The 144,179-nt window shown below is 37.1% G+C and overlaps 2 protein-coding genes across 5 annotated transcripts; one reads left to right on the forward strand and one right to left on the reverse strand.

The window, feature by feature from the left end:
- Window positions 1-17,480: 17,480 nt before the first annotated feature.
- Window positions 17,481-22,438, forward strand: DNAJC19 (DnaJ heat shock protein family (Hsp40) member C19). The gene is made up of 6 exons (XM_069472881.1): window positions 17,481-17,693; window positions 18,611-18,662; window positions 18,744-18,817; window positions 19,884-19,963; window positions 20,542-20,612; window positions 21,815-22,438. The coding sequence occupies exons 1-6, from the start codon at window positions 17,691-17,693 to the stop codon at window positions 21,883-21,885; spliced, it is 351 nt and encodes a 116-aa protein (XP_069328982.1). The 5' UTR covers window positions 17,481-17,690; the 3' UTR covers window positions 21,886-22,438.
- Window positions 22,439-31,155: 8,717 nt separating this feature from the next.
- Window positions 31,156-97,480, reverse strand: FXR1 (FMR1 autosomal homolog 1). 4 transcript variants are annotated; one of them, XM_069475272.1, is made up of 18 exons: window positions 97,426-97,480; window positions 75,705-75,757; window positions 74,113-74,206; window positions 60,171-60,242; window positions 59,629-59,777; window positions 59,007-59,100; window positions 58,431-58,547; window positions 56,790-56,960; window positions 55,120-55,198; window positions 51,282-51,391; window positions 47,732-47,818; window positions 44,196-44,253; window positions 44,046-44,108; window positions 39,465-39,668; window positions 37,023-37,223; window positions 36,268-36,348; window positions 32,660-32,751; window positions 31,157-31,956 (listed from the first exon to the last, which is right to left on the reverse strand). In XM_069475272.1, exons 1-18 carry the CDS (start codon window positions 97,474-97,476, stop codon window positions 31,786-31,788), a joined length of 1,947 nt encoding a protein of 648 aa, XP_069331373.1. In that variant the 5' UTR covers window positions 97,477-97,480; the 3' UTR covers window positions 31,157-31,785. The 4 variants fall into 4 exon arrangements, with proteins under 4 accessions (XP_069331372.1, XP_069331373.1, XP_069331374.1 ...); XM_069475273.1 differs by lacking the exon at window positions 36,268-36,348 and having other exon boundaries at window positions 31,158-31,956; XM_069475271.1 differs by lacking the exon at window positions 36,268-36,348 and having other exon boundaries at window positions 31,156-31,956; window positions 44,046-44,253.
- Window positions 97,481-144,179: the final 46,699 nt, after the last annotated feature.

Consider the following 144,179-nt stretch of genomic DNA (forward strand, 5'->3'; position numbering starts at 1 on the left):
TTAAGGTATCTTTTGACTATTTTATTTTTTTCATTAGAAGTGACCAAATTAAGATGGTGAGACCTCTGAGATCAAATTTCTGTCCTATCTCTACCCCGTTCCTAACCACTCACAGAATGGATCATGTGCCCCTTACTTTGAGTTGACCACTTAATTGCTCTCCTGCCTCCTTGAAAGAAAGAAAATTATGTTTTGCCACTGATTTAGTAATATGAAACTCATCTCATTATCCTTTTCTGGGTCTGAAGCTGCTGTCTCTAAAAGTGCCATCTCGTCATGCTTTGTATCAGTCAGTGCTGGAGAAATCTTGAATAGCTTATGTACAAAACTTTGAAAATTTTATATTATTTTAAAACTTTGCTTCTTTGGGTTTGGAGCACCCTGGCCATCCCATCTGGCTGTAAGAGCTCTCTACAGTTTGTGGGCTGGTGGTGTGCTGATATTTTAAAGTTTTTTCCCCTGCTCAATCACCACTTTTTGATGAAGTTTCTGTGAGGTCTGTTAGGTGTACATCCTGCAGCTTATTGGCTTAAAATGTACTCTCCTTTGGTGTGGTCTCTTTAGGGCCGATTGGGAGAAAGAGAAAACCAGCAGTGCAACTGTTTTGATACTGAATATTGACAAGTGTCTTTTTGAAATAAAGAACGAGTCCCTCCAAAAAAATAAAATGAATAAATGAATAAATAAAATTAAAAGTAAAAAAAATAATAAAAATTTTGAAAATAGAAAAAAGCTTATAGAATAAGGATATGAGGAAAGAAAACAGTTTTGTACAATTGTAAAATGTGTTTGTGTTTTAAGCTATTATTATAAGAGAGTCAAAAAGTTTTTAAAAACGTTTATAAAGTAAAAAAGCTATAGTAGGCCAGGCGCAGTGGCTCATGCCTGTAATCCCAGCACTCTGAGAGGCCGAGGTGGGCAGGTTGTTTGAGCTCAGGAGTTTGAGACCAGCCTGAGCAAGAGCGAGACCCCTGTCTCTACTAAAAATAGAAAGAAATTATATGGACAGCTAAAAATATATATAGAAAAATTAGCCAGGCATGGTGGTGCATGCCTGTTGTCCCAGCTACTCGGGAGGCTGAGGCAGTAGGATTGCTTGAGCTCAGGAGTTTGAGGTTGCTGTGAGCTAGGTGACACCGTGGCACTCTAGCCCAGGCAACAGAGTGAGACTCTGTCTCAAAAAAAAGCTATAGTAAACTAATTTATTATGGAAGAAAGAAAATATTTCTATAAATTTAGTGTAGCTTAAGTGTACAGTGTTTATAAAGTCCACAGTAGTATCTAGCAATGTCCTAGGCCTTCACATTCACTCACTGACTCACCTAAAGTAACTTTCAGTCCCACAAGCTCTATTAATGGTAAGTGCCCTATACAGGTGTATCATAGTGTTTTTTTTATCTTTTATATCATATTTTTACTATACCTTTTCTATGTTTAGATACACAAATACTTACCATTGTGTTACAAGTGCCTACAGTATTTAGTACAGTAACGTGCTGTACCTGTTTGTAGCCCAGGCACAATAGGCTATACTAGCAGCGTGTGTGTAGCAGGCTCTACCATCTAGGTTTGTGTAACTACACTCTATGGTGTTCACACAACAAAATCGCCTAATGACACATTTCCCAGAATGTATCTCTGACGTTAAACATAATGCATGACTGTACTATATTTTTTCCTACACATACATACCAAACAATAGTTTGATTTATAAATTAGGCACAGTAAGAGATTAATAATTATTAGTAGTAAAATAGAACAATTATAACAATATGCCAACGTCACTACTCCTGCACTTTGGGGCCATTAGTAAGTAAAATAAGGGTAACTTGAAGTCAAGCACTGCAGTATTGCCAGAGTCAATCTGATAACCCAGAGGGCTGCTAAGTGGCTAATGGGCGGGTAGCGTATGTAGCATGGATATACTGGACAAAGACGTGATTCACATCCTGGGAGGAACAGAGCAAAATATCTCAATATTTCATCACACTGCTCAAACGGCATGCAATTTAAAACTTATGACTTCTTTATTTTTGGAATGTTCCATGTAATATTTTTGGACAGCATTAACTGTAACTGCAGAAAGCAAAACTCTGGATAACGAGGGACTGCTACAATTTCTTCATAAATTCCCTATGTGGTTGTATATGTTAAAAAAGATAATACCAATAACTGTCTTGGGTATACAATAAATGTCATCTTCTACTATTATAATCTTTATCATTTCTTGTACCCTGGTAAGCCAAGTGGCAAATACTATTAATATCATTGAGTCAACAACCTTAAAAAAAAGGAAAGCAAAGTTGAGACCTATCAGGAGGAGAGCTCATATTGAGATCCTGCTTCCTAGCCTGCACTGCAAAGCTCCACAAGGGCTAAGGTTTTTATCTGTCTTGTCCAGTGATGTTTTCTCAGAGCCTAGAATGATGCCTTACACATAATAAGTGCTCAATGAATGCAATATTTAATACATCAAAATATTTCATCTCAGATTACCAGCTGCATTTATGGTGCACATGGCTTTACTAAGGGGTCCATGGTAAGGGTGGAGGTGGAAGACCTACCTCATAAAACTAAGGGATTAGAGAGTTGGAAATAAATTACATTCTTGCTAGAAGATATTATAAGTAATTTATTTATTCATTTTACAAATACCCTCTGAGTGTTTTCTATGTTTAGACAATATGTGTTGTAGGGAGTAAAAAATGTATATGGCACGTGATTTCTTCTCTCAAAAATCTTTAGTCTAATAGAGAAAATACTTGTGTACCAATAATTTCTATACATTACATAGAAATTGGCAACATGGCACAAACAAAATTGTACAGAAGTACAGAGAAAGGAGCAATCACTCTAGACCATGGATTGGCAAACTACAGCCCATGAGCTAATTCATCCTGTAGTCTGTTTTTGAATGATCCACAGACTAAGGACAGTTTTTTGGTTTTGTTTGTTTTTTTTTAGAGACAAGGTCTTGCTCTGTCAATCATGCTGGAGTGCAGTGGCTCAAACATAGCTTGCTGCAGCCTCAAATGTCCAGGTTCAAGTGATCCTCCTACCTCAGCCTCCCAAATAGCTAGGACTACAGGTGTGCATCACTGCACCGCCACGCCTGACTAATTTTTTTATTTTCTGTAGAGACAGGGTCTTGCTATTTTGCCCAGGCTGGTCTTGAACTCCTGGGCTCAGCGATCCTCCTGCCTTGGCCTTCCAAAGTGCTTGGATTATACGCGTGAGCCATCACCGTGCCTGGCTAACAGTGTTCACATTTTTATAAAAACAAAGAAGACAGAGACTTTATGTAACCTGCAAAGCCTATAATGTTTACTATTTGTTCCTTTACATAAAAAGTTTGTGGACACCTATTCCATGCTTTAATGAACAAAGAAGTCTTCACAGAAGGCATATTTGGTTTGGACATTTAACTGAGGGACAGTGATGGGACGGGGGAAGGGCACTTGGAAAAGAGAGAATGACATGGCTAAATGTGCAGCCGGCAGTACACTTCACAGCACATTTGAAGAATAGTGGTTACAAATCCCATTTGACAGGGCTATGAGGTTTTTGAAAAGAAGAATTAGAGAAGTCTGGAAGGGTTGTCTGTGGTGCTGGGCTAAAGAAGTTGACTATGTAGTAACTGAGAACATAATAGTTGCCAGAAAGAATTTCATGGAGTTTTTGCAGTGGCCTCTCTTCAAGGACTCTAATGATTAGAGTGAAGATGATTTTTCACAGTAGAGAATTATAGGAACACAATTTGTATGACAAGTAGCCAGGGATGAATCCCATGCTACATTCTGGCCATCAAATAACTTATAGCAGCAATGTATACTCTCTTAACTTTAGCCTAGGTCACACTGAAACCCTAAACTGGTGCTTAAAGACACTTTGCTTTATTATTGCTCATCTCTTCAACCATCTAGCTCCCTGGAAATGTGACTTAAAATGGGACTTCAGACAGACCCTCCAGTGTAGCTTTGTTTCACATGACACTATGTTATTAATGCATGACACTATATTATTAATAATATTCACCAACAAGTCCCAGACCCACTATTTCATCCTCATTTAGTGGCAATCTCCAGCAATCAAATAATTGTACTTGTCTGTCTGGCCCAGGCACTGGATGCACTTATACAGATTGTTCCGTTGGTCAGCTCCATTTGCTGACAGCTCAGCAGGGAGGGCTCAATTGATTTAATGCGCAGAGCTGCTGCAAACAATTGGAACCCTGGCTAAGGAAGAGGAGAAAGGACTGAGGAAGGCAATGGGCAGAAACATGCTAAGACGGAATGAAATGGAGGGTCAGTTGGGGAATCTCCATTTTGGAAAAGGCACTTAGGCTACCCCAATTTTCAAGTTTTCCCTGATCCTGAGTGCCTTGGTTTTCTTTTCTCACAGCCAGAGAAGAGAGCAGAGACTTTATCCGGAAGTACACGTCCCCTGGATGTTGTCACTCTGGCCAAACATGTTGCAATTCTCTGACTGGCCCACCACCCACATGCTCTGGACTTAAAAAAATAAATAAATAAAATAATAATAGTTCTTGTAATTAGAAAGGAAAGTAGGAAGTTATCCTAAAACAGAAGCAGTGAGAAAAAAAATGAAAAAAGTTGAGGAAAGGAGAAAGAAAAATCACAGGAGAAATAGTTATAAATTATTTCATAACAGCCACAGGGCAGGGCAGGGTCACCTTCCTTGGATGCAGATGGGGCCAACTGTAGGAAAGAGTGGCTGGACCCTGGGTGGTTGGACCACTTCCAGCTTCCCAGCATCCTCCCTCCGCCCCAGTGCCCTGGGTCCATCTATCATCCCCACCTGGGCCTGTCCTCAACCCATCTTGCTCTAAAGCTCTTCTCTTTCTTCCTTCCTTTCTGCAACCCAATTAAAGTCTTCCACTTACCAGCTATAACAAAACTATCTCTTAAAACACTTCATAGAAGGGTTTGTCGATCATAGTTCAGTCTGATCATTTATAAAGAATATTCATATTCGAACAGGGGACAATAGGATAAATTTCCAATGATAGATTGTCAGGAGATGGCAGGACTGTTGGAAGAAAGGAAGGAAGGAAGAGACAAAAAGGGGTGAGACAAAGCAGAAAGTAAGAGAAGGGGAGGATAGGGGAGGGGAGGGAAGGGAGTATTTACTGCATGCAAACGGCTTTTACATATATCGTGTTAAGTGAACAGCTGCCTACAAAAGATTCCCCGAGCTAAATGGCTGCTAGTCAGAAATTTAGATGTTATTAATCCAGATGTGAGGTCATTCCTAAAAAGAGTGGTAAGGAAATATTGGTAAAGGCAATTCTAGGACCTTCTCTGTGACCCTGACATTATATATATATGGCCATTGAATAGTAAAGGCAAATGATTACTGGACCCTGTTAGAGCTTTAGAAAAGTCAGTCAACCACTCTGTGGCCCAGTTTCCTCATTTGTAAGATAAAGCTGCTGGGAGAAAAATGGTCTCTACATTTTTTTCTCATTCTTAAATTATACAATTCAATGAAGTTCACCAAATTTTCTCCTCGATAATTCCTATAGCAAATAAACATGCTGTTATTTCTTCCATCTTAAAAAAAAAAAAAATAAAAGCACTCCTTATACTACTTCCTCCTCTGTGTACTACCTGTTTCTCTGATTCTCTTTTCAGCAAAATGCCTTCACAGGGATTTCTTATAATCCATATCTCCACTCTCTTTCCTCTCATACTCTCTTAAACCCACTCTAATCAGAATTTTGTTCCCATCATGCCACAGAAATTCTTGTCATAAATATCACCAAAGATCTCTAGTAGTCATTTCTCAGTCATTCTTTTATTTGACCGTCAGCAGCATTGGACACAGTTAACCACTCCTTCCACCACTAAACACTGTCTTCACTTGGCTTCCAAGACACCACACTCACCTAGTTTCTGCTCACCCTCTCAGGCTAATTTTTTAGGTTTTCCTTATGTCTCCAAATTCTAAACATGGAAGTATCCCAAAACACAGCTTTTATTCCTCTTCTTTCTCTCTCCACACATGCAATGGGTGCCTTCATGTGTTCCATGGACTTGAAGACGATCTGGGGATGATGACTTCCAAACCTCTCTCTTGATACCTGCATGTACAACTGCCTTCTAAACAACACTACTTGAATATCTAGTTGGTATTTCAAACTTCACGTGACAAAAGCTTGTACTGCCAGCTTGCACTTCCTGAAGTCTTTCTAGTCCCATTAAGTGGCAACTCCATCCTTCCAGCTGCTCAAGCCTAGAGCTTTGGAGTTACTATTGACTCCTTTCCCTCTCTTACACACTATATCTCATCCACAGCAAATTCTATCAGCCATGCCTTAGAAATATAAACAGGAGTCTGGCCACTTCACCCCACCTTTACTGCTACCACCATTTCCCATTTGAATTACTGCAGTAACCTCTTATAACAGTCACCATCTATGCTGGAAACAGATAGCACACTGCCTTAGTCTGTTTGGGCTGCTATAACAAAATACCGTACACTTGAGTAGCTTATAAACAATAGAAATTTCTCAGAGTTCTGGAAGCTGAGGAGTTTACAATTAAGGTGCTACCAGATCTGGTGTCTGGCAAGGGCCTCTTTCCTTATAGATAGCCATCTTGTCATTCTAAGTCCAAGATCAAGACAGATTCTGTGTCTAGTAAGGGCCTCCTTTCTGTCTCATAGACAGTACCTTTTCATTGTGTCTCCACAGGGTAGAAATGGTGAGGGTCTCTCTGGGGCCTCTTTTATGAAGGCACTAATTCCATTCATGAGGGTTGCGTGGCCATGATTTAATCACCACCCAAATACCATCACACTGGTGATTAGGTTTCAACATATGAATTGGGGGGAGGGGGGCCACAAACATTCAGATCATAGCCAAATGGAGAATTTAATAAGGGGACTGTTTACAAAGATGAGGACAGGGTTATAGGAAATTAGCAAACAATGGGCAAGGGCCCTGTGTCTAGCAAGGCAGTGTGGGCCAGTAGTGAAGTCATTACTACTCTTAGACCTGAAGGAGCAAGAGGCAGGAGTACACACACACACAAAAGGAGCTGTATTCTTCAGAGGACACATTCAGTCAGCCTATGGCAACCCACCAGGAAGGGAGATGGAGAAATGAAGAGCATGAATTTACTCTCCTCCTGCCTTCGGACCTCCTGATCACAGACCTGGCTGAACCCCAAGCCAGAAGATGAGAGCTCATTGATATAGTTCATTAAGGTCAGCTTCCTACCTTTTTCTGCTCCTCTGGGTAACAGAGAAGGGTGGAAAAAGACAGAGAGAGGATCTGGAAGGGAAAACAAAATATATCCAGCAAAATATTCCCACCTTCAAAACAGAAGTAAATGTTACTGTCATAAAGTGAAATGAAATAATCTACATAAAGCATTTAGCACAATGTCTGACACATATTTTTTTTCCCTTGTGGGGGGACCCTTATCTGCCTGGTGTCGTAGTTCCACGTGTGGATTTTTGTGGAGTGATGATTTCCAAACTTTAAGAACTAACCAATTATTAGTGGGTTGCGAACTTAATAGGTTTCCTAGCATTTATTTTTTTTAAGAAACAGAAAAGACCAGCATGCATCTCATGAAGTAAGGGTAAGTATTATCTCATAAAACAAATTGTGATCTTGTGTATTTGAATGTGTCCACAAGTATATTTGTTCCCTGGATCACAATGTCAATTGTATTTCTTACTAAGGGCCATGGTCAAAAAATGTTTGAAAGCCACAGTGAAAGAATATTCTTAGCTATTCTTTTTCACCTCTCACTGACTGATTCCAAGATACTGGCCTACAAGATTGCAGTGACTTAGTCACAAGTCAAGGGATGCTGACAGTCACCAAAAGCTAGAGGAAACAAGGAATGACCATTTAGCCATTCATCAGTCATCGGACATGTAAAAAGATCACTCTTAAGGGATCTTTCCAGGATGTTAGCAGGTAGATAAGAGATTGCCAGACTCAGATCTATGAGTTCGGTGTCATGAGAATTGGGAAGGCTTCTATACACCCAGTTTGTACTCTGGCTTCCCTCATAATAATAATAACCCCACATTAAGTGATAACTATGTGCAGAACACAGTATACACATAATTTCTGTCCTCACAAAAAATCAGCAAGGTAATTATCATTAACCTTGTTTTACAAATGAGGGAACAAGTCAGAAATAACTTGTCCAAGTCACAGAACTAGTAAGTTACAGAGCCAAGTTGTACTTCTAGTTTGATCTCCCTCCAAAAACAGAGGTATCTCCACCTCAACAAAGTGTTTTGCTATGTTGCCCACTGTCAGGTCCAGCCTCTTGGTGAACTACAGTCCTGGTTCTTTGGAACCTTGCTTGGAAAATCCACAAGCAGGACCAATGCAATGGAGTGACCACAGACAGGAAGCAATTCCACACAAACAGCTTTTCTTGCAGAAAAGGAAGCTATACAAAGAGTATGTTCCAGAAAGGAGTGGGTCAGTCTCTACAAGTGGAGAAAGATGTTAGGACTCCCAGGTGGTTTCCTTTTATTGGTCTGGTCTGGAGGAGGACTTACGGGAGGTGTGGGATGTTACCAGATGATTCATATACATGACTCACAGATGTTCTTAACAAAGTTGCAGCTCCACAGGTGCCTCAAAACCTCAAGTTCCTGCTCTTTGCGGTTGTTAGCTATGTTTTCCTGCAATTCCTTCCCCAGCTTCTCCAGCCCTAGGAACCACCCTCCTGGCCTGTATCTGCCACCTGTGGATTTGATCTCTGCCTAACATTCCCCCTGAGAGACATGAAGCCTGAAAATCTTTGGGGCTTGGGGCTGAAGGTTCATCTTCGGTAGCTGCGTTGAGCTTAATAGGGACAATGCTCTCCAAGCTCAATGACTTCTTTTAAGCGTTACAGGTGGAAGTTACTTGAGGCCTTATCTAGCAGCTCCACGAGTGGTAGTATCTTGTTCAGATACCAGGTAAAATCCCTGAGCTAAGGTAAGTGTCATATGGAACAGCTGAAGGCTTAAAGACATACAAACTTAGTAAGAAGGTTAAAAATGCATGAGCCAGATATAAATAGAAGGACAATGGCCATTAAAGATTCCAGGAATGGTAGCAACCAGGTAATACTTTGGTAATAATGAAGAAAAGAAGTTGTAGTAAGATGAAGAAAAATGAAATCATAAAGAAAATATGAAAATTATGGGTACTTGAAAATAGGCAAGCACAGAATTATTCCTTCGTGGTACAATATATTTACTATGCAGAAGATTCTATCAAAGGCTAACATAAGGTAGATCAGGAAATATATGCAGGGATTCTTTATTATCTGTGATGGCATAGCCTGTGAGGTTTAATTATTTCACCTTTTTGAAGAGAAACTTTAATCCTTCAAGTGGTTCACACTCATAGGTATCTGTGGTATCAGCATCCTTGCTAGTGTCTGGGCTCTGAGTGTCCACTGGTTTAGCTCTCAAGATGTGCACCCAGCTCTCCATTCCCTTCAGTTGGACTCCTGGGGCGGTAGACAACAAGACCTGATATGGGACCTTACATATGGGCTCTAACTGACTGATAGGTCCTCTGTTTTTCCAATCTTTACAGAGGATTCAGTGCCCCGGTTGCATGGGGAAGTGATTTTCTCTTCCTATGGACCAGGCAGGACTTGTTGCCCATAGTCCAATAATGCCTATTGTACTTTCCCCAGATCTATGATGTGTTTTAGAAGATTATTAGCCTCAACACGTTACCTGATAACTTGTACTTGGAATGGCTGACCATATAGATTTCAAAAGGACTGAGTTTCAGTGTCCTTCTGGGAGAGACACAGATCCCCATCAAAGCCTTGGGAAGATTTTGGACCCAATCTGTCTTAGTCTCCTGACATAGCTTAACTAGGGTCCTTTTTAGAGTTTGGTTTGTTCTCTCAACCTTGCCACATGCCTGAGGCCACAAGGAGGTGTGTAAGTGATAATCTACCCCTAAGGCAGTTGTCAGTCCCTGGATTATTTTGGTTTGTAAAGGCCAATTCATTATCATTCTGAAGGCTCAGGAGAAGACCAAAGTGAGGTATGATATCTCTTAACAATATTTTACATACCTCTGTGACCCTTTCTGTATGCATTATGTATGCTTCAACCCATCCTGAGAAGTTGTCTACCAATACCAAAAGATATTTGGAACCTCTACACTGATTCATCACAGTAAAATACAAATGCCAGTCTTCCACCCCCACCCCCACCCCCACCCCGTACCTGCCTTGCCACTCTATTGGCTCTAGCAACTGAGGCGGTGAGCTCCCCCTGGTGGATTATTTTGCATACACAGGTAGCATGAAGCGGTAACTTGTTTGCCCAATTTGTTTAATCCTTGGATAATCACCAGTTTTCCTAAAAGGATCTTTAAAGATTTTGCCCCCACGTGGAAAGCTTGGTGGAAGCTAGAGACCACCTTTTGAGAAATATTATAAGGGATGAAGGGCTTTCCCTCTAGCTCCCACCATCCCGTAGGAATAAAGGTGAATCCCCATCCCTTGGCCCAGTCCTCCTCCTCTTTGGAATAGACTGGTCTGTCTTGTACTTCTAAGGGTGCAGATAAAACCAGTAATGCCATGGATACAAACTCCTCTTCCCTTGCCACCCTCTTGGCCTCTTGATCAGCTTTGTTGTTTCCCTGTGCTACGTCCCTTTCTTTTTGGTCCCCTCTATAATGCGTGACTGAGATTTCTGTTGATAAATACACTGTGTGTAAAAGTTTCTGAATTTCCTCTTTATGTTTGATCGGAGAGTTTCTAGCCGAGGGTAGCCCCATTCCTTCCAAATTTGGTCATGTGCATGGAGAATCATAAAGGCCTATTTATTAATACTGTCAGTGTATATTTTATTCTTTTATCCTTGGCCAGTTCTAGTGCCTGCCTTAGGGCTATCACCTCAGCCTTCTGAGCTGAGGTATTTGGTGGTAAGGGGTCACGCTCGAGAACCTGAGTATAGGAGACCACTGCACACCCAGCTCTCTGATGTCCATCTATCACCATACTACTACCATCAGTAAACCAAATGTCCTCTGGGTCTAATAGAGGTGCATCCTTTAAATCTGTTCTCCCTGTCGACCCTGTTAGTATTGATTCTTTACAATTGTGATCAAAAGTTCCATATTCTCCTGGTTCTGCCAAAACAAGTGTGGCCACACTTAAGGCTGCACCAGTTTCCAGTGTAACATCTGGGTGTTCTGTTAAGAGGAGGTGATATTGTAACACCTGGCTATTGGAGAGCCAACGCAGTCCATGTTTTGTTAAAAGAGGGGCCAGATTATGTGATGCCTGAACCCTGATAGTCCTGGAAAGGACCAACTTTTGAGCTTCCTCTACCAGGAGACCCATGGCAGCCAGCACTCTCAAACAACGGGACCAGCCTCTGGGTACAGGGTCTAAATTTTTTAAAAAATATCCTCCCAGTCACAATTCCCCTCCAAATTCTTATACCTAAACTCCTACAGCCACTTTATTTTTCTTATTAACATATAAAGGGTTTGTCTAAGTTTGGTATTCCCAAGGCCAGCACATGGGCTAAGGCTTCTTTTAAGTCTTGAAAGGCTATCTCCTGTTCTTTCCCCCACATCATGACTTCACTTTTATCCCCTTTTAAGGCTTTATAGGCTGGGCGTGGTGGCTCATGCCTGTAATCCTAGCACTCTGGGAGGCTGAGGCGGGCGGATGGTTTGAGCTCAGGAGTTCAAGACCAGGCTGAGCAAGAGCGAGACCCCGTCTCTACTAAAAATAGAAAGAAATTATATGGACAGCTAGAAATATATATAGAAAAATTAGCCAGGCATGGTGGCACATGTCTGTAGTCCCAGCTACTTGGGAGGCTGAGGCAAGAGGATTGCTTGAGCCCAGGAGTCTGAGGTTGCTGTGAGCTAGGCTGACGCCACGGCACTCCAGCATGGGTGACAGAGCAGGACTCTGCCTCAAAAAAAAAAAAAAAAAAAAAAAAGGCTTTATATAAGGGTTTTGCTATTTCTCCAAATTGAGGAATCCAAATTCTACAATATCCAGCCATTCCCAGAAATTCTTTTAAATGTTTTGTAGTTGGGGTTACCAGGGAGCAAATGATCTGTACTCTACCTTAGGACTGTTTTTGTTGTCCTGGAATTATAACAATTCCCAAGTAGGTTACCTCTGGTGCACACAACTGACCTTTTTCCCTAGAAACTTTAAAGCCTTCCTTCCCCAGGAACTCTAGGTTTGCTCTGGTACTTATAATTGAGTCTTCATAAGAGGAGTTACAAATGAATATGTCGTCACCATACTGTATCAGTGTATTTGGAGGTTCTAGTTTTAATTCTGTGAGGAAATTCTGCAATGCTCCCTCAAACAAATGGGGTCTAGCCCAGAATCCTCAAGGAAGGATGGTCCACATTAGCTGTCTACCTCTTCCTGTAGCAGGATTCTTCCATTCAAAAGCAAACAGGAATTGATTGATTGTCTGGGTATAAAGGAATTGAGAAGAAGGCATCCTTAAAATCTAGGACAGAAAAACAGGCTGATCCCAGGGGAATTTGAGCAATAATTGTACATGGAATTGGGACCACTGGATATAACAGAATCACTGCCTCATTTATGATTCTGAAGTCTTGAACAAATCTCCACTTCCCATTCCGTTTTTTTACTGCTTAGAATGGGAGTGTTGGAAGGGGATGAACATTCTACCAACATCCCAGCCTTCAACAATTGTTGTACTATTAGAACAATTCCCTGCCGTCCCTCCAGGGACAATGGATACTGTCCCTTGTTGGGGAAGGGAATTCCTGGTTTGAGGGTCACCTTTACTGGTGGAATCCTTACAGCTTGCCCTGGATTTCCATTTGCCCAGACTCTAGGATCTACATTCTCTAGGCCTGTTGGTAGCTTCTGTTCTCCCTCAAAATCCTCTTGAGGGTTCCCCTTCTACATGATAGTGTGGGGCTGTAATTGTAATTGGAGACCCAACTTAACCAAAAAGCCTCTTCCTACCAAAGAAATTGGTACTTTGAGGATAAGCAGAAATTGGTGAGTAACTAATATTCCTTCCCAGCTACATCATAAAACAGGAGTATAATACCTTCTCGTGGGGCATCCATCAATGCCCACAACCATACAGGAGGAGGATGACAGGGGTCCACCTCTTTATGACAGAATAAGTGGCTCCCATATCAGTGACAAAAATAATTTGCCTGCCAGCCACATCCAAGGTTACCTGAGGTTCTTCAAGTATGATCTCAATGGTATGTGTGGGTAGCCTGTGTCAAACCCAGGCCCCTTCAGGCCTGGCTATCCATGACCACGATGGCCTGGGCTGCCCCTTGGCCCTCGGGGTTGAGGGACAGTCCCATGCCCAATGGCCCTGTTGTCCACATCTGAGACATGGTTTTCTGGGCCCCACAGCCTTCCTGGTATGGTTCCAGGCTCCTTCAGTCTTGACTCAACACTCCTTTCAAAAGTGCCCAGGCTTCTCACACCAAAAACAGCTCTTATCACCACCCCCTGGGTTCCTTGGAGTAGCTGGGTAAGCCATAGCAGCAATAGCCACCCCCAATAATTTGGCCTTTTGGTGATCCCTCTGTGCTACTTTTATATCCCAGTTGCTGTAGACAGTGGAGGCCACTGACAGTAGCTGGGCTCTATTTGTCTGGGGTCTCAAGGCCAACTTCTGGAGTTTTCTGTGAATATCTGAATAAGAGTTGTTAATGAAGTATTTATTACTATTACTGCCTCTGGTGAGTTAGGGCCCATGTTGGTATATTTCTTGAGAACTTTAGTGATTCTTTCCCTAAATATTTCTGGGCTTTCTTCCCTTCCTGAACCACCTCTGCCAATTTAGAAAAGTCAACTGGTTTTACCTGAATAGCTTTCCTGCCTCCTATAAGGCATACTATCATATGATTGCGGAGGTGGGGTCTTCCTTGATCCTTGTTGGTAATTCCACCCTGGGTCCCCCTGGGGAACTGCTTGATTTCCAGGGGGAAGATTTTGATTTAGTGCATGAAGCTGATCTCCATAAACCTGACTGGCTGCCCAATCCTATTTCTTTCGTCTAGCGAGCAGCAACGTGAGAGCAAAACCCACACATCCTTCCAGGTTAAATCATCAGGTGTTCAAATTCTTCTATGAGCCTCTCTGGTCAGCTGAGAAGCTTCCGAGTTTTTCCTTACATGTTTTGAGATGCCCCATGGAGAATGGAACATGGACCCTCACAGGCTGTCCTGTGGGCCCCCATACTTCCTGTAAAGGACATATGGGAGGTAGATTTGGACTTGGAAAAGAGGGGTAAAGAAGATGGGGTGGACCACATTCTGGTGGTGTTTGAGGCTCCTCTGGGGCTGGGGCTACAGCCATAACCCTTTGTTGTTACTTGATTTCTTTTCTGAAATTTGAGGTTTCTCCAGAGCCAAAGAGGCACCCTGATCTTTTTCTGTCCTCTTAATTTGACACTTCTCCACACAAGACTCACAGTATTGGGGGTTATCTCTCAGGTATATAAAGGCCTGAGCATAGGGAATTTCTGACCACTTTTCCTCCCTTCTACAAAAGAGATCTAATTGTAGGATAGTATTCAGGTTAAGAATCCCATTCACAGGCAGAAATTCTCTGCCTGTCAGTTGGTATTGGGGCCAGGTGATGTTGCAGAAAAACACGAGTTCCATTTGCAGGGGCTGTTGAGTCCAAGGGTCTTCAAGTTTTTTAACAGACATCCCAGGGAGAATTGGTGGGAAATGAGGTTTCCTGTCCCATTGTCTCTATGAAAAGAGAATAGAATAGATCAAGAGTAGATTACCCTTCAGACTAGGCATTCCTCTCCTGGGCGGTACTTCACCGTGGGGACACCATGTCCCATTCCCATGGTTGGAGCCCTCCCCTGGCTCCAGAGACCCGGTGAGAACTTCCCCCCACCATGACCATGTGGCAGATGATGGGGGTCAGTCTACCCTCAGTTCTCTAAGTCTGAAACAGCATGGGATGTCATGGAACCTAGTCCTAGAAAACTAAGTTTTGGTTAGAAAAAGAAAGATGGAATTATAGGGGTAAGGGAGAACACTTATGTTGCTACAGGGGCCTCACTATAGTCAGGCAGGTTTTCCAGTCAAGATTTCCCTTCAACCACTCCACTATCTCCTCAGCCTGAGGACAAACCACTCTCCACAGAGAGCAGGCAGCCAATTGACTGAGGGTGAGGGGAGACCCATAAGACATGGGCTGGCATGTAGCAGGATGGGATTTCCATTTCCTGAGTTCTCGTGTTGTAACAAAAAGGACAGGAACTCCAGGGTTTGCACCACATTTGCACTACTCACCATGTTTCACCACAGTTGGGAAAGCAAGAAGACATAAAGACAATGTGACAAGGCAACCTCCAGAAAACACACATACTCCATCACCTTACCTTCAAAAGAGAGAGGATCCAAGGTTTTCGCACCAAATATCAGGTCTGGCCTCTTGGTAGACTGTTGTCCTGGTTCTTTGCCTCCCTGCTTGGAAAATCCACAAGCAGGGCCAATGCAATGGAGTGACCACAGACAGGAAGCAATTCCACACAAACAGCTCTTATTGCAGAAAAGAAGGAAGCTATACAAAGCAAGAAAACGTTCCAGAGAGAAATGAGTCAGTCTCTACCAGTGGAGAAAGATGTTAGGACTACCAGGTGGTTTCCTTTTATTGGCCTGGCCCAGGGGAGGGCTTACGGGAGGTGTGGGATGTTACCAGATGATCAATATACGTGATTGACAGGTGTTCTTATAACAAAGTTGTAGTTCCACAGGTGTGTATGCCTCAAATCCTCAAGTTCCTGCTCTTTGCAGTTGTTAGCTGCAGTCCCTTCCCTGGCTTCTCCACCCCTAGGAACCGCCCTCCTGGCCTGTATCTCCCACCTGCAGATTTGGTCCCTGCCTAACACCCAACCCCTGTTTCCTGAGGGTAGGCTTCTGTAAGGTAATCTGTTCCTCAAGCAAACTACATGCCATAGTTTGTACATATCAAAAATATGCATAATAAATTTTTCCACGTAGCATTCTGGCTTGTTTCTGCCAATTTGGTCCCAAAGTCTTATACCTCACTTGATTATTTATTTTGTACTTATTAGGTAAAAATTCGATAAAAAGGAGGCAAAAGAAGAAGATATACACTTAATGCTAGTATGTTAATGTAGTATGTCACTTTAAATCATGTGTTGACAACAAATTACATCACAAAATCTTAAGGCTAGAAGAGGTCTTAGAGATGAAAATGCAAACTGCTTTTATAGATGAGAAAAACAAAGTCAAAAAATTTGTATATTTATCTAATAGCCAACAAACTCATCAAAGCAGAATTGCACTGCAACATAAATAGATTTTTTAAAACTCTGTAAATTCTAAGTGGGAAGTAACTCCAAACTTATTTTGATCATGCAAACCTCAAATTATTAATATAAAACGTCCATTATTCTTGGCCTCTCTAGCTGTCCAAAAAAAGAAGAAAAGGAAAATGAAAAATAATTTAAAAAAGAAAAAAAATTGGAAAAAAAACAAAAAACATCCATTATCGTCTCCATTATTTTTCTCTTCTCAAGCATTTATGTAGGGGTATATGAAACCAATGCCCTGTAAAGACAAAATCAAGTCCTGCCTTTTATTTTGGGGTAGCAGAAGAAATATTAAATAGCACTTTTCAGTTGTAGGATTTTAAGATCTCGTGATCAGAGTATTAATTGGTTTTGAAGTGGTAATCTCATTCTACAAAATGAAAATCCAAACATTCACAGAAAGTCCTGTCAAGTCACACCTTTAAAGTTCTTTTGGTCAGGCGTGGTGGCTCACACCTGTAATCCCAGCACTGTGGGAGGTCGGAAGTCAAGACCAGCCCCAGCAACATAGCAAGATCCTGTCTCTGCAAAAAATAAAAATAATTTTTAAAAAGCAGCCAGGCGTAGTGACCCGCGACTGTAGTCCCAGCTACTGGTGAGTCTGAGGCAACAGGATCACTTCAGCCGGGAGTTCGAGGTTGCTGTGAGCTATGATGACACCACTGCACTCCAGCCCAGACCACAGAGTGAGATCCTGCCAAAAATTAAATAAATTAATTAAAGTTTTCTTAATGAAAAAATGCTACCGAGCAACCCCTGACACAGTGCAGTTTGTTCCTTTGGTTTCTTGGGATATCTTGTTTCCTACACCGGGTTACTACATATTTGTTTGGCTTCATGGTGGAAATCTGTCACAGTATGTTTAAGCATATTCATTACCTTTGACAAGTATAAACAAATGGCAAAGCGACGTGCTTACAGGTAGGAAAAGAAAACCGTTCTGAGTAAGGCTGCACAGCATTTGCCCATGACCCTCCCTGAAAAAATTTGCAAATCCCCGTACCCCAGGAGCAAAGGGCAAAAAACAGAGAGAAGCCCCACCCTTAAACCCGGAAGGGAAGTGATCCGCCCACCCTTAACCAACCCGAAGTAGCGTTCTCCGCCCGCCCACTGCTTGAGCGACTTTCCTCCTTCTCCGCTTTTTTCCCTTTTACGACATTTTCCGGCCTAGTTTGCGGCTTCTGTCGTGTTTCGGAGGCGTCCGTACTTGGGAGGCTTGTGCCTGCTACCCGCGAATGCGTCTCTCTCTGATAAAGGCGCGTTGGTAGTGGCCGCGACCTCTGGGCTGGGATGATACATGCTCCCGGTGGAAGCAGGGGAGCCGAGCCGGAGCCATGGTGAGTGCGGCCTTCGGGTCTCCCGGGCGATGTCCGGCCCAGGTCTCAGCCTCAGCTCCTGGCCTGGGCAGATTGCAGCTGAGGTTGTGCTCCCTAGGACGAATCTGGGCGGGAGGTTTAGGTCTTTGGGGCGTCATACCAGGACACAAAGCTGTTGGCCCCCTCCTCTTGGGTTTTTGTGTTGGTACATGGTCTTCAGCCTCTGGTCAGCTGTCGCCGGGCGCCAAGGCTTTGCTTCCCTTGAACTCTCCTCTAAGGTCAGAGTCTCTAATGGACTAGGACATTCGTGGGAACGCATCTGACTATAACTGTCCTTGCTCTAACACATCCTCACCGCGCTTGCGCCACTTTTCTCTCTCTCTCCTTGCCCCTTTGGCTCTTGCATATATAGAACTCTAATCTCTGCTTTCCTGAACATATTTGGACCTCTCTCCTATTTGGGGACAACAGGACAGTGAGGTGGGATAGTGCTGAAGGCGCTCTAATAAGCTAATCTCCTAGTTTAGCCCACGCTTATCATTGAAAATGTTTTATCAGAATCTTACGGGAGCTGTCTGTAAACAGTTCTGCCGTCTCTACTAGAAACCTTATTTCTACTGCTCTTGGTTTAACTTTAATGTGACTTCATTTGCTCGAGGCTGAAAGAAGTTTTCAAAGGGACGTTATCTTTTTCACTGTGTAGAGGTAAATAAGCAAGTCGACTTGCCCTCTTCTATAGTGAAAACTCCCATACCTTTACAATGCATGCAGTGTAACAGTTGCAGTAGTTTTAAAGGATCATTGGGCAGAATATTTTCGCCTTAAAACTCGTTTCTCTTATTGAAATGCAACTTATAATGAGTAGGGGATGGGGGGAATGGGCATAAGGAAGGGTGGGAATTAGGGAAATAAACATCTACTGTTTTCTCTCTTTCCAGGCCAGTACAGTGGTGGCAGTTGGACTGACCATTGCTGCTGCAGGATTTGCAGGTTTGTTTATGGTTTAGGGGTGGAAATGAACTAGAGGAGATTGGGGATTTATTTGTTTATTCTATTTATTATTGGTTTTAGGCCGTTATGTTTTGCAAGCCATGAAGCATATGGAGCCTCAAGTAAAACAAGTTTTTCAAAGTCTACCAAAATCTGTAAGACTTCGTGAATATTTCTTCTAATTCTTTGCTGCCTGCCTTTGAAACCTAGGGCCACACTTGAGGAGGGGTAAATTTCCAAACATCCACAACGTTCTAAGTGATTGCTTTGGGCCCCTTCTCTTGTTTCCACAAGGAGGGTGTAGAAGTTCTGAACTTTGTAATGGTGCTACCCCAAAAAGTTGAATGTTATATGTGACAGAATTGGGATGGGGGCAGTGTTAATCCTAGTATAGTATTAGAACAGTTATCATAGCTTTATTGTTCACCTGCTGTCAACTTCAGCATCATCTGTCCACATTCTTGCTTTCCTTCAACTGCTCTGCATCACAAGCACACAGGGATCTAGGGTTCTAAAGTGATCTGTTCTTACTGTGTGGGCGTGGCACTACCTAACATGATATTTAGCGCTATAGTTAATTAGGCTATAGAGTATGACTAGACGTTATGATCATACCCTCTGTGATTATAGTTAAGAATGAGTTTGGCTATGACAGCCTGTTGAGTATTTTTATGTTGTGATTAAATGAGACATAATAAAGTGATAGTAGGCTTTTCCAGTTAAGATTTTTGACATAATAAGGTGAGAGGACCTGATAGCAGGTCCTCTGTACATATACATATTTTAAAGTCTATACATATCTTATTAATAAAGTCTTGTTTAAAATACTTTTGAGCTATTTGTCTTAAAAGACCTCCAAATCCTCTTCTTGAGGAACTTGTTCTAAACCATATACTGTGAGATCAAATTTTCATCCAGAATATGGCTAATTTGGAATGATCTTTCTTCACTACTGGAAGAACTGGCTGTGAGACACTGTTCTTTTATTTCCAAGATAGTTTATATTGGCTGGGAAAAAAAGGACCTGTTTCATGATCATTAAAATACTTGTTGCTTCTTAGATATAAGATTTAGGTGTAGCCAAAATGCTGTGGAAATTGCACTTAAAGTTCTCTGAAATGGCTTAGTTTTGCTACTGATTAATTCTATGAACCATTATAAACTTAACAACTTTCAGTTTATTCTACTAATCTTTCCTTATAAATGCATTTCTTCTTTCAGGCCTTCAGTGGTGGTTATTACAGAGGTGGGTTTGAACCCAAAATGACAAAACGGGAAGCAGCATTAATACTAGGTGTAAGGTAAAATAATTTCTAATATTTTTAATATTTTTATTAGGAAGGAGTTATATGATGATTTTGTCCCAGGAAAATTGGTATTATGAGTTCTAGTCACTGGAGCCTTAGTGGTCCTTGCTTGCATGTACATTTTTAAGGTCTAAACACTCCTACAAAAGTCAAATGAGAAGACACACTGGCACATAAGCACTTTTTCATTCATTTAAAGATAGACTTATCAAGAGATTATTACACAGTACTCAATCTTGTTCTCTGTAACTGACATTTTCTGTGGTGAAATTTCTGCCTTTATTTTCAAATACTTAAACATATTTTCCTTTTCAATAAAAGGACTATTGTAATGAATTTTATCAAATTCAATATTTTTGAGAATGCCTTACTTTTTTTTTTTGCTTTTTTCTAAGGAGCAGTTTGGTTCCCCAATTCAGGATGTGCATTTTCCTTCTGTGTTAGGAGGTTCCTAAACACCTTTTCATACTGTTAACTTACTACAGTTTCACATCTTTAATTGGCCTTTATGTACAATTTTTTGATGTGATCCAGAAGTAGACTGAAGTAACACCTTCTCCTTTTTCAATTAGCCCTACTGCCAATAAAGGGAAAATAAGAGATGCTCATCGACGAATTATGCTCTTAAATCACCCTGACAAAGGTAAGCAGTCTTTATTTACACTCTTGTTACATATGTTGTTGGCATAAATGTTATTAATGGAATTTTTATATCCCTTGGCTATTATAAGGGAAATGCCTAAACCTCTTTGTGAGCACTATCACCCAGGCTGGATCAATGTGTTTTTGACATCTTAATAGAAATTGAGTGAAAACTTTGTTTTGAGATCTGTAATTGTGATAAAATGTGACTTCTAGTAGTAACAGTCCCAAATACTGCTGATTTTACTATGTTTTACCTATATTCATAATTAAAGAAAATGTTAAATTTCAGTTAATAAAACTAACTCTTCTCCATCCAGTTTAGGTACTTTGAAATGGAGATTACCTAGTTAGAAATTTATGAGATTTATTCATTTCTGATACCCTTATAAGCAGCCTTGGCTATGTTGAAAGAATGCAGATATTTCCTTTGAATACCAAAACTAAGACCACAAAATCCATGTTCTAGTGCTCAAATCCTTTTGCTTATAGAAGAGAGGCTTTTCATGAAGTTTTCATGGGTTTTGACAGTTTAAACAGGGTTCTGATTGTTTCGTATTTGGCCTCTCAGCATATTTTACAAAGTTTAGCTTGTATTATGTGGAGGGCTTCTGATTCAGTAGGTCTGCGTGAAGCCTATAAATTTGCATTTATACCAAGTTTCCTGTTGATGCTTCTTGCTGGGCTTACACCACTTTTGAGAATCACTGCTCCAGCCGATTGGTACCTGTAAACATTGTGAAGGGACAGTTTATAATAGGAAAAGAGAAAAACTGTAAAGGATAGAAAAAGGATTTAAAGAAACTGGAGTTTTTCCAACAAAGTTCAGAAGCCTCTTGAGAATATCATGGTTTTAAAGTAACATGGTACAATAAATTGATGTTCATTCATGATTTGTAATCATGAATAGGCTAACTTACACTATTTCAAAGGCACATCTATGTCGATGATACATGTTAAGCATCCTAAAAAGGTGTCATTTTTGTGGAAATCTCTTTCATGGAAATTACCTCATTTCCCATTGATCGAATATATTACCATTTACTTAGTGATCTGGTTGCAGTGTCATAGTTTTCTTTAAAAAATAATTTCTACTAATTCCACCTCAGATAAGTATTGGGATCCTTGAAATGAGAGTAGCTTTTTACTAAGCAGAAATTGAGAATCCATATTATAACTATTCCTTTTTCTTTCTTCCTATAGGAGGATCTCCTTATATAGCAGCCAAAATCAATGAAGCTAAAGATTTACTAGAAGGTCAAGCTAAAAAATGAAGTGAATGTATGATGAATTTTAAGTTCATATTAGTTTATGTATATGAATACCAACTTTTTATAATAAAATACCTCAGAGCTACAGTTTTTAAAAATGATTTAGCATAAGCTAAATCAAAGCCTTGGTATAATTTTCTCATTTAAATTTGAAGATTTTAAGTCAGATTATAGACAAGAATATTTGATGGACAAATGCACACCATTTCAATAGAAATTTTATTCATTACTCATTTAGCAAGTAAGTTGGTATACTCTTCAAGGCAAAGTGAAGTTGACAGTCCTTGCTTTCAGGTAGCCTCCAGTCTAGTGGGAAAAACTGGTAGTTAAACTATGTGATAAATATTATGATGGAATCGGCACGAGCTATTGAAGTAGGGACTCTTATTGGGATGAAAAACTGTTCAAGGTACAGATAGCTGGTCCAGCTACCTGGAACCCTGTATTTAAAAATGAATTTAGCCATGACTTTGACCTAACAAAGTGACCTAGGTATGTAAATATCACTGACAGAATTTAGTTTCATACATCAAAAACTCTTTAACAGTATGACAAAGATTTGAGAGTACAGGTCCTATCATTAATCAAGTATTTAACATTGTATTCACTTAGCCCCTCAAAGATACTGACCATTTACAAATTATTCCTCAAATTGGTTATTTTTTGACATAATCCAAGTTTTATAATTGTTATGATCAAGCATAAACATCAAAACTGAAAATTTTAGTGTCCTCAATATCAAAATATTCTTCAGCTTGGACTACTAAGAATTTCTATACTAATAAATTTAAATGACATTTGAAGGCAAATGACTTACTATCCATCTAACAAAATATGAGGATCTTCATCAGAGGCCCTGTACAAAACATCTGAGGTAAGCTAACTAGTCTGTATTCCCCATCCAGGGATATTATGTGTAGCTCTTGAGATGATAAATTTAACTACCTACCATCCAAGTTTTCTTAAATTATCGTAAAGTTCTTACTAATGGAGAACACGAAGACTTCCAAGGTAAAAATAGTGGAGATAATCATTTTTATTGGCATTTTAAAGTAAAGGTATAGTTGTTCTTTTGTTTATACCCTGTACCTTGTTTAAAATCTGATGAAGTCTGTTACAATTTAGTGTACAATGAAGCACTAGCTTCTAAGGCTTTTGTGTAGGATAAATTTTTTTGTTAATTCCAGGGACAAGGGGGACATGAAGGTTCTTGTTCACCATAGTTTTTTCCTACAAAGTTGCTGTGAACACTAAATTAGCGAATACTGAACCATTGTTCCCAAGGGATATACAGGTTCTTATGAGCCTGTGGTCACGCTTTTGTCCGTTGATCCATACATAACCTTGTTTTACATATGTAATATGTATTGTTGCTATCATTAACATTGAACTCACAGCCAACAGCACTGTAACTTAAGCAGACACATCATAGCCTTCTTTGCTTTAAGAACACTAGGTAGCACTTCACTACTACTCTTGGGAGCCATCTTAAACAGCAAAATCACCAACAAAAAGCACAAACATGAAACTCTGCACTAAACCAACCACAAAAAGGATACTTGTTTATGAGAGCTGAACAAGAAGGCAGAGCATTGCTTTGTTTTTGCACATGGAATGTTTCAGAATTTTTGCCATCCTGTGAATATTCACAAATGACCAGAAAAGCATGTCAAGTGTTGATTTTGGAGTTACAAATACATTTTAGTGAGTAGGCAAATTCACAAGTAAGGAATCCAATAATAATGAAGATCAACTGTATTTTGGTTTACTGACCATTTATTTCAGACCTTTGGACTACTCAAAAAAAATGTTTCTATGGACAAGAGCCTTAAGACTAAAAAGCAAAGTTTTAAAAGACAAATAATGTGATATGCCCATAGGCAGTCAAGCATTAACTCTACGAAGGAACACTTAAATGTTGTAGGTACAAATACTTTTGAGTGCAAATAGCATACGTCTTAAAACAGGTGCTAAGACAATGTAAACCATTTTAAAATAATACTGAGGAGCACAGCAGAGCATATTTTTCTTTCACATCAGTTTTATTTTCCTGTAGGCTTACCTTTTTCAAGTAGAAGAATCCAAATTTCATTGAAGGCTATTAGGCAAACTGAACATTTAAATGTCATCCGGGTGAGGGGCTCTAGAACCATAATAGATAACTGAAGTATATGAAATCTGTAAAAGAACCTTTGTCTTTTAGCGGTATTCTTACAGAATACTGGATCTATGATGTGAACATTTATTGAATACTTACAATGTGCTAGCATTGTGCTTAGCATTCTCCTTGTATCTCAATAGACTAAATTTTATTATGTACATTCTACATGTGAGGAATCTGTAGTGAGGCTAAGACGCACCCAAGGAGACATGCTAAGGCTGATCTTTCTTCAGATCCCATGTTCTGTGCTCTTATCGTCTGTACTGTGGCATCTTTCACAGTTCTGATAATCCAAGCATGTTTTCCTTGGTAGTATTAATACCAAGTTGTGAGTCTGGTATTTGTCATTATACATCTAGCTTGGGGCCTTTTTCTTTACCAGTTGGTATTTACAGACAAATACTTTCTTAAAACGCAGAGGAAGTTATAAACACGTAGAGCATAGAAGGTAGATTTCAGGTCAGACTTCTGCAATAGTCAGGTAATTCTGAGCAAGTCGTCTCTGCTAGGGCTCCTTCCTGCTCCCTCGTCTGTAAAAAGGATAAATGGCCAACCTGAAAAATGTAAGGATTCTTCCACATTTTATGGCTAAGGAAACAAAAAGCCAGAGCAAATGGTTTCCAAGGTTATACAGCTAGTGAAACTAGAATAAATAAGCCCTGGGTGTCTTGTCCAATTCACTATGTGCGTATCAGTTCTCAACAGATGTCTAGAGAGGAATTCCTATCTATAGCCTTGATGTTAGATCTGGAATACCAGAGGTGTGTGTGTCCCTTAGCCCCTTCCCTTTTGCCTTTACAGGCCATGTGGGTTGACGTTAGATATGAATCCTAAGCTACTGTATATACAAACTTTGCTCTGTTGGTAATGAAAGTGGGCTGAGTGGTCCTGGTAGTTAACTGTCTTCTCCCACCTTTAGTTTCAAGCAAATTCTCTCCCATCAAGTATTTCCAAATGATGAGAGAACTGTGAAAGCATTTAAATGAAAATAGTCTAGTTATTCAGATCACGATTACACAATACCCAAACCATTCAATAAATATTTGAGATGCCTTGTGTGCAAATGGGTGGCATATAAGCCCATACCTATATATTCTGATTCTAGAAGTTTGGTTACATGGTTTTCTCTGTCATCCTTTATGTGCTCTAAATTACAAGAAACAAGAGCAAGGAGGGTAGAAGGCAGCTAGAAGCAAAACCATTGAGAAGTAATAGGGGGGTCCGGCGCGGTGGGTCACACCTGTAATCCTAGCACTCTGGGAGGCTGAGGTGGGTGGATCGTTTGGGCTCAGGAGTTCGAGACCAGCCTGAACAAGAGTAAGACCCCCGTCTCTACTAAAAATAGAAAGAAATTAGCCAAAGAACTAAAATATATACAAAAAATTAGCCAGGCATGGTGGCACATGCCTGTAGTCTCAGCTATTCGGGAGGCTGAGGCAAGAAGGATCACTTGAGCCCAGGAGTTTGAGGTCGCTGTGAGCTAGGCTGACACCACAGCACTTTAGCCCGGGGAACAGACTGAGACTCTGTCTCAAAAAAAATTAAAAAAAAATGGGGTGGGGGGGAGCAATTAGGTAACTAGCTTCTTAATACAAAGTCAAATCCTAAACATGTTAACTATGCCACACTGAAAGCTATTATGTCTTCAGTATACTGAAAAATGTATGTCCTACCTTAAAGAAAACCGTCCACCAGAAATATTTAAAAATAAAATCCACTTAGGCATAAAGCTTCATTTAAAGGATTAGTAGGGTTTTAGGCTACAACGCTGAGTTCTGCTTCAATTCTGAGAATGTGCAAGGCATCTTTTCTATTGACAGTGACCAGCTATAAAGGTTGTTCTGCAATTCAGAAACCTGTAGTAGTGTTTACATTTTGAATGCACATGATCCTTCAAACGTTAATTCTGATGAAAATTTAGAACTTGGCTCAAAATTTCAAAGAACAGTATAAGCTAGAAAACTGTAAACGTGAGTTAAACAAAGTAAAAAACGCTGTTTAGAATTAATGCTGTACTAGATTTTTTATCTAAATAATATCTTTTTTTCTGTAAAGAATCCTGGACTAAGACTAACCTTGAGTACCAGGAAACTTAAATGACCTAAGCTCTGCTTTTTGTTGTTGGGCTGTTGTGCAGAGTGTCTGCTTAGAAACAACTGTTGCCTTAGCAACAGGACATAGGAAGAACTATCTTGTTACCTATTCTTCCTGACCCAATAATAAATTAACAGTCCAGTAATAAAGTAACAGTCCAGTGTTGATATAATCTGGAACATGTTAACACTTGCTGCCACTTAGTCCTGTTTAAATTAGTGAAGTTTCAAATGTAATGTTTACATTTTTCTTTACAACCTGAAAACAGCAAGTTAGTTGAAAAAGGAAGTTCAAAGAGGTTCAAGTATATGCTCCATGCAACTACCAAGTATATAAGTTGGTTTATCTAGAAAAACTACTGGAAAATGTTTTTAATGAAAATGACCTTTAAACTAGAAAATGTGTGGTAGGTACATTTTACAGTTAATCCATTAAGAGGGTACAAACACACAGAAAGTATTTTACCCAGAAAAAGAACATACCAGTCACTGAAATACAAAGAAATCCAAGAAGCTATTAAGTGGTATACGTACGACTGTAAGACTGAGGAAATTAATAAAAAAGAATTATTTTGCCTTTGGGTTATCTTTAAATTGCATTCAGCATAGTTGGAAATAGCTAGGATGGATACATATATAAAACAAATGCCAGTTTAATTCAGCATATACTCTTTATGTGAATTCTTGGCCATTTGGTTGTTACCCAGAGTCTGACACATGACTAGACTGAAGCTATATTAATATTGGAAAGACCTTCAAAAGGTCAACTAGTCCAGCCCCCTCTGATTGGATAAAATTGAAACTATAGAGAAAAAAAGTTAGAAAATAGTGGCTCCCAATTCTGTACATTTACCTAAAGCATCTTTTCAAAGGAAGAAATAAACAAATGGACTGTGGGAAGTCATCCTACAAAGCTGCATTATATTAATAGTTTTTCCAGGGGAATGTTTAGGTACCTGACTTCAGTACTAGAAACAAGATACAGATGAATCTCAATCTAAAGTTATCTACTGACAAAGCCTTTTTAAAAATACGTATATTTTCTTATAGGTTATATAATGCCTTCATTATCCAGTAATTAGGGGTTTTCTGGATGTTTGGACTTTTCCTTGAATTTCTAGTATAATTATACTTCAAAATTTGTAATCAGTTTGAACCATAGGAGATTCCCAAGTTGCCCATTTTTGACCCGTAAGTGTTCATTTCCTAATATTCAATCTAATGGACTTATCTCAACCAGCAGTAGAGTGAGGTTTCAAGTTAACAACACTTGCTAAAAGTCTGACTACAGCAGATTACAATTATTGCTTTATTGTAAAAGTTCTTGAAATAAAACCCAAATACTATCATGAGTTAATCATGGGTTATGAGTCCACTCAAGCCTACACACTAATAACTAAAATTTTTAAATAAGGGATCAGCAGATTCACTATACCAGATATCCTTATAAAAAACTATAAGGGATCCAAACCTTATATAATAGCAAAAATAGGAAGATTGAAACTTTACAACAAATATCCTACTCTCCCTTTGAGAATTTTGCCAAACCCATAGGTCCAGTTTTAAATACAAGTTCCTTGAAGTCTTCTGTAACAAAATCTACGTGTAAACTTTCCTTTACTGTCATTCTCATCTAATTAACACAGGACCACGCATTATAGCCAGTTTTATCTGTTCTTAGTAAAAGCTTATTGTAGACACAGCCTATAAGAACACGTTGGTTTGAACCTTAAAACTGTAAATCTGCAGAGGACACAAATACTACCACTTCCCAATCCAAGTACAACATTTGGTTAACACCCCAGCTTTACAAAGACTCTCCTCATGTTACAAAACACTAGACAAATAGCAAACAGCTACAAAAATATCTGTGACTTAGCACAATGGAACCCAGCCACAAAAGAATGGACATGAATGGGGATCCAGAATACAAGAGTTTCACCAACTGCTTTTGACTCCCATCACAGCTTATTGTTTCCCACATCTGTTCTTTTGCTGTACCTTTTAGAAAAATATATTTAAGCAACCTCCCTCAGTCTTGTTCTAAGGAGTATCTCAGGCAAGTTTCCATGAACTCACTAGTTTGATGTACTGCTTAATTCCACATTAAAATACATGAATATTTAAAATTAAGATTTCTGTGTAGCCTTGTAGTACTTTTTCACCAATGTTACCTGACTTGTTAACCAGAGACACAATTTTGCAGTTGTTTTAGGCCCTTTTAAGGCTTAAAAAGGTGATGCATGGCCAGGAGCAGTGGCTTACACCTGTATTCCTAGCACGGTGGGAGGATGAGGCAGGTTTGCTTCAGCTCAGGAGTTGGAGACCAGCCTGAGCAAGAGCAAGAGCCCATCTCTACAAAAAGTAGAAGAGTTAGCTGGACATGGTGGCATGTGCCTATAGTCCCAGTTATTCTGGAGGCTGAGGCAGGAGGATCGCTTGAGCCCAGGGGTTTGAGGTTGCAGTGAACTATGATGACAACACTGCACTCTAGCCAGGGCCACAGAGCAATACTCTTATCTCCAAATTAAAAAAAAAAAAAAAAAAAAAAAAAGAGGTGATGCCTAAACTAAGAATCCCAAGCCTCCCAAAGTTTTGGAAAAAGCAGATCATTTTTGCTCCGCTGCTACTTCATGATGCAGTTCAGATTCCATATACGATTTCACATACCTATGCTGAAACAGTTAATTGAGCTGCACAAGACCTTCCAGAATACATTTTTTGCTTGATTGTCTACTGTCAAGTTCTCCCACAGCAACAGTTCATCTAACTAGGACAACAGCCAAAAAGATGAATCCCTCTCAAAATAAGTTTAAGAGGCTCCCTGAATTAGCAATAGTTATATCTGGGGAGTGCGCTTTTCATTTATATTCCTGAATCTGGGTTATGTCCTGTTTTTAAAAACAAAAACAAAAACAAAAAAAAACCCAAAGACTTGCTTATCACAATTCTGCAGCATATATATTGTTTTAAAGCAGAGGTCCCCAACCATTTTGGCACCAGGAACCGTTTTCATGGAAGACAATTTTTCACCCCGGCACAATGGCTCCTGCCTATAATCCTAGCACTCTGGGAGGCCGAGGCGGGAGGATCACTCAAGGTCAAGAGTTTGAGACCAATATGAGCAAGAGACCCCATCTCTACTAAAAAAATAGAAAGTATCTAATACAGAAAAAAATTAGCCAAGCATGGTGGCACATGCCTGTAGTCCCAGCTATTCGGGAGGCTGAGGCAGGAGAATTGCTTGAACCCGGGAGTTTGAGGTTGCTGTGAGCTAGGCTGATGCCATGGCACTCTAGCCCTGGCAATAGAGCGAGACTCTGTCTCCCAAAAAAAAAAAAAAAAAAAAAAAAAGAATTTTTCCACCGGGGGTGGGGGGGTGGGGGGTGGTTTCAGGATGATTCAAGCGCATTACATTTATTATGCACTTTTTCTATTATTAATACATTGTAACATGTAATAATTATACAACTCACCATAGGTTGGGGACCCCTGTTTTAAAGACAAAACATTGGGTTTAGTCATTTGTAACGAAATCTTAATAGTTATTTCTTAGAGCATGGTTATTAATTACTGCTATTCTAAAAAACTGCTTCAGCTATACTCACTTTTTAGGATAGTTTTGTTCTTTTCCCATTGAAACAATATGGAAAAAGATTTTAGTGAATCTACTCTACATGGGAGAAAACGAAAACTAATTTTTTTCTTTATACCACATTTGCCAACTAGGGATTAACTAAAATTCTTCTCATACCTTATAGTTAATTTGTAACCCAATTATGCAAGGGAACTAAGAATAAAAAGGCCAACTATTTATCTTGTTTCTAGAACTTTGATAGATTAAAAACAATTGTGGGTAAACTTTTTAAAAACCAGCACATGAAATTATTTGACATCTTTACATAAAGTGCAGAAATCACACTATTTGCACTTTACCGTTTAGAAGGTTTCAGGAAAAACCATTTAATACCAGCACATTTTAACCTTAATTAGAATAAATTTGAAGGCTACGGTTATATACACACTGACCTGGCAAATTTTACATTTTTAACTAGACCCCAAACTAATAGTAACACTTTTATGCACATAAAAAATTGACATAAATTATGCCCATAAAAAAACTTTTCAGATGCCAAATGATAGAAATGGCTATCATTCTTGCTCAGTAGTTTATATACTGTGAAGCAAAGCCCTCCCCTAAGTCCACAATTATTTGATTTGACCTCACAATTAGGTATAGAAATTACCGTATCATTCTTACTTTATAACAAACATTATGTCTTTATCTTTGCAAACTAAAGTTTTACAATGATTTTTAATCACTGGTATGGAAACCTTCAAAATTACTGCCTTGAGAATCAAGAAACAAATTATTGGTCTATTACTTAAAAACTATTCATCATACTTCTTTATAAAACAATTTTCAATAAAGAACTAAAGGCAAAGGTAAAAATTCTGCCTTCTACCCGCCATTGTCTTCTAAAAGTTGCCTTTCATAAAAATTTTGTTACCAAGATTTTATTCCTGATAATCAAATGTATTATCAATTCCCAAAGCCATCTATTCTAACAGTCTAAATTTTAAGTGTTAAGATTTCAGAGGATTCATTACAAAATGATTAAATGGCCAACTGACATTTTAATGCTATTTATGAACGAGTATAGATGCTTTTTTAAAAAGCAATCAAAGCATACTATTCTAAACCTACAAACAGCTCCAACTACTTTACAACAATTGGTATAAAAAGTAGAAAGTTAAAAATCAGCAAATGGAAGATCAAAGTTTATTTACTACCTGCATACAAAAACATATTGCACATCAAACAACTGAAATCAAAAAAAAAAAATGAGAGAGAGAGAAAGGAAAAGAAAAAGAAAAGATACTCTACTGAAGACTAACATGTAGTTTATACAGAACAAACCTTCTGGAAATTGATCTTTTCAGTAGTTCAGGTTATGTCTGAATGGACATGACTAATTTAGCTTAGTGTCTTAACTAAAGCTATGTTTGATTTTTAAATACTGTACACTTTAATAAATAAACCAAACAAAGCCTCAAGGTAGAACAGTCACTGCCAAATATCACCCAGTGTCCCTGCAGATGAGAGTTTAACAAATGTATTCCAGTGGTCTGCAGATTTTCCTCTACATACAGCATTTAAAAAACACATTAAAACAGACCAGTTTCCAGACTAAACTAATGAAGAAATTACAATTCAGTGCAAAATATTTTAGACTGCATTTCATTCTAGTTTTCCTCAGGTGAAGAAGTGGTTGCATATTAAAAATGTAACAAAAGCAGCTAATGCTTTCATAAAGAATATTAGGTTAGGGATCCCACCCCCCCCCCACCTCCCCCCATCTCTGCCATATTTTGAAAACAAAATAACATTTCCTATAGCCAGCAACTTTTTTTAATGTTACATATACTATTCTCAAGGCACATCTGATGATATATTTTATAACACAGTAGGTGTCAAAGTATGTTTAACATATGATTTCTTCAGGATCCCTCCCCTTTCTGAATTCCGAATGGAGGAACTGAAAGTGCGATGTAAGACTGGCGATCCATATTCTATCTTTGGCAAGCTTGTACAAGCGCTATTGTAAATGTAATGTAAAAGAACTGTAAACTAGGAACTTCTTCAGTTTATGAAACACCATTCAGGACTGCTGCTTCTTGAGTGTTTTCTTCTTTTAAGGTATTAATCTTTTCTTCTCCTGGAGTACGCTGTAGCTTAGAAATTTCATCGCCAGAAGCACTAGTTGGGCCATTTATTGCCTTTTCTGAAGGACCATGCTCTTCAATCACATCTTTTGCCTGCCAAAGGGAGACAACTTTTTCAACTTCTTTATAAATGAAATCTATAGCTGAGGAGAAAAACAGCTACATAAACATTAGCTAATAAAAAATTTCAGTTTAATATGCTACAGTGGATCAAAGAATTAAAACATTCTTAAAATTCAAAACAAATACCAATGTATTCTGCTCTCTGGGTCTTTCAACTCTTTATCTCTAGTACCTAGCAGTGCCCAAACCACATGAAGCATCTGTACTGTTTAATGAAACGTGTATCTAATTTTTTTTAAACCTCTGAAAAATTCACCATGTAAATGATATAAACAGTTAATACCCTAAGTAAAACAATCACCAACTTTACTCACCTTTTTAAAACTCATTTACATATCAAATCCCTTAAAGCGTTTAAAAGAATTGAAACTTAAAAGAGGTATATAGCCTATTGCTCCCCAAATTAAGCAAAAGTCTCTATACCCACTATCTTTAGGCAGACTAAATTTTACAAATGCTATTTAAAGTTCTAACTAAAAAGTATTTCAGGCTCAAGCATGCATATCTTCAGTTACTTGGGGCAAAGTACAAAATCAAGAGTCTTGTCTTTAACTAAAATATTATTTGTCTATTTGTGGAAACAAGTGATCATACAGTAAGTTAAGAAGTAAAAAAATAATGCTACACCATAAAAAAAAGAAAAAAAAAAACCTACAGGTTAAATTCTCCTTACCATTTCTTTCTTGTTTTTAGCCAAAGTTTCCCTTGGGAGGTTTCTTTGTCTGCTCTGAGACTCAGCTCTAGAAATATAATCTGCAACTGTGACTGTTAAAGATGAGAAAAAAATTACAGGTGTTGAAAAGTATTTCTAAAGTTTATTTATGGATAAAGAGTAATTTCACTATTAAACTAGTGGTGGGTCACCCAATTTCAAAATTTTCTTAAGCTGGGTACCACCTCCAACCAAAAATAAAGCTTGAAAAATTTTCCTGATTTTAATGCTGACAATACAAAATTCCAAGCTTGAGACTGAGGAAGTTGAGATTAAAGTCCTCTTTCCCAAGAATCCAGTTATTTTCTTTCCGTTGAATGTAAGGTTGTGGCACAAATTTGGTGTAGAAACCCACAACCAAACAGAAAATGTAAATTAAGTGTTCTAAACCCAAACAGTGCTTGCAATTATCAGTGGGTGGGAAATGGGGCATATTACATGCAAACCATGGTGTGATATACTTAAATTTGAAAATTTCATCAAAGGTATAAAAGATTTACTCAAATGTTGGTTTTGCTTTTAAAAAAAAAAAAAAAAGGAAAACAAGATATCCTGGTATGATATATTTTATGGCTCCTTTTTAACGTTTCACACTAGAAACCACTCTGAATGACTGAAATAAGAAACTACAACTAAAGATGACAGACCACCACCCTAAAAATGTGGACACCGATCATAGTGGGAGAGGGGCTAGAGTAAACTCAGTGACAAACCTACTCCCTTTCGCCAGTCTCGACAGAACTTGGTTGAAATGTGCGTTTGCAAAGAAGTGGCAGTAGTACATTAGGAAAAAGACTAACCCGAGCTAACACCCTACTGCCAACTCAAGTGCCACAAATGACCTGTGTTCTACAGGTATTGTGGACTGGCCTCACTTTATAATTCAATCCTTTCTCTTCAAGAACTTGAAGCTTAGAATTCACTGATTCAAATAAATAATCAAAATAACCACCCTCTTTCTTCCAAATTATTATTTCCTACCACAAACTGGTTAACAAAATTCCTGATATGTAAAAATACAATATGTATTTTAAATTATGGGAGCAATTTAATTATATAAAGAATGAAAATCCAAGTATATTTTAAATTATTTAAAGTCACTAGGTATGGAAGAATTGGCCCAGGTTCAAATTATATGAAAATACCTAAATCACTTTTATATATAATTAAAATGCTGGATAGTATTTATAATTCGTTTTTCTAAATTATAAATTAACATGCTAACACTTTCATAAGATCCAAGAACTTTCTACAAACTATTGTTTAAATGAATCCTTCAAAATCACAAGGAAACAACTTACACACATAATTAGAAAACTAAGTCTAAAACTGCCTATTTCCATCCAAATTATAAGCTCAGTACACTCATTTTTAAGTTTTTAAAATTATTTACATTCCTTGCTAATGAATTTTTAAATACATTTAATAGTTTAGTGATAATATAACTATAATAATAGTTTATAATATTGGCATACTGGGGAGGACGATATTATCTATCATAATCTACTTCAATATTGTATCTACATATGTGCTGGCAAAACCATTATGAGAATGATTCTAGCCATAGATTAAGGAGCAGCACAATGAATGCCTTCTGATTCCATAGTCCAGGCCTCAGGGGTTCCTGGGAAAATTCATCTCCTTGGAGGCCCTGCTGTTAAATTCAAATACGTGTGGAAACAATTCTTAGAAAGCTTCATCCACTATGCACAGAGATAGATTATACACTGATACAGTTATCGATTAAATTAAGAGGCACTTAGCTGGAATGTCCCCTCTCCAAATAAAAGGTAGCCAAAAGAAACGTCAGTTAATTCAAAGAAAAACCTGTCTATAGCCAGTCCTTTTTTAAGTCCCTTAAAAGTTCAACACAGATTAATCAATATATATAGCAAAAATGCAGGTAATTTATATAGCAAAATTTGTACTCTAGAATTTCCTCTATGGGGCCCAAGTCAATCAATTGGACACCAGTGTATTGTCATGTCCAAAGTGCAGCAAAGAATATTCACTGCTTAATTTACTCTAAGAGCAACAAGAAATTTTGAGCAAATGAGATCAAATAATAGTAACTTTAGATGGAGGCTGCCTCCCTAGAATTGCTACCAGGAGCAAGGAAAAAATAATTTTGTGTTTGTTTTACCCACCCCATCTTCCTATCTTTTGGGGGGGGAGGAGTAAGCTAGGAAATGCAAGGAGTTTTAAGAGAAGAAAAGTAGTAATCACAAAGAACAGAGTTAAAATAGGAATAGATGCAGTATGGAATACAAAAATCATTGTCAAATTATTGAAAACTCCTAATTACTCATGTTTCAATTAATACTATATAGAAACTTCTGCTGCTTCTACAACAAATCCCCACTATTTGTTACTCCTTCTACGTCTGCTGACTTAGTAATAAACCACCATACATCTATAGTTAATAAGTTATGTCGTCATTTATTCTGTTAAGGCCATACTGATAGGTTGAATTTTCTTATTTATAAAGTAGGGCCAGAAAATGTAGTCATTGCTGTGCCACCTTTAAAAAATGAAATAAATATGATCTCTTCACCTAAAATATATTTCTAACACTAAAGGAGGGAAGAAAAGAAAAGAAAACATTTTCTGGACACACTATTTTTTGACAGTATTTAATTCCTTTCAAAATTTCCAACTATCTTTAAAACATGAGCTTTCAAGAATGGGAACTAATTCCCTCAACCAGTTTTCCTAAGTGTCTCCACAACCACTAAACTTAAAATATTAAAGATGCTAGAATTTACATTCTTTATTTGGGGAAAACACATGAAAGGATTGGTTTTGGAAAGAATGCAAAAATTGATTAGTTTGAAAGGGGTTTATTTTTGGTGCACACAATTTCTTCATTGTGAATATACATGTCTCTGTACACAGGAAATGAAATTATGTTCAAAATAATATAGACACAGCAAACAAGTTCTTTGAAGTTACTAAAAATTATGACTACATAAAATAACATTCTAAAACTAAGTAAGTACTATTAATTTGAATAGTTAGTAGGTGTAAGGGAAAAGGCATCACACTACAATAAACAAACAAAAACATAACATGCATTCCTCTTATTAGGAAAGACACTTCCAAATATTTTTCTTTTATAGTTTTTTTTTTAAAACTGTGGGTATTACAATTCCCACAAAAATGAGGTGCTGAATTCAAAGATAGTAAGCAGGCACCATGCAAAAGCTGCCCAGTTTTGCCAATCAACTTCAATGACAATCTACAACATAGTCCCTGGGATGGCAGTCCCCATTCTCAAGTGTGAACAATCTGCCAGGTGAACAAAATAATGAACTCAACAGTATTTCCATGTAAAAAATTGAGACACAACACTAGTTCAATTAGACAGGCTACTAAACATTTAAGTTGTGAAGGAAGAATGCATTTTCTTAAAAGTAGTAGTCTTATTAGTTGAATAAACAATTTATGCAATGCAAATTTTGAATGTATATGCAAACATGTGTACATGTAAGTATAATATATTCAGAAAGCAGACACATGACATTTTTTTCATGCTTGTGACCTGATGTCAACAGGTCCACTCAAGTTACCTGGCTGTCTATCTTCTGCCTGACCCCTGAAACGACGCCTGCGGCTACGATTGCGTCGCTGGGGTTTTTTTTCACTATCATCTGTAATTGCAAAGTTTACCATGAACTATTCTGACAAAAACAAAAACCAGAAACAAACAAAAAATTTCTTTCCTTCAAAGATTTAAAGAAGGGGAAAGATAAACTTTTAAGTAAGCACCAAAGATGAAACATACATTACTGACAGGAAACAGACTTTTGTAGCTTTAAGCATTTCAAATAGATTGACAATGGAAATATGATCTAGAAATTAACAGGGTTTTAACTCATAATAAAGGAAACTTTAAATTACCATTCAGGGATAAGCTTTCCTCTCCAATAGTTTGGTTTATACCAAAGTTAATGACATTTTAGCCCTTTAAAAATTAATGCCTACTCTTGATACACATACCTTCACTAGTGTCAGTTGTAATAATTTTAAAGAGGCAAGCTGAAAGCCCAATTTTGGTGTGGGGACAATAAAAGCAGCAAGTACCTTGCAGTTTGAGTATTTGTATTGATTTAATGCATCAAAGGGCACTTTAATAAACACTCCCAGTGTCAAGTAAATTCTATGACAAATCTGAGAACTAGACAGTTAAGAAAGACAAAAAGCTATGTACCTTGAAGTAAACACTAACAAAGTCAATCTGTGAATTGCACACTTTTTGGAAAAAGCTTCATACATTAACAATATTATACAATTATATGTATGCTTTCCCTAAATGCTTACATACCTAGCCCATTTTCATTAACTGAAGCTGTATCAGATTCAGTCATTCCATCCATCAGAACAGCATCTTCATCAGTCCTTCGTCTACGAGACCGCCTACGACGGTTAGTACTGTGATGAGATTCGCTGGCATCAGTGTCTGCAGTCTGATCTGATTCTGTATTATCAAGTAAGCTGTATGGATTGCTGTCTGGATCTTTGAGCACTATATTCATGTCAGAGGCAAGAAATATTTGTTTAAGAGGGCTGCAATTATGAATACTTTGATCTATATTGAACTATATCAATTAATGATAAACTTCAGTCTCCCCCAATAAAAATGCAATGTCTTCAAATAAAATGTTTTCTGTATCACTATTTTACCTGGAAAATAACAGAGATGATTAATATGAAAAAACTTTAAATGGTGATGAAAAATTAAAGCAGAAAATGAGCAAGAGATCTCAGTTTAACACATCCTTTGCCTTGTTTTGAAAATATGTATTAGGAAATAGTATGTTAAATGCTAATTTTCACGTTTACATTTCAAGGTAATTCTGCCCTGCCCTAAAGCTAGAAAAATAAAAGTAAAGAGAAATAAATATCCAGCTAATATAAATTAATTCTAAGAGCTAGCTTTGGTCCCCTTTACTGAGTTCATGGTGATTGCTGCATTTGTGCTGATGTTAACGGACTACTTCCAAATAGTACTCAATACCTACACTCCATGACATAATAGAAATCTGTAACTATGACCTGAAATAATCAAAACAAGTTCACACAAAGCAGCAAACTACGGTTGAAATTCTAACTGGTTATGTAAAGGAAAATGTTGAAACAAATGTTGACTAGTACTTCATCTCTAGAAACAAAGCATGAAGGTAGAATAAAGGTGGAAAAAAGAAAATTGTAAGATATAATTCATAAGAAAAATACCCATCTTACCTATGTGCATTTATTGTCTCCACCAATCAAATTATAGAAGAAATTCACCTAATCACGATTTTTCCTAAGTTTCCTTTGGTAAACAGCTAGCAAGCTAGCATCTTTGCAAAAGACACTAAGTTTATCCATTAATCATAAACACTAGTAAAATACATTTATTTTGCAATTCAGCATACTATAAGCTTATAAACCTTGGTAATAGTGCACAGTACACTAAAATATAAGAACTCTTTCCCTGTAAGCCTGTAAACTAAACTTAGGGCTCAAAGAATATTATTGTGGAACCAGAATCTTTTAAGAAGTTCCTAAATTTTGCCCTGATTTATTCCAGTTCTTGTAATTTGTAAGCACAATTGGCATATATTTAACATATATATATATATATATATACACACATATCTTTCATAACATATCAAATACCGTAGTGTATGTTATAACATTAAGAAAAGTATGATTTTCTTAAAGTGGTGTACAAATACGTTAAAGTTATATCCCTGGGCCGGGAGCGGTGGCTCACACCTGTAATCCTAGCATTCTGGGAGGCCGAGGCAGGAGGATCATTTGAGCTCAGGAGTTCAAGACCAGCCTGAGCAAGAGCGAGACCCCCGTCTCTACTAAAAAAATAGAAAGAAATTAGCTGAACTACTAAAAATATATAGAAAAAATTAGCTGGGCACGGTGGCGCTATGCCTGTAGTCCCAGCTACTCGGGAGGCTGAGGCAGAAGGATTGCTTGAGCCCAGGAGTTTGAGGTTGCTGTGAGCTAGGCTGACGCCAAGGCACTCTAGCCCAGGCAACAGAGCGAGACTCTGTCTCAAAAAAAAAAAAAAAAAAAAAGGATATTCCTGATATAATAATCTAGTTCATGTATCCCTAGCAATTCTCCCCTAGCTTATTACAAAACCAAGAACATCCTGGCAACTCCACTTAAAGCCTTGAAAATTTTTATAAGGCACAAGTAAACAAATACAAAGTTGCTTATATACCTCAAATCTTTAGTCATCTAAACACTCCTCTTTACAGCTAAATTCCTCAAACAATAAAATTTTCTTAAAGTTGATTTCACAATTTTTCCCTGTTCCCAAAGTAGCATATAGTGTAGCAAAGAATACTTTCCAGTTAGTTTTCAATATTAAGTACACAAAAGTACTGCGATCTCTCTGTGCATTAAAATTCTCTAGGTCTGTCTGGCAAACATATATAATTCAAATTCTAGGGAAATAAAAAACAATTTCCAATTATATACGCCCTCAAAAATTGAAGAGATGAACATCTGACCCTCAAAATACAAAGAGAATCAGCCAACTGAAGTTCTGACCTGATTATTCTAAATAAACCTTCACTAAGAAACACTCCACCACAAGGCTTTTTCCTTACATTGTTATATGGTCTACTATTTTTGCTACGACAGTGAGTTGGAAAGAGAAGCTTCCCAAACTGGGTGGCCCTGGAAGATGGATTAACTTTTTTAAGATTATATTCTTTACAAAGAATGGATGCTGACATAGTATATAAAAGACTACCAGAACTGATGGAAGATTTGCCACCACGTGGTCCACCACGACCTCGACCCCCCGAAACACTTCTGCCTCTTCCTCCTGGGCGTCTCCTGCTGTCACGCTGATGTCGGCTGTCTCGATCATCTTCTCCTGCCAATGACCAATCACTCAGCTCATCTTTACGCTCAGATTCTGTTTCAGAGGGGTTAGACAGCTCAGAATTTGTACCTTGGGAAAGAAGAAAACAAGCCAATTATATTCCTGTAAAAAAAAGCTTAAAATTTTAATTTTATTTCCTACAAATTATTGTTTGAATAAGCATACTGTTTGGCTATTTCAGAGAGCTCCTTTAAAATTAAAATGAATTTGAAACTTACTAAGGAATAATCAATTGTTATATATACTAATAATATAGAATCTACTAGTCGAGATTAAAAAATGAATTGTCCAGAAACACAACCCATAGAACAATTACAGAAAACATACAAACATCACATATCAATATTAAAATGCACTTAATATGGAGAGATAACCAAAAGTCTAGCTGCCCATTTAGGTTTTAGTAACCTAAATTACTAGTAAAACAAAATTAACTGCCAATATTTGAATGCAAATTTAATCATATTTAGAAAAATGAATAGTTTAACTGTACAGTGTATTCATTCTACTATTATTTCACTGATTCTACGATATACTTTTTTCTTCACATTTTAACATCTCTGAAATCAGGACATTTCTTACAATTGATGGTGTCTTTCTTATGCACTGGGAGTGTTTTTTTTTTTCAGCAGTTGTACATAAAATAGCATGTTTCACTAGCAATTGTGTCTCAAACTGGAAGAATATGACATTTGAATTACTAAATTTTTAAAAAGATTTCTCTGAGAGAGAAGATATCTCTCACCTGACAACCATCAGAAATGAAGCCATGACCACTGAGAGGAAAATTCAGCATGCCTTTTACTTTTAAAGTTTACAGAGCAGTTCTAAGATTGTAACAATGTATTATAATGGTGACCTTTCAAAATTTAAACACTGCAAAGTTTTCATAAGAAACCCACAATACTATTATTATAATGCAAAGTGGCAGTATATATGACCCAATCACCCTCATTCTCACTTCTAGTCTTAGTTCTGGGATGCCACTTCCTTCCTATCATATGATCAAATACATCTCCTTCAGAGTCTAGTTCAATTTCTGGCTTCAGACCAATTTAACTAAAAACAGACCTCTCCCCCTTCTCTTATTTCCTAAAAGCATAGTCATATGTTGTTCTGTATTTTTTCCCCTTTGGAATTACTTCAAAATTGGTCTTTGATAAAGGGTAGAACTTCATCTTATAACTCTAAATGTACCCAAATGCCTAGAAATGTGTATAACATGTTTTTCAACCAGTAAAGTTAACTGCATGATTTTGACATTCACTTGCTAAACTCCTCAAGTAAGACTCACTAAATACCTGAAAGTTCCCTATATTTAAACTCCACAGTCATTTGAAGATAAACACACAACAAGAGATCTTCAGACAAAGTTATAACTAATAAGGTGCAGGGGACAAAATGTAAAGTTTAACAAATGAAGGTGCCTACCAACTTCCTTTCTCCTTCAAAGATAATTCTGCAATGCATCCCTTTTTCTCCACATGCTGTTAACTATGGATGTAACTAGTCAATTATAAAAGAATGAATTAAGTAATTAGTGGGAAGTGTATTTTACAAAGAATACATCCAGTTTCTGTTATTCACTTTCAAGTCTCTGTTGGGAATGAAATATCATGGAAGGGAATGAATCTCCTCTAATGCTTATTTCTCCAAATGATAAAAAAACATTTTATTAACTGGATGTCAGAGATGTTGGAATAAAGGCAATTTATCATTTTATGAATAGTGGGAAAAAACCCTTTGGAATGTATAAGAACTTCTGAATTTGTTTACAAACTTATGCCCTGACAGAAAATATTACCAAAATTTAAGGTAGATGATGAATAAGTTCAGTTTGAAACAAAAGTTTCTATTAAACTCTCCTTAAAAATCTAATGTCGTATTTATCTAATCTAGTGTCACAAACTAGGAAATTCTTCCTTAAAATTAACCTAAACCTAGTATTCAAAATAAAGAAAATATTTAAATCACAGATTTCAGTAGGTAAGACAGACACTGAAGTAAAAAACAAAAAGGCTAATGAATTGACTTGTGCTCAGCATTATTCATATTAAATAACTCTTAGTAACTCATATTAAATGCTTTTGTGATGGTGAAAAGGAATCTGCAAAGGAGACTAAGATTAAGCACCTTGAGATCGGGGGATTATCCTGGACTATCCAAGTAGGCCCAAACTAAATCTCTTGGGTCTTTCAAAGTGGAGAACCTTTCTCAGTGCAGAGAAGGGGATTCCCCTAGAGCCTCCAAATTGAATGTAGCTCAGCTGACACTTAAGCTAGAAGTTCTAGCCCAGTAAGACTCATTTCAGACTTCTGATTTGTAGAAATCTAAGATAATAAGCCTGTGTTGCTTAAGCCTCTAAGTTGGTGATGATTTATTATTACAGCAATAGAAAACTAATACTCCATAGAAACTACTGCACTCATTTCAACCCCTCAATTTTGCAAATATAAGTTCATAATTCAAAATTTTTTTAAAGGCTTTAAAAATGATTCATGACACTAATCCAATTTTTATTTACTCCAAAAAATAAAGGCAACCTGTTTTTAATCAGATTTTTCCTCTAAACTTCTGGGCACCTTACTGTGAAGATGATTTATATCATTTTCAATGGTAATATGTGCTAAGCATTAAGTTTAAACACCACATTTAATCAAATCCAAGATGCCATCAATTGTAAGACATATTTTGTGTGCCATTAAAGTAAATGCTGTTAATTAACAATGTAAGATGTCCAATGTAAAACAAATACCAACTTCAGAGATGTGACATTAAGAAATGTTTATAATTCTTACAGAACTGATGTATATGTAACTGATACATATCTATATATTCTATATATTATGTAACTGTTACCTTAGAGAACGGTTCTATAAGAATTATATAAATTATATTAATCACCTAAAAATATAAAGTATACAAGAATATCTGCAACCAAATTCAAATGGCCTTTATTACTCTCCCAAGCTGACTGAAGTTCAACAGCTATTTCAAAAGATACAATGTTACTAGTTCTGCAAAGATTCAGAGGTAAGAGTGCCATCTACTGAACAATTTGCATAGCTTTCTTCAATCCAAATGTTCTTCTACCACTTTTGTTATCTAATCTCAACAAAAGGATGTTGCAAGAGTGACCTTTTATCAATAAGTAGACTTCATCAGAGGCTAACAAAGTCTTCCAATGAATTCATCATTCTCATAATCCAAAAAGTCAAATCTAATTATCTGCGCTAATAATTTATGCTTCAAAAATCAATCAAAATATATTTAATTTCTACTTAATTACTGGTTGTCTTTTGTATGAAATATATTTTCAGGAATACAATAATAATTGTTTAATTCTCTCAGCCCTTTACATGCTGAACACTTCTATACGAGAATTTTGCTTCTTGAGTTTCAATACAGGGTTTACCAAAATAAAAAAACTAAAAAAGTGAGAACAAGAGATACAACATTAAAGGGAAGGGATACTTAAGCTTTAACAAGTTAAAGACGGTATAAGTAAATATAACTCTGGCATCATTAGACAATCCTTCAATAAATATGAAATATGGATCTGGAATCTGTACACTGGAATCAAGCACATATTTCCTTTAAATGCTTACATTTTTGGAAAAGGTTTATGAAATATTTTCCCAAGGGGAATGGAGAAGAGAGAAGAAAAATAGAAGAGAAAAAGGAAGAAAATGAGGGCGAGGAAAAAATAAAACTCAAGTCACTGCTAAACTCCGAGTCCAAATGCAAAAAAATGCTGAAGAAGAAGTGAGAATTTAAGATTAGAGAATGGTTGACTATCACCACTCCACTGGCTCCTTCCTAAACCTGTGAAATCCTCACAGTGAAATGTATTTTACAAAAATGTTCACTTATAAAATATTTATGTTCTGACTTTTAAAGCCCTAATTTTAGTAAAATGCTATTATTATACAGTTATTTCAGATGTGAGATGTTAATACATTCAGATATGCCAAATGGCAATAAAGTATATTTAAAAAGCTAATGAAGATACGCTATATGTAATCTTGGCAGAGTGATTAGCATATTTTTCATTTTTACTTTTCTTAGAGGGTAGACAAAAGATGATTTCTAGCAGTATCACCACTGTTGGCTTCTACTGGGAAATGTAGAAAATTACACTAGGAAAATATCTGAAAAACAAGTTCCATATGTATTTATTCTAAATATTTACAATAAACACGATTATGAACTACCAATTTAAAAACATGTTTCATTTCATTACATAACTGCCTGGAAATTATTATATATCTTTTATGGTGATTAACATAAAGTATGCCATTACTAGTATTAAGATGTGTACCTCAGAACTACCTCCTATCCTCAAAGTCAATACAGTGATGACCTTATTATAAGCAAAATGTCTTGGAGCACATAAACTTTACCTACTACTACTACTACTGCTGCCAAGAAAAAAAAGTTTTTTACCATAACCGGAGGTGTAATTAGGGCCCCGACGACCTCTGCCTCTTCCACTATAAGACCTAGAACCTTGTACAGAAGAGATGGTACTTTCATCAGTGGCATATCCTTTCTCTTTTTCAGGCCCTCTGGTGGAAGAAGGTCTGAAACCCATACCAATCTGTCGTAGCTGTTCATCAATCTGTAGGCGTTCCATTCTCAGCTGTTCTACTTCCTACAATCAAAACAAAAAAGAGTAAGTCTTCTTGTATGTAACTTTTTGTCTTCCTAAAACCCAAAGCTAGAGCTGTACTTGCTTAAATGAAGCTGTGACCCTAGCCAATTATTTGGTAAAGTAGAATTGTGTTCCTAGTAAACACAATTTACAAGGTCATTTGCTTAATCAATTCAACATTTACTGAATTCCTTAGAGTGTGTCAACCATGTTGCTATAGAAAAGGAGACGTGGACTTTCCCCCTTCAAGGGGATGTTTAACAGCTTTAAAATAAGTTATTTATTTAATAGCTAATAATTATACAATATTGCCAGATTCTGCCCTGAAGGAGTTAAAGCACTGCTAAATGAAGAACAAAGACCATCTATGAAAGGTAATATTAACAAGCTGTTAATACTTTCCTATCAAAGTAGTGGCACATGAGTTATGACCTATATGGACTGGTAAACTTGGTCATTCAGAAATTGAGGTCATTAGAGTATGTCAAGGTAGGTGTCTAGACAAAGTCCTTGGCTAAAAGGGAGTACAGTACCTAAAGATAAAGCATCGGCTAAGAATGTCAGTTTGAATTGAGATATCCTTTAAAGATGAATTTCAAAGAAAAGGAATGGCATTATCAGGGGTGCTTTCAAAACAGTTAACACAGCAGCAATGATACAACTAGACTGGAGGCAAACATACAGAGAAAGCACAGTTGGGTATATGACTATACTCTAAACAAGAGAAACAGCAAGAATAAAAGTGAAAGAGTAAAAATAACAATTATAAATGTTTAATAATTTATGGGGCATTTCTTTTTCTAAAATACTCTTATGTATCAAATCGAACGAACTCTTCTGGTAACATTGGTTAAGAATTATCAAATGACTACTACTCAAAGCAATCTATAGATTCAATGCAATCTCCATAAAAATGTCAATGACATTAGTCACAAAAATAGAAAAAAATATATATCCAAAAATGTGTATGGACCACAAAAAGACCCTGAATGGCCAAAGCAATCCTGAGCAAAAAGAATACAGCTGGAGGTTTCACACTTCAAGACGTGAAAATATACTACAAAGCTATAGTAACCAAAACAGCATGGCATTAGTATAAAAACAAACACAAAGACCAACGGAACAGAACAGAAAATCCAGAAACTAATCTATAGCCAACTGGTTTTTGACAAAGGTGCCAGAACACTCACTGGGAAAAGGACAGTCTCTTCAATAAATGGTGCTGGGAAAACTGGATATTCATATGCAGAAGAATGAAACTAAACCCCTACCTCTCATCCTATAAAAAGATCAACTCAAAATGAAACCTCGAAAGCACAGGCAACAAAAGCAAATATAAGCAAATGGGATTATATTAATCTAAAAGGCTTCTACACAGCAAAGTAAATGATCAACAAGTGAAAAGACAACCTAAAGAATGGGAGAAAATATTTGCAAACTACTCGTCTGACAATGGATTAATATCCAGAATATACAAAAAACTGAAACATCTTAACAGAAAAGGAACAAATGATCCAATTTAAAAATAGGCAAATGATCTGACCAGACATTTCTCAAAAGATGACATTCGAATGGCCAAAAAATATGAAGGAAAAAAAAAAGGTCAACATCACTAGTCATCACAGAAATGCAAATTAAAACCACACAAATGAGGTATCATCTCACCCCATTTAGGATGGCTATTATAAGATGACAAAAAATAACAAAGATAAGGAACTCTTAAAACACTATTGGTGGGGATGCAAACTAGCACAACCCCTATGGAGAACAGTATGGAAGTCCCTCAAAAAACTACAAATACAACTACCACATGATCCAGCAATCCCACTACGGGAATTTATCCAAAGAAAATCATTCTATCAGAGACATCTATCTGCACCCTCATGTTTACTGCAGCACTATTCACAATAGCCAAGATAGAGAATCAAGCTAGGTATCCAACAACAGATGAATGGGTAAGAAACTGTGGTACATGCACACAACAGAATACTATTCAACCATAAAAAAAAAAAAAAAAGAATGAAATCCTGTCATTCGTGGCAACATGGATGGAACCAGAGGGCATTATGTTAAGCAGAGTAAGCCAGAAACAGAAAGTTAAACACTGTATGTCCTCACTAAAAAATGGAAACTAAGGGGAAAAAACGGTTGATCTTACACAAACTAAAAGTAGAACAGAAGATACCAAAGGGGTGCAGAGGGTAGTGGGAAGGGAGGGATAGGGAGAGGTTTGTCAAAGGATACAAAATTACAGGTGAATAGAAAGAATAAGTTTTAGTGTTCTACCCTACAGTCCCCAACCCCTGGGCTGGGGATGGATGCCAGTTCGTGGCCTCTTGGGAAACGGCTGCATGGCCAGAGGTATGGGCAGGCAGGCAAGCAAGCAAGATTTCATCTACAATATGTTTGCTGCCGCTCCCCTTCACTGCATCACAGCGTGGGCTCCAACTTCTGTCAGACCAGCAGCCACACTGAATTCTCCTAGGAGCTCAAACCCTACTGTGGACTGCCCATGCAAGGGACCCAGGCACCAAGCTCCTTGTCAGAGTCTGGTGCCTGATGATCTGGGGTGAAGCTGGGGCAGTGGTGCTGGCACTGGGGAACCGCTGCAAGTACAGATTGTCATTGGCAGAGACATATGACTGCACAATCAATGTGGTGCGCTTAGGTCATCCTGGGACTATTCCCCAACCCTAACCCCACCCCCCACCAGAATTGTCTTCCATGAAGCTGTAGCCAGTGCCAAAAAAACAATGCTGCTCTACACCACTGTAGGATAACTACAGTTAATAATAGTATATTAGATAGTTTTAAAGTGCTAGGAGGATACTGAATGTTCCCAACACAAAGAAATAAGTGTTTGAGGTGATGGATACGCTAATTACCCAGATCTGATCACCACACGTTTAATACATACTGAAACATCACTATGTACTCCATGAATATGACAATTATTATTTGTCAATTAAAATAAATTTAAAAAGAATTATTAAATGATGTCTATGGGGATAATGCAGATGATTCAGATAATACCAAGTTACCAAGGAAGCCTGACATCACTCTTGGTTTTGTAACATATTTCTATATAAAGTACAAAAGTAAAAACAAAATGGCTCTAGTATAGAATATGCAAATAAATGATGAGAGTTAAATTACCTGAACACAGAAAGTGGCCATTTATTAAATAATGAAATAAATACAAAAGCTCAGAGGGAAGAAAAGAATGCACATTAGGCCAATCATTTTATTATGGCAGAGTACTTGTTAGATTTAAATTCTCGTGTAGAAAAATGGCAAATCTGAAGCTAAATAAATATACTTAAAGATTTTATACTTTTCTGGGAACATGTTTCAGAAAAGTAAAACTATTTAAAAATGTAAAATTTACTACAAATAAAAATGTTTAATGTGTGGACATTTTGTGTTTTTTTGCAGTAAATATAGCAACAATAACAGAGTATATGAGCTGTATACAAACCTTTAGATAAGCAATATGATATTCTAAAAGAACTTGCACGTTTCCGATGCTTTCTTTAGTGCCAACAAATACAAATGGAACCATTCCCTGTAAGAGAACACAACGTCCTCAGTATTTAATATATTAACAAAGCTCAAGCCTGAATTTGACATAACAATACATAATTTGGAAATCTTTTCTAAAACACAATGCAATTTACATCTACTAAACTTCAAAAAAATTTTTTAAATTGCTAAAATCAGTATAAATTTAGGCTGGCTGGGCGCAAAGGCTCACACCTATAATCCTAGCACTCTGGGAGGCCAAGGCAGGAGAATTGCTTGACCTGAGGAGTTCGAGACTAGCCTGAGCAAGAGCAAGACCCTGTCTCTACCCAAAACAGAAAAATTAGCTGGCCATGGTGGCGTGTGCCCGTAGTCCCAGCTACTCAGAGGACTGAGGCAGGATGACAGGTTGAGCCCAGGAGTTTGAGGTTGCTGTGAGATATGATGACACCACTGCACTCTAGCTCAGGCAAGAGAGTGAGACTCTGTCTCACACACACACACACACACACACACACACACCCCCCAAAAAAAAAAAAACCCAAACCTGGAGAATATAAATGGATTTCTGAATGATCTAGGAGTAGAAAAGACCTTGCCGATCATGACACAAAATCTGGTCATACAGTAAAAGCCTAAAAAAACCCAACGATATAAAATTTTTAAAATATCTTCCCAGGAAAAATAATTAAAGTACAAAGAAACAAGGAATATTTGCTACACTTATGAAAAGGCAAAGGACTAGCTGCTTAAAATGTAAAATGCTCTTATAACCCACTAATAATATCACACAAAAACTACATGAAGGACTAAGAGATGGTTCACAGAATAAATTTCTTTTAAACATATGTAAAAATAACATGTACACTTTCTGAAATGACACTAATTGAAATTTGATAAAAACCCAGTATTGGCAAACATGTGTGACACAGACACATTTCCTACACTGATGGAGGAGACGTGAGAAAATAATTGACCAAGATCTAAAAATTTAAATGCCATAAACCCTGTGGATCTAACAAATGCACTTCCAGAAATTTCCTCAAGTTAAATGTGGCAAAGAGTCACAAGAGACTTTTGCTGCAGCACTGCTTTTAATAGCAAAACAAAGACACAAAAGTAACATGACAACAGTCTAAAATCTTTTAGGCATGATGGAGAGGGAAGGAGAGACATGGACAAGACACAGATATACATTTATTTTTAATGCTACACCCTATCTGTGCTAGTCTAACCTTTACACAAACTATCTTTTACAATTCAAAGCTCAAACTTATTTTTTAAAAAGTTTAAATTAAATGACTTAAAATATTTATCAAGTGCACACTCTGTAAGATGTGTAGGCCTAGGGGAGAACAGAGAATATAAAAATTCAGATTTGACTTTTTGATTTCAGGAAGTTTATAACCTGGTTTGGAGACATAAGATCAACTAGAAAATAAATGTAAGACTGAAAGAAAATCGTTAAATACTCAATTATCTAGACAATAATTGCTATACAGACCTGAAAGGTCATCTCAGGCTAAGGGGTACATCACCAAAAGCTTCAGATCAAACATGTTATAAAATGAGTCTCCAGCTTAAATTGTGAAATGGTGGCCCCCAATAAGCCAATACTACCTTCAGATTTCACATGTAGTGTTTTGAAAACCAAAAAACTTTGTATATTATAGGTGTCCTGTGTCTCTCTAAAAATATCCAAAGTAGCAAAACATAAGGTACGCATTCCCATGTAAAAAGGCACTGTCCCCGTCATCCCTATCTTATACATTCCAACTTGCTTAACCATTTACATTAAATGCTTGGCCTCTGTAAACATTTATGTCTAGTAACCCTGGGATAGAAATGGCAGTAACAATGGCAAAACTACAAACACAGAAAAGTAGAGTAAGTTCTGTCTATGAAGGAGAACCTAGAAGAAAAAGCTTACAACAAAATCCAACTTTCAGGTGATGGTTATATGCCAAATGGATCACCACTATTTTTATATACTGTGTACAACACGAAAAGGTGTCAATTATAATGGTATGGCACCACCGACTTTAACCCCTATCTCAGTCTTAAAATCATACAAAATAGAACAGCGGGTACTTAGAAAGAAAGTAAAAGTTACATGAGATTTAGAATACTTTTTAAATGAAATCACTAAAAATAATGGTGGCTCACACCTGTAATCCTAGCACTTTAGGAGGCTGAGGCAGGAGGATTGCTCAAGGCCTAGAGTTTGGGACCAGCCTGAACAACACAGCCAGACCCAGACCCTGTCTCTAAAAAACTTTTTAAAAAATTAGCCAACTGTGGTCATGTGCCCCTATAGTCCTAGCAACTTGGGAGGCTGAGCCAGGAGGACTGCTTGAGGCACAGGAGTTGGAGGTTGCAGTTGCTATGATCACACCACAGCACTCTAGCCTTGATGACAGAGTGAGACCCTGCCTCAGGAGACAAGAGAAAAAAAGAGGGGAGAAGGGAGAGGGCAGAAGAAGAGAAAAGGAAAAGGAAAAGAAAAAGGAAAGGGGGAAGGAAGGAAGGAAAGGGAAAGGGAAAGGGAAGGAAAGGAATGACTGAAAATAGCATTCCGAGCCACAAGTATTCATTTGTATAATACTAAGACATTTGTTTATCCTCATTCATTTTCAAATGTATATTCATCTCCACATTCTAACTAATTAAAAGGAATAAAGGAAGTGAGTATCTTTAATAGGATCTTTACAACACCTAATACTTAGTGTCAGGATATTTATCTGGGCTAAATGTATATAGCTTTCTCTCTTTCTTTTCAAAAAAGATTTACTCTATCCAATAGGTTAACAAATTCCCCCAAACAGTACTCTGTTGTGCAAAACTAAATAAGTTGTGAATGTACTGCTTTCTGGAAGATCACTAGGAAAAATCTTTGCCTTACATTCAGGCAATACGAAGTTCAAGTATACAGAGTTGACCACTGGAGCCACAAATGTGAGATCCTTGAAGTGATATACAAGGAGTAAAGAACAGAATTATGGACAAAGTATCAACATGTGAAGACAGAATGAAAAAGAAATTTTAGAAAGTTGGTATAAGAATTAATAGTGACATAAGAAGTAAAGGGAATTTCGATTAAGAAATTGTCAATACTTTTAGATTCTACACAACGGTTAAGGAGAATATGAGCAAGAGTTCCTTTTTAACAGATGTTTTCTTGAAAATACCAAGTTCTACAGATTTACACGCTAAGTGTAAAAAAGGACTGGTAAGATTATCAAATTGAAACCTTTATATCAAGAATTGGCTTTTTTACTGAAATACTGACAAACCATCTAAGAACCCAAGGCCCACACAACCAAAAGATGACGTGTTTTCTAAGTGTATAAAGCAGTAACATAAAAAACAATTTTCAAAACAAGGAACAAAAACCCACGGTAAGTAACTCCATAGATACAACTATTTCCAAAATAGCGTTAATAAGTCAGCCAAGGAAATATGAAAAAAAAAAAAAATAGGCAAATGAATTAATTTAAAATACTTACATCTTCTCTAGGTAGTTTATTTTCATTGTCTCCTTCAATTCTCACCCGAACCACACCAGATTTGTCCACGATTTCTTGAATAACTTTGCCATTTTTCCCAATTACTTTTCCTTTAGTAAGAGAAAAAAATAATGGTATGTTAAAAAACCAATTCTGCTATCTTTTCAATACCAGCCCAAATAATTTATAATTCGCTATCAAATTATAACCACTAAGCAAAGCTCCATCTCTGTACTTTCAATGAATGTACCACCCTAAGGACTATCAAAGAATTTTATGCTTGGTCTGAAACTTCCTTCTCTTCAGTATGCCTAAGGATATTAACTGAGATTGACAACGCTGCTCCTTTGTAAGAAATTTTCAAACTCTAAACATTTTTAAATGACTATATCATTTTAATAAATATCCAATCTATTTCAAAACCTTGGATATATACATAAACGCAAAAATTGTTTTAATTTGGCATTAATCATTATCAATTTATGTTTGTTACATATATTCACACAAGTAACAAATTCAATCTTGCTTTTATTTTCAAGTTTCTATTTGTCCAAGAGGTATCTGTGATTTGAAGATAACTTTAGTAGAATATTTTGCTTCAGTAAATAGTATGTTTGCAAGTACTACATTTTATACCAAGAGGTTTTTTAAGTATTTCACAGCTATATACAAGTCCGTAAAGCATGTGTATGATATGTAGTCTTGCTAAGTATGAAATGCTGTAAAATGACATGCAATTCAAATTATTTACCTTCTCCACACTTGTTAAGTCTGTCAAATAGCAGTCTCAAGTACACAGTAATTAAAGGAGAAACTGGGGGGTGTGGGGAAGGGAATGAAAACTCTCTTCCCCTGAGGAACTTACTCTCTAGTTTCAAAGCTTAACATATGCTCACATAAAATAACAAAGCAATACTGGATAATGTCACCTACTAACAGAAGTAAATATCCAGGTAACCTTCATTGTATGGAACAGATGTATCACATATAAAGTTAATAGCAACACCGTATTTGTCCACATACCCAATTAATTTTTTTTACAAACTCAATCTCATAAAAAACTTGAATTTTTAGTTTAAAGGGGTTAAAATGAAAATTTGTCCTATTCCATACTTGAAAGAACAGTTTCCATTAAAGAATGAATTAGGGAACAATGACAACAGTAACCTGGTCAACACAGCACAAGCACTATAATGGTATATTTTTATTCTTGTATTACTACTCTCAAACTATCTGCCCCATTAATAACCTAAACTGAAAAGTAGCAGTCATTGGACAGGGAAAAAAAATACAGGACAGGGAATTCACATGACGTATGTCTTCTCTGAGCAGCCCTAGCAGCAGCACATAAAAGCAACCTTCATTGTTAACACAGTGAAGCTCAAGCAGCAACTCCATCCTCGACCCTGCTAAAAACAAGCAAATTTCTTTTCGACAAACAAAAATCAGGTTGATATTCCATAATCCCTCCCCCCGAATTTTTGCCACTTCCTTCTTGTGAACTATACCAGTTGTGAGTGATCATCCAACACTCCTCTGGGGTCCTTGGCAGGGACCTACCTTCAAGTTTTATTTAGTCCCACCAGAGACCGTCAATATTTTAATTGATCATTTCCAGTTTAATTTCCAGAGCATATTGACAAATTGAAGCAGACCTGTAGTATAAATTGAGCACTGAGTTTAAATGCCAAAGGGACAGAGAAGTGATTAAGGAAGGCCTACAAGAGGTGAAAGGTTTTGATCCATATTCAAATCATGTTCACACATTTTTCCCCTTGATTTGGGAGGGGTGGGAATGGTTGAGTCCTAGAAACTTAGAACCCAAATGTATACAGAAATCCTCTCTGGAACTTACCCACCAAGTGGTCCTCATTCCCTTTTATTCCTCATTCCTCTTTTTCTCTCTCACTTGGACTAAGAATGCACTACTTTTCAAAAGACTGCATCACCCACAAAACATTTTGGAGGGAAATATAGTATTATTATACATGACAACCAACAGAAATTTTTACACTACTTGTGTACTTCACCAACATGTAATATTAATAGTTGCTGCTGTGTATTTCCTAAAAAGCACACAAACAACCCACATCACCAAAGCCAACCAAGACAGAATATAGGAAAAGAGAGACACAACAGGTACTCATTTCACTGCACTGATACATAAATAAAGAGAAGAATCAGGGAACTATAAATATATCCAATTCCTTATTTTTTAAGTATCAGGAATTCTTACTCACAATTAACACTACCACAACTCTGTAACACCAAAGCTATCTTCTACAGGATGATTGGTTTGGAAACAAATCCAATTCCCTTTCACAAACCCATCACCAAAATCATTTTTTACAAGTGAGGATACCTTAGTAAAGTTAAATTAAATTCTGTAGACCAGCTACCACAAGGTGAGTATTGATAAATGTTAATAATTGAGTATGATTTAAAAAGGGGGGGATCATTTTCAAAAGCAGCTTTCTTGTCAAAGCAGTTTTCATTTGACAATGATTAACACTGATAACATCTAGTAATTAAAAATGTTTATTAAAACCATATAAAATTCTTCAAGCTTATGTTTAATTTTAACATCTTAACTCATCTCTCCAGCAGTTCAATCTACAATGAGTAATGATATACCAAGAACTGAAAAAGCTTACATAAATGGTAGCATGTCAAATCTATCCATCCAATGTTTGGGCAGAATTGAAAAGCATTTTACATAAATACTAATAGTTGAATTCCAAGAAACAAATTGTGTTGTAAACTATTTTCCCTGAGTACACTACTTATTACTGGCCAAAGAAAACCCTTCTTTTTAGAATGGATTTTTTTTTTAATTTTTCAATTAATGTTTGTTTTACAGGATTTGAAAAATGGAACACCAATGGTTAAGAAATCATTTTCAAAAGGCAGAACAAGCCACACTATATAAATGAAGACAAAGAGTTGATCTATTTTCTTAAGGTCAAAAAAATTAATGAGACACAACAGGCAACAAAACTCATCCCATTCCTAGTAAACTTCACCATATTATGTTGATGCTTTTTATATTAAATTTTTAAACTAGTCACGAGTATTTTACACGTAACTGAAGCCTTCCCAATTGCCTCAAACAGCACTTAAAAAGACAAACAATACAGATGTAGGACATGTTAATAACAAAGCTATTAATTAACTCACCCCAAGCTATAATTACTCATTTAACCATAGCTTCAAACTCAAATTTTTGTCACTTAACTTATAACCTATGGGTATAACAGTTTCTTTAATGGTTAGTATCAATCAATCTCCTCTTATCATCACCATCCTTGTCTCCTGCCCACAACTTCTTACCTTATTCTACTCCTTTGCAACAACCAATTATTACTTATTCAGGGCCTACTGTGTAGAAGTTTATTACCCTATTGTTAGTCCACTGTTACCTTTTCTTCTTCACTAAACAAAAGAAAACAATTATCACAAACACCTTCTCAAAAAAGTACTATTATAATTTTGATGGATATGGAAATGATAAAAGAATGTTATGGGAAAGAGAATAGGAAAGCTCCCAAAGGATGAGAAGGCTTTAAAAAAAACTGTACTGACAACTGTTATAAAAATCATGGGTCTTATTAATGAGGGTCATCCTGTACAGAAGAAAACATCTTTACTTTTTAACATAGGACAATAACGAGGTACAAGTCACACAAAATGTTATTACCCCAAAATGAAAATAAGTATTGTTATCTAAGTGTTCCACACAAGTAGAATAAGGTATCAGGCCATAAGATTAATTTCAATTAAGTCATTGTATGTAACTAAACAACATTTAGCTTATTTAACATTTAGTAGAAGTACCTACCAACAAGATTCCTAGGAACCTGAATAAAATCCTCCACAAATTCCAAGAAACCTCTAGCCTTTTTTACAGCATCAGCACTCTGTAGATGGAAGGAAAAATAAACATGAAAACCTGTTTCAATGCTGAAGCAACCCATAATCCAAAACAAAAACATGAGAAGAGTAGAAAATTCTGAATGATTATATTCTACTAAAACATTATGCTCAGCCCACTGGGGAGAGATTTTTCAGGTTGAATAATTCATGAAGTACATTTTAAAAAAAGACAATTCTAAGTCATCATTAAAGGTGTCAAAAAAAACCTGTCAGTACTATTAAAAACAAATAATGTTAGATATCTCTAAGACCCTTTTGCTGAATAGTCAAACTATAACCCAATCCTGATTATACCGGTCCATACTCTCATGTTATATTTCTCATAATAAATGTTAAAATCACAAATAAATTGTCTAAGTTGTTTTTTATTTATTCTCAACATCAGAAATTATTTTAAAAGCTGTTTTTGTGGAGATGCAATTTTTTTAAGTACCTACTAAGATAATTAAAATTCATAATTTCTAATGGGTACAATTTTAAAGAACTAGAAGGGGGTTTTCTAAAGGGATTTTATAGTTCTCAAACAGCCACTATCCACTTTTATTTGTTCTTTAATAACCATAGTTTAAATTCATTGAGTGCTCACTATATACCACATACACTAAAAAGTTTTAAAAATGTATTCAATCCTCATAAACAATGTAAAGTATTATTATTCTTATTTTACAATGAGGATACTTACATAAGGAAGTAACTTGTTCCAAGCCCAAAGTGGTAGAGACAGGATTCCAACCCAGAAGGTGTATCTCCAAAGCCTGTACTCTTAATTATTATATATCATACTGCCCATTTTTAAAGGTTTCAGAAATACAAACAAATGAAGCCTCTCATCAGATTTACTAAATAATCTTTCCTAAGAGTTATATATGAAAAGTTGACTTGAATTTACCACGCAAAAAAAAGAAAAAAATCCATGAAGAATGGTCTTAATAAAAAGTCTGAATTTATATTTTTTAATATGTGTGTGTATATATAAATTTTTCATACATATATATCTACCTTTATTTATTTATTTTAAACAGATGGGGTCTCACTACATTGTTCAGGCTGGGGATTCAAACTCCTAGGCTCAGGTGATCCTCCTGCCTCAGCCTCCCGAATAGCTCAGACTACAGGCATCACCACCATGCCCAGGTGAATTTTAAATTAATTTTCTATCCCTACAAATGTCATAATTAACCAGTGACAAAGTATTATCCAAATTCAAGTTCTATAAAAGCTATTCTATCACATGCTATCTACTACTGTCAAGTGCCTGACACACAGTAAGCACTCAAAAAATACTTGGATAAATTATTTATAATGGGTATAAAACTGAATTAAACTCAGAAGCAATTAGTTAAGGAATTTCTAAAAATACTACAAATTACTCAGAAAATCTTTTATTCCCCCAATACAAAAATCAACTTCAATCACCTGCACAAGTATGATCACTAGGCTGAATGATTTTAAATGGATAAATTCTATCTCAAGTGTTTTACTGGGAAATTAAAATTCCAGATAAAATATCATCAAACAATAGATGGTCAATAGGTTATAATGAAGTTAGCCAAGCCAGGAGACAAAACAGCTTACCTCTCCATAAATTCTAAATGTTCCAGTATCTTCATCTAGCTCAATCGCGGTAACTCCAGGAACCTTCCTAGCTTGCTGTATATTACTACCATGTGTTCCTATTGCCAGACCCATTAAATCTTCTCTCACAACAAACTCCTCATGAAAAGCTGCTGCAAGTTGTTTTGTACACTAGAGAGAGAAGAAAATTAGAATTTATAAAAAAGATAAAAAATAAAATGGTTTTTACACATGCACATTCACAGTATTATTCACAATAGGCAAGAAGTGGAAGAACCCAAATGTCTGTCAACTGAATGGATAAACAAAACGTGGTATACATACATACAATGCAATTATTGTTCAGTCTTAAAAAGGAAATTCTGACACATGCTACAACATGGATGAAACCTGAGAACATTATTATGCTACGTGAAATAAGCCAGTCACAAAAATGACTAATGCTATATGATTTCACTTATCTGAGGTATCTGGAATAGTCAAATTTATAGATAACAGAAAGCAGAATGGTGGTTGCCAGGGGCTGGGGGTAACCAGAAAGCAGGAAGTTGTTGTTTGACGGGTATACAGATTTTCAGTTTTGCAAGATGAAAACTTCTGGAGACTGATCAGTAATGTAAATATATTTACCATTACTAAACTGTGCACTTAAAACTGGTTAAGATGGCAAATTTTGTGTTACATGTACTTTTAAAACCAACTTTTTAAATTTTTTTTTCTAACTTTATTTCTTTACAAGGAAATAGAGAGATACAATTTTTTTTAAAACTAAGTTAAAGAAGGCCAAAAGACAATCTCTTAAAGAATAAACTGATCTGATGTGGTAACAATCAAAGAAAAAAAAAAAAAAACCAGCTTGATCCATGTATTTACTCATGGTCACAGAAAACAGTAACTCTACAACAATTTTCCAAAATTACAGACACAGGCAATTCTCCAATTCAGATGATTCTGGTTTCAAAATTCATTCACATATCCCTTGTTTGGAACTTTCAAACTAATGAGAACACTTACAAATCTGTCCTATCGATACCTCAATTTCTCTAAGTCAAGGCAGTGTGTGAATGCATGTGTGTTCAGTTGGGGAGTGTAGGGGCGAGAGGAAGAGTGTATCTTAACTGCACGGCAGGGAAGAGCAGAAGAAAACAGAATACCTTTAGACAAAACAGATAAGTAATGAAAGGATTAATATTTTGAAACTACATGTTACACGATGCCTCACTCCTAGTATTCCTCTCCTCTTACGCAAGAGTTATCACAGTGAACTAGTTACTGATGGAAGTGTATCATGACTGACAAGTGAAAGGGTAGGAGAAAAAAAAAAAGTTAAAGACAGAGCAAAGAACTATCAATACAAGTTCTATAGAGTATCCCCTAGTTAGTTTCCAAGCTATTTGGCATCTGTCATCTAAATCCTAAAAAAAAGTCAACAGGCATTTAGCAGATGAAAGGCCATGTTTGATAAAAGTAAAATGGAAAAACAGTTCTTCTAAGGACATGACCACGCCAGATATTAGCCACAAAAGAAGCCCTAGGGTACCTTATATAACAGTCAAGTCGTTTGAACCAGGAAACATGAAGAATGTACTCATGAAACTAAATGGGATGCATAAAAAACCTTTTGTAAGTAAACCCACTTACCTCTAAATGCTTAGTGGCCTCTTCATTTCTGGACATAAGCATCAACTTCGTACGAATACTTCGCAAATGCATGTCACTTAAAATATTTACTCTCTTCACAGTTGCTTCACTGGCAGACTATATACAAACAAGTTAATCACTCAAAAGTGGAATCATTTCTCAAAACAACACAAGCACAAGCTTCTATACAAACCCTTCCTTGATTCTCATCTACCACACTTCTCCCTTCACCCAATACTCCCCTCCTCCCTGAGTAATCCTATTTTCCTTTCTGAATTCTTATAGTATTTAGATCTGCTATTCAGAATACATTTGGACAGAGGGAAATCCAGGATCCCAAACACAAGAATTTTATGATGTTAAGAATGTCACGTTAAGAATTTTATTCTTCTCCTTACTCCAGAAGAGATCAAAAGTAATTAGTGTTTTACAGCTACAAAAAAAATTTATCTCACACTATATTAATAAATTCACTATACATCAAGTTTACCTAAGCTTTTATCGTTTGAAATATCTAATTACAAAATGCATGCAATACCCATTAATTAGCTACCTTAAAATATGGTGTTATCTTACCAGTATCATTAGCTGTGTAGTTTCTGGATGGTAAAAAATTCTGCATGCTCCTACTGCTTTCTTAAAATCTTTATGAGCATTTTCATTAGCACACCTAGAGAGAAATTAATTTAAGTGTAAAACCTCAATAATAGATGAAGAGAAAAGTTGTAATGTGAAGTTGGTATTTCATTTCATTAAAAATGCTGTTTATTAAAAGATCTTCTATCAGAAAATTTTGATTGTTTGAGGGAGAAATGATTGGTAGCACTGAAAAATCCTCTTAATTCACAAAGCAATTCAACAGTAAATAAAATCACTCAGGGCCAAGCACAGTGGCTCAGGCCTATAATCCTAGCACTCTGGAAGGCCGAGACAGGAGGATTGCTTGAAGTCAGGAGTTTGAGATCAGCCTCAGCAAGAGCGAGATCCCCATCTCTAATAAAAATAGAAAAAATCAGCCAGGGGTGTTGGCGAGCGCCTCTAGTACCAGCTATTGGGGAGGCCAAGGCAGGAGGCGAGCCCAGGAGTTTGAGGTTGATGTGAGCTAGGTTGATGCCACGGCATTGTAGCCCAGGCAACAGGGTGAGACTCTGTCTCAAAAAAAAAAAATAAAAACAAAATAATAAATAAAATTACTCACGCCTCTCTCAGATCCTCTGGAACATCCACTGTGCACTTAAAGAAGGTATTTTTTTTGACAGTTTTATTTTGATTGACAGGTCGAAGTCGTTCAAATGTGACTATTTCATTGTAAGTAGCATCACAAGCAGCATATTCAATGACATAAAACTAAAAGACATCAAAATACTTTAAAAATCCCATCTGAACGAAAATAATAAACTTTAAATGAAGTTCTAATTACCTTGCTCAGCTTAACCAACAGACCCTCCCCCTGTGGCAAAAATACTAAGCACAGCTTAGCTACATCAATCTGATTTGCCTAAACTAGGTTTTAGGTTCTTACAAGCATGAAACTTGGTGGTCCTTACATGCTTGAGGTGTACCTCTGGAGAGCAGCTTTGGTGTTTGCCAATATAGAACACAAACAGAAATTAATGCTAACGAACTTTTGAAATGTTTGATCAACTATTTCTGAGGTAGGCTTTTAGGAAAAAAAAAAAAAAAAGAGTTGGGAAAACATTTGCAAAAACAAAGAGTTGAGGTATTTTCAAGACCACTTACTTCTCCTTTCATCATCCGAACTTTAGCCAACCACCATCCACATGGTTCTTGGTCATTTGCTCTTGAATATACCTGAAAGGGGGGAAAAAATGAAAAAATGCCTTTAACCATTCTTCCCAAAAGATTTCAACACTGTAAACAATGACTTGTTATAAATGCCAAATCTCACTAGAGAATCAAAAATGTTACTTACTTGAAATTGTACTAAATGCAGTTTAATGAAAGTGGTACATACAATTAAATTTTACTACTTAAATATAAAACTAAACATTTTTTGAGCAATTTGGCTTCTTGAAAATATAATTTCAAATTCATGAGGTTTACTAAACACAAATTTTTTTTAAAATGTTCTTTTACGCAATGTAAAACATAGGTTTTTCAGTTTCTGTCAATGTTATTCATCAAAATTAGGAATTGTTTTCAGAACATAATAAACTGAATTTTAAAATTCCTTCAAGGATATGACGTTCAGATCCTTTGCTAAAAGACCTAAATCAAATGTACAGTTGTTTAGCTAACTAACAAAAAATTATACATTTAGTCATCTAGCAGAGTATATAAATATCTTACAAAAACTACTATCCAGAAAAATTAAATCTCAGTCTTTATATCTGTAAATATCAGTTTTATTAACATAAAAGGTTACAAAAGTTTCTAATAGGGATTATGTCTTATGATTCAGCAGCTTGTTTAATGTATTTTTAATACATGGAGGGGCAGGACTGGTGCTGGGAGGAAACACCCCGAAAAGAATCTTGATTATAGGAACTAAGATTGCCCTTGTAGAGGTGGCCAGGGAAAACTACCAGTGAATATTAGGAGCCATCTAGGAGATAAATGCAAACAACTATAGATAGGCAAATACTTTTAGAAGCCTGAAGGTTCTATTAAGATGATTTGAGAGTAAACTTGGAATGGTGGGAATACTGTAACTGTGAATGAATAAGCCAAAACCTAATGATCAACTTCACTGTACACCATGATTAGCAAAAAAGCTATGAGGAAAAAACAAGAAAGTCAATATACCAATCAAGGCCCAATGGACACAATTTTAGCTTTTTAGTTTCCTGTACAAGCAGATGTAACTATTCAAAAGGTTCAGTATTTTATGACTTTTTTTTTTGAGAGTAATGTACTAACGTTTTTAATACAGTCTGATCAGATCAATTCACATCACAAGGTCAACCTGGGCTTGCTCACATGTGACACAACCGTCAATATTTTATGACTTTTATTCTTTGTGGTTTTCCAAAGAACAAGAAATTTTACTCTTGTATAATAGAGCAAAACTCTCCCTATCTTGAAATTATTACATGTAACCATTGTGTCCTTTTATAAATCTAGGGGTCTTATTTTTCCTGTATCTTGAAACATTTTACTATTTCATCATCATTTATCAATTATTCCCAGTAAAGAAAACTAACAGAGGAATGAAGGCATCATCTAGAAGGATACAACAGTGAAATAAATCATTACTGTTGCATCATCCTATGGTTTCATTACTGCATAGCCTAAAGTACTGGATCTCTTCTGCGAAAGTACAAAAAGACCAAAGACACCATTCTTGTAGTCTGCTTCTGACTACTAACAGTTAATAATTCATAATTTATTATTTTCCACCCATAACTGCAAAGAGGAGAAAATTTACAGAGGAAGGTCTTTCATTATTATTAGAGCAATCAGAAGATGGATGCAAAGAGACAGGAGCACACTAGATTCTACTGATGAATGTGAAAGTATCTTATGAAGCAAAATCTCAGACTATGAAGTCTTCAGATGGCGACATCCTACATGAATGTTTTCAATGTATTCCTAAGGAGAAAAAGGATAGAAGGTGTTCTCATTCAGGTTACTCATTCAACTGGGAATTCATCACACAAAATCCTTCAACAAGAGCTTGGATCATTCTGTTTTTCTAAAAGGATCCATGACAGTATTCTCTCATTTAAGATGTTTGTGCACCAACACTTCCTCAATGGAAAAACACCAAACGTAGGTGTGTTATACAAAGGTGACTAGGAACAAATGATAAAAAAAATTCAATGGATTGGTCAATCCAAATGGCTAAATATGACATAATTACAGTGCAAAGATGGACACTTCCTCTTCAATAAAATAAGAAGCCACCAAAAATTCCAAAGTATTCAAGTATTGCATTGATGATCCAAGTGTAAGAATAAACACAATAAGCTAGAATTTATTAGAGATTTATTTTTAATCTGATGTATTTATAAGATGAATATGTTCTAGGTTCACACATGACAGCTGAGCAGTTACATTTAGAGAACTGTATCCACTGTAGGCCCATGTATCATCAAAACAGGAAAATAATACAATTAAAAGTTGGATTTGTTATGTTTAAACTCTTATTAAAATGTCTGATACTGAACTTCACTATTCATTCTTCTGTAAAATTATTTGTAAAATGACTTAAAAATAATTTTAAAAAAATTAAAATGGTCCACTGGACCCAAACAGTAAATGATCAATGATTGTTTTCTCCAGTATACTAAGGATTTAAAAAAGAATATCCTGGCCGGGCGTGGTGGCTCACGCCTGTAATCCTAGCACTCTGGGAGGCCGAGGTGGGCGGATCGTTTGAGCTCAGGAGTTCGAGACCAGCCTGAGCAAGAGCGAGACCCCATCTCTAATAAAAATAGAAAGAAATCATATGGACAGCTAAAAATATATATCAAAAAAATTAGCCAGGCATGGTGGTGCATGCCTGTAGTCCCAGCTACTCGGGAGGCTGAGACAGGAGGATCCCTTGAGCTCAGGAGTTTGAGGTTGCTGTGAGCTAGGCTGACGCCACGGCACTCACTCTAGCCTGGGCAACAAAGTGAGACTCTGTCTCAAAAAAAAAAAAAAAAAAAGAATATCCTAAGAACCAGGAGGAAAGTGCCCATTCCAAGCACTATCTCAGAAAGGCAGTTCAGGTAAACAGACTTGTCTGGTGATTTATAGTGAATGTACCTCAAGCTTGAATTGCTGAAAAGACAGGTCCTAAAACTACCTAAATTGCTTTATTCTAGTAGGTTACTAAGTATGGAATGTCCGATTTCCTTAAGTAAGTTTGACAGTTAATATCTCTCACATTTCACCTTGACACTTCTTGTTTTATTTTTATTGTGAAGGTACATCCTCAGTCTTTGAAATGTATGTTTTGGGTTGTGATTATCTTTCAAATATTTTTTCAGAGCAATTTTTGTGAAACCACAGATAAGTCAAAAGTTCGTGTTATTTTTTAATATGCATGCCATCGTGGAACCAATGCAGTGCAGACAGCTCAAAATATCAACAAAATGTATGGGAAGGACCTGGCTAACGAATGCACAGTATCCCTATGGTTTGAGAAGTTTTGTTCTGGTGATTTTAATCTTGAAAATGAGGCCGGGCACGGTGGCTCATGCCTGTCATCCTAGCACTCTGGGAGACTGAGCTCAGGAGTTCGAGACCCTTCTCTACTAAAAAAATAGAAAGAAATTAGCTGCACATGGTGGTGCATGCCTATAGTCGGCTGAGGCAGTAGGATTGCTTGAGCCCAGGAGTTTGAAGTTGCTGTCAGCTAGGGTGATGCCCTGACACTCTAGCCCGGGCAATAGAGTGAGACTCTGACTCAAAAAAACAAGAAGAAAAAGAAAATGAGCCATGTGTGTGACTTGAGACAAAGGTGAATAACAATGAGCTGAAAGCTGTAGTGTAAAAGCAAATTCATCTCAACTTACACATGAATTAGCAGCAAGGTTTGACATTACTATTCCAACAATATTAGACCATTTGAAACAAACAGGCAAGGAAAAGAAGCTAGATAGATGGGTACCACATGAATTAAATGAGCCTATGAGAAATTGTCTCGAAGCTTTCCTTTCTTTGCCATCATGACATGAAGTGAACAATTTCTACACTGTATTGTTACGTGTGATGAAAACTGGATGCTTTTTGACAATTTCAAGCGTTCGGCACAATGGTCGGATAAAAATGAAGTGCTGAAATATAGTTCAAAACCGATTATTCATCAAAAAAAAGCTAATGGTGTCTGGTGGTCCGGCGCTGGTATTATCCACTACAGCTTCATGAAACCTGGTCAATCAATTACAGCCGATGTCTACTGAAACCAGTTGAATGAAATGAGGATGCTTGCAATTAAGCAGCCAAGAGTGGTCAACAGAGACAGGCCAATCCTCTTCCAAGACCCCATGTCCCCAAAAAACAATGCTGCTGAAACCACAAAGGCTGGACTTGGAAACTCTTTGTCATCCACCGTATTCACCAGACCTTGCAACAACTGACTATCACTTTTTCCAGGCTTTGGGCCACTTCTTGCAAGGAAAAATATTCAATTCTCAACAATCTGTGGAAAATGCCTTTTGTGATTTCATCGCCACATGCTCTCCAGACTTCTTGGCTGCTGGCAGAAACAAGCTACCATTGATGGCAAAACTGTGTTGATAGTTTAGGCACATACTTTTATTAACTGTACTGCTTCTTGAGATATAATAAACTACATTTTTGATTTGAAATGGCACATTTCATATTTAATGACCTGATATTTTCACCAAAGCATAACCTTCTAGGGATCTGACTATGTAGCTTGCTTACAGGAAAGAGAATAAACCATTTCAACTGCCTGGAGGCTTCATTTCTCACTCAACATTGACATGCTGAATTCAATTGTATACTTAATATCCACTTCTGTTAAGTTTCACTAATAACTTCACCCCTGAAAGACAAAGTCACTCTTATAACCCCTAAATCTAAATTCCAGAGCCTGCATCAAAACACTATGAACCTGGCTCTACTTTAGTGCCGTGGGTCAAATTATACCTTTTATAAAATGTTGAGTATATCTCAAACAATAAAAAAATCACTTTCAAAACCCAGCATTAAAACTCTGCCCTAGTCTACTATGTCCCAAATGTTACTCAACTGATTTATAAATACATCACTGGACTAAGAGCACCTCATAGAAATTCCCTTTCTTCAGATTTCACTTAACTCTCCCAACTTTTCCATGGGAGCAATTCACACTATGAAGCAGTGACACTCACTGCGCTAACATACTAAAGCTTCTTCAAATCCAAAGAGCTTAAAATCTAGGAGACTAAGGAGTGACCATGAGAAACCTAAAACAACAGTACTCAGATTAAAGACTATCATTTCATGGAGTGGAGAATGGAACAGGAAGAATCAAATTCCAAAAGCCTGTTTCAGAATTCTTTCCATCTAATGACCCCAAGTCAAACCTTGTTACAAAATGGTCTCCAAATTCAAGCACACCACCGTAAGTGATTTAAATGGAATTCCAGTCTGGATACTAAAGTCATCAATTTTTCATTCAGATTCCTAATGTTCAACTATGTCTTTCAAAGTAACAACCAAATAAAGATAATATGAACACGGAGACACTATTTTTTAACAGTTTTGAATAAATTAACTGTATTTCCACTTTACTCTTCCAATAAAACTGAATACTTATCATAATGGCTCATGTATCCAACATGTGAGATACCTTTATTGAGTATTGTTACTGTGTATCTGACATTTTGTATCACTGTGATTTATGAAGAAATAGAAAAACGCATATTAGAAAAGTAAATTAACATCTGGAATACACTGATGGGATTTCTCTACCAACACAATACTGTTATCTTATTAATATTTAAGGTTGATACTTTAACAAATGAGTTTCACACCAACTTTCTTTACTATATTAAGTCCTAAAAACTGGCTATTCCCTACGAGAAATGTAAGTAATGAAGAATATGTTCCCCTCCAAGTGTGAGCATTTCCCAAGCAGCCAGACTAACAATGGACTTAGTATTATGGGAAAGACTGAGTCTAAATACAGACACCTAAAAATTCAAATTCAAAACTTCTTTTAAAGATAGGATGTAGGTCAGCCATGGTGGCTAAAGACTATAATCCTAGCACTTTTGGAGGCCAAGGCAGGAAGATCGCTTGAGGCCAGGAGTTCAAAACCAGCCTGAACAAGAGTGAGACCCCATTTCTACAAAAAGTAGAAAAATTAGGTGGGCATGGTGGCACACACCTGTAGTCCCAGCTACTCAGCAGGCTGAAGCAGGAGGATCACTTGAACCCAGAGTCTGAGCCTGCAGTGAGCTATGATCATGCCGTTGCACTCTATACTGGGCAACAGAGCAAGATCCTATTGCAAAAAAAGAAAAGGTAAACCATACGTGTATATTCTATCTTTTGTGTAAATAAAACACTGAATTAAAAAGTTGTAACGGAGTGTCATCTCTCAAAGGATTTTCATTCCCTTGATTATGTAATTATTCTCCAAGTACCTATTTCAACATTTTAATTAAAATATACAGATATAGATGTATAACCATAATGCCTGAAAATTCACCACATAGCTGGAAAGAAAGACATATGTCATAAGAACAAAAACTTGCCAACTCTTATTTTAACTGATACTAAACCAGAAAACTTTATGATTCAAAAATAATTTTTTTTTTAATTTCAAATATGCTAGACCCAAGAAAAACTTAAAAAATTATGTATCCTGAGATGTCAGGCTTACTATGTACCATGTCTGTGTGTGTTGTGTATTATCTACAATAAAAGACAAAACATGGCACATGTAAAATCATAGGATGGGAGGTGAGGGGAGATTTCTACTGCTCTTCCAACAGCCCAGGACATTAATATACCCAGTTTAAGAAAATCTATTCTGGATGGAGACTGGCTAAAACAAAAAATTTTTTAAAAAAGAAAGAGATAATCTAAAGAACACTTCATTTTCCCATTACCTTCAACTTTACAAGCTGAGCCTATTTTCCTAGCAATCTTTAGTCAGCAAAATCAACAATGAAGCAAATGCTTAGAAAAAATTTAGTATTAAATGTCAAAGACTTCAAAACAAATACCACCATTTTTTAATACGTTAAATTAAAAGCCACTAGGTTTGAAAATGAACATTTTCCCTTTTAGACGTTTCCAAAATTAACTTTCTAATATAAATCATATAGTGCCTTCCTGAGGCCACTACTGGACCACGACAGTAACTTACATGCTGCAAGTGCATGTAAGTCTCATCAGCTATCTGGAAACGCAAACCTAGTATTCAAGCAGCCAACATATTTTTAAAGTAACAGGCAGAGCGCAGTGGCTCATGCCTGTAATCCTAGCACTCTGGGAGGATCACTCAAGGTCAGGAGTTTGAGACCAGCCTGAGCAAGAGTGAGACCCCATCTCTACTAAAAATAGAAAGAAATTAGCTGGACAACTAAAAATATATAGAAAAAAATTAGCCAGGCATGGTGGCACATGCCTGTAGTCCTAGGTACTTGGGAGGCTGAGGCAGAAGGATTGCTTAAGCCCAGGAGTTTGAGGCTGCTGTGAGCTAGGCTGACGCCACAGCACTCTAGCCTGGGCAACAGAGTGAGACTCTGTCTCCAAAAAAATAAAAAAAAAATAAAGTAATACAATTTTAGGCTAAATCCTATGAAACTGTCAATACTCAACCATTCCTAACCTAGAGGAACGGAGATTTCATATGGTCCAACTCTAAAATAATACCTGAAGATCTCAATGGAAAAGCTCTCTCTTCGATTAGTTTGTTCTAAATTTATTACTAATGGCCAAATCAAAGTCACTTTTCGCTTCTTCAAGGAAAAAGGACTCTTGGAGCTACAGAAGAACCAGAGTTGTGAGTCTGGCACAAAACTGACCAAACCCTGTGAATAACATTTACAAGAACAAAAACTGAAACTAGTTATCAGCTTCCCAACCTCCAGGCTATAAGACCTTAAACAAGTTAATAAAGTATTCACAGAACTTAGAAGACAGAGACTGTTATGTTAAACTGAAATACCTGTTTAAAAAGCATGTTAATGGAACTTCCAGGCTGGTGAACACAACGATGTGCTGTGACTGTGGCCCAATACAGAGGGCACGGAAGCTCTGCTTTCCACTCCCCTCCCACCTTGCCTTACACACCACTGCCATTTGGGTGTTACTGAGTTGTATCCTTTATAACAAACTGGTAAATGATCAAGTCCTACTATCTAGAAGTATGACTGAAGAACATCAGCTATTTTGCAAAATTCCAGAAAATTTTAAGACAGAAGGTGTGGGCCGGACATGGTAGCTTATGCCAGAATTCCAGCACTTTGGGAGACCAACGCAGGAGGAACCCTTCAGGCCAGGAGTTCGAAACCATCCTGGCAACATAACAAGACCCCATCTCTACCAAAAAAGAAAAATTAGCTGGACATAGTGGTATGTGCCTGCAGTCCTAGCTACTAGGGAGGCTGCAGCAGGAGGATCATCTGAGCACAGGAGTTCAAGGATGCAGTGAGCTATGATTGCACCACTGTACTGCAGCCTAGGGTGACAGAGCGAGACCCTGTCTACAAAAAAAAAAGAGAGAGAGAGAGAAAGAGAAAAGGTGTTTATTAAGAAAAAATATAACATTTTATAACTATCAGACATAAAGTTGTGTTATCTACATAAGTCTAGTACTTTTAGTGTAAGAAAAATAAATGGAAGCATAAATGAAGATGTAAAAACCAGAAAAAGAATGCAAACACACGAAAAACCAAAGTAAAAAAATCAAAGCATTGGTTATATAAAGGGAAAACAGAGAAGAAATAAAACTTCAGGACAGATGTCTGAAATAAATGCCTATTCTGTACATGTTATAGACAAACTATTTAAAAAGAAATAAACTTAAAACACAAAAAAGTACATTAGTTTTATGAATTAGTGCTATGCAAGTGTCAGCTGTTATTACTGCAGAAAGAAAACAGTAGCCAATGACAAATAAAAACTGATACACCAAAAAATAATACACTATCCAATAAATTACCCTAGAAAAAGTATCAAGATGGATTAAAAACCTGAATACTGCTAAGGCACAGTGGCTCATGCCTATAACCCTAGCACTTTGGGAGGCCAAGGTGGGAAGATCAATTGAGGCCAGGAGTTTGAGACTAACCTAAGCAACACATTAAGACCCTACCTCTACAAAAAAAAAATAGAAAAATTAGCCAGTCGTGTTGGCACGTGCCTGTAGTCCTAGCTACTCAGTCTGACACACAAGGACTGCTGGAACCAAGGAGTCCAAGGTTGCAGTGAGCTATGATGACGCCATTGCACGCTAGTTCAGGCAGCAACACAGCAAGACCCTGTCTTAAAAATAAAAAAAAAAAAAAAAGAAAAAAAGAAAAAAAAAACCCACACCTGTAGAAATACTAAAAAGAAAACGTTGGAAGCCACACCAAACGTGTCAGATCTGAATATAAAAATGTAGCTTCTTGGCCGGGCGCGGTGGCTCACGCCTGTAATCCTAGCACTCTGGGAAGTTGAGGCAGGAGGATCTCTCAAGGTCAGGAGTTCGAGAGCAGCCTGAGCAAGAGCGAGACCCCCATCTCTATTAAAAATAGAAAGAAATTATATTAACAACTAAAAACATATATAGAAAAAATTAGCCAGGCATGGTGGCGCATGCCTGTAGTCCCAGCTACTCGGGAGGCTGAGGCAGGAGGATTGATTGAGCTCAGGAGTTTGAGGTTGCTGTGAGCTAGGCTGATGCCACAGCACTCTAGCCTGGGCAGCAGAGCGAGACTCTGTCTCAAAAAAATAAATAAATAAGTAAATGTAACTTCTTAATGGCAAAACACATTGAATGCATTTTTTAAATGCCTTAGAAAAAACACAATATATGACAGATAAAAACGTATTCATAAAATACAAAGATTTCCTACATCAAAAACTGCATGGACAAAAAATAAAAGACAATTTATATAACAAGTAAAAGATGTTCCGTATCCCTGCTGATCAAGGAAATGAAAATTCTGGAAACATCAACTTCCTTTTATCAAGTTTACAAACTACAGATTAGTAATAATCCAGTCAATCAATCTAAAAGGAAACATTTTCAATGTGTTAGCAAAATTATGAAGCAATAATTTGAAAGGCATTTTTGGTGGACAAAATGGTACATTTTAGTACTATCAAAATTTTAAACATGCACACCTTTTTGGTTCAGCAATTGAACCTCTTAGGACCTAAACTACCAGAAGATTTACTTAAGAATATTAACTTAGGCATTGCGGGTTTTGGGGTTTTTTTTTTTGTTTGTTTTTGTAATAGTAAAAAATCTGCTAATGATTTTATCTATTTATTTATTTTTAAAGAGAAACATGGTCTCACTCTGTCACCCAGGCTGGAGGGCGGTGGCGTGATAATAAGCTCACTGAAACCTCTAACATCTGTGCTCATGCGATCCTCCCGCCTCAGCCTCCTACGAAGCTGGGACTACAGGTGCGGACTACCACTAGCTAATTTCTTTTTTATATATATTTTGTAGAGATGGAGTCTTGCCATGTTGCCAGGATGGTCTTGAACTGCTGGCCTCAAGCAATTCTCCCACCTTGGCTTCCCAAAATGCTGGATTACAGGCATGAATCACTGTGCCTGGCTGCTAATAATTTTAATGTCTTTTATGATACAGCCACACAAAGGAATTTTATGAAGTGGTTAGAAAGAATGAGGTACATCTATACGAGCAGATAATGAAAATGTCTGATGTCCTAATTAACTGAATTTCTTTTAAAAAATCGTAAGTTTATAATGTAATCCCAATTTTTACAATTTTTTAAAAAAATATTCTTTATAAATGCTAAGAAAGAAAGCTGAAGGGAATTTTGGTAAATGAGATTTAAGTTGGGGTAGGTGGACAAGTGCACCTACACTAAGAGGGAAGGTTCACTTTGTACTCTATATAATTTTGTATCATTTCATTTTTTAAATTAAGCTTTTTTACTCAGAAATTAAAGGGAAGATGAAACTTTTCAAAATTTCCCTGGTTCAAAAAATAAAGCACTAACAAACAGAATTTCTAAACATCTCAGGTCCTATGAATAGATTTCTAACAAATGATGGCAAAAAAAAATCCATGGATATCAAGCTTAAACTTATTTCCTTATAGAAATTTTTAAAACTGGGGGAAAAAAAAACGACAACATCATTTTCAGATAATTCACAAAATTGTAGACAGCAAATTTTACCAGGGGTGAATCACGAAACACAAAGTGGAATAAAATACTCTAGGATCATCAATTCCTAAATCATTCAATCTGTAATATAAACATTTTGTTGACAGCTGGGGAGATGCGCCAGAGATGGTTCAAGAACAGGGCAGGACATTCCTTGACTAGGACTGGAGAAAGTACACTGTAACACCACCTTCAGCACCCACCAAGAGGTAGTTTTTCCTTTAATCTGAGACTTTACCAGTAAGTGTCTGAACAAAAAGATATAAAAAAACACTACTCTCAAAATTGATCACCACAATTTCTAATTCTAGAACATTTCCAAACCTAAGTCATTCCTTGCTTTACCTAACTCTTGCTTGCCCAAATTCCAGAAGAAAAATTCTATACCAGAAGTAAATTTTGAAAAATGAAAATAAATCAAGCTCCTTTATCATCCTTACAAGAAAGATGTTAATTAGAAAATATAATACTGAGAAAAACATTTTCAAAGGACTCTAAAGTCCAAATGAACAGGGTATAGTAATCAGCAGCATCACTGCCATACACAGCACCCACCAAATACCCTACACTTCTACTTCATACTTCTTGATTAGCAGCAGTCACTTTGCCACTGGTTCCTCGTGTCTCCCCATGCCACTGGTGACATTTTCTTCAAGAACACTAGTACGCACACTTAGACTGCAGTGACAAGTCCCCTTACAAAAATGTCTTAGTACCCACTTTGATGGAGTCAACTATAAGGCAAAAAGTGAGAAAAGTGAGCACCGTAACATTAGAAAGTTGGCTCATGGAGCCCTGACACAATTAAGCTATAACATACTTCACTTTAGCAAAAGCAAAATAAGGCACAGTGAACTTGGGGCAAGTAATTAAAATCCAGGCAGAATTTCTAAATGAAAGCAAGTTTAGGCCGGGCGTGGTGGCTCATGCCTGTAATCCTAGCACTCTGGGAGGCTGAGGTGGGCGGATTGTTTGAGCTCAGGAGTTCGAGACCAGCCTGAGCAAGAGCGAGACTCCATCTCTACTAAAAAAAATAGAAAGAAATTATACGGACAGCTAAAAATATATATAGAAAAATTAGCCAGGCATGGTGGCGCATGCCTGTAGTCCCAGCTATTCGGGAGGCTGAGGCAAGAGGATCGCTTGAGCCCAGGAGTTTGAGGTTGTTGTGAGCGAGGCTGACGCCAAGGCACTCTAGCCTGGGCAACAGAGTGAGACTCTGTCTCAAAAAAAAAAAAAAAAAGAAATAAAGAAAGTTTAGGTTGTCAGGGGTTAAAGTGATGCAATTCTTTGGCTTTCTAGCACAATATTTAGGATTAATGAGAACTCAAAGAAAATTAATCATTTTGAAAAAATTGGCAGATAACAAAATTACTTGCATCCAGCACAGAATATATACTTTTTAAGTGCTAATAAAAATAGTTCTGTGATCCATTTTAAGTTAATTTTTATAAGAATTTCAGGCTGTGTGGTTTTTTGTTTTTTGGTTTTTTTTTTTTTTTTTTTTTTTTTTTTTTTGGCAGGGAGATGTCCAGTTGTTTCAGCACCAGTTGTTGAAAAGACCATCTTTGCCTTCGTGTATTACCTTTATTTACTCTTTTGTCAATCAGGTGACTGTATTTATGTGGATCAATTTTAGGGCTCTCTATTCTCCTCCACTGCTCTATTTGTCTATTCTTTCACTGATATGACACTGCCTCAATTACTGTAGCATTTTTTTTTGGAGACAAAGTCTCATTCTATTGCTCCCGCTATAGTACAATGGAGACGTCACAGCTCACTGCAACCTCAAACTCCCCAGCTCAAGCAATCCTCCTGCCTCATCCTCCCAGTAGCTGGGACTCCAGGTGCACACCACCACATCTGGTTCATTTTTTAAATATTTTATAGAGATGAGGTCTTGCTGTTACCTAGGCTGGTCTGGAACTCCTGGCCTAAAGCAATCCTCCCACTTAGGCCTCCCAAAGTGCTAGGATTATAGCTTTGATCCACCGCACCAGACTTAGATAGCTATTTCATCAGTAAAGGCTCTCCTATCCCACCACCTCAACTGCCCCACCCTATATAAAGTAGGTACAAATTAGACTTTAAAATCTTTCAATACTAACAACAAGCCAACTTCCTGTGAGAAATATACATAACAGCATATTTGAGTACCTAAGAGGAATGGTACCAATTTCTTCAAAACTGGAAATCAAATTTTCTGTTATCTGTCCAACTCATCATTGAACCTGTATTTGACCATTACTTCCAAGTTTCTTTTCACCTACCAATAACAGCAAAGAATGGTAACACTGAAGAGACAGACATCCAAGATATAATAAGCAAGAAACAAAGCAAGATACAAGAAAGCAGTATAATGTGATCCCATTTTTATTGGGGGTGGGGTGGGAGAAAAAGCCTGGAATAATATGCACACCACGATTGGAGTTTTTAAAATCTTGAGTGGTGATATTTTTTTCTTTTCTGTACTTTTTAAAATTTTCCACAGACATACCTAGAATATTCTATAAGGCAGTATGCTAATTACAATATTTCAAATTGCTATAAACTATATTAATGACCACTATAATAAAGCATAACAACATTTTCAAAGCTATTGAGGCAAAAGTCACAAGACAAATTTTAAAGCAATTAGCAAAAAGGAAAACAGTGTGCCAGGTTCTTTTAAAATCAATTCAAATGCACTATCATCCTTATCTTTCAATTTTCATTACAATGATAAAGAAACTTTATCAATTCCACAAAGCTACACATGGGAGAGCTGAGACCAGTCCTAACTCCAAAACTCAAGCACTGCTACATTACACAGCCATCACCATCAATAGAAAGCAGTAAATTTTTCCTACAAGAATATTTATTCAAACCAAAAACCAAAAAAATAGGCCCAGGAAAATAAAATTAAAAATACATACCTCTACTTCATCTCCTTCACTGATTTCTTTTTTTATATCAGGTGGTGGTGGCAATCTAACTTCATTAAATGGAACCTGGCGTTCTGGTTGCCAACTGAAAGATTAGAAAAGGAATCAACAATTTTAAAGTATGTCCTAATAGCCTCTAAAATGAAATCTATACAGTCTATGCTTAGTGCTACATATTTTTAAGTTAATCATTTAGCTTTACTTAAGAGAAAAAAAATTTTCATACTATATAATTTCCCAAGTAAGTTACTGAGGTAGAACAGATTTTGCATGGTTCTTGATAAAGTTTATAATTAACATCATGACAACTATATATTATCTTCTAAATTAATTATTCTAAGACCAGTACATACATTATTCTGCAAATGAAACAGGCCAAGTTCATAGTAATGACTTAGATTTGAAATAATGCCACATCCACACAGCTGCCAAACAGTAGTGAGATCAACTTATTTCAAACACTTTTATAACTATATGACCTGTCAAAAAAGGAACAATCTCAAAGATTACAAAACAATATAAACTACATAATTCTTTTTAGTATAACATATTTACAAAAATACAAAAAAATTAATTGGCAATTATTTTGAATAGCTGAATTACAAAGGATTTCTTTTTCTAACAATTTATCTTTTCTACAATGAAAACACATACTGTAATTAGAACCTAGAAAAAGCTTACTTTTAATCTTTGACATAAATATGGATGTATTAAACTACTAATCTAACCACTGCTTAACTGGTATTTTTTGTGTTGTATTTTATAAGCTGAATTTATAAAGTCAAAAATTCCTCATTACTCTGAAGTTCACAAAGGTCACATATTATGCCTGGGAGGTGTACTAGCACATAAAACGTTCCTTAAGTTTCTATCTATTAATACTGGGCAAAGCAGCAGGTGACAAGCGAAAGATTTTGGGGTGCTTTCTTTTTGCTGTCACCATATAAATGGCAGCTCCTCAAAGACAGAAATCATCTCAACACTTGTTTCTACATGAAGCAGCTGTTGGGCAAAGATCTTTTCAGGCAGTTCCAGAAGCAGCTTAAAAGTGGAAGTTGAACAATCCTTTTCTGACCTTCAATTTAACAGTACTCTTTTATAACCCTTCCTAACCAAGCCCAGCATACTGTCTTTCCCATTTTTAGACTATGTAACCCTTACAATATCTATAAAATTACTTATTAATATCAAACAATTAAAGATGGCCTAATATTAAACTTTGTGACTACCAGTAGCCATTTGGAAGGCCTTCTACAACATCATTTTAACATGCTGGACTTTTAAGAATTAAGCATATTATAACTGAACCATCTATTTCTGTAAAAACTACTTAATGATTCATGTCCATACATGTTCTGGCAAACAAGTGGGCTATAAAAAAAGTGACAAGTAAATTGTGGACAGAAAAACAGGTGAAGAATTATCAAAAACAGGCTTACTGTTGCACTCATAAGATGATCAAACAACCAAAGCATGCTCTCCCCCAACAAAGCAAAATCATTTTCCCACTGGCAGCAGAAACACCCAAAGAAAAACAGGTACTACCATTTACTAAAGTTAAGATGTCAATAAAAATAACTTACTTATTTTCAAAAACAACTGTGAGGGAATCTTCATGAACATCTTTGATAAATCCCTTCAAGACACAAAAACATTATTAAAAACATATCAATATTAAGTGAAATGTTGCAGAACTGTAAAAGGCTGTATTAGAGATACAAAGACAATGTAGAGGCCGGGCAAGGTGGCTCACGCCTGTAATCCTAGCACGGTGGGAGGATCACTTGAGGTCAGGAGTTCGAGACCAGCCTGAGCAAGTGCGAGACCCCCATCTCTACTAAAAATAGAAAGAAATGATCTGGACAGCTAAAAATATATATAGAAAAAAATTAGCCAGGCATGGTGGCACATGCCTGCAGTCCCAGCTACTCCAGAGGCTGAGGCAGGAGGATTGTTTGAGACCAGGAGTTTGAGGTTGCTGTAAGCTAGGCTGACGCCGTGGCACTCTAGTCCGGGCAACAGAGTGGACTCTGTCTCAAAAAATAAATAAATAAATAAAAATATAAAGACAATATAGAGTGCTGAAAGGACACAGGGTTTAGAATTAGGCAGATCTGGGTTTAATTTCCATCTCCACCATTCATGAGATACATGACCTTATAAATTACTTAACCTCTCTGAATCTCATTTTTCACAAAGTATCACCTATCTTGAAATTAGCAAAAGTAAATGTATATCCCTGGAACACCACAGGTATTAGATGAGTGTGGCAGTACTTACTATTGTGACTAAGAGTTCACTATGGTGACTTAAGAGTTCAAGCTCTGGAGTCTGGACACCAGGGATTCACATCCCAGCTCTACTGCTTGTATATTGAGCATAGTTTTAATCTAATGGAGTTAATTATGGTATCATAACCATACATACCAAACAATAAAATAATCAATGTTGAACACAGTACCTGGCACAGAGTAAGAATTCAATTTTGTTATAAATGTTATAAATATTATAGTCCACCTTTTTGTAAAATGCAAGACATTTTGGATACTATCTTTGACAATAATTTAATCATCTTTTCCCTACCTACTTCTCTTCCCTCTTCCCTTAAAAAAAGGGGGGGAGGGCTGTAGTAAGTATAACACATTGCCTCAAAACTATTTTGGAATCAAAATAAATAGATTTTCAGTAAAAATCAGTTGTTTTTTAGCCTTAAAATTAATATCAAAATTAGACTTTTTACTGTAACTTTATTTGATTAATACAGCTGAAAGAAACCATAAGATCTGACATATTCAAGAAAGCAAAGGACTCCAGTGTTGAATTACTGTTGTTCAAATCCTTATTCTACCACTCTGTAACCTTAGGCAAACAGTCCTTGGCACTGGTATTATTACAATTAACATTAAATGACAGTCTGTATTAGTCAAATGCTTAAACACATAATTTAAACCATTGGGTACTTAGTGAATACTTTTCTAAAACATCTTTATCACACTAGACTCTATAATGTCCACTAAAACTTAGCTATATATACACATGCGTGCATTACCTGGTCAAAGCATGGCACAACTGAACCTCACTCCTTCCTAAAGTCCATTAAGTAACACTGAAGAGATTTATAGGCATAAACCCATAAGAAAAAAGAGAATAAAGGGAAAAGACAAAATTCCAACAAAAAATTTTTTTAATTTATAAAGCAGATGGAAGAGGATTAACAGTAATAAAAAAGCAACAATATTTAAATGCTCGCTATGTGTCAGATATTATTCTAAGAAAATTAGACTATGAAACATAAACTTGCAGTAGGAAAACCTAAAAGCAAGTAGATCAGCACTACAACCCCAGAAAAATCTTTGGAACTAGAGAAAATCTTGCAGAAGAGGGAAACAGATGGGAATGAAAATAAAATCTGTCATTTTATTTTCTTCAACAATGTAGGATGACCAACCACAGAATGTAAGTAATTCATAAATTTCAAGTCTCGCAGTGCCATCCCACCACATTTGTTACTCACCTGCATTATTGTGTAATTTAAGCTCTGTTCTCTTTTCCAGTGCCAACTGCCCGTTATCTCATTTATTTGTGTGCTGTGAGACATTTCCATGCAAATATTCACATCAAGGACTAAAACTCAGGATACCTTCCTCTTCAAGCCTGCTGTAGCAGCTCCTGCCTTGCAATTCTGGAGATATTTTTTATTTCTCTTTCTCCTCCCAAATCTAAAAATTAAGAGCTGCCACTCCAGTTCAGGCTTTAATTATCTGATCATGCTGTAGTAACAACTTCCTGGCCAGTTTTTCTATTTCTTGAAGTGCACACTCACATCAGCCATCACTTTGGTCAGCACTTCATGGTTATGGGTTACGAGCAAATTTATATACATTCTACCCTTGCCATTTTTAATGAATACTTCAGAAACTAAGAATTTCCAAGTTCATGAATATTAGTAAAGAATATCTTGCTATCAGAAATTAGTCATATTTTCAACTTTCACAAACACTTTCTAGTCCTTCAACAAACAACTTTAACAGAGTTTGGAAAGTCTCACAAATCTTTCTAGTTTCTGTATAATTCATATAGTGGATTAGTTTAAGTCGTAACTCCATGCCACTAGAAAATTTTACTTTTCATTATAATGAAAATTTTTTTTCTATCTAAAAATCAGTGTTTCTACCTTCCTCACCATAAAGATCAGCATCAACTTTGTTTGAGTGCACACTTTTCCCAAACTTGAAGTGAAAACACAGCTATGGACATCTATTCTTATTGCTAATATCTTTCCACCATGAGATTTATTAGATTAAGGACCTAACACCAAGTCCTTAAAATGTATTTGGACTGTAGTGGACAATTTCTAATCATCCAACTCCCTAAAATCTAATCCCCAAATCCTACATTCTAGAGAAAAGGTACTTCTAATAGCCAGATCTCTATAAAATTGAGTCCATCTGATACAGGACACAGTCAAAAGTTTTAAAGTTATTTTTGTACTCTCCAAACCACCAGTATAGCGGCTAGCTACCTATCTGTTCAAGAGACTCAAAATGGCAGAGTTGGATCTTTGCTAAAATCTTTTGAAAGTCAGAGGCACCAATGACAATGGCCACATCTGTCTGCACATGGTATGGAGGGGCTTTATGCCTTAAAGTTTCCATAATTTCTATCATCCTTTTGTTGGTCCCTAACTTTGGGGATTTAGACTGTCTCTCTTCCTATTCACATTCATCTGGCCCAGGACTCATATTTCTCAGAACAAAACCTTTGACGCTTCTTTTTCTTCTTCATATATATACAAACACAGATGATTTCAAGGCATTATTATAAAAGGGTCACTTACTCTGTTCATTCACACAGTCCAATATATGTTTACATTTAATAATCATCAATAAATAGCCATCTAAAATGCACTCGGAATCTTAAGAAGTTATCCATACATCTCAACAAAATAAAAAATAGACATGATATAATAAAAAACCAGGAATGCCATAAATTACATGTAAAATAAAGGGGGGAAGGGTAGAGGTAGTAAGATTCCCTGAGCAGTGAAAGCACTATTTGAAGAACTGATTTTCAAAAGCAATCCAGGCTAAAATAGAAATGTTTTTTAAAAAAGGTTTAGTCAAAGATTTGCTAAGGTGGCAGATTAACTAATAATTAGCTTTCTAGATATAAACAACAAAGAGCTGGAAAATAAAATGGACAAAAAATATTCTACTTACAATAACCACCAAGAAACTCCTACAAATGTCCTCAACAAAGAAATGGGCAGGGCCTATGTATAGAAATCTTTTGAAACTCTAATAAATATAAATAGAAAATTCAGGAAAATGTAAATCATGGTCTTACATAGGTACTGATACCATAAAAATTTCAATATGCCCCTAAAATTAATCTATAATTTCAATGGGCTCCCACTAACATACAGGAGGAGTGTGTTTATGTATTCTGTTGGAAGGGAAAGGGGTTACAATTATAAAATTATACTAAAGTCTACCTCAAAAATAAAAAGTGGCAGTCAAAAAGGAAACTTTTTTTTTTTTTTTTTGAGACAGAGTCTCACTCTGTTGCCCGGACTAGAGTGAGTGCCGTGGCGTCAGTCTAGCTCACAGCAATCTCAGACTCCTGGGCTCAGGCGATCCTACTGCCTCAGCCTCCCTAGTAGCTGGGACTACAGGCATGCGCCACCATGCCCGGCTAATTTTTTTGTATATATATATTTTAGTTGTCCATATAATTTCTTTCTATTTTTAGTAGAGACGGGGGTCTCACTCTTGCTCAGGCTGGTCTTGAACTCCTGACCTCGAGCGATCCACCCGCCTCGGCCTCCTAGAGTGCTAGGATTACAGGCGTGAGCCACTGCGCCCGGCCAAAGAGGAAACTTGTAAAATGGGCGTGTGGGTAACTTACAGGTAGTCTACAGAAGGAAAAAAAGAAAGCAAACTGGGGAGGGTGGAATAACAAGAAAACACTATACCCACCAACATTAAAGTTTATTTTAAAACTACAATAATCAAGACAGAAAAGATATTTTAAAAAAATAAGGCCACAGGTTCCAAAAACAGGTCTAAGTAGTTTAAGAATTTACACATAGGAGGAGAAATGGCTTTTTGTTTTGGTTTGTTTGAGACAGTGTCCTCCTGCTCTGTCCCCCAGGCTAGAGTGTACAGGCATCACCATCGCTTACTGCAATCTCAAACTCCTGGGTTCAAGTGATCCTCCTGTCTCACCCTCTTCATGTAGCTGGGACTACAGATGTGAACCACCATTTCCAGCTAATTTTTTGTATTTTATGTAGAGACAGGGTCTTGCTATCTTGCTCAGGCTGGTCTTGAACTCCTGGCCTCAAGCAATCCTCCCACCTCAAGCCTACCAAAGTGCTAGGAATATGGGCGTGAGCCGCCGCACCTGGCATGAATTATTTTTAAGCGGCATTGAGGTATTTGGATATTGGGAAAAATAAAAGTAGATGTTTTCATCAAAATAAAATCAATGGGTAAAAGATTCAAACTTTTTAAAAATCAATCAAGATTCCAGGAGAAAGAATGAGTAAAATATTTATAAATTTGGAATGAGGAAGGCCTTTCTAACCAACAAAATCCAAAGCCACAAAATCTGACAAATGTATACTACCCAAAAGCTAAAACACACGGTGTCTCGAAAGTCTCCATACAAAGGGAAAATTTTGTAATGAATATTTTGTAAATAAAGGTACATTTAGCTACAATTAACCATTTTCCCTATGTATGGCAACTTTTGGGACACCCTGTATGATAAACAATATTGGCCAGGAGCAGTGGTTCACACCTATAATCCTAGCACTTTGGGGGGCTGAGACAGGAGCACTGCTTGAAAGTCCAGGAGCTGGAGACCAGCCTGGGTGACAGTGAGGGACCTCTTGAGACCCTGTCTCTACAAAAAAATAAAAAAATTAGCCGGGTGTGGTGGCATGCACCTAGAGTCCCAGCTACTTGGGAAGCTGAGTCAGGAGGATCACTTGAGCCAAAGGAGTTTGGGTTGCAGTGAGCTATGATGCCACTACACTCTAACCCAGGCAGCAGAGGGAGACCCTGTCTCAAAAAATAAACAAACAGGGCAGGGCGCCTTGGCTCACACCTGTAATCCTAGCACTCTGGGAGGTCAAGGTGGAAGGATCTCTTGGGGTCAGATGTTGGTGACCAGCCTAAACAAGAGTGAGACTCCGACTCTACTAAAAATAGAAAAAATTAGCTGGGCATGGTGGCACACACTTGTAGTCCCAGCTACTTGGGAGGCTGAGGCAGGAGAACCACTTGAGCCCAGGAGTTGGAGGTTGCGGTGAGCTGTGATGATGCCACTGCACTCTAGCTGGGGCAACAGGCCAAGCCTCTGTCCCCCAAAAAATAAATAAATAAACAAACAATATCACATAGAAAGGGATGGGGGAATGAAATAACATACAACAGAGTTAAATTCCTAATTCACAATACTCTAGCAAGAGTAAGAAAGAAATCGATAAAGAAGGTAACAATGAATATGAACTAAATGAACATGTAATTCACAGAAAAAATGTAATTTTTATATAAATCTTCTTTAAGGTGTTCCACATTTGCTACAATTTGTTCTGAACTCTGCTTTTCTCCTCCCACTTTATGTCTCATAGATCTTTATCAGAACAAAGATTTACCTCATTTTTTGACATCTGCATAAAGTACTTGGCAATTTTGAGGTGGGATCATAAACTGCCTGTGAGAGAACAAGGTGCAAAGGATATTTGTCTAATTTATAAATACATTTTTGAAATTAAAGAATACAGTTGTAAAACAAAGTTTTTCAACTTGATGGAAGAAGTCATAGGAAAAACTCCTGTAAGTTAAGCAGAAGGAAATGTAATATGAATACATTTTAGGAATTGAAAGATTGCCATTAGTCAAAACCAAAAGAGATGAATTATGGGCCCTGGCTGTGGGTAAGTCATCTAATGATACTGTATGAAGACACACCAAATTTCATTTACAAACCTTCCAGACCACTTATTTTAGAGAAAGGGAAGTTGAAACAGTTAACACACTGACATAGCCCCCAAGTTTCATCTCTAGGAGGTTATAAATACTACTTAAAACTTCATCTTCTGTCTGGAGCTCTTTTCATTAAATCATCACAAGCCAGATGATAAAATGCTTTTGCCAATTCATAAAGTTTAAAAGATTAAGTCTGGTAGCAATACTAACCAGGAGAAATAAGCAACCTTTCACAAAAAGGTACTTAAGGCATGGTTACAGAACAAAATACCAAATCTAGGTCACAACTGGAAAGGCAGTTCTCATGTCTAAAACACAGATGTGAGTTGAAGTAAAAATTTAATGTCTAAAACACTGATCACTATATTAGTTACCTTGCTTGAGCTGTGGCTTAGAAACCTGCAGGGATGCCTGAATATCTTTGAGAACATTCCCAGTAAACCCATTAAGAAATACCATCCTAGAGCTTCAGCTGCTGAACACTTAGAGGTGCTGGGAGGATGGCACATCCAGACCAGGAAGCTCACAACCCTGCCCCAATACCTTGCCTACCTATCTCTACAACCCTGCCCCAATACCTTGCCTACCTATCTCTTCATTTGGCTGCTCATCTGTATCCTTTGTAGTATCTTTTGTATTAGGACAGTAAATGTTAAGTAAAATGTTTCTCTGAGTTCTGTGAACCATCCTATCAATAGACTCCAAGGAAGGGGTCATAAGAGTCCATGTTTGTAGTATACCGGTAAGCGTACAGGTTAACAACCAATACGTTGGGATCAGCACCTCACGTTGGGGCAGTCTTGTGGGACTGAGCCCTTCAATATACGGGATCTGATAATAGTATCTCCCGGTAGACAGCATCAGAACTGACTTCAATTATAGGACACCCAGTTGGTACCCACTGGAGAACTGACTGCTATGAGGGTGGGAGGGAACCCACACACTTCTGGTCACAGAAGTGTTCTGTGTTGAATGTGAGAGTAGAAAGAAAAAAGTTTTTTTTCTTACAATTTAAACTGAATAACAATGGAAACAAAAAAATCTCAGAAGATAGCACTAAAACAGTAACTAGGAGAAATGCATAGCCCTAAATACATAAAGAGTCTCAAATAAATTAGTTCTACCTTAAGAAACTAGAAAAGAGCATATGAAACTCAAGGTAAACAGGGAAAAAAACATTTAAGCAGACATTAACAAAATAAAAAATAGAAGAAAAAAAGAACATACCATCCTAGTCTGGAAAAAATTCCTTTGACTGGAAAACATGATTTCAAATTCAATCTATTAGATTTTTATTTTTTTGAGACAGAATCTGGCTCTGTCGCCCCAGCTAGAGTGCAGTTGCATCACAGCTCACTGTAACCTCAAACTCCTGGGCTCAAGGGATCCTCCTACCTCAGCCTCCAAAGTAGGTGGGACTACAGGTGCATGCCACCATGCTGGCTACTATTTCTGTTTTTTCTATTTTTAGTACAGTTGGGTTCTCCCTCCTGCTCAGACTGGTCTTGAACTCCTGAGCTCAAGCAATCCTCCTGCCTCTGCTGCCCAGAGTGCTAGGATAAGAGGTGTGAGCCACTGCACCAGGCCTGAGATTTTTTTTAAACCCACTAATGCCTTCCTTTTATTGCAATTCATTACAACACTACATTTACATTCCTTATATAGAGGGAAACAAACTTTAAAACCTTAATACTCAGCAAACTATAAACTATAATCAGAAACAAAACAGCCTGAATACTCAATTAAAGTTTTTTTTTTCAGACTAAACCAAAAGTTTTAGAATGAAAGCCCAGAACCAAAAAAAAATCCAAGATTTACACCCTCAAGCAGCAACTCTTAAATTTCAAAATTCTTGTTAGAAGAGTTTACTGACTGCAAAACAAACTATTACATTTTTTACTGAAAGCAAAAGAACAGCCAGCAACAAAACAGTACCGTCTTGCTAAATGGAGGTTATTAAGTATCCTTAGCACAATAACCTAACTTTTTAATGACTCCAAATTTCAAGATTCCAATCCATTAAAAATTTTCATAAAGCCAGGGACCTGTCAGAAATCAAGCCTCTAGTTCACACTTATTCTCTTAAGCAAGCAAAAGGAAGAGTGAGTCTCACACATTGTTATTTCCTTCAAACCTGATCAAGTATTCTTACACAGTTTGCCACTCTAGCTTTTTAATACCAAAGATTTTGGGAAGGCATGATGGCTCACGCCTGTAATCCTAGCACTCTGGGAGGCCGAGGCAGGCGGATCTTTTGAGCTCAGCAGTTCGAGACCAGCCTGAGCAAGAGCGAGACCTCGTCTCTACTAAAAATAGAAAGAAATTATCTGGCCAACTAAAAGTATATACAGAAAAAATTAGCCTGGCATGGTGGCGCATGCCTGTAGTCCCAGCTACTTGGGAGGCTGAGACAGGAGGATTGCTTGAGCCCAGGAGTTTAAGGCTGCTGAGAGCTAGGCTGACGCCATGGTACTGTAGCCCAGACAACAGAGTGAGACTATGTCTCAAAAAAAAAAAAAAAAAAAAAAGAAAGAAACAAACAAACAAACAAACAAACCAAAGATTTTCTTCTAAATGTCACTTCTCATGGATTACCGGCATGAAATTTAAACATTTTTCTTTCTGGATTTATTTGGCACAACATTCAGAAATAACTTTACATTTCTGATGCCTTATCCAATGTGTTAAAAACATTGTAGTTGATGGCTTAATTCCTGAAGCAAATGTGGTAAAATGTACTTCTAAAAATAGACATTAAAATAAATTTTTCTCTATTAGATACACCGAGCTGTTTGTAATATGCTGTAGGGCCCTTCCTCTGACTGACTACATTGACTCTCTATTTTCCCCAGATATAGCAGTTAAAGATTACTACCGTGGATAAACTTGATTACAAAAATGTAACACCCATGGGAAATAGTTACTAGCATAATTTATGCAAAATTCACCATCTCAAGTGTTTGTTTTTCAAGAACTGCCACAATGGATTTATCACTTGTTATCCCTTCATCAATTATCAGTTTATTTATTGATTCACTTTCTGGCTTCAGTCTACCTTCCAGCCCATCACTTTAATGATGTCACATCTCCAAAATCAGGATGCTTCTTAAAATTGACAGTTTGTTAGAATAGCTGATAGCCACATGTCAGTCAGGACATAAATGTCACTGTTTAGGCATGCTCAAACTTGATTTGCTTGCAGTTTTCTATGACACTTGACAGTAACCCCTTGACACTTCAGTCAGCAAACCACTGAAGAACCATTTTAGGAAGGACTGAGGTTTCTTACCAAAAGGTTGTTCTGTTGACACCTGATAAAATCTAGAAAGCACCAGCATCAAAACTTTGCAGTATTCTAGCCTAGGCAACAGAGTGAGACTCTGTTTCAAAAAAAAACAAAACTTGCAGTATTAATGAAAAGTCCTGAAAGAAAATACTGGAGGTAATCGAGGTGAGCTCTTTTAGATAACAGAAGAGAGCTCTTTTAAAGTAAGCTTGTAATATCAATACTCTCCATAGTGAGAGGCACTGAGGAAGATATGAGAAAAAATACAAACATTTGAATGTGAAGATGTTTTAACCATTTTGCTTAAATGTCCCATTGTATGCACGCACATGTTTAAAGGATATCTTTAAGTACATAAGAATACTAAAAGGAGACCAGGTGAGGTGGCTCACACCTGTAATCCTAACATTTTGGGAGGCAAAGGCCAGAGGATGGCTTGAGGCCAGGAGTTTGAGGCCAGCTTGAGCAAGAACAATCCCAGTCTTTACAAAATATAGAAAAATCATCCGATGGTGGTGGCACACACCTGTAGTCCAAAATACTTGGGAGGCTGAGGCAGGAGGGTCAGGATCCCTGGAGCACAGGAGTTTGAGATTGCGGTAAGCTATGATGATGCCACTGCACTCCAGCCTCAGTGACAGAGCGAGACCCTATCTCAATTTAAGGAAAAAACACTAAACTAAAAGATAAAGAAAACCATTGGTCACATTTCTTTTTTCTTAGTGGTAAAGTACCTCTTACAACTGATGCCATTTTATGTACTATGAAATTGCATCAATCTTCCACTAATTTCTCCAATCTATGTACTGAAAAATAGCCTATTCCATAGATTCCACATCTAACTTCCGACTATTTAGGCATCTCTACATGGCTTACTGACATCTCAATATGTCCACAGTGGAGTCCACAAGATCTTAAAATAAAAAAGAAAATTGAATATAGCAAACAGTTCTTCTCAACCAAGGTTCTAAGAAAATACAGTTCAATAAGGCATCTATTGTGTTTAGTGAATGAACTTCTCTCTCATGCATCTACAGTGGTATTACCTATGTACCACCATTGGAGAATTGAGAAAATGTTTTTGTGTTTTATATTAATAGCTCACATGAGAAACTCAGGCTGAGAAAGGCTGACTTGTCTCTCAGATCTGGGTGATCATCACTTCCTAGGCAACTTTACGTTAAAAAAAAAAAAAAAAAAAAACCTGCTCAATTAGTAAGCTAAAGGAGGTGAAGCTTCTAAATAAACTGGGGTAGTCCTGGCACAAAGATATGCCAGGAGTATTTAAAGCTACTCCCCTCCCCAAAAATACCATGGTAAATTTTCCTGGAGCTCTTATGGCAAGTAATTTAGAAGATTCATAATAAAACAAACATATTGTGTTTCTGGATTGTCTCTATAGTTAACAGATACAGAAAGAACTCCTTATCGGGGGAACGGGGAAAAAACACCTTACTAAATGCAAACATAACAGTGGTTTCACTGTAAAGGTTAAGTCTCAGATCCACTACCTACTTGTTTATAGGTAAAGCAAGAGAGGACAAGGCAATAACACAAAGAAAATAAGAGTCCTAAACTGGCTTTGTTTGTCAAAAAGCAAATCCCAATGTTCCCTTTTTGGAGCCTCTTTTTAGACTTCCCAGAGCATCCCAGAGACTTTTTGGAGCAATTCTCAAGGCAGTTCTATCAACCCAGAATGGAATTCAGCACTCCTGGATACTAAACATCAACCTCTGATCCCAATCCTAGAAGTGAGGGAGAAGTGGCTTAGGAGAACAAGTACCTAACTCCCACACATGCAAAAACAAAACTTTCAAACAGAGATGGATTATTAAATAATATACATGGTACTAGCACAACTGCCTATCCATATAAATATTCAAAAATAATTCTTGTGGGAGCTAAATAATGTGTATACATGGAAGCAGACTATGGAACGATGGACAATGGAGATTCAGAAGGGCTGGGGGCACAGATTACTGGTGGTTGCTTGGTGGGTACAATGTGCATTCTTTCAGTAATGCATTCAATGAAGAACCTGACTTCACCACAATGCCATATAACAACAATGCAGCAGAACTGCACTTGTACCCCATGAATATATGCAAGTAAAAAATAAATGGAAAGATCAGGCACGGTGGCTCACACCTGTAATCCTAGCACTCTGGGAGGCCGAGGCGGGTGGATCATTTGAGCTCAGGAGTTCGAGACAAGCCTGAACAAAGGAGAGACCTGTCTCTACTAAAAATAGAAAGGAATTATCTGGACAACTAAAAATATATAGAAAAAATTAGCCAGGCATGGTGGCACATGCCTGTAGTCCCAGCTACTCGGGAGGCTGAGGCAGAAGGATCCCTTGAGCCCAGGAGTTTGAGGCTGCTGTGAGCTAGGCTGATGCCACGGCACTTTAGCCCAGGCAACAGAGTGAGACTCTGTCTCAAAAAAAAAAAGTAAAAAAAAAAAAATTTTGTATTAAAAATAAATGGAGAAAGAAAATAATGCTTGATGTAGTGCATAAATGTAAAAATAAATAAAACACTGCCAAGATAACCTAAGAAATTGCATGTATAATCTGGACACAGACTGTTTTAACCAGACTGGAAACCCAGAAGCATTAATGGAAAAAAATAGTTCAGTATGTAAAAAATAAAACTTCCGTATGATCAGAGATATCAAAAAAAAAAAGTAAAAAAGATGGAGGGGAGGGAACACTCTTACATTAGGGCAAACGGTGATTATCAATAATATAAAAAGAGATCTCAAAATCTGAAGAATAAAGGACACCTCAATGAAAAAATAGGCAAAGGACAGGCAATTCTTGCAAGAGTAAATTAAAATGGCAAACAAACACTGAAATTCATAAGTGGGATATGCAAATCAAAGTTCTAATGAGATAACTCAGTACTTCCAACAGACTGGCAAAAATTAAAGATTATAACAGCAACTTCTGGTGGGGACATAAAGAAAAAGAATGCCATTTATTAATGGAGGAAATGGGAAGTGTTAAGCCTTTCTGGAAAGTAATCTGTTAACATTTTACTAGAGTTTGTTGAAAAAGGTCCCTTCCACCAAGCTATGCCATTCTTTGAAACCTATCCAATAAAAAACAGATATGGGAAGAGCAAGACTCTGTCTAAAAAAAAAACAAAAAAAACCAGATACGTGGAGCAACAAAAACCTGAGAACAAAGTATGTCTATTAACTGGGGAATTTCTCAATCTGATGTAATTGTATGAATTATCATATAATCACTAAAAATAAATTACACTCCACATGAAAATATTCAAGGTGTAGATGATTCCATTTTTATAGAGCAATACTGAAAAACCCTACATTTGTATTCTGAATGTGTATCTATGTACAATTCTATGAGCATGGACAAAAATCTAGACTCAAGTATACTTGGCTATAAGGGAGTTACCTGAAACGGAAGGTGAGATGAGAAATCAAGTGGTGAAGAGGAGCCAGAAAAAAAAGGGGGGGGAATGCAATAAACCAAGTTTGTATATAATGCCTATATACGTGTGTGTAAAATTATATACATGTACGTGTATAAATATTTTTTGAAAGAGTCATGATGTATCTTAAACACTTTGTCAGCAAGCACACTTTGCATACAACATATACACACATCACCACTCCCATCTTTGCAATTTTTTGTCTCTAGGGGGTCTCAAATCTACATCCTATGTAATAAACTTATTAGATGTTTATAACACCTAAAAGATCCAAATTGCAATTTGAGTCCAACAAGCACCAAACATTCAAGACTGCTAATGAATCAAAATTTCTTAACTTCAAACAATATACTTTTTTTAAGACCTAAATAAATCTACAAAACAAAAATTACTTCAAATCAATGGATACATGCTCCACAGATAAGTCTGCAAATTTACCAATTACATCATACATTACAGAAATTACTGCATCATTGTGGAATTAAATTCTAATAAAGAAAAAAATTACTTAAGGCAAGCATTCAGCATTCATTAGTATTATTTAAGTGTTCTAAATTTTTTTAAAAAAAGACAATAAGGATGTCAAGGTTTCACAAGAAAGCACATATAGCTACTTATCTGCACACCAGTAATGTTCTTGGCCTGTTAATTTCACAAGTTTGCAAAATCCAACAATTCTCCTTGAAAAGGAATGACTTCATAGTTCCACATGACCACCCAAAACTTTTCTTTCTTGTTGCAAAGAGTTGGAAGTCCTATATGGTTCCCTGTGTGTATGCATAAAGTTTTGGGACACAATCTGAACTTGACTAGGATCAGTACATAACCCCTAAAAAAATTAAATTCATTTTGAACCAAAATCACAAATGATGCTGTGATTCATTTGTTCATTTAACAAATATATACTGAAGGCTTATTATGTACTAAGTACACATTTCAAGAAAATTTAAGACTTGAAAAAAAACCTGAAAACTACAAAAACAAAGTTATGAAAAGAAAGAAGGGCTATCTATGATTATTAATTAAGCAGATTAAGAAGGGGGGGCTCATCTCTGAGGCTCCTGAAGAAATCTTGACAGGAGAGTACACATTCCTTTGCCAACAATAACTGTGAACTTCATCAGCTATTACTGGTGGAGACCTCTATTCATCCTCCCAAAATAGATGACAAAAAATGCTGAGGCTAGAGTGTGGAAGACAAGTTAAAACAACTGATACCATAAATTAACTTGTTTAAAAGAAGGAGCAATGGGGACAGAAACTTGAAATTTGATGTTAATTCAATTTTGCCACAGCTTTCAGCCTCTTTAATGTAAGGACATAAATTTTTGATGAGATTGTTATACATGTAAATATATATATATTTAGATTAACAAAACAATGCCTTGCATTATTTAATTTTGTTTTGCTCAAGCTATTCTTTTGAAAATTTGGTCCTATGACAGAAAAGCCATCACAGCAGTTTCTTCCTATTTAATAGCTAATCATCTGCCAAAGATGACTCTTTTTTTCTTTATTCTTTTTAAGCAACAAGAAGACTCTTCTAAAGCCTTTTAATATTCAAAAATACTAAAGGGCAATTTTACTAAGAAATGCCATACCATCAGAAAATGATTTGAATAGGCAGTTTCATATATATGCATATTTAAGTGAATATAAATACTAAATGCATTTCAAATATTTACCAAAATACCTTACATAATTAACACTATAAAGCTAACAACTGTAGATGGTATAAATCATTACCCAGTAAAAATATGTGAACCATATGTTAATTTTAAAATTTCTAGTAGCCACATTTATTTTATTTATTTTTTTAAAGACAGAGTATCACTCTGTCACCCCAGCTGGGGTTCAGTAGTACAATCATAGCTCACTACAGCCTCAAACTCCTGGGCTCAAGTGATCCTCCTGCCTCAGCCTCTCTAGTAGCTGGGACTACAGGTGGGCCCCACCATTTTTTTTTAGATGAGGGTCTCCCTATGTTGCCCAGGCTGGTCTCAAACGATCCTCCTACATCACTGGGATTACAGGCATGAGCCACCCACACCCAACTAGTGCCCATATCTAAATAAATAAAAAGAAACAGGTGAAATTAATATATTTTTATTTAACCCAATATATCTAAAATATTTCAACTTGCAATCAATATTAAAAAAATGAGATTTTTTTTTTACACTAAGTCTTTGAAATCCAGTACATATTTCATATTTAAAGCATAGCTCAATTCAGACTAGTACATTTCAGCCCAGTGGCTGGTGACTACTACATTAGAAAGAGCACAATTCTGTAAAGTGAAGACATAACTCAAAGCAATTCTCCAAGAACCCTCCCTATTCAGCACTCATAGTTTCCACTGTATTAAGTACTAATAATCTGGAAAACCACATATTTGCACGTCAAAAAAAAAAAAAATCACACCATAATGGTTAAAGAGATCAGATTTGTGGAGTAAATAATCAGAGTTTGCGGCATGAATCAGCCTCTAATTTTATAGACCTGGATTCACTAAGTCTCAGTATCCTCAAATGGGGCTAACACTACCTGCTTCACTGTGGTTGAGAGGATTAAAAGAGAAATTCATGTAATGTACCTGGGAAGTCTGACTAGTCGTCTGGGTGCTCAAAAAATATTACAGTTATTGTTGTTAGAGCTATATGGGACCTCCATCAACTAACAGAACCTAGCAGAAATTATGAAACTTAATAAATGCTTATTAAAAGAAATCCAACTGCCTCATATTATAGTACATGGAAAAAAAAAACAAAAACCAAAGTCTCCAGCCTGAGCAAGAATGAGACCCTGTCTCTCCAAAAAAACAGAAAAATTAGCCAGGGGTGGTGTCATGTGCCTGTAGTCCTAGCTACTTGGGAGGCTGAGGCAGGAGGATCACATGAGCCCAGGAGTTTGAGGCTGTAGTGAGCTATGATTGTACTACTGAACCCCAGCTGGGGTGACAGAGTGAGACTCTGCCTCAACAAAAACAAACAAGGTCTCATAGCTAGGGATTACAAGAATGCATATTGCTTTTCCCACTACAAAAAAGCTAATTTGACAGCCTTAACATAGTGATAGAGAACTCATTAAAGTTATAATCCAGTCAGGTATCTGCGCTTGTCTTCCTAACTAAAATGTAAGCTTACTACCCTAAAATTACCTTGAAAGAACCCCTAATACTATGCTAAACTAGGCAATTTCAAGTGAGAAGCCCTAAAATTAAATGCCATTTCAGCAACAGCGTAATCTTCGATGAATTAATCACTAGTCAGTTTCCTAAGATATAAAATGGGGATTAAAATGTACCACATATAGAGTGCTTAAGAAAATAAGGAAATAGACATAGAAGCTTAACAGGTATCTAGTAAATAACAGACTCACTTCAAACTATTGTCTTATTCATAGAAGGCACACAAATATCTGATGATACAGAGAATACACAGGTGCATACAAGGAAAAATATGGAAAAAATTAAGTTTTCTGGAAGTATATAAAGCCAAGGCCTTGACAATATAACTCTAAATAGATTTTTTTTCTTTTTCTTTGCTCTTCTGTTTTCAGGTTTTTCATAATTATGTATTACTTTTGTAATACAAAAACTTTCCAAGAAAAATATGCATTTAATTTTTCTAAATTTTTTCCACAAGTTTCTACATATAGCACTGAAATTTTTTTTTTTAATTTTTTGTAGAGCCTGGTCCAAGCACAGTGGTGTTTAAAACTAATTGATCACAACCAATTAGATTCCTTTGTTCTTTCTCCACTCTCACTGCTTCACTAACTAGCCTGAAAAAAAAAAAAAAAATTGTAGAGACAGGGTCTCACTATGTTGCCCAGGCTGGTCTTGAACTCCTGGCCTCAAGCAATTCTCCTACCTGGGCCTCCCAAAGTGCTGGGATTACAGGTGTGAGTCACCACACCCAGCCTTAAATTTAATTTTTAAAAACTGTAGGCCGGGCGAGGTGGGTCACGCCTGTAATCCTAGCACTCTGGGAAGCCGAGGTGGGTGGTTTGTTTAAGCTCAGGAGTTCGAGACCAGCCTGAGAAAGAGCGAGACCCCGTCTCTACTTAAAAAACAGAAAGAAATTAGCTGGATGACTAAAAATATATAGAGAAAAAATTAGTTGGGCATGGTGGCACGTGCCTGTAATCCCAGGTACTCGGGAGGCTGAGGCAGTAGGATTGCTTGAGCCCAGGAGTTTGAGGTTGCTGTGAGCTAGGCTGACGCCATGGCACTCTAGCCAGGGCTACAGAGTAAGACTCTGTCTCAAAAAAAAAGAAAAAAAAAAAAAGCCCCACACAAAAAAAACTGTGATTGACATCAGCAAGATGGAAGTAGATCCCAGCCTTCCTTACCCCCACAAAGAACATTTGGCAACTATACATGGATGAAAATAAAAACTGTTGTGACCGTTTATTTTCATTTAGTTAAATTTTAGCTCTTTAACATTTTTATGAAAACTTTTTTAAACATGTACAACTGAAAAACATCTTTAAAATATCTGGAACTATGTATTTTTAGTTTAACAGGGTGCTCTAAAATTAAGACAGCCACCATCTTTTTTTCAACTACAAATCTCCACAGAGCAATCAGCAAGATTCTGTACTAGCCTTGAAAAGTCAGTATACCCTCAGAACACAACTCTTTTATAATTCTGTATCATCATTAGCAATAATACACCTACTGCATAATTTGGATTACTCTCAAATCCCATTTAATATTAAATTAAGCTAAACTAATATGGAAATTAATTATAAAAATATTATAGTACTTTGAGATTTGTTTTATAGTCAATTACATAAAGCAGAAATCCCAGAGCTCTAAAAGTAGTTGATCCTATCTTCTAAAGAGTGAGGTTGAAATTTCATTCAGCTATCTTGGAGATGACGTTTCCTTGGAACACCTGGGAAAAACTTTCCTCTATATGAGCCAAAAAGTGACTTACTTTTGACTTTTATTTAAAATTATACTTGGCCCATGGCTACACAACTTGCAATGTTATTACAAAGTTTAATGTATAGATCAGTTTAAAGCACTTTAATGATGCAAATAGCCAAGAGATGTTTGGGGAGCGGAAAGGTAATGGAATGTTCTAAAATAAGAGTGTCAATGGTTATACAACTCTGCAAATACACAATCATTCAATTGCACACTTAAAAAATGTTAATTTTATACATATATTCTACCTTAATAACACTTTTAAAAAAATGCAACTTAAATGTCCAGTAGTATAAAATCTAAGGTGCTACTTCAGGTATAAAAGGTATAAAAGCACTGTTTCATATAAAATTATACCCCAACATCAAGTGCTTAATTAACACGTTCCCATTCTTTCAATCTCCACAGATTTACAGGGCCACAAACAAGCACACATCAAGTTATCTCTTTAACAATTATAGGTCCACTGTTAAGTTTAACAAAAAAATGCACAACAATGTGTACAGCATGCTCATCTGTGTAAATATTGCAAAAAAGACTATCATAATTTTAGATCAAATCTTCATTATTTTCAGCTCTTCACAGGCTGGTTCCAATTAATTTGTGAAATGAAGTATCAGTTCCACTAGAAAAACTTTAATCAATGTCTACAGAGCACTGACACAAGGCATGATAACAGACTCTGAAACTCATCAATGGCAATTCACACTTACAGCCAAATGTGTGTCCCTATATATGGGGTAGGGGGAGGGGGAAAAGAGGAGGGAAATTCAAATCACCTGTACATTGAAAAGCACCATTAAAAACAAAAAATACACCAAACTGTTAACAGCTCTTATCTCAAGGCAATTTCTAGTTTTTGCTGAATTTCCAAAATTCCTTCACTAACCACGTATTATTTTCTAAATTAGAAAAATTAATTAAAATTAAATTGCTCCTCCGATAAACACAAAAAGCTAGACTCAAAACACTACATAATATATTGTAAAAGTCCATATATGACATTCTGGGTAAGGCAAAACTGAGGACAAAAAACACCCTAGAGGTTGGGAGTAAGGTGAGGTTGACTAAAAAGGGGCACGAGGGAAATCTGGTTGTGGTGGTGGTTAAACAATAGTCGGCATTTAACAAAATTCATAACTGTACACCTAAAAAGGCTTATTTTACTATGTGTAAATTATCCCCAATAATGGTTAAAAATAATATTAATAAATTGCTTGTGCCATAAGCCAATGTTTTTCAAGTGGGCCGTTTAATAGGATAAAAAATACTGGGAAATCACCAAACTTCTTCAAACTGGAGAGAGATTTGTTCAGAGGTCTATTGCTAGATAATGGTAAGCTCAAGTTCAGATCTAGAATTCCCATTTGTTTAACTTCAAATCCAGAGCTCCACTTCATTCTCATTCTTCCAGATTTCTGAAGACCATAGTTTCCACAAAGTGCATGTGACAAGCAGATTATGGCTGGACATAAAATTCCAAGTGCAGACATTATTTCAGTACATACAAATGTGGCTAGCGTCTTTCCTGACCTTTTGCCAAGTACCACCTCGCTTTCTAAGATAAAATGGGTACTGGAGTCAAAGTCTAAGTAGAACCAAGCAGTAGATTTGCAGTATGTGGACAGGGATCAACAATAAATACTTCAGAGTTTCAAAGTGGGGACATTTGATTTATAGTGAATTGAAAAAAAAATACTATGAAAAACCAAAGATTGTAAGCAATCTTTAGTAAAACAGTCAAATTGATTACCTTACTCTTATAAAATAACAAAATGAAAAATATCTTCTATAGCAGGCTGACAAAATACACTTTGCTAAAAAGAAGTGTTGTTCTCTCTACCACATAACGCAAAATAATTAAAGCAAAATAATCATTTTCTATTTTTCAATATGCAAGGGAAAAAAATGCATACCTCCATTACACAAGAACCATATAGCCAAAGAGAATCTGAAACTTTAGTGGGGGAAAGGGAGGTTAATGTAAAATAATGAGCCTTACCTATCCTTGACAAGAAAAATATGGGTAAGCCCATTCTTTGTGCCCTGTGCCTCAGCTAACCTCATCTGGAGTCATCTGGGGAAGGAGACCACCAGTTTCAACAAGAACAGAAGTCAATGAAATATCTACTCAAATTTCATTTAGGTCATTTTGTCTGACACCAAGTTTTAAACCTAGAACATTAACGTAATTACTCCTGTATTAATATAAAGACTCCTTTCTATAATAGGCACTGTTTCTACTTTATGTTTACCACCTAAAGAGATTTAAACTTGTAAAAAGCTTAGAGGGATAATTTATACACTGTGATTCCCTACTATGCTATTACCACGTGACAGTTAAACCAAATCCACACAGCTTATCAGTAAACTAAGAAAGGAAAAACAAAACGCTCAAAATAGGAAATCATGACCAAATAAAATAAAATCCCCTGGGATAAAAAGTACGCTGAAATGAAAACCGGTGAGGATTCATTCTGCATACGCACAATACCCAAGTATTAGAAGAAGGCCCTTCATAAAAATAGCCAAGACTCTCAAGCATTTGAGATGCTGGCTTAGAGAGATTGACTGACAGACAACAGCTGGGGAGATTTTGTATTGATCTTGTAACATCCTGGCATACTTTGGGGAAATAGGTACAAGGGAATGCTGTAATGGCAAAAAAAAGACTCTTAGGATTTCATTTTCAGTTATTTAACCCTTTACGCTGGAAGCCCCTACCAAATTCTTCTACTCTGGGATACCTCTTCCGTTTCCCAGCCCGGATTCCACAGAAATGCATCTCCTTCCTCCGAAACGAAACAAACAAAAAAAACACCTCGTGGAAAAAACAAAAAAGCACCTTCCTCCAAAAATACGGGGTAACTGATATAAAGAAACTAGGCACCTTTCCACCTGTCTCCCTGTTCCATTTCATATTTTAAATCTTACTTTAAAGCACAGAACTCTCTCGCCTTTTCTTCCGTAATAGAGGGGCCAAGGCGCCGCCCAATTTCCCAGGCCGCAAAAATATTACAACCCGCCACATTCCAAGGTTTTCTACTTTTCTCTCTTCGGTCCTAACCCTCAATCCGGTACCCCCTTCCTCCTCAGGCACTAAAGATTCGTTGGTCCAAAACCCTAATACAAAGGTGAATTCCTAAGATTCCGCGACGCACCCCCCCAGGGGGTGGGGAGGGGTCTGAGGAGCGGACCGAGGCGCTCTCGCACGGCCCAGTCCGAGGGGCGGGGGAGCGGGTGTAACCACACAATCCCACCGCCTCCTTTCGCGACTCCCCCACCGCCCAGAGCTCAGGCCTGCTCCTAGGGAGCTCCCCGCCGCCCAGCAAGCACTCGGCTTCTTTGCACCGGCCCGCGAAGGGCCACACTAGCATCCAAGAAGAAGGTTCGTAAGTAGGAAAAGGCAAGAGGTGTCCGACGTGTTGTTTCAAAACATAACGGAGCCCGGGCCCCCGAGACCGTTAAACCGCGGGCGGAGGGGGGAGAAGCAAGGAACCCAGTGGCCTCAGACTTTGGCCTGGCCGCCCTCTTCGATCCCTAACCTCACTCTCTGGGACCACCAACCCTCCCTCAAACCCGCTCTAGCCCCTAGAAGACCCGACAAAGTGGCAAAAGGGTCAATACCTTGTAGAAAGCCCCGTTGGAGCCGCGAACCTCCACCGTCAGCTCCGCCATGTTGGAACCGCAAAGGCCGCTGGGAAGAGATTCTAGAAACTTTCCAACCAGAGGGGAGGAGGGGGGAGGGGCGAGAAGGAGGCGGGGGGAGGGGCGGGAAAAACAGGGCGGGGATTGGGTTCCCCCGCCCCGTACCCCTGGGGTCTCAAGGTGCCGCCCCGACTCTCCCGATGGGATCCCTGGGCTCCTTACATCACTTGCTGTGGGCTCCGCCCGCCGCCTCCTACGTCCGGTTTGCCTCCCGACACAATCGCCCGACCTTTGCTGACCCGCCCCTACGTCCCAGCCCTCCGGTGCCCGCTGCTCGCTCCGCTCCAGCCAGTTAGTGCCTCCAGCTGCCCCTCAATGAACTACCTAGGCATTGCCTGCCCCACGCATGTGCATTCACCTGGGCTCCCGCATCCTGACCTTAAACTTTTGGAAGTGCTGGCAGCCACGGAGTGGCTTTTTCACTTGGAGAAGGGCAACTTGGGGGCTCCAGTTGCCCAGGGGGGAGAGGGAAGCCTAAAATATGTACATATTGGTGTGCTCTAAATTCTTTTGACTCTTTTTTTTTTTTTTTTAAATCGTGCCTTTCCTTGATTCAAATTCCACGCTTCCACATGCCCTCACACAGTTTGGCCAAGCCCTCTCCCCCACCTGTTAGCACTTTAGCTGTTTGAAAGTCAAGCTAAGTGTTTTCCGTGCAGTTCAGCTGTGTTCACACCCTGGAGCAGAGTTTAGGTTAATACCCATTATAAGAAGCAGTCAGGAAAACTGAATACAGCGGGATTCCACGTTTTACCCTGCTGTAACGCATGAGAAGTTCCACAAATAGGATAGAAGCAGAACCATCTCTTATGCCTTTTCTACCAGAATCTACCCTAGTTCTATAAGCATTATAACAGATATTTTGAATATATATTTTAACCACTTAATGCTAAAACTTTTCCCAAAGCAAGACCTTTGGAAATAATGCTAGAAAGGCTCCTTTAATTGTGTGTAGTTATGCGTGTATTACCACTTTTACAGAAAAACTTTAAAGAAAAGATGATTTCCTGGCATTTGTACTCCCAATGAAATGCACAATGACCCAGACTGTGGGTCCTAAAAAAAGACGTACATAATATTTGGTCAGGCTTGTACATCTCCAAACGTTTAGAAAAAAAAAAAAAATAGGAGCTGCAGAAGTGCTCAATATTGTTACGTTCAGGATTTTTTATAAAATTTTTTTAGAGATAGAGTCTTGTTCTGTTGCCCAGGCTGGAGTGCAATGGGGCAACCTTAGTTCGCTGTAACCTTGAACTCCTGGGCTCAAGCAATACTCCTTTCACAGCCTCCCAAGCAGCTGGGACGACAGGCAGCTCAACTGGCTAATTTTTTAAAAAAAAATTTTTAGAGATGGGAGTCTTGCTGTATTGCCCAGGCTGATCTCAAACTACTGGCTGCAAGCCATCCTGCTGCCTCATCCTCCCAAAAAGAGCTGGGGTTACAGGGCTGAGTCACCACACCTGGCCAGGATGTTCTTTTAAAAATGTAGATCATGGCGAGGAAAAAAACATAAACAAATTAAATACGTATAAATGAGTGGTAGCCACCATTTATTAAGGGCTTCTTCTGTCAATGCTTTAAATACCATCTCATTATGATCTTTTAGAATCATAATATCCTAGTTTGCTTTTTTAAACAGTTTTCTTTAGATATAATTCACCCATTTGAAGTGTACGACTCAATGGTTTTTAGTATATGCACAGACTTGTGCAACTGTCACCACAATCAATTTTATTTTTATTTTTATTTTTTTTTTTTTTTGAGACAGAGTCTCACTCTGTTGCCCAGGCTAGAGTGAGTGCCGTGGCGTCAGCCTAGCTCACAGCAACCTCAAACTCCTGAGCTCAAACGATCCTCCTGTCTCAGCCTCCCGAGTAGCTGGGACTACAGGCATGCGCCACCATGCCCGGCTAATTTTTTTCTATATATATTTTTAGCTGTCCATATAATTTCTTTCTATTTTTAGTAGAGACGGGGTCTCGCTTTTGCTCAGGCTGGTCTCGAACTCCTGAGCTCAAACGATCCGCCCACCTCGGCCTCCCAGAGTGCTAGGATTACAGGCGTGAGCCACCACGCCCGGCCGACCACAATCAATTTTAGAACATTTTTATCACCTCAAAAAGAACCTCGGCCAGGCGTAGTGGCTCACACCTGTAATCCTAGCACTCTGGGAGGCCGAGGCGGGTGGATCACTCAAGGTCAGGAGTTCGAGACCAGCCTGAGCAAGAGTGAGACCCCGTCTCTACTAAAAATAGAAAGAAATTATATGGACAACTAAAATATATATATATACAAAAAATTAGCCAGGCATGGTGGCGCATGCCTGTAGTCCCAGCTACTCGGGAGGCTGAGGCAGGAGGATCGCTTAAGCCCAGGAGTTTGAGGTTGCTGTGAGCTAGGCTGATACCACGGCACTCACTCTAGCCCGGGCAACAAAGCGAGACTCTGTCTCAAAAAAAAAAAAAAAAAAAAACCCCAAAACAAAAAACCTCATACCTGTTAGCAGTTACTCCCATTTTACCCCAACTCTCCAGGCCCTAGGAAACCACTAATCTGTTTTCTGTCTGTATAAATTTCCCTAGTCTAGATATTTCATATAATAGAATTATACAATTTCTGGTCTTTTATGATTGGCTTCTTTCACATAACATACTGTTTTCAAGTTTTATCCATGTTGTAGCATATTTCACTGCTCATTCCTTTTTGTCAAATATACCATTGTATGGATATACCACATCATTTGGTTTATTCATTCATCAGTTGATAGACATTTGGGTCATTTCCAATTTTTGACTACTAGAAACAATGCTCCTATGAAGATTCCTGTACAAGTTTTTGTGTAAACAGATGTATACTTTCATTTCTCTTGGGAATATACCTACAAGTGGAATTGCTAACTCATGTGGTATCTACATGTTTAACTTTTTGAGAAATTGCCAGACTCTTTTCCAAAGTGGCTGCGTTATTTGCCTTCCCAGCAGTGGTGTACAAAGATTCTAGTTTGCTTTATGGGTGCCTTTTTTCTTTTTTTTCGAGTTTGTTTTGGCCTTCAGTGTATTGTTTGTTTGTTCTCAGTGTGAGTGATTTTGAGTAGGGCTGCGAAGTTTCCATTTGGGCACAAGCCAAAGCATTCCACCATATCTGAACTGTAAGAATTAGGATTGATCCTCTTTCAGGCCTTGCATACTGAAAACATTAGAATTTGGAACCCCAGCAAACACTTTACTGCTCCTCCTAGGTGGACCTCATGATTTCTATTAAGCAATTGAGCTTTATAGTAAACAGTAATGCATGTAAGATCACACAAGTTTTAAGTGGCAAAACTAGAATTTGAGCCCTCCATTTCCCATTTCCAATGCCCACATCAATGACTGTTGCAATCCCCATGTAATATTCATATTGGAACATAACACCAACTTTAAAATATTTATGTAGATCTATTTTCATCATCGTGAGATGTTCATCATTAAAGGGAAAAGAAAGTCACAAAACAAGCATAATCCCATTTAAAATATTTTATGTTTGTATATACGCATGAAGTCTGGAAGTTAATATTCTGATATATTAAGAGTGGATATTTCCAGAAGGTGGACATATGGTTCATATAAATTTTATAATTTCTATGTTTTTTGCACCACCTTAATTTTTGCAATTAGCATATTGATCATCAGAAAAAAGATATTTTCATTTTTCAAATACTATACCATGGGATATTCTACAGCCTTTAGCAATGAAGTTATAGAATACTATTTACTGATACGAGAATATGTCTATAATCTAACTATAAAAAGCAGATTGTCAAATATTATAGGTGGAACCAATTTTGTGCAGAAAATATGTACATATATTGCATGTAAATGTATTATAAAGACTTTTACCAAAATGTTAACAGTGGTTTTCTTTGGGTAGTGGCATTATTAATAATCATTTTTCTTTGTGCTTATATATGTTTTCCAAGTTTTCTGTATTGAAAGCAGTACTAGGCCGGGCGCGGTGGCTCACACCTGTAATCCTAGCACTCTGGGAGGCCGAGGCGGGTGGATCGCTCAAGGTCAGGAGTTCGAGACCAGCCTGAGCAAGAGCGAGACCCCGTCTCTACTAAAAATAGAAAGACATTATACGGACAACTAAAAATCTATATAGAAAAATTAGCCGGGCATAGTGGCCCATGCCTGTAGTCCCAGCTACTCGGGAGGCTGAGGCAGTAGGATCGCTTAGGCCAAGGAGTCTGAGGTTGCTGTGAGCTAAGCTGATGCCACGGCACTCACTCTAGCCTGGGCAACAAAGTGAGATTCTGTCTCAAAAAAAAAAAAAAAAAGAAAGCAGTACTACTTCTAATTTTTAAACATTATAAATTTGGCTGGGCACAGTGGCTCACACCTGTAATCCCAACACTTTGGAAGGTCAAGGTGGGGAGATCATTTCCTGGGGAGTTGAAAACCAGCATAGGCAACATGGCCAGACCCTATCTTTAAAAATAATAATAATAATTTTTTTTTATTAGACAGGCATGATAGTGTGTGTAAGGTTTTTGGATGGTTGGCACTAGAGAAAGAAAGACGAGCAAATTTGAAAGGGGTAAGCAACGAGGCTTTATTTGAGCGCTCCCAGGTGAGGGTTAACGGGTCCCAAGAGAGGAGCCCGGGCGAGGTTCATGGGTCCCAGGAGAGAGGGGCCCAAGAAGTCACACTGCCCAGAAGTTTTGTGTGGGCTTATATATGTTTTAGAGCTGGGGGATGGGGGCTTTTCGGTGGGGAGGGTTAGGAATTTTCCATCACAGTTTTAGGGTAGGTATTGAGAACTAGGAGGGGCTGGTGGTATGTATGGATTCCAGGAACTGAGACCCTTATCAGGGTAACCATCCAGGTGTGGCTATTCTTTAACTTAGCTGGGCCTTGCAGGCATTGTTTTCGGCAAGTCTCGTGGGCTTCTTCTTTTTTTTTCATTAGGGAGGGGAGGGGTGCCCACCACCAGCCTTACAGTGTGTGCCTATAGTCTGAGCTACTCCGGAGAATGAGGAGTGAGGGTCACTTGAGCCCAAGAGTTTGAGGTTACAGTGAGCTATGATCTTCACCACTGCAATCCAGCTCAGGCGACATAACAAGATCCTGTCTCTAAAAAAATAAATAAAAGGTGAAATTGAAATGAAAGCAAAAAGAACTATGTGTTATAACATGAAATATCTGTGATCTTTGTTCCCAGTTAGTATCACAAAGCTCCTTAAAACCCTTAGAATTTCCTCAGTGATAGGAGTGTCTTTGTTAATCAACATCAGTCCATTTTGATCACATCTGAGTTCATGCTAATGAGGTGACTTAGGATGGAGCCCATAGGCAGCCTCAGAATAGGACTAGTCCTCCAGAAAGACCAAGTAAGTGATTAGAGAATTAGAGGGTTGGAACTTTCAGTTCTATCCATTCACCTTGAAAAAGCAGGGATCAGGTGGAGAGGGAAACTGGAGATTAAGTTCTATAAAAAGTCTTGAACAAGAAAATTTGATGAGCTCCTGGGTTTGTAATTGTTGAAAACTTAGAAGTGCTGGGAGAGTGGCATGCCCCATACCTTGTCTTATACATCTCTTCATCTGGCTGTTTGTCTGTATCCTTTATAATATCCATAATGATAGACTGGTAAGTGTAAGTAAAGTGCTTCCCTGAGTTCTGTGAGACATCCTAGCAAATTGTCAAACTCGAGGAGGGTAGTTGTGGGAACCCAAATTTATAGCCAGTCAGTTATAAGCACAGGTCACAACCTGGGACTTTCAAGTTGGCATCTGAAGTGAGGGCAGTCTTGTGGAACTGAGCCCTTACTCTGTGGGGTCTGCACTAACTCCAGTTAGTGTCAGGATTGAGTTAAATTGTCCTCTGGAATAAAACCCACACATCTAGTGTCAGAAGTGTGTTGTGTTGAGAGTATAATAGGAGAAAACTCTTCATTTCTTTTACATTACAGACTGCAACACATGCCCACTCAAAGAATAATTGAGGGGGAGGGGAAGAAAATGATATAATTAATAGGGTCAAGATCATGGACAATAGATACAGTTTGCTCATTTGAAGTCCAGCTCTGTCATTTTCTAGCTTGGACAATGTGTCAGCTAGAAAAAAAATTTTATTCATATTAACCCTCAAAGATTGTAGTGTTGTTTAACACAGCAATGCCACAAAGATTTTAGGGTTATTTAACACAGCAATTAGCATTAATTAATCTGACAAATGCATATCCCTATATTACTATTAATACTTCCATCAAAATAAATTCCAGCTGTAACAAAGATTTAAGAGTAAATCATGACAGGCTGGGCGCGGTGGCTCACGCCTGTAATCCTAGCACTCTGGGAGGCCGAGGCGGGAGGATCGCTCGAGGTCAGGAGTTCGAGACCAGCCTGAGCAAGAGCGAGACCCCGTCTTTACTAAAAATAGAAAGAAATTGTCTGGCCAACTAAAAATATATATAGAAAAAGTTAGCCGGGCATAGTGGCACATGCTTGTAGTCCCAGCTACTCGGGAGGCTGAGGCAGGAGGATTGCTTAAGCCCAGGAGTTTGAGGTTGCTGTGAATTGGCTGACGCCACGTCACTCTAGCCCGGGCAACAGAGCGAGACTCTGTCTCAAAAAAAAGAAAAAGAATCCCACAGAAAAATGGTCAAAGGACATGAACAGTTGACATAAAATTAAATATAATGGTCAATAAACATAGTAAAAATGCACACCTAAACTCTCAATAAAAGAAATACAAATTAAAATATCGTTTAGACTCCATTTTTTCCATCTCTGAATGATAAAGATTTAAAAGTTTGATTAAACAGGTTTTAGAGGGCCAAGCAAAGTGGCTTACTCCTATAATCCTATAGGAATCCTAGCACTTTGGTAGGCCAAGGTGGGAGGAGTGCTTGAGGCCAGGTGTTTGAGATGAGCCTGAACAAGGAAGAGACTCCGGTCTCTACAAAAAATAGTAAAATTAGCTGGGTGTGGTGCATGCCTATAGTCCCAGCTACTTGGGAGGCTGAGGCAGGAGGATCCCTTGAGCCCAGGAATTTGAGGTTGCAGTGACCTATAATGACGCCACTGCACTGTAGCCTGGGCACAGAGTGAGATCCTGCCTCAAAACAAAACAAAACAAAACAGGTTTTAGAAAAAAATTGGAAAACAGTCATATTGATGCACATATGTGTAAATTGGTTCAATGTCTTTGGAGACACATTTTTTTAATGGCATCAAAATTTAAATTGATCATACTATTTAAGCCAGCAATTCAATTTATAGGAATTTATCCTACAGATGTACTCATTAAGGTTACAGAATTGTTTATATGGAGTTTTCGTGGATGGAAGGAACTTACAGTCACAATTAAGGGAAAAAAAAGGAAATGACAACTAGAAACAGCCTAAACTAACCCCTAATGGAGCAGTAGTAATTAAAACCATTTTATCCATGCAGTTGAATAATATGCACCCATTAAAAGGAATGAGGCCAGGCGTGGTGGCTCACTCCTGTAATCCTAGCACTCTGGGAGGCCAAGGCGGGCAGATTGTTTGAGCTCAGGAGTTCGAGACTAGCCTGAGCAAGATCAAGACCCTGTCTCTACTAAAAAAAAAAAAAAAAAAAAAAAAAAAGAAAGAAATTAGTTGGACAACTAAAAATATATAATATAAAAAATTAGCCAGGCATCAGGCATGGTGGCGCATGCCTGTAGTCCCAGCTACTCGGGAGGCTGAGGCAGTAGGATTGCTTGAGCCCAGGAGTTTGAGGTTGCTGTGAGCTAAGCTCATGCCATGGCACTCTAGCCCGGGCAACAGAGTGAGACTCTTGTCTCAAATAAATAAATAAATAGGAATGAGATAGGACCACAGTTCTCAAATTGTACACCAACTGGCACCGGGATGTAGTAGTGAATTCACAGAGATGCCAAGGGAAACTTTATATTTTCAAGATAAACACAATGACACTTGACATCTGTTAGACATTGTGCAAACTAATATCTCAAGGTAGTTCACAGCTGTGATACTAGATCATGCTACAATTTACTCAATTATTTATATCCTTGCATGCATGAGTTTTCAGTGATTGCTGTAACAAAAACAAAAATCAATGTGGAAGAGGAAGTGAGGATGGTAATATACCTTATTAGTGACCTTAATTACATTTGTAAAACCCCTTCACCTTTGCCACATTCTATGGGTTAGAAGCAAGTTGCAGGCTCTGCCTACACAAAAACATAGATACCAGGAGTAAAAATCAAGAGGGCTATCTTAAAATTCTGCTACCACAATGTAAAAAGAACAGAACCTATTGGTAACTGAGAGTCTGTAAAACACAGCTTTAACCAGCCAACCTCTCGGTAGACTATTCCTTTTATTTATTTATATATTAATTCATTCATCTATCCATTAATTCATCTGACTTACGTAAAGTACTTAGAACAGGGCCAGGCACACAATAAACAGATTGTAAGTGTTGACTACCATCATTTTTATTTTTCATCTTTTAAACAACTATTGAAGATAGTATATGCTCGATGCTAGGTATAGCAGAAGAGATTACAAAGAGAAATAAGACTGATCTTTGTTTATAGTTCAGGGCTTCACAGGGACAGCTACATAAATGAGCAATGACAATTCAACAAACTATACAATATTACAACTCTGCACTATGTAAGATGGATGTTCAAATGAGGAATGCCAATTCGGCACTGAGAAGTCAGTGGTGACTTGACAGAGCAGAAGACAATTTAGTGGCATCTTGAAGAAACTGCGGTTTGTTTTGTAGTCGAGGAAGAAGACATTTCAAACCTGAGAACAACTTGAAAAATGACCACAAATGTGAAAAAGCAAAATTCAGCCCAGTTGGAGCTTTTCACTGTGTTTTCATAGAATTTGAGAATATTTCTATTTGATTGTATTGTACCACTTGTTTGTGACATTCTGTACTCAAGTTATCTTCCACCAACCCGCAAGCTCTTTGAAGGAATTTTTTTTTAAATATATCCAACTATACTTGGTATTTAATAAATAAATAATGAATGGATGGATGGATGGATTTGGGTTCAGACTGGAAAGAGTACTATAAGCCATAATAAGAGGTTTGGAATTAATGTATTTGTGAAAGGCAGCTGTAATGTGATGTTAAGAGCAAAGACTAGAGTCAAACTGCCTGCCTCTTCCTGTGCCCTGGTTTTCGAATTTGTACAATTCGTATGAAAATAGTGGCTACTTTTTCAAAAGGGCTGAAATGAGGATTAAATGAAATAATATGTACAAAGTATTTAGAAGAATGTCTGATATATGTTAGGTGTTCAATAAATGCTAAATGTGGTTATGATGATGATATGATTACTGTGATGGTGTCAGATAATGTTAAGAAGTAGGGATATCATTTGACTATGGTTGGGTTTTAAAAAATATTTCTTCTCAGTAAGGGGGGGAAGAAAGACTGAAAAAAATCACAACAGAGAAGGCAGAAACCAGTTAAAAGGCCATGGCAAACATAGAGAAGAGACAAGTAGAAACTGAATGACAACAATGAGAGTGTAAAGAGATGAAATTGAGCTGGGTATGGTGGCTCATGCCTGTAATCTTAGCACTTTGGGAGGCCAAGGTGGGAGGATTGCTTGAGGTCAGGAGTTCGAGACTGACCAGTCTAGGCAATATTGCAAGACCCCATCTCTACAAAAAATACAAAAATTAGTTGGATGTGATGGCACGCACCTGTAGTCCCAGCTACTCAGGAGGCTGAGTCAGGAGAATCACTTGAGCCCAAGAGTTTGAGGTTGAAATGAACTATAATGATGCTATATATATAACTATATATATATAACTATAACTCTAGCCTCAGCAACATAGTAAGACTCTGCTTCAATAAATAAATAAATATGAAATTTTTACCAAAGACATTTTTATAAACTAAATACATTTTATAAGACTTCAGAATTTTATTCTTAGGCATAAAAGATGAGCTAGGATGCCATGGACTCCAAAAAGTATTTTTTTGGAGTTTGATAGTCTTAAAAGCATTGAAAACTAGGAGTTATCTTGTAAACATAGACCTGACCTTAGGCTTTTATACATATCATAATTTGTTACAGTAGTAAAGACTTTGAAAAACACATACAATTATTTATCTTTAATTATCTTTATCTTTCCATAACTGTATATTTACTTATTTGTTTTTAAGTTTTGCTTTTCTTTTTTTGTCTTTTGAGACAAGGTCTCACTTTGTCACCCTAGGCTGGAGTGCAGTGATGAGATCATAGCTCACTATAACCTTGAACTCCTGGGCTAAAGTGATCCTTCTGCCTCAGTTGCCTGGGTAACTAGGACTATAGGTGCACACCACCAGGCCCAGCTAATTTTTAAAAAATTTACTCTGTAGACATGGGGTCCCGCCATGTTGCCAGGCTAGTTTGAACTCCTAGTCTCAAGGTATCCTTCTGCCACCAAAGTGCAGGATTGTAGATATAAGACCCCATACCTAGACAAGCTTTTATAAATGTACTCTTATTTACAAGGAGAGAACCACCATTAACTTCAAATAGCACTTAGGCCAATGTTTCTCAAACATTTAATAAGCCCTTATTAGTGCAAAATACTCTGGTCTATTCATTACTATTTTATTTCAGCTTTTAAAATGTTAGTAATGATCAACTGAATTGATTTCATGATCCAACAATGAATCAGGACTAGCAGTTTAAATCAGCACAAAATACCCATAATGATTTCAAATAAATGAGTCTTGTACTTAAATTAAAATACTGATTCTGGCCAGGCGTGGTGACTCATGCCTGTAATCCTAGGACTCTGGGAGGCCAAGACAGGAGGATCCCTTGAGGTCAGGGGTTCGAGACTAGGTTGACCAAAAGCCAGACTCCATCTCTACCAAAAATAGAAAAATTAGCCGGTCATGGTGGCATGTACCTGTAGTTCCAGCTACTTAGGAGGCTGAGGCAGAAAGATCACTTCAGCCCAGGAGTTTGAGGTTGCGATGAGCTGTAATGACGCCACTGCTCTCTCCCCTGGGCAACAGAGTGAGACTCTGTCTCAAAAACAAAACAAAACAAAACAAAAACAACAACAAGAAACTGATTCAAACAGTAATATGCTCCTGGAGTTTAATAATAACAACTGATCACTTATTACATGCCAGATACTGTGTACTCGGCATCTTTACATGTATTGCTTCACTTAATGTTATTGGCCTCTTGAGATAAACATTATTATTCTATGTTTTACTAAAGAGAAAAAACTGAGAGATGTTAACTAACTCATTAAAGACCTTATAGCAAATAAAGGATTCTGATTCTAAAGTTCATGCCCTTAACTGCGACATCACAACATCTTAGTACCATTAGCAACTTAATTAAGGTGAAATGGGCATAAGAGTTAGATCATAAGGGTTGCCTAAAGAGGATGGTAAGGGAAGTCAGCTTGAGTAGAAAAATGTTATGATAGTATGGGCCTGGAATAGAAATCTAAAGTTGAGAACCAAGTCTTGTCTATTGACTTTCTGAACATTCTTCTACTTTTCTCAGTCACCACTGGTGTTACCAGACCTGATTCTCAGTCCTGGATTAATGCATGTCAGTCCTGGATTCTCCACAGAGCAAACAGGATACTCTTTCTTTCTTCTGGAAAAAATTTATATTTCTCTTTTGTCATTTTAATATTTGTCAAAAATTCTACCTAATAAAGAATTAATTAATTCTTAAGAAATTTTAGAAAAGCTTCAATGCTCCACTCCCCTCTGTAATCATTTTCCCTTCCCCGAGACAACTACTTTTAACTTTTAGCTTGTTATTTGGCTAACTTCCATCTCTAAATAACATATGAGCATTGTCTACTGACTTCCCACTGTGAAAGATGAGGCCTTACCTCTCTTCCTGTTACTACCCCCATTACATATGCACACTTGCTATTGCTCTTTCTCCAATTCACTTATATTGTAATTAATGTATGATTAATATGTTATTTATATTCATAATATTTATATATTCAGAGCTGAGCTATAAGATAAATGAGGATTACTTTTTTGGACTGACTTTATTTCTCCCTAAGGTTTTTTTTTTTAACAGTTTTTTTTTTCCTACTGGGGCGGTTGTGAGGTGGGATGTTCAGTTGCCTTGGTATTTTTTGTTGAGAGAGTCTCATTCTGTCACCCTGAGTAGAGTGCAGTGGCGTCATTGTAGCTCACTGCAACCTCCAATTCCTGGGCTCTAAGCCATCCTTCTGCCTCAGCCTCCCAGGTGGCTGGAACTAGAGGTGCTCCTTGAAATGCCCAGCTGGGTTTCTTTTTCTTTCTTTTTTGAAGAGACGGGATCTCACTCTTGCTCAAGCTAGTCTTGAACTCCTAAGCTCAAGCAATCCTCCTGCCTCAGCCTCCCCGGCGTCTAATATTATAGGCATGAGCCACGGCGCCCGGCCCTTCCTAAAGTTTTTAATTATCTTTTTAAACTTGTATAATGTTCTAACTGCTTATCAATAATTCAATTCCAGCACTCCATTAATTCTCTAAATGTCATCTGAACTTCATTCACAGCAAATATTCTATCAGATTCATCTTGGAAAAGTCTCTTTCAGAGATGTTTTTACTTCTTAAAACTGGGCTGGTTATACTCTTAAGACAGCTTTCATTCTGACATCTTTCATCAACATCTTGGAGGTTCACTTCACCTCTCCTTTGTGTTAGAATCCCTTGTTTATCCCCAACCTTTTTTTTTTTTTTGAGAACCACAATTTTCAGGTGCTTCTTCAGAAAGAATATGGGGAAGTAAATTTTTTATATATTTTTTATCTCTTAAAGTATCTATATTTTACTCTTACAGCTGTTGATAGTTTGGCTGGCTATAAAATTCTAGATTGAAAATCATTCCTTCAGAATTTTGGAAGGCATTGCTCAAGTATTTTCTTGTTTCCAATGTTGCTGTTAAAAAGTCTAAAGTGATTTTGATCCTTCATCTCTTGTATGGAATCATTCTTTTATTTCTGGAAGCTAGTAATATCTTATTTTCATCTCAAGTGTCCTAGAATTTCTTGATGATATACTTTGGTGTGGTTCTATTTATATCTCTGTGTTGGGCACTAGATGGGGTCTTTCAATCTGATACCACATGTCCTTCCTTTCTGAGAAATAGTGCTGAATTATTTCCTTGATGATTCCTACCCCTCCTTTTACTCTGTTCTCTCTCTCTTTTTCTTTTTACTCTTTTTTCTGAGGTCATGCAGTAAGAATGTTCTCTCTTTTTTAGAAGGCTTGCTATTTGGATATTGAATTGCCTAGATCAGGGGTGGGGAAACTTTTCATGTTGGAAGGCCACTTAAATTTAATTGTAATCAAATAAAGCCGCATTCAAGAAACTTCAATTAGGTGTACTTGAAAATGTACATTATTTTGTAAAAATCTAATGATTATGTACTTAATAATTTCAAAAAACGAGAACTATTTGTTAATTTTAAAGTTAACTAACCTTTTAGTTTCTATTTTTAGTTGCCTGGATAATTTTTTCTATTTTTAGTAGAGATGGGGTCTTGAAATCCTGACCTCAAGTGACTTCGTTGTGTCTGATTTTTGTTAGAAAGCATTTGAACATTTGGTTGCAGCACAGAAGGCTGAAGTTTCTTTTATTTGATCCTCTAGATGGGTATCAGTCATTTATAACCTTCAGGGCATCCTGATTTGGGTTAGGTAGGAGAATGTAGACTCACAGCAATGAGTGGTTGAAAAGCAAGAAAGCATTTTTTGGGGCATGTTGGTGAAGCTGTGTGTATTCTACTGTATTTTTCAGTATTTCAACTGGATCTTTCTTAGCATCAAACAATGATTTTAAAATGTCACCTATGGAAAGCTCAATAAATTCCATCTGCAGTTTTTTGGGGCTTTTTTTTTTCTGAGACAAGAGTCTCACTCTGTCACCCCGGCTAGAGTGCCCTGGTGTCAGCCTAGCTCACAGCAACTTCAGACTCCCGGGCTCAAGCGATCTTCCTGCCTCAGTCTCTCAAGTAGCTGGGAGGACAGGTATGTGCCAGCACACCCGGCTAATTTTTCTATTTTTTAGTAGAGACAGGGTCTACCTCTTGCTCAGGCTGGTCTCGAATTCCTGAGCTCAAGCAATCCTCCCATCTTGGCTTTCCAGAGTGCTAGGATTATAGGGATGAGCCACCACGCTCTTCCCATCTCTAGTTCTTTAATTGCCTTAGTGATATCAACTCATTGAGGCTGAAATGCTAATTTGAGTGTGATGTCATGACTCTCAAAATCAGTGAAAGTTTCAATGTATTCTCCAATAATAGGAGCCGCATATTCTCAAATGATTCACGTATATCATCCTGTTTGTCAATGACCTTTGCTAACTGGGGAAAATGGTCACCCGAAATTTCCTTTTGAAAAAGAAGTGTTTTTTAAAAAAGATAGCTTTTTATAAAATGCTTGCATTTTTTTGCCACATATCATATATAGACTCAATTTTGCCTTGCAAAGAAATGGTCATTTTGATTTGACGTGATAGCACATAGAAATGCTGAATTTCTCTAGAAATCTTCTTTCAATAATTCACATTGCTGATTCTGTTCTTCATAAAATTTAGTTATCTGGTCCAGGTATGGTGGCTTACACCTGTAATCCCAACACTCTGGGAGGCCAAGGCAGGAGGATCGCTTGAGGTCAGGATTTCAAGACCCCATCTCTACTAAAAATAGAAAAAAATATCCAGGCAACTAAAAATAGAAACAAAAAATTAGCGAGGGGTGGTAGCAATTTCCTGTTGTCCCAGCTACTCAGGAGGCTGAGGCAGGAGGATCTCTTGAGCCCAGGAGTTTGAGGTTGCTGTGAGCTAGGCTGATGCCACGGCACTCAATCTAGCCTGGGCAACAGAGTGAGACTCTGTCTCCAAAAAAAAAAAAAAAAAAAAATTTAGTTATCTGTACGTGCAGAGATAAAATTTTGGCTAACACCTGTCCCTGAGATAGCAAACACACTTAAAAATGATAAGGCAAATCCATGCTTAGTACCTCATCCTTCAACTTTAGCATGTTACAAAACTGAGGATGCTGTGTTGCATTTGTACAATTGCACAAATATAGTTAACAATACTTATAACTTGTTGCAAAGTGTCACTTAAAATAGTAGCTTTAGCACAGAGATTTTGTTGATGCAGGATGAAAAGAAATGAGATCATCTGCATCTATTAATACTTTTTTTATCTGTGCAATAAACCCTTCATGTTTTCCTGTCAGGGAGGGTACACCATCTGTACATGCACTCACTTTAAATTTACCAAATTCATTCTAACTTCATGGCATTTATCTTGAAAGTTGAAGATACCTATTCCCCATGTTCTGTTTGCAGGAGTGCCCAAAGGGAGTGACTCTTTGTAGCAAAGAAAATCTTCTGTTATAACCCAAATGAAGTATAAATCCTATGCTGAGTCAGTGGTATCAGTTGATTCATCCAAAGCGATTGAGTAATATATATTTTCCTTTTGAAGTATTGCATGAAGTTGTACTGTTAAATCAAAGACTAATACATGCTGCTGATCAGTTATGGTTCTCGTTGAAAGAAGCTGTTGTTTGCACTTTGAAACATTTTCAGAGTCTAAGCATCCTACAACTTCTGCAATGCATTCTTACACAATTTCTAAATTTCTATATCACTGAATGGCTTCCCGTTTTCCCCCTGAGTATATAAGCTACTTTATAAATTGCTTCAGTGGCATTATTTCCAGGTCTTATTGCTGCTTGAAAGAATTGTCTTTGCTTTTGTTTTTCATCTTTTAATTTCTGCAGTACAACCTTTTGTGCCTCTCCCTCTAATTTAAAATATTTGTGGGCCAGGCGTGGTGGCTCATGGCTGTAATCCCAGCACTCTGGGAGGCCGAAGGGGAGGATCCTTTGAGCTCAGGAGTTCGAGACCAGCCTGAGCAAGAGTGAGACCCCATCTCTACTAAAAATAGAAAGAAATTATATGGACAGCTAAAAATATATATAGAAAAATTATCCAGGCATGGTGGCACGTGCCTGTAGTCCCAGCTACTCGGGAGGCTGAGGCAGGAGGATGGCTTGAGCCCAGGAGTTTGAGGTTGCTGTGAGCTAGACTGACACCATGGCACTCTAGCCAGGGCTACAGAGTGAGACTCTGTCTCAAAAAAAAAAAAAATAAATAAATAAATAAATAAAAATAAAAGGATTTGTTCTGTAAAATTTGGATTCAGTCTAAAGGCCACAGTTAAGCATCTAGAAGGCCACAGGCTCCCCACCCTTGGCCTAGACCGATATTCTAATTTTTCTTTTTTTTTATTAATTTCCTTTTCTTATTTATTCATTTATTTATTCATTCATTCCTTTATTTATTTATTTGCTTATTTATTTTAGAGACAGCCTCTCACTCTGTTGCCCAGGCTAGAGTGCAGTAGCGTCATCATCGCTCAATTCAACTTCAAACTCCTGGCCTCAAGCAATCCTCCTGCCTGAGCCCAAGTAGGTTGGACTACAGGTGTGTGACACCATGCCTGGCTAATTTTTAAATTTTTGGTAGGGATGGGGTCTCACTGTGAAGTTCAGGCTGATGTTAAACTCCTAGCCCTAAGCGATCCTCCCGCCTCATACTCTCAAAGTGCTAGGAGTGAGCCATCACACCTGGTCTGTTATTCTATAAATGTGGCCTTCCAGCATGAAAAGTTTCCCCACCCCTGATCTATAATAATTTTCTTATTTTTTCTCTGTTAGTGTTCATTTCTCAATATTTTTGCTTTATTTTCTGGAATATTTTCTCAACTTTATCTTGCAATTTCTCTATTGAGTTTTTCACTTTTGTTATCATGTTGTTAATTTCTAGAAGCTCTTTTTAATTTTCTAAAATAAATATATATTGTATATAATGTATGCACTATAGCATATATATTTCATAGAATTTTACATATATATAAATATATACGAAAATATATATATAAAATCCTGTTATGTTTTGGCAATATTTTTTAAGTTTTTTTTTGTTTTTTTTTTAGAGAAGAGTCTTGCTCTGTTGCCTAGGATGGAGTGCAGTGGCACAATCATAGCTCAGCAAAATTGAACTTCTAGGCTGAGGTGACTCTCCCTGCCTCAACCTCTCGAGTAGCTGCAGACATGAGCCACCACACTGGCTAATTTTTGCAATTTTTTTAGAGATGGGGGTCTCACTATGTTGCCCAGGCTGGTCTTGAACTCCTGGCCTCAACCCTGTACCCTTGAACTCCTGGGATTACAGGAATGAGCTACTACTCCCGACCTACAGTAATAGTATTGAGTAATGATCTTTGTAAGTTTGTCCTCCTTGCATTATCTCTGTCTCCTCTAAGTTGACCCACATTATTGTCCTTACTGATACTCTGCTCACTTATGAGCTTGTTCACTGTCTTCCTGAAAAAGGACTCTTTTAAACTCTCAGTGCCAAGTGCAGTAGTTCATGCCTATAACCCTAACACTTTGGGAGGCTGAAGTGGGAGGATCACTTGAGCCCAGGAGTTGGAGACCAGCCTGGGCAACATAGCAAGACCCTGTATCTACAAAAAGTAAAAATAAATAAAGTAAAAAATAAACTTTCAGGGAAGCAAGACTGTGACATGCAAACTATGACATGCAAAACTCTATTCAGTTTCTGTTCTCCTTGGAAGATATATGTAAAGTGACTTATAGCACTTTCTGTATACATCTAGGTTTGGGTTTGTTACTTAGCTTTTCAAAACTAAACAATAAATGATTTAGGTGTAGGTGATACAAACTATAAAGAAAATAAGGGGAGTAAGTAACTTGAAAGTCAGGATAGCAGTTATCTCTTGGGATAAGAGAAAGAAAGATTTTTAATCTCAGGGCATAAAGAGGGTTTCTAAGATACTAGTAATGTTTTCTTTCTTTAGCTAATAGATTCTTGGGTATTAATTTTATTTTCTTTATTCTGGACACTTCCTGATAAAGTTTATATGATTTTATTAATGTATGATACATTTATAAAAGTTAAGTGTACACTTATACACTTACATTTCTAAAGATAATTTGCCAACTTAAAAAAACAGACATTTTCAATTTTACTATAGACTTTTTTGTGTTTGGTTATTAATTACCTTTGCTGATTTTGATTATGCCATTTCATAAGTCATTTTGAAAGATAAGTACAGATGATATATACTTTGTAGTATTTGTTTAGTATATTTGGGATAAGAAGTAAAAGTACTTGGAGACACAGGTGAAATTTAATAGGGTTTTCTTCAATTTCCAATATAAAGGAAACATAAAAGCCAAAAAAATAGTAAATAAATAACTTAAAAATTTTATTGTCCAATACTTTAAAGAGTTAATAAGACAGGAGAGGGAATTGGTTTTATAAAACATATTTTTTAACAGACCATATTATTTTATAATGATATGAAATGTGCATGAAAGAAAATTATTCTAAAGCTCTATAATTCACAGCAGTACCATAGTTCTGGCTGATTATGATAAGAGGAATTGGCTGGAGCCCATATAATCTGCATGTGAATTTGATTAAAATTGTTTTGCTTTAAATATATACTTGGTGATGAGAGAGATACTTCTATATAAATATCACTAAATCAGGTAGATGCAATTGGACAAACATGGAGAGTACATAAAGAATTTTGTTTTTTTTTTTAATATTTAATGAATTATATGACCTGGTTTAACTATTCTGTTATTAGTTTTTCTCTTGGGAGTTTTTCATTCTGTTCCCTGTGAATAAACTGATGACTAAAAAGAGTTATAGTAATGATAATGATACACTGCTATCAAGAAGTCACAAGAAAACTGGGCTCAGTGGCTTCTGCCTGTAATTCCAGCTACTCAGGAGGCTGAGGCAGGAGGATCACTTGAGACTAGGAGTTTGAGGCTGCGGTGAGCTATGCTCACGACACTGCACTCCAGCCTGTGTGACAGAGGAAAATTCCCTCTCTAAAAAACAGAAAGAAAAAAAGAAAAAAAAGAAGCCATAAGAGCAGGGGATGTGGGAGGTGTATTGGGTACAGCTTACCATTTGGTTAGGCTCTTACCCATAAATACATTTTTTTCCCCATGCCAAACATTACTAAATATATTGGTTAACATAAGAAATATGATCAAATGCACATCTGTATGCAGATTAAGATAGGAAAGATTTTTAAGTCTCTCTCTTTTTTTATTTTATTTTTTTTTTTTGAGACAGAGTCTCACTTTGTTGTCCAGGCTAGAGTGAGTGCCGTGGCATCAGTCTAGCTCACAGCAACCTCAAACTCCTGGACTTAAGCGATCCTACTGCCTCAGCCTCCCGAGTAGCTGGGACTACAGGCATGCGCCACCATGCCCGGCTAATTTTTTGTATATATATATTTTAGTTGTCCATATAATTTCTTTCTATTTTTAGTAGAGACGGGGTCTCACTCTTGCTCAGGCTGGTCTCGAACTCCTGACCTCGAGCGATCCACCCGCCTCGGCCTCCCAGAGTGCTAGGATTACAGGCGTGAGCCACCGCGCCCAGCCCTCTCTTTTTTTAGATTTTGAAAATTTTAGTTGTGATCTTTTTGGAATTTAAGAATAAATGATTTTTATAAGAGCAATTTTTCCTTCATTCATCAATTAAGCATATCTGGAATCATACAACATATTAAGTATTTGCTAATTGCTAAGTACATAAAGAGAAAAGAAAGACATGGTCAATTTCTTTGAATTTCATATTCTTTTTTTTTCAGTATCTATTTTGAACTAATGAATCTCATACTCTTTTTATGGATATGTGTGTTTTTCAAATTATGTGGATTCATCGTCCCCTCTCCAGGGAGTAGAGTAGAAGAAAAAAAAAAAAGAAAATAATGCTTGGGTCCTCATTTTTTTTTAATTCTCTAGTTTACTAATTAAACTGTGTGTAAGCTTTAATATCAACATAGTAAGCATTATATTCTTATTTCTATGTTATATTGTTTGTTTAAATGAGGATTAGCTTGGCACTTCTCATGAGAAAGAGCAAATATATATGACTTCACCTGGGAAATGGTTTGATAACTTAAAAAAAATTGTTTATGTACTCATGCGGTCTTGATATTTCATTATAATTTTGTTTTCTGAAGTCATTTATAAATGTATTTTATTTTATTTTTTCTGATCTTGTTTTGTAAATTCTTTTTCTGCCATGGTTGGAAAATAGAAACTTTTTTCTTCTGCACTAAGAATTATCTTTTTAGGAAAAAGAATATCCTTGGTAAGATGACGTTTTTGGAGAGTAATATGTAATTTACAGTGACTCAATAAGTGATAACTCTGAATCTGAATTTCATCTTCTTGATAATCCCTCATTCAAAGACACCAGTTTTCTTTTTTTCTTTTTTATTCTTTTTTGGTATTAGATTTGTTTATTTTTTCCTAGACAGGGCCTCACTTTGTTGCCTGGACTAGAGTATAGTAGCGTCATCATAGCTCACTGCAACCTCAAATTCCTGGGCTCAAGCAACCCTCCTGTCTCAGCCTTCCAAGTAGCTGGGACAATAGGTGTGCATCACCATACCCCACTAATTTTTCTATTTTTTGCAGAGACAGGAATCTCACTATGTTGCTCAGGCTGGTTTTGAACTCCTGGCCTCAAGCAATCCTCCCACCTTGACCTCCCTAAGTACTGGAATTACAGATGTGAGCCACTGTGCTTGGCCTGGCATTGGATTTTTAACCAACCAATTCATCAGTCAAGTGTGAAGGTAGAGCAAAGATATTTTCAGACTATAGTGGCCTGAAAAATATACTTCTATTAAAGGATAATTTCCAAAGAAAAGGTAAAATCATACTCTCATACAGATATAAAGTGAACGTATATTAGGTATCTTACTTAACTCAATATTAATGAGAGAACCAGTAAGATGTCACAGCCAGTTTAAAGAAGTCAAAGAAGCAGCTAGTCATGGTGGCTCATGCCTGTAATCCTAGCACTCTGGGAGGCCAAGGCGGGTGGATTGTTTGAGGTCAAGAGTTCGAGACCAGCCTGAGCAAGAGCGAGACCCCGTCTCTACTAAAAATAGAAAGACATTATATGGACAACAAAAAATATACACATAAAAAATTAGCTGGCATGGTGGCACATGCCTGTAATCCCAGCTACTTGGGAGGCTGAGGCAGGAGGATTGCTTGAGCCCAGGAGTTTGAGGTTGCTGAGAGCTAGGCTGACGCCACAGCACTCTAGCCTGGGCAACAGAGTGAGACTCTGTCTCCAAAAAAAAAAAAAAAAAAAAAAATTCAAAGAAGCATAGCTTTGTATGGAATGAAGTAACTTTAAAATAAATTTGCAAATAGATAATGAAACTGGCTTTTCTGGTGAAAAGTTCGGAGAAAGATGTGGCTGTTTATTGCAAATCTATAGATAAGAATTATTTTGCTACAATCTCAGTTAGGGTAAAAAAACAAAAACAAAACAAAAAAATTATTTTGCATTGCTGTCAATTATCTACAGCATGCAGAACTTGTAAAATAACTCAAAGGCAATGATAGAATCAGATAACTAGGAAGGGTGTGCTCCAGATAATGCATAATTTTTTACTAAAGCACAAAATGTTCCAAGTAAACTCCCAAGTATCTTTTATTAGGACACTATTAGAGAATATGCTTCATCAAAAGGAGGGACTAAATTAAAAAAAAAAAAAAAGGAATAAGAGACATGGAATTCTCCAACAGGGTATAGGGTACCCAACACTAGGGGAGTGGTGAATCTCAAGACTACAGCAGAGCATTAGGCGGAAGTGCAGCCAGCACAGAGTCCAGAAGGAAGAAGGCCTCCTAAAGGGGCTCCAGAAGAGAAGAAATGGAACTAATGTGCTTGAGCATATGGAAAATATCATTGAAAGGCCTTTGGCAGACATGTTAAACCTTTTAGAGAACACTAATAAATTAAGTAATAGAAAATAAGGGGAATTTAAAAAAAGGGCCATCATTAACTTCAGGAATCTTGGATGGCTGCACAAGAATGGAGCTACATAATGCTACTGTTGGCTCAGCTATGAACAATACTGCATAGACATTATAACATAAATACCCACTATTTATTCTTCCAAAAAATGTGATAAAGCCATGTTGGGTAATGAGGGAGGGGAACGGATGGGCGTACATGTAGAAGAGTTAGTCATCCACCCAAATCAGTAAGCAATGTCTAAAAATGATAAATTAACAAATAGCAGGAAATGGCTGTTTGTCACCAAAAACTTACATATATACATATACACATATGTATATATGTATAATTATACGTATATCTATTGAAAATAAATTTGAAAAAAAAGATTATACCTAAAACATGGGTATATATTATTAAGTGCTGGCTGGGTATGGGCAATCTCAAACATTTACTAGTGAAGTATAAATTGGCACAGCCATTGTGGAAAGTCTAAGCTAATGAAATTTTAAATGTGCATACTCTTTGACCCAGCTGTTTTACTTCTTGGCCTTTCTTTCCTCAGAGAATCACTTGCAGATTTGCTCAAAGAAATATGCCAAAGATGTTCCTGGAGCATTGTTTTTAAGGTAAAAAAATGATAATGCTATATAAATGTCCAATGAAGGAGGAATGGCTGTACAACAACAAAACAAAAGTCTGGTCGTATTCTGTGCTGCTGACACATCTGTATGTACTATGTACTGATAAGGCAAATCTCCCAGACATATTGTTTAGAAAGACATCAGTTTTCTATGCAAGCACAGTATGAAGGCATTTTAATGTCACTTTTATTTTTTTTATTATCATTATTACTGCACTTTTTAATGCAAGAATGTTCGTCTTAATGGATTGGAGGAAGAGTAAGTGGTCAGAATCTTAGGGGATTGCATTACTAATAATTTTTAAAAATAATGTTCAATACTGAAAATAAAATGTTATGAAATGGAGAAAACTCCAACTATGATTCTTTATTCACTCTATTTTTTTGACTTTTACTATGTCACAGACTATACTAGGCACATGTAGGATATAATGGTGAGAAATATGGATAGTGTCCCTGTTCTCTAAGAGCTTTCTGTTTATCAGGCAAGAAAAGTGACTGAACAAGCAATTACAATAAAGTAGACAAGTTCCACATGGAGAAAAGACTGGGTTCTTTTTTTTGAGACAGAGTCTCACTCTGTTGCCAGGGCTAGAGTGCCATGACATCAGCCTAGTTCACAGCAACCTCAAACTCCTGGGCTGAAGTGATCCTCCTGCCTCAGCCTCCTGAGTAGCTAGGACTACAGGTGTGCACCACCATGCCAGCTAATTTTTTCTATTTTTAGTTGCCGGGCTAATTTCTTTCTATTTTTAGTAGAGACAGGGTCTCACTCTTGCTCAGGCTGGTCTCAAACTCCTGACCTCAAGTGATCCTTCCACCTTGGCCTCCCAGAGTGCTAGGATTACAGATGTGAGCCACTGCGCCTGGCCAAGACTGGGTTCTATTAGAGCCCAGAGCAGGGTATCAGAACATAATCATTGGAGGAGGCAATATGCTTTTTTCTGGAGGAAGTGAATTTTAAACTGAGATCTTACAATTAAAAATTACACTATGCATCTAATGTAGGAAACTATAGGAATTATAATGATAATACTTGAACACATTAATAAACTTTCATAAACCTGATATTTGGCAGGGAATTAATTTTGTAAACTAGCTTACTAACAGATGTTCATTAGGTGGCCATCATTATTCCCACTTTAAAGAAGAGGAAACATGTTAAGATAAAATTGAGTTTCTAACCCCTTGAGTCAATGTATATGGAGCTCAGGCTTATTTCAGAAAAGGTGTAAATACAGAGAGTGTGACATAAAAATTTGGAACTAGGCCCAGCATAGCGGCTCATGCCTGTAATCCCAGCACTTTGGGAGGCCAAGGCAGGAGGATTGCTTGAGGACAAGAGTTCGAGACCAGCCTGGGCAACATAGCCAGACCCCATCACTACAAAAAAAATACAAAAATTAGCCAGTGTAGTGTCATGCACCTGTAGTCCCAGCTCCTCCGGAGGCTAAGGCAGGAGGATTGCTTGAGCCCAGGAGTTCAAGGCTGCAGTAAGCTATGATCGTGCCACTATACTCCAACCTGGGTAACAGAGTGAGACCCTGTATCTTTAAAAAAAAAAAAAAAAATTGAGGCCTTCCCTGTATGTTAATTTAAAAAGAAGAGTATCAAGAACGTAAAATATTCAATTAATCAGGAAATCTAAAGCATACTGAATAAGGCAATGAAAAAGTATAAACTCGGCTGGGTGTGGTGGCTCATGCCTGTAGTCCTTGCACTCTGGGAAGCTGAGGCAGGAGGATTGCTTGAAGTCAGGAGTTCAAGACCAGACTGAGCAAGAGCGAGACCCCATCTCTACTAAAAATACAAAAATTAGCTGGGCATGATGGTGTGCACCTGTAGTCCTAGCTACTTCGGAGGCTGAGGCAGGAGGATCACTTCAGCCCAAGAGTTTGAGGTTCCTGTGAGCTAGGCTGATGCCACGGCACTCTACTCAGGGCAATTGAATGAGTCTCTGTCTCAAAAAAATATATATAGACTGATTTCACTATCATTAATCAAATACATTATTATTCTGAGATAAAAGGCAAGGATTATTTAGTATTGCCAAGGAACCCTGTAATTCAAAATATTTTCTTGATTTCAACATTATTATTTCTTTAATCCAGGGCCTTGTGCAGATTTCAACATTATTTTAAGACTATATTTATAAAGCCACTTGTATGAGGATCCCCAAAAGAAAAAAAACATTAAAAAACTAGTCAGTTTGGAGCTCCACAATCTTGGCCAAGTTATCTAACATTGCTGCTGGAATTTCCCTACCACCCGTGATTATTGTGAGAAAAAAAAGATAACAATGTACTTTGTAAACTCCGAAAGCCTGTTTAAATTTATTCTCCTTCTTTAACTTTCTTTTGCTCCCTGAGGGCTGGCATCACATTTTATTTATGTATTTATTTATTTTTAATAATCAGAGGTTTATTTCTCACAGTTCTTGGGTCTGAGAAGTCTAAGATCAAGGCACCAGCAGAGGCCGGGCGCGGTGGCTCACGCCTGTAATCCTAGCACTCTGGGAGGCCGAGGCGGGTGGATCGCTCGAGGTCAGGAGTTCGAGACCAGCCTGAGCAAGAGCGAGACCCTGTCTCTACTAAAAATAGAAAGAAATTATATGGACAACTAAAAATCTATATAGAAAAAATTAGCCGGGCATAGTGGCGCATGCCTGTAGTCCCAGCTACTCGGGAGGCTGAGGCAGTAGGATCGCTTAAGCCCAGGAGTCTGAGGTTGCTGTGAGCTAAAGCTGACGCCACGGCACTCACTCTAGCCTGGGCAACAAAGTGAGACTCTGTCTCAACAAAAAAAAAAAAAAAAAAAAAAAAGGCACCAGCAGATTCAGTGTCAGATGAGGGCCTGCTTTCTGGTTCATAGATAGCTGTCTTCTCTCTGTGACCTCACATGGCAGACGGGGCAAGGCAGCTAGCCACTGATCCTATTCATGAGGACTGTGCCCCATGACATAATTGTTAAGTAGACAGCAAGGGATTTCGGGTTTCCTGGGGACGATAGTGGGTTCTGTTGCCCCACCTGGGAAGAAGGACAAGGATAGGCTCCAGGCCCCCATCTTGGTCCTGCCCCACCCTAATCCTCTCTAGTGACTGCCATACCTGGGAGAGAAGGGAATACCCTAGGAATCTGCCAATCATAACTTAGTGCACCAGCTGCAAAAGAATGCAGAGGACTCTCCAGTCCACAGGCCAAGCTACATAGGTACCACAGAGTCCAGAAATCCACCTAGAACAATCTTCATGCATAACTAAGACTCAGGTCATGCAGCTCCCAACTGTCCAATCAGAGTGGTTCCATGGTGACCTCTGAACCATGACGGAAGTCCCAATCCTGGCACTATAAAATGAGACGCAGACCATAACCAGGTCCTTTTTGCCCTTCCTTTTGCTCTCCCTTTGCTGCGATAGTGGGTCCGGTCGTCATCTGTGGTGTATGTATCATGCTCTGTAAACCTATATCTTGGTTCTTGCTCTATAATTCTATCTTCCTCTCCTCAATAAACCTCATTTTTGTGCTTGCCTTACTTTGGTGCGTCTGGTCATTCTTCAGCCATGAGCACGCCAAGAACCGACATTTAAGACTAAAACCTGACATATTCACCTCCCAGAAGTTCCACCTCGTAATACCATCACGTCGGGGGGTAGGATTTCAACATATATATTTTGGGGAACACAAACGTTTATCCCATAACAGCCTTCTTTTACTTTCTTCAGTAATGTTTTATATTTCCTGTTAAGTTTATTCCTAGGTACGTTAGAGGCTATGCTGCCATTCAGACTCAGATCTTTCTTCATTACATTCTTTTTTATTATTATTAATTTCAGAGTATTATAGGAGTACAAGTGTTTTGATTACATACAACCGCTTTTGTACAGTTTGAGTCAAAGTTATAAGTGTGCCCATCACCCAGAGAGTGTGTGTTGTACCAGTTAAGAGAGAATTTACTCATCCCCTCCTTGGGATCATATTTTATTCCCCTTTCTGCTTCTAGTGTCTTAGTAAATGATAAAGTAATCAACAAGTATCTGCCATATTAAATTGTTTCCAATCATTTAACAGTTGGGAGCTGGTGGGTAGGGGAGGGGGTTGCCCTGCATCACTGTGCTTGTCTCCATGATCACCTCTGCATTTATTGCTTCTATATTTTAGACTTTATTGGGAGCTTGCCACAGAGGAAAACTGTTGGTTTTATAAAATTTTGGAAAACCACTGGAGTAAACCATAATTTCTTGATTCTAATACTCTCAGACAGTTTGACCCAAATTTACACATTTTAGAGTCTGTTTGGCATGAGGAGAGCATATGAGCAAAACTGAAATAAGGCTATTCCAGTTTTGTGTTATTGTGTTACAATATGTGAGCCATGACTTCCTTGAAATGCTTTATGTAACCAGTCCTAACTTGAATTGATCTCTCTGACTTCTGTAAAGTCCATTTCTCTAGCAATTGATTTTGTCCAACCTTATGGCATTCCTTAAATTCAGGGGTTAATTTCTGCCCTAAGTTTTCATATGTTTGTCTCTTTTTTGGTTTTTTTGTTTTAGACACAGGATCTCTCTCTGTCACCCGGGCTGGAGTGCAGTGACATAATCATTGCTCACTGCAGCCTTTCAAACTCCTGGGCTCAAATGATCCTCCTGCCTCAACCGCGCACGACCTGCTTGGCTAATTTTTGTATTTTTTGTAGAGATGATGCTCAGGCTGGTCTTGAACTCCCGGCCTCAAGTGATCCTCCCGCCTTGGCCTTCTCAAATGCTGGGATTATAGCTGTGAGCCACCATGCCCAGCCTATCTCTTATCTTTTTCTAGAACAGGAGCACAACATAGACAATCAAAAAAATGATCATTGGGCTGGGCACAGTGGCTCATGGCTGTAATCCTAGCACTTCGGGAGGCTGAGGCAGGAGGATTGCTTGAGGACAGGAGTTCAAGATGAGCCTGAGCAAGAATGAGACTCCATCTCTACAAAAAATACAAAAATCAGCTGGGCTGGTGGCCCACACCTATAGTCCTAGCGACTGGGGAGGCTGAGGCAGGAGAATTGCTTGAGCCCAGTAGTTGGAGGTTACAGTGAGCTATAATGACGCCACCACACTCTAGCCTGGGTGACAGAGCAAGACCCTCTCTGAAAAAAAAAATTTTTGATTAGTTGATAAATGTGAATGAATGTTACAGTCCTATGCCTCTCTGTATTCTGAGATTTGGTAAAGCAAGCTGTATAAAAACCTTAACCCTAATATAGTGGATATAGCAGAAAGGTCTTATGCTTTGAATTCAAAGGGGTTAAAATCCTAATAATACCTTAATATCTCTAAACATGTTTCCTCTTCTTTAAAGTGGAAATAACGATGCCCACTTTAGTGGGATGTTGTGAGACAAAAGCACCGTTTTAGTATTTATAATTCAATACTCTCAGCAAAATACATATCCTTTATTAATCATGAACTCTTTGGGAGCAGGGACTATATATTAATTATGTATCTATCTTAAACACCTATCAAAATGCATGGTCTGGCACATAGTATATGGCCAATCTTTTCTCTCTCTCTCTTTTTTTTTAAGACAGGTCTTGCTCTGTCACCCAGCCTGGAGTGCAGTGGCATCATCATAGCTCACTGCAACCCCCAACTCCTGGGCTCAACGGATCCTCCCTTCTCAGCCTTCCCTAGTAGTTGGGACTGCAGGTTCGAGCCACCATGCCTGGCTAATTTTCTTATTTTTTGTAGGGAAGGAGTCTTGCTATGTTGATCAGGCTGGTCTCAAAATCCTAGGCTCAAGCAATCCTCCCACTTCAGCCTCCCAAAGTGCTAGGATTACAGGTGTAAGCCACCGTGCCTGGCCAATGTTTTCATTTAATTTAACAGCATTGAACAAATGGTAGTGGATGTTCTATAAATAACAAGGTAAAATATAGATCTATTGTCATCGAACATTTTGTCTACAGACTTTTATTATTTTTTTTTTTTTGAAACAGAGTCTCACTGTGTTGCCCAAGCTAGAGTGCTGTGGCATCAGCCTAGCTCGCAGCAACCTCAAACTCCTGGGCTCAAGCAATCCTTCTGCCTCAGCCTCCTGAGTAGCTGGAACTACAGGCATGTGCCACCATACCCGACTAATTTTTCTATATATATTTTTAGTTGTCCAGCTAATTTCTTTCTGTCTTTTTAGTAGAGACGGGGGTCTCGCTCTTGCTCAGGCTGCTCTCGAACTCCTGACCTCAAACGATCCACCCGCCTCGGCCTCCCAGAGTGCTAGTATTACAGGCATGAGCCACCACACCCAACCTCAAATATATGTATTTTTGAGATGATAATACAAGCTAACATTTGTTCAATGCTTACTATGTGTCAGACATTGCTCTAATCACTTTGCATCTGTTAATTCACCTAACCCTCAGAATGACCATTTGAGGTAGATGGTATCATTACTCTTTATTTTACAAGTAGGCAATATAGGCAGAAATAATTTGCCTGATATCACAGAGTTAGCAAGCAACAGAGTCTGGCTTCAGAGCCCTTATTCTTAAGCATTGTGAAATGGAGGCTGCTTAAGGTTAGTAATATAGTTTGGGGACCATAGCAACTGTCTACATCATGTTTCCAAGTACCAGGGTCTAGCCATCTGCCCTATAAGACCACAGGCCTCCCTGTTTCTATGATTCAGGAATAGCATAGATAAGATATGCACATTATAAAAATGTAGAAACAATTATAATTAACATAAAATAAATGATAAATTAATCGGGTGCAGACAAAATAATGTTATTGCAATTTGTACAAGGATATTAACTGAATTCTGTTGGGATTAATCAGGGAACAGCTATTTCTGATATTAGCAAAAATGAAAGCTTTTGGGAGGCAAAGAAATATCTCCAGTTGGAGTAGTTGCACTGTATGTCTTCTTACAATTTGGACCTTGTGCTAGATATCTTCTGTTTATCTCTCTAGATTTTCTTTCCATTCTTCTGTAGCCTACTCTGTGTCCTGGGATCATAGACTGTGTCAGCAGGCTCTTTTGCCTTCTGGCTTTGGGTGAGTGTAGCCAATGGAGATACCCAGCCAAAGATGGTAAATGAGCAGAAAGCTCTGGAAACTGCTTCTACCACCTTTTACCTGTTTGCATCCCTAGACTGAAGATCAGAATACCTGTCAGATGGCCTCTCTCCACATAGCTTTCTGTGTCTCAGGTTCTGAAAGCCACAACTTCCCTTCTCTCTTCAGGCCTAGCAGTGGCAAGGGAGCCCAACCCTTACTGCACTAGGTAATATAGTTTCCTTGCCTCCTGATCACACTTTTAAAATAGTGCCTTTTGGCCAGGCACGGTGTCTCACACCTGTAATCCTAGCACTCTGGGAGGCCGGGGCGAGAGGATCGTCTGAGCTCAGGCATTCGGAGACCAGCCTGAGCAAGAGCGAGACCCCCGTCTCTACTAAAAATAGAAAGAAATTATCTGGACAACTAAAAATCTACATAGAAAAATTAGCCGGGCATGGAAGCACATGCCTGTAGTCCCAGCTACTCGGGAGGCTGGGGCAGGAGGATCTCTTGAGCCCAGGAGTTTGAGGTTGCTGTGAGCTAGGCTGATGCCACAGCACTCACTCTAGCCCAGGCAACAAAGCAAGACTCTGTCTCAAAAAAAATAAATAAATAAAATAAACAAAATAATGCCTTTTAAAAACTCTTCTACACTGCTATCTCTACTAAAAAGAAAAATACAAATTAAAAAAAATTAAAAAAATAATAAAAAAAATAAAACTCTCCTCAAATTATCCAATTTGAGTATACCATCTATTTCTTACCAGTGCTAACTGATAAGACCCTTTAGGACACTGCTTACTTTTGACCCTTATCTTAATTTGAATTTGAAAATAAATATGGCAAAATATTTAAGATACCTATAATGTATATTTCCCAATACAGTGAAGCAATATTTGTTGTTTTCTTGTGTTTTATCTTTCATGTTAGAACAGGAAAGAAGAAAAGGAAAGCTGGGAAAAAGATGGGTGAAAATAGAAAATTAACAGTGGACCAAGAGACAGAGGAAATTAAGATCAGTCAAATGGGCAGCAGAGCATAGGTGTTAGACTGAGTTTCTGAGAACACAGATTCTGGGCTGAACCACATGGTCACTTACTGTGTGACATTGAGAAAGTTACTTTCTCTCATATTTGAACTGTTGAAAATAATATTTCTTATGTCATAGTACTGTTATAAGTGTTAATGAAAAGACATTTGTATCAATTCTTAGCAAATTTAGGTCTTCAATAATTGTTACTGGCCAGGCGCGGTGGCTCACGCCTGTAATCTTAGCACTCTGGGAGGCTGAGGCGGGCGGAACGTTTGAGCTCAGGAGTTCGAGATCAGCCTGAGCAAGAGCGAGACGCCCGTCTCTACTAAAAAAATAGAAATTATATAGACAACTAAAAATATATAGAGAAAAATTAGCCGGGCATGGTGGTGCATGCCTGTAGTCCCAGCTACTTGGGAGGCTGAGGCAGGAGGATCGCTTGAGCCCAGGAGTTTGAGGTTGCTATGAGCTAGGCTGACGCCACGGCACTCTAGCCTGGGTAACAGAGCAAGACTCTGTCTCAAAAATAATAATAATAATAATTGTTACTTATTTTTTTCCTTTCCTCTAATCTTCACTAAAGACTACTAAAACAACATGTAATTTTTTGTATTTTCATTGGGCTAATTTAGAATTTGAAAGACTATAAAAACCTCCTAAAACTACAAAAAAATTAATCATTCCAACCTGCTCCAATTAACTTGTGTTTCATAAATTCAGAGTTTTAGTCATTAATTTAAGATTTTCAATATCAATTTAGTTCATAGTCCATAAATAGAACTTCTGATTTGAGATGATAAAAACAAAAATACAACTAAACAATAAAATATCTTAGAGAATTCCAAAAATCATGTCTATTAATTCTTAGATGACTATTTGATTTTTTTACCAAGTAATGTTTGGAAGAATCACATGTAAAAGAATCAAGAGTATTTAAAAAAAAATTTTTAATATATAATTAATTCACCTCACTCCCAGGAAAATATGATTTAAAAAATGTAGAACACTTTACTGGCAAGTGTGAATACTTAAAAACAATATTAAACATATCAAAATATTCATTTCTTTCTTATTAAGAATTTTTTCTTCACTAATGTTATTTTGGTTCTTTTCTTCATTCACTAGTTAAATAAATTAAGAAAAAAAACACATATATACAATATGCAAAGGACATATGTAATATATGGGTATATGTATTTGGATTTATATATATTTTAGAATCCAAGATTAACAGAATGAAAGTTGAATGAATATATGATACAGAATTTACCTTCATACATGCAATAGCTCTCTATAATATAATTTATTTCATTCAATAAGAATATAGTTATGATTATTATGGATAAGTAAGTCTTTCCCTCCATTTGATTGCTAATGTGCAAGGTATATATAGTTTTGAAAACTTTGTTGTAGCATTCAAAATCAAATTCATATAAAATGCATCATGTAGCGGAGAAAATTTTTTAAGTATAAATTTAAGAACAATTATAAAATTAAATTTGATTGACACCACAACATGAATTACCATGGTGTGCATGTATATGTCTGAAAGACATTTAAAAAATATGTATATGCTCATAAATAAAACTAAGTATCTTTTAGGTGTGAATAATATAAGCTACTTTTTTGATAATGGAAAATATTTAACTAGAAATGTGTCACCCTTGTAAGAAGGGAATCAATTTTTAATTAAAGGAAGGTTTTGAAGCTATTGCATGGCTCCTTGGTTTATTCACTTGCCATGCAGTAAATGTCCCTGCTCTGGAATATTTACAATACCTTGCTCAGTAAACTAGCTGAAGCAGTTGGACTATGCTTGAAAGGCCCATTTAAGATTGTGTTCTGTTATATTCTCATTTCCTTCATAGGTTTCTTCTTCTGTCATTGGATACTCAAGTTACAAAAAGATAAAAACTCTGTCAAATGGGCTACAGAAACCATATTCTACTACAAATATAAACCCTAACCTGTATTCTTGGTTTACCTTAAATTTTATGGTTCTTGCTTTAGATAATTTTGTGAAATCCTGAAACATGGCTAATATTGGAGATAAAGGTAGTTTATACATTTTGATATTATCTATCACCGAATTCTGTTTTTATTTGCTTGTTTTGTCTATTTTCCACCTTCATCTGGGGCTTTTATTCTTCCGGTCAGTAAAAACAAACAAACAAAACCACCTTATTGTGACTTGTGGTTGTTTGGGAAAACAGTTCCTTCTGTTAATTTTTTCTGCTTTAATTGTTTGAATTAAACTTGAATTACATTTGCCTCAGCTGTATTTTGAAATTCAATATAAGAGAAGCTGAATATAAGCTTCATGGCAATAGGAATTTTTGTTTTGTTCGCTGATGTATTCCAAATACAGTGTGGCACATTGTAGAAGTAAACGATAAAAGTTTGTTGACTGTCAAACCTTTTGATTGTTATGAATATACACAAGCAAAAATGTTTAAAAATCAAAACCTTTCCTTCCACAATCATGATTCCTATTAAGTGTTCTTTATCGTTGCAGAATTTTTTTCTATGTTTATCTACTTATCTTTAGTTATTAGAGAGGACATACATATTTTATGCTAATTTGCCATTTATATTTCTTATATTTCTTACTCTGTTTAGATATTTTCCCCTTAGGAAAAATGTTAAATATAACAAGCTTCTGCACTTCTGTTCTGTGGCACCAACTACAATTCATTCCTATCCTCAGTCACCGAATCAGTATTTTAAGATCTTTTGGTAAGTTAAGTCACATCCTGAAATTTCTAGAAAACTAATTCTGATTTGTTACTAAAATGCTGTGCGAGCTCAGGCAAGTTATTTGACATCTCTATGTTTTAGATCTCTTGTCTATAAAATGGAAGCAGCCAAGGGATTAGTATAAATATATGGCAAATCTTGGTCAGAAAACAAGTAATAAATGGATCTTCCACATCTCAGGATCTGATCCCTTGTCATCACTGAGCAGGAATCAAATAAATTGTATTTGCTGTAACATTAAGAGCCAATAACAGTCATTTACTTATTTACTTATATGACTATTAAAATCATTTTAAATGAACCTTCAAAAATTTGGATAATATTCAAATGCTACTTCATCATACAATCAAAATTTAAGAAAGCACTTGTAAATCACAAACAGTATAAAATACTTGCAACAGTTACCGAGATTATTTAGGATGAATCAGAATTAGAATGAAAATCTCTTCTGGATTTGCTAATGCATTTAAAATTTTCTCCCAGTTTTGTAAATGCGTTTACAGATACAAATTCAAACTTGATTGTAACTGATTACATTTTAAGACAATCTCTAGTCAAAGAATAAAGAAGTTGCTCTGGATGTTAGTATAAAAATGATGAGAGAATATAATTAATTTAAGATTAAAAAAAAAGACAACTGAGGGATGTAAGCCGGTTTTACAGCCTTCTAAGAATCTATTTACAAAATCCCTGAAAGTTTTCTTTATTTAGCATGGTTAAATTAAATTTAACCTGGCAGACAATTTTGTTTAACAAAAGTTTTTTAGAGGCATACAAGGAATGTTATCTACTGCTGCATTTGACTGATGTCTAACCTGCAATTTATGGTAATCAGCAATAAATAAGTTAGTGCTCATTACTTTATGGGCTCTTGTACTGCCAAATAACAGAAACCTTGTACAACTGGCTGCCCAAGAAGACCAAGGCATGACAGTAAACATGTTGAAATATTACTGAAAACAATATTGTAATGAAAATTAAAAGGTATCCTTTGTTACTGTGTGGGACCCCAAGACATTTTTTCATTATCGTTATTGCCTTAAGGGCTTTATGAAGTTTGGAAAACCAGTTACTGAATTTTAATACGTGAAATCCACACCTGAAAAGAGCAGATCATGACCCCACAGAAGTCTAAAAATACCTTCTGATGCCTTCAGACTTTGATTCTGTTACAATATTCTTCTTAGGTTGCCAAATTTAGAATTACTGCAAATGCAGACTGTGATATGTGAGGGATATTTGGTGGTGGTGTTTGGTTTGTCAACCCATGAACCACAGGAATATTTAATACCTTATGTAAAACTTACCAAATTTCTGCTTCCTTTGTGCTGAATAAGAAAATCTATTTATAGAGTACCTAACAGGAAAAGCATTGGCAGGGTTTTCTTTCAGGCAGTGAAAATGTAATCTGAGTCTTCCCTTGTAATGAAAAACAAACAGTTTGACAAATGTAATGCTGTAACTGCTTAAAAGAGGACCACTTATCAAAACAGATCTTCTAGTCTTCTAATGGTTTGTGAAAATTAGAAACACCTCCTAGTGTTGTCTATACATAATAATTATTACTCAAATATGTCCCAGTGGGTAATGGAAATACCAAGACTTGAAAGGTGTATTCTGACATTTAGTAAATGATTACTGATATCCTCAAGTGTACGAAGAAGGAAGACAGGAAAGGTGGAGGAAGAAAGGAAAAGAAAGGAAGGAAAGAAGGAAGGGAGGGAGGGAGGAAAAAAAGGAATGAAGGAAAGAAGGCAGGAAAGAAAAAAGGAAGGAATAATAAACCACCTAAAGTCAGCTTGCATTCCCAGTTAGATTGGTCATCTCATGAATTTGTCTGTTGCAATTCCATTTTGAGGCATGAGACATTTATTAAGCATATGATTTTAGGTAATATCCATGCAGGCAGTGCTCTATTTACTCAAATGGTACGCTATTACCAATCAGTTAGGCCTTTCTCTAGATGTAATTAAAGCAAGAACTTTAAGCAAGCATTTGTAGGGGAGTAGTTAAGAGGATATTTTGTTGTTCTAGGTATATACTGTTTCAATTGATTTTTTACAGTGCTATAGAAAGATAGGAATAAAGGAATGTTTATTATTCATTGCAATATTGTTTGTGTTAATAACCAAAAATTGAAAGGAATCTAAATGTCCATTAATAGATATGATTGAATAAATTACACACATTCCACTATTGAATATTACGCAGTTGTTAAAATGAACTCTGTACACTGATTTAGAAATTTTCAAAACAAATTATTAACTAAATATCACTTCTCTACCTTTTGGTTAAGATCAAATGTAAAACAAATTATTAACTAAAAATGCAAGCCACAGTACAATACATTTACTACGATTCCATTCATGTGAAATATTTAAAGTTGCATGTGTACATATATGCAAATACTTATAGAAAAGGAAAGGAACTTTGAGATTACTTGAATCTTTTGTATTGGAATATATTCATGAGTTACTTATAAAATTAAATAGACATCTGAAAATAGCAATTACATTTGGGTTCAAATTAGTTTGTTGTGTGTTTAGTTTAATATGCAGCTGGTTACAAAATTAGTCTCTTTGTTCTAGTTCTTTTGGTTTCTTGTCAGTTTTTAAGGCAGCTATATTACAGTTACCACCTAAAACATATGGGCATTCCATCTAATTTCCAAAATACAGTGAAAATAAAATCTTTCAATCTCAGAAAAACTCAGGAAAGTTTAAGGAGAAAAGTTTGGAACTCTGCTTTTGATTGGTTTTGGGATAAGACTCTTAAGACTTTTAAAAATAATTCTTTATAATTTTTATTTATAATCATAATGAATTTAGTAGTTTCCCAAATGTTCTTACTATATAAGAAGCCTTTTCTCTGAGGCTCTGAAGCGACTACCTTAAAGCTTCCAATTCAGGACCACTGAAGTTTCCTAAAGAGAAATCAAACACACAAACAAACAGCAACTCCCCTGCCATAAAATAAACAGGACACCAGGAAGAGAAAAATAAAATTTAACATATGTTTCTCTATTAGTGAAAGTGCCTTGGTTGCAGATAACCTAAAACTATGACTCAGTTGACTGAAACTATAAGGAAAATGTGTAATTTCACTTAACAAGATATTTTTCCAAGAAGATTGCCTGGGAGGGCAATGGGTCCCCAACAGGGATTCTGGGAAATGGACTCGTTTCCAGCAGCAGCTAAGGGTGGGTTGGGAACTGTAAGAACAGAATGCATGGCCTATGGCATGGCAGTTGCAGTTGGAAGGGTCTTGCAGGATACTCTCCAAAGAATCTATGAAACCATCTTTAAGAATGACTCAGCTTTAAACATCTGCCAAAACCAGAGAGTGCAAAGCCATCTTAAAAATAGTACCCGTCAAGGAAGAACTTTCTGCTTCCCTTTCCTCCCCTCCCTCCTGGTCCTCCAACTAAGAGTGGTCAACTACAGCAGCTGAGAATGTGAGAGGAGGTGAACAAACAAAAAAGAAGATTACCACGTTCCCTTTTGGAAGGCAGGTGGCCCACTAGGTAAAGCAGTACATGAGAAGAATTCTATTGTTAATGAAGGTTGAAGTCTTGATTGACATAATGGCCTGGGCATTGGAATTTTGCCTCCTAGACTATGAATATGCTGAAAACCATTTAAAGTGGTGATTCACTAAGCATGAAGAGCTAAGTTAAGGGAGAACTTGGGCTATTTTCCAAGGGCCTGGGAAGAAATCCCTTTATTGAATATTTCTGAAGAATAATGGGAAATAATGATCTCTTGATTAGCCTCCATTTCTTTTGTGTCTCTAACTGATCACTCCCTATTGGCTACTATGCACAAACATTTAAACATATTTAAGTCTTCTCTCTTTTTTTTTTTTTTTTTTTTTTGAGACAGAGTCTCACTCTGTTGCCCAGGCTAGAGTGCCGTGGCGTCAGGCTAGCTCACAGCAACCTCAAACACCTGGGCTCAAGCAATCCTTCTGCCTCAGCCTCCTGAGGAGCTGGGACTACAGGCATGCACCACCATGCCCGGCTAACTTTTTCTATATATTTTTAGTTTTCCAGATAAGTTCTTTCTATTTTTAGTAGAGATGGGGTCTCACTCTTGCTCAGGCTGGTCTCTAACTCCTGAGCTCAAACGATCCTCCCCCTCGGCCTCCCAGAGTGCTAGGATTACAGGCGTGAGCCACTGTGCCCGGCCAAGTCTTCTCTATTTAAAAAAATCCTCCTCATCTCCACATTCTACTTTAGCTGTATTCATCTCTCTTTCTCTCTTCTTCTTTTCAAGGTCAAACTTCCAGAAAAGAATTGGGTGAGTGTCATGGGTGTCTGTCCCAGACCCCTGAATTCCTGACTTCAGAAATGGTCATATGATTCTGACCCCACAAATCACAGTGATCCATCTCTATGGGAACAGTGATTGGTCTAAGGAATAGGCTTGTGACACAGTGATAATCAGAGTATGCACTTCCTTGAGTAGCAATCAAGAATTTGGGAGGATTGGAGCTGCTGGGAAACCTAGTTTCTGTTTCTATTACTCCACTGAGCATGCACTTGCAAGATTAATTATTTCTGATATTTGTTATTATAAAGCACATATTATCTCTTTATGCTAGAATTGCTTTCATATATATTCCTAGACCTGGAATGTCTAGGAAGGTACATGCATATTTTTTAAAAAATAGCTTTCTTGAAATATAGTTCACATATCACACAGTCCATCTATTTAAAGTACGTAAGTCAATGGTTTTTAGCATATTTATAGTTGCACAACTATCATTACAACCAATTTTATAACATTTTTATCACCCTAAAAAGGCATTTCATGCCCATTAGCAGTCATTCCCCATCCCACCCCCAATCTCTGGCAACCACTAATTTACTTTGTCAACTATAGATTTGCATATTCTGGACATTTTGTATAAATGAATCATAATATGTGGTTTTTTTTTTTTTTTATTTTTTTTGTTTTGTTGTTTGTTTTTTTTTTTGAGACAGAGTCTCACTTTGTTGCCCAGGCTAGAGTGAGTGCTGTGGCGTCAGCCTAGCTCACAGCAACCTCAAACTCCTGAGCTCAAGGGATCCTCCTGTCTCAGCCTCTCGAGTAGTTGGGACTACAGGCATGTGCCACCATGCCCGGCTAATTTTTTCTATATATATTTTTAGCTGTCCATATAATTTCTTTCTATTTTTTAGTAGAGATGGGGGTCTCACTCTTGCTCAGGCTGGTCTCGAACTCCTGAGCTCAAACGATCCGCCCATCTCGGCCTCCCAGAGTGCTAGGATTACAGGCGTGAGCCACCGCGCCCGGCCTGGTTTTTTTTTTTTTTTTTTGTGATGACTTCTTTCACTTGGCATAATGCTTTCAAAGGCTCATTTATGTTGTAGCTTGTGTCAGAACGTCATTCCTTCTCATTGCTGTTCCATTGTCCGGATTTACCACATTTTATTCATCCATTCATCAGTTGATGGACATATGGGTTGTTTCCCTTTTTTTGGCTGTTGTGAATAATATTGCTCTGAACATTGTATACAAGTTTTTGTGTAGATTATTTTCATTTGGCTTGGGTATATAGCTAGGAGCAGAATTCCTGGATCATATAGTAACTCTACATTGAACCTGTTGAGGAAATGCCAGACTATTTTCCAAAGCTGTACCATTTTATATTCCCACCAGGAATATAAAAATGTCCCAGATTTTCCACTTCCTCATCAACACCTGTTATTGTCTGTCTTTTTTTAATTTATAGCAGTCTTAGTGGTTTTGAAATGATATCTCATTGTGGCTTTTTTCTTTTTTTAACAGACGGGATCTTGCTCTGTCACTCAGGCTACAGTGCAGTGGCACAATCATAGCTCACTGCAACCTCCAACTCCTGGGCTCAAGGGATCCTCCCAAGTAGCTGGAACTACAGGCACATGCACCATGCATGGCTAATTTTTTTTTTTTTTTTTTTTTTTAGTTTTTTGTAGAGACAGGGTCTCTTTATGCTGCTCAGGCTAGTCTCAAAACTCCTGGCTTTAAGAAATCCTCCTGTCTGGGCCTCCCAAACCACTGGTATTACAGGCATGAATCATCATGCCCGGCCTCATTGTGGTTTTGATTTATTTTATGTTTCCCTAATGGCTACTGATGTTGAGCACCTTTTCATGTGCTTGGCCATTTGTATATCTTTATGAAAATGTCTATTCAGATCCTTTGCTCACTTTTATATTGTGTTATCTTTTTTATTATTAAGTTGTAACAATTCTTTACACATTCTGGATATTAGACCCTTATCAGATATATACATATATTTTATATATATATATATGACTTGAAAGTATTTTATCCCGTTCTGTAGGTTATTTATTCACTTTCCTAATAATGTCCCTTGATGGACAAAAGTTTTTATTTTGTTGGTACAATTTGTCTAATTTTTCTTTGGTTGATGATGCTTTTGGTTTTGTGCCTAAGAAACCATCATCTAAACCAAGGTGAAAATATTTACTCTTATGTTTTCTTCTAACATTTTTATAGCTTTAGCTCTTACATTTATGTGTATGATACATTTTGTGCTAATTTTTGTGTATGGTGTGAGGTAGAAGTCTAACTTCCTTCATTATTTTACATGTAGCTAATTAGTTGTTCCAGCAACATCTGTGACTATTCCATTCTTTCACCCATTGAATTGCCTTACAACTTCATCAAATATCAACCGACTGTAAATGTAAGGGTTTATTTCTATATTGTCAATTCTATTCCACTGAACTGTATGTCTGCCCTAGTTTATTACCACATTGTTTTTATTACTATAGCTTTGTAGTTAAGTTTCAATATTGGGAAGGATGAGTCCTCGAACTTTGTTCTTTTTTCCCAAGATAGTTTTCATTATTCTGGGTCACTTGAATTTTCATATTAATTTTAAGATCAGCTTGTCAATTTCTGCAAAAACTCCAGTTGAGATTTTGACAGGGATTGTGTCGAATCTGTAGATCAATTAGGGGAATATTGCCATCTTCATAATATTAAGCCTTCCAATCCATGAACATGGGATATGTCTTCATTTATTTAGATGTTCCTTGATCTCTTTCAATAATGTTTTGTAATTTTCAATGTGTGAGTCTTGGACTTTTTTGTTGCTTTTGCTAAATTTGTTCGTTAGTATTTTATTCTTTTTGATGTTATTGTAAATAAAATTGTTTTTATTAATTTTGTTTCAGATTATTTGTTGCCTGTGTGTTTATATACAATTGATTTTTGTATATTGATCATGTATCTTAAAACCTTGCTGAATCTATTAGTCCTCGTAGTTTCTTAGATTTCTTAGCATTTTCTAAATATAAGATTATAATCTCCAAATAGAGAGAGTTTTGCTTCTTCCTTTCCAATCTTGATGACTTTTATTCCCTTTTCTTGCCTAATTGCCCGGGTAGAACCTCCAGTACAATGTTGAATGAAAATGGTCAGACATATTGTCTGTTCCTGATCTTAGGGAAAAGCATCCAGTCTTTCATCATTAAGTTGATGTTAGCTGTGGGTTTCTGTAGATGCCTTTAATCTGGTTGAGGAAGTTCCCTTCTGTATCTAGTTTGTTAAGTGTTTCTATCATGAAAGAGCATTTGATTTTGTCAAATGCTTTTTTTCACTTATTGAAATGATCATGTGGGTTTTATCATCCTTTTTTTTTTTTTTTTTTTTGGAGACAGAGTCTCACTCTGTTGCCCAGGCTAGAGTGCCGTGGCATCAGGCTAGCTCACAGCAACCTCAAACTCCTGGGCTCAAGCTATCCTCCTGCCTCAGCCTCCCGAGTAGCTGGGACTACAGGCATGTGCCACCATGTCCGGCTAATTTTTTCTATATATTTTTAGTTGTTCAGATAATTTCTTTCTACTTTTAGTAGAGACGAGGTCTCGCTCTTGCTCAGGCTGGTCTCGAACTGCTGAGCTCAAATGATCCACCCACCTTGGCCTCCCAGAGTGCTAGGATTACAGGCGTGAGCCATCGTGCCCGGCCGGGTTTTATTCTTTATTCAGCATATGTGTATTTCAAACTTTGACAGATAATGCTAAATTGCTCTTCAAAAGCCATAGCAATTTATACTCCCAAGAGAAATGATGAAACTTCCCATTTCCTTATTGTCGGCAATGGTTATCATTAAGTTCTTTTATTTGTCAATCTACTTAAAAAATTTTTTTTTAATTAATTTTTTTTTTTTTTTTTAGAGACAAGATCTTGCTCTGTCACTCAGGCTGGAGTGCAGTGGCACAATCACAGTTCATTGTAATCTCAAACTCCTGGGCTCAAATGATCCTCCTGCCTTAGCTGGCTAAGTAGCTAGGACTACAGGCATGCACCATCACACCTGGCTAATTTTTTAAATTTTTTGTAAAGTTGGAGTCTTGCTATATTGCAAGGTTGGTTTTGAACTCTTGGCCTCAAGCGATCCTACTGCGTCAGATTCCCAAAGCTTGTCAATCTAATAGATGAAAAATGCTATCTCATTGGTTTACTTTACATGTTTCTGATAACTAATATAGCTGAAGATACTTTAATATTTTTAAATTTATGGACATTTGTTATTTTTCCTTCTGAATTGCTTAGCAATATCTGATCATTTTTCTACAGCCCCAATTTGTCTTTCTTGTGAATTTGTGGAAATTTTTTATTTATTCTATAACAGTTATGAATATTACAGATATTTTCTCCAAGTTCATAAAAAGGTAATCTAGAGAACATAGGAAATCACTTTGCCTCAATTACTGTGTTAAAATTACTTTCTACTTAAGATCTTAAATTAAAAGCATATAAAATTCAATGACTACTATTTTGGGCCTTAAAAATAGTCATATTTTCTATCATATCTTTGACAAATTTAAAATTATGTTCTCAGATTCTACCGATGTCTTTTCACTAAAAGACAGATCATAAAGGACCTAAAATTTTCTGAGTGTTGAAAACTATCATTACGACATGCCCCATAATTTTCAATACTTGGTTCTGGTCTCTTTCAGTTATGTACTAAATTGCTTTTGTCTACTGAGCAGAATTGCCATTTCCAAAGGAAATGCTTTGATAGTTTGTGTATTCAAGGAATTTTAATACTTCATCTAAGTTATTAAATTTAATGGCATAATGTGTTTATAATATGTCATTATTACATATTTAATATCTGTAGAATCTTAAGTTAATTCACCTCTCATTCCTGATCTTAGTCATTATGTCTTCTCTTATTTTTTCTGATCAGACTGGCTACAGGTTTGTCAATTTTATTGATCTTATCACATAAGCAACTTTTGTTTTTGTTTATTCTTCTCTAGTGTTTTTCTGCTTCCTATTTTATTGACTTCTGCTGTGGTCTTATTATTTACTTTATTCTGCTTTGGTTTCATTTGATCTTTTCTTTCTAGTTTTTAAAATTTTATTTTATTTTATTTTTTATTTTTCCACTATACTAATGAGGACTTTTTCTAGTTATTTAAGATAAAACTAAACTCATTGATTTAAAACTTTTCTTTTTGCCCAGGCACGGTGGCTTATGCCTATGATCCTAGCAATCTGGGAGGCCGAGGCTGGAGGATTGCTTGAGCTTGGAAGTTGGAGACCAGCCTGAGCAAGAGTGAGACCCCATCTCTACTAAAATAGAAAAATTAGTCTCTGCTAAAATAGAAAAATTAGTCATGGTATGTGTCTATAGTCCCAGCTACTCGGAAGCTGAGGCAAGAGGATAGATTGAGCCCAGGAGTTGGAGGTTGCAGTGAGCTAAGATGACACCACTGTACTCTATCCAAGGCGACAGAGTGAGATTCTGTCTCAAAAAAATAAATAAATAAAACCTTTCTTTTTCTCTAATATAGGTGTATAATGCTATAAATTCCCCTGTAAATACTGCTTATGGTATATTCCACAAATTTTACATGTTGTACTTATTTATATTACTTCAGCTCCAAAACTCTAATTTCTTTATTTCTTTGACTCACTGGTTATTTAGAACTATATTTTATAGTTTTCAAGTTTTGACAAATTTTCCAGATATTTTTCTGTTATTGATAGCTGATACAATTATATTCAAGAACATACTTTGTATGATTTCAATTAATTCAAACTTTTAAGTTTTGTTTTATAACCCAGGATATATGGCCTAGCTTTATTGATGTTCTAGGTGCATTGAAGACAATGTACTTTGTTGTTGGGTGGATTGCTCTACAAATGTCAACTTGATCAAGATGGTTAATAGTATTGTTCAAGTCTTCTATACTCTTACTAATTTTCTGTCTACTTGTTCTATCAGTTATCGAGAGAGGGAAATTGAAATCTCCAACTCTAATGGGGAGCTTCTCTATTTTTTCTTGAAGTTCATAAATTCTGCTTCATGGATTTTATTTATTTATTTTTTTTTTATTTTTTCATCTGCTAGTAAGAACACAAATGCTTTATGTATTTTAAAGCTCTGTTACTAGGTGTTTAAATGGTTAGAATTATTATGTCCTCTTCATGAATTGACCCCTTTATCATTATAAATTACCGTCTCTATTTCCTTTTTTTTTTTCTTTTTTTTGAGGCAGAGTCTGCATCTGTTGCCTAAGCTAGAGTGCAGTGGTGTCATTAAAGCTCACTGCAACCTCAAACTCCTGGCCTCAAGCGATCTTCCTATCTCAGCCTCCTGAGCAGCTAGGACTACAGGTGTGTACCACCACAACTGGCTAATTTAAAACATTTTTTTTTTTTTTTTTTAGAGACAGGTTCTCACTATGTGGTCCAGGCTGGTCTCGAATTCCTGGGCTCGACAGATCCTCCTGCCTTGGCTTCCCAAAATGCTGGGATTACAAGAGTGAGCCACTGTGCCTAGCCTCTATTTTATCTGTTGTTGGATTTTTAGCTATAACTCTTTAATGGTTATTTTAGTGGTTCCTTTAGGGTTTATAGTATACATCTTTAACTTATCACAGTATATCTTAAAGTGATATTAAATCACTTTTCATTTAGTATAACATAACATACTTCCATTTGTTTCCTCCCCATCTTTGTGCTGTTATTGTCATTTTACTCTTTCATATGTTATAGATCCCAAAATATATTGTTATTTTTATTTTAAATAGTCAATTATCTTTTAAAGAGATTTAAATAATAACATAATAGCTTTATAATTTCCTGCATAGTTACCATTTCTGATGCTCTTCATTCCTTTCTGTAGATACAGATTTCCATTTTATCATTTTTCTTCTTATTGAAGGACTTCCTTTAACATTTTTTATAGTGAAGTTCTGCTTGCTGGTGATGAACTCCTCAGCTTTTGTATACACGAGTTTTTATTTGTCTTCATTTTTGAAAGATATTTTTTCTAAGTATAAAATTCTAGGTCAACATTTTATTCCCTTTAGTATTTTAAAGGTGTTACTCCACTGTCTTCTAGCTCACATTGGTTACAACAAGAAATCTGTGCTCTTTTTTACCTTTGTCTATCTAAATTTTGAAAATTTTCAGGCATTATTTCTTCTAAAATTTTTTTTGTGCCCTCCCATTTCTCTTCTCCTTTGGAGATCTCAATTACACTTATATTAGGCTATTTGAAGCTCTCTTTTGTAGCTTAAAAATGTTCTGCTAATTTTTATTTTATTTTAAAATATTTATTCATTCATTCAGTCTAAAGATGAGATCTTGCTCTGTTGCCCAGGGTGGAGTGCAGTGCTGCAATCATAGCTCACTGTATCATTGAACTTCTGGGCTCAAGCTATCTTCCTGCCTCAGCTTTCCAAGTAGCTAGGACTACAGATGTGTGCCACCACACCAGATAATTTTTCTTATATTTTGTAGAGATGGGTTCTTGCTGTGTTACCCAACCTGGTCTTGAACTCCTGGCCTCATGTGATCCTCCTGCCTTGGCCTCCCAAGGTGCTCAGATTACAGGTGTGAGCCTCTGCACCTGGCAATTTCTCCATCTTTTTTTCCCTCTATATTTTTCATTTTGGATAGTTTCTATTTCTACATTATTTCATTCATTAATTTTTTTCTGCAATGTATTCCTGTAATTTACTCCATTCAGTGTATTTTTCACCTCAGACATTATAGAAGTTCATACATATTCAATCTTCAATCTTTCCTCTAATTTATTGAACATATGGAAAACAATTATAATGTTTTAAATGCACTTTTTTATGTCCTTTTTTTACTAATACTATCATCTGAGGAATTTCTGGATGAGTTTCTGTTGATTAATTTTTCTTCTCATTACAGATCATTATTTCCCTATTTATATTCATGCCTGGTATTTTTTTTAAAGACTAGTCAAGTGTAGTAGTGAGAAGGGGGAAAGAGTAGAACAAGGAGTTCAATCTGTAACTGACTAAGAACAATTAATTGAGATAACTCATTGATTTTGGCCAGCCATACCTGGTAATTTTTGACTATATGCCAGATATTATAATTTTACTGTGTTGGGTAAAATAAATTATTTTTCTATCCCCGTGAATATTCTTGAACTTTGTTCTGGGAGATGGTTAAGTTACATGGAAATAATTTGATCCTTCTGGAACAAATTTTGTTAAGCAGTACCAGAGTAACATTGACTCGGGTTAATTTTACCCCACTTCTGAGGCTAAACCCTTCTATGTGCTCTACCTTATATTATGTGGATTATGAAGTTTTCCAATCTGAGTGATGAGAGAAAGAATGGTTTCCAGTCTTCTATGAGGTCTGAGGATTCTAAGGTCTGAACCTTAGAATTTTTTTTCCTGGTCTTTTGTAGTTTCCTTACATGTCTGCACTGATCAGTACTTGGCTGAATACTCCAGGAGCACTCTCACTGAACTAAGAGAGTGAGAACTCATTACCACTGGGAGGGCACCAGGACGTTCATGAGGGATCTGCCCCCATGACCCAAACACCTCCCACTCGGCACCACCTCCAACACTGGGGATCCAATTTCTTTTTCTTTCTCTTTTTTTTTTTTTTTTTTTTTTTTGAGACAGAGTCTCACTCTGTTGCCTGGCTAGAGTGCCATGGCATCAGGCTAGGTCACAGCAACCTCAAACTCCTGGGCTCAAGCGATCCTTCTGCCTCAGCCTCCTGAGTAGCTGGGACTACAGGCATGTGCCACCATGCCCGGCTAATTTTTTCTATATATATTTTTAGTTGTTCAGATAAATTCTTTCTATTTTTAGTAAACGGGGTCTCGCTCTTGTTCAGGCTGGTCTCGAACTCCTGACCTTGAGTGATCCTCCCACCTCGGCCTCCCAAAGTGCTAGGATTACAGGCGTGAGCCACCGCGCCCAGCCCAGCTTCTTCTTTTTGTTCAATTTCTTCAGCGCCTCGATGTCCACAGCCGTGGCCTCATGGCAGTGCTGCTGATCCCCCAGGA

This window comes from Eulemur rufifrons, chromosome 7 (assembly GCF_041146395.1).
Source record: "Eulemur rufifrons isolate Redbay chromosome 7, OSU_ERuf_1, whole genome shotgun sequence".
Lineage (NCBI taxonomy): Eukaryota > Metazoa > Chordata > Mammalia > Primates > Lemuridae > Eulemur > Eulemur rufifrons.

Excerpts from the sequence above, each read along its gene's own strand:
- DNAJC19 (XM_069472881.1), top strand. Across the intron at positions 18,663-18,743 it reads TGCTGCTGCAGGATTTGCAG|GCCGTTATGTTTTGCAAGCC; the intron begins GTTTGTTTATGG and ends TATTGGTTTTAG. Across the intron at positions 19,964-20,541 it reads GCATTAATACTAGGTGTAAG|CCCTACTGCCAATAAAGGGA; the intron begins GTAAAATAATTT and ends TTTTTCAATTAG.
- FXR1 (XM_069475271.1), bottom strand. The coding sequence starts at position 97,476 with ATGGCGGAGCTGACGGTGGAGGTTCGCGGCTCCAACGGGGCTTTCTAC. Across the intron at positions 59,778-60,170 it reads TTCGGATGATGAAAGGAGAA|TTTTATGTCATTGAATATGC; the intron begins GTAAGTGGTCTT and ends GATGTCTTTTAG. Across the intron at positions 39,669-44,045 it reads TAATTACACCTCCGGTTATG|GTACAAATTCTGAGCTGTCT; the intron begins GTAAAAAACTTT and ends TTCTTTCCCAAG.